This window comes from Staurois parvus, unplaced genomic scaffold (genome assembly GCF_062004578.1).
Source record: "Staurois parvus isolate SC_StPar_1 unplaced genomic scaffold, SC_StPar_1.0 ptg000022l, whole genome shotgun sequence".
Classification (NCBI taxonomy): domain Eukaryota; kingdom Metazoa; phylum Chordata; class Amphibia; order Anura; family Ranidae; genus Staurois; species Staurois parvus.
The window spans coordinates 8042060-8186238 of NW_028317818.1; positions in this window are offsets into that span (position 1 = coordinate 8042060).

Sequence of the window (144179 nt, forward strand, 5' to 3'; positions counted from 1 at the left end):
CCTACTGACCCCGGGCCCTCAGGCAGTGCCGAGTTTCCAAATGGTCAGTCCGCCCCTGGTCTTGACTGAAAAAAGGTTGAGAAATACTGGTGGTGCTGTGGTTCCCTGGAAGGAGGGTTGTAGTTCCAGTGTCCACCTGAGGGTGTCTCCTAGCAGCCAGCAGATCCCAGTAATCAGTTTCCACTTTGTGCTGGCTGCTGGGAGGATATTTAGTTCCTTCTCTACCAGTTCCTCTCTTGTCATTGTTTTGCTTTGCCTGCCAGATGTATGCTTGCTGTCAAATCCTGAGCCTGATCCCATTCTTGCCTGGCACCTACATGCTGTCTTGTACCCTGCTGACTTATACCTGATCCTCTTGTTCCTGATTCCAGTCCTTTGTTTTTCAGTTTAACTCATGGATGGCATTGTGTCTCAGGGCTCTTTTGACCACTGAAAACAATCTCGGACACCTGTGATACTTAGATTGGCCGGTGAGCCCAATTTAAGGAAAAACTACTAAAGGAGGGTGTTCCACATTACTAAGCAGAGCACCATTTTCAAGCAATATGGGGAAGAAAAAGGATCTCTCTGCTGCCGAAAAGAGTGAAATAGTTCAATGCCTTGGACGAGGTTATTGGACATTAGATATTTCACGAAAACTTAAGCGTGATCATCGTACTATTAAGAGATTTGTGGCTAATTCAGAGCACAGATGGGTTCGTGCAGATAAAGGCACATTGTGGAAGATTTCTGCCAGATCCATGCATCGGATCAAGAGAGCAGCTGCTAATATACCATTACATAGCAGCAAACAGATATTTGAAGCTGCTGGTGCCTCTGAAGTCCCACGGATATCAAGGTGTAGAGTCCTCCAGAGTCTTGCAACTGTGCATAAACCTTCTATTCGGCCACCACTAACCAATGCTCACAAGCAGAAATGGCTGCATTGGGCAGAAAAATACATGAAGGCTAATTTTCAAACAGTCCTGTTCACTGATGAGTGCCGTGCAACCCTGGATGGTCCAGATGGATGGAGTAGTGGAAGGTTGGTGGACGGCCACCCTGTTCCAACAAGGTTGCGACGTCAGTAAGGCGGTGGTGGAGTCATGTTTTGGGCCGGAATCATGGGAACAGAGCTGGTCGGCCCCTTTAGGGTCCCCGAAGGTGTAAAGATGACCTCTGCAAAGTATGCAGAGTTTATGACTGACCACTTGCTTCCCTGGTACAGAAGGAAGAACTATGCTTTCCGTAATAAAATCATCTTCATGCATGACAATGCACCATCTCATGCTGCAAAGAATATCTCTGCACCAATGGCTGCTATGGGGATAAAAGGAGAGAAAGTCATGGTGTGGCCTCCATCCTCCCCTGACCTCAATCCTATTGAGAACCTTTGGAGCATCCTCAAGCAAAAGATCTATGAGGGTGGGAGGCAGTTTACATCTAAACAGCAGCTCTGGGAGGCTATTCTGACATCTTGCAAACAAATTCAAGCAGAAACTGTCCAAAAACTCACAAGTTCAATGGATGCAAGACTTGTGAAGCTGCTATCAAATGAGGGGTCCTATGTTAAAATGTAATGTGACCTGTTAAAATGTTTAAAAAATTAAAATGTTGTTAAAAGTTTGATTGAAATAGCTTTTGATTTCAGTAAATATGCTGCAAACACAACAAATGACAATTTTCAGTTCTTTACAACCTATAAAATGTTTTGAAACTTACTGTGCGTAATAATTTGGAACAGTGCATTGTAAGTTTTTTATGTTTAAAAAAAATACTGTTATCATTAGGAGGTTTGTTCAATAAATTTGAATTGCACTCTTAATAGTTGATAACATGAGAATTATGCTGACTGTTATTTACATCAATTATTTAGGTAAATGAGAAAAATATCATTTGCATAATAATTTGGGACAGGGTGTATTGTATCATAGTTAGGTTGTTAGGTATTTTGTCACTTGGCTTATTGTTCACTTGTATCTTTGCGTTTGCTGTGTTTTCCTATCTGCTGGTGTTTGGATGGATTTTGGTTTCACTTTAAATAAATCTAAATTTAAACAATACACAGTCTCATCTCTGTTTCTTAAAGTGACACCTTTCGTTTTTTTTTTTTACCAAAATAACAAACACGATATACTTACCTGCTCTGCCAAGCCGCCCTGTCTTCATCCATTAGCTCGGACCCACCCCCGATGGCTCAGAACATCATTTGATTGACAGCAGCTGAAGCCCATGGCTTTTTAGTCTAAACAATACTGATGTACTTACTGTGCTGTGCTTCCCAAAAATCAAAACCTATACCGAACCTACAAAAAATTATTGTACAATGTGAAAAACACATAACAATAATAATAATAATACAAAGTCATTGCTTGTGCAATAGTGAGTGAGATCACACTATATCAACCAAGTACAATCAATGAAATTGCAATATATTGACCAAATTTACGCGGTGTTGTGTAGATCCCCAGCAAAATGGTTTTTCCACCACCAAACAGAAACAGCTTCTCGTGTTATAGAGAACTCATGCAGTATATCATTCAGTATAATTGTGGTAATGATTCCATTTGTGACAGACCCAACCGGGACAGGGTCTTCTGGAAGGGACTGCAAGCTAACCTCTTGCCTACTGTCTATGGGCCCTGGAGCCCTGGCATTTGAGGGAGCTCTATCCTAATGAGAGGTATGTACCTGGGGGACCCTTTGGAGTAGCTTCACTTCAGATTCAAGTCCATGTCCCCTCAAAACACACAGACTCAGAGAACTGAAGGACCCGGATACAGATTTGGGGTCTCTATGTCCAAACCAGCATTGACTGCTTCAAATCCCCTCCTACACTCAGAGACTCGGAGCAGATGTTAATGTAATCATTTCAAAACAACCTGATGCTGAGGTCTCTTGATGTAATCTGTTCATTAAGGTGTTATGTGTTTACTGTTGTGTCCTTGTCCTTTTGATAATTGAGTTAAGTGAGTCATCTATTGTTTCTGTCTGTTGGCTAGTCCTCCTGGAGGTTCCTACATGATGAGGTTAGTCTTTAAATGATACCATTTAAATGCTCTATTGTTATTAAAGGTCATCTTGTCCCAAAAAAGTTTATTCTCTTTTTCCTCAATTAAATTGGTATTGCATTTTTCCAAATAGGCCATCAATTCCATATATATAGGTTGAGATGGTTGCCATTTTTTTTATAGTTGGCTAAATTGGAAGCAGGGATGCACTGGATGCCTTTGCTGTCATTTTTTGTATAGCTGGGCATCTCTTGCGTCCCTGTACCTTTAAGGAGGGATGGGCTCCTCCAGGCATACCTGCTCCCACTATGGAGGATTTGTAAATTTCAGTTAGGTCCACAGTATATAGAGGACCCTTGACGTGGGACTGTGGCTTACTATTGTATTGTTCCACAATTTACCCTGATATTTATCCATTATATACAATTTATGTAATAGTATCAGTAAATAACATCAAAGAACAAAGAATACCTTCCAATGAGTATTTGCCACCCTTACAAAAACCCACACAGCATACTAGAGAAATTGGGAAGAAGACTGCATGAACCAGTATCTATTTGATCCTAAGGTTTTACTGGTACCATATCCTGAATTCTAAGATACTGAAAAATAATAAATCCTTATAACAGCTTGAAATGTACACTTCTAGAAGAGGAAACTCTTATAGGTAGTTGTGCCATAATGTGAAAGTATGATGTACATATTTGCATATTATGGTTATAGCCCATCCCCAACAATGAACTTTGGTTTAGCTTAAAGTGTAAAGAAATAACATACTTTATAAGACCCAAAAAGTGAAAGGATGAGAAATGTCACATTACAATTGGTATCACTAGTTTTCTAATTCTGTTGCTGATAGGCACCTGATCTATGGAGATATTCTGATGGGAGCAACTGATATATAGGGGAAGAAATGGTAAAGGCAAATGATATATAAGAATACTCTGATTAGGGTTCATGATTTATGGCGGCATGTTCATGGAGGGACCTAATGTAATGAGTTAATCTGATGGCATTAAAAAGAGGTTCAGACCTCAGCATGTAAAATGCATGTAAAAGAGCTGGAAGCAGGAGTAGAAATGTGTGTCAGAAATTGTATAGGTTAGGTGTGAGAACTAATAAAGTGTGGCGAGAGTATGCAGGCAGTTCCTGGAGGATGAAGGAATTGATACCATTGAATCCCCCCCCTCTCCTGACCTAAATCCAATAGAACACCTCTGGGATATCATGTTTTGGTCCATCTGATGCCACCATGTTGCACCTCATACTGTCCAGGAGCTCAGTGATCTCCTGGTCCAGATCTGGGAGGAAATACCCCAGGACACCGTCCATCGTCTCATTAGGAGCATGCCCCGATGTTGTCAGGCATGCATACAACCACATGGGGGTCATATAAACTATTGAGTACCATTTTAAGTTGCTGCAATGAAATTTCAGCAAGATGGACTAGCCTGCTGCATCATTTTTTAACTTTGACTTTCAGGGTGTCTTTGAATTCAATCAATGTAGGTTGATAATTTGTTCCTAACACATTACCCAGTCCATATCAGTATAGATATCCAGCATGATATTTTTCCCCATTGAGATCTGATGTGTTTTCAAAGTGTTCCTTTAATTTTTTGAGAAGGTAAGGACAGATGACCCCCATCCCCCCTCCAGATAATTACACATACCCCCTCCCCCACCAGGTAATGACAGATACCCTCTGCCCCACCAAGTAATGACAGATGACCCTCTTGCCCACCAACCTTCTGGTGCCCTCCTTCTAGTAATGACACATGGCCCCCCAGGGAATTACTGATCCCTCCCCCATCATCCTGCTAATATCACATTATTCCCCCCATGCAGACAATGACAGATCCATCCTGCTTCCCCTCTGCTCATCCTGCTCAAGCTGTCACAGTAAAATCTGCAGCCTCTGGAGTCCGCTGTACCTCTGGGGCCCCTCAGGAGGTGTTACAGGATTTTGTCTGAATTTTTGTGTGAGTTCAAGCAGCAGTTGTGGGAAGGGGTGGGGCGGTGTGTGTCTGTTCTCTGCACGGATCCGACCAGTATCTTTTTACCTCTCCAATGACAGCAGTACCAGCTCCTGGACAGTGCTCTCCTCCTCCCTTGCTCAGCCTGATGACAGCTTGGTGTCCATTCCCATCTGGTTGTCAGCACTGACAGTTTCCCATCCAGCAGGACTGACTTTACCCCATCCTTCCTCTGCTACTCTCTGGCTCAGGACTATGAAGTTCCCTGGATGGTCACATGATGCAAAAGGAAGTCAGAGCTCGGGATGCATGTTTTGAAATTTTAAAAAGGTTCAGTGCTGCCATGGATTAGGCAACTGAGAGGTAAATATGTGGAACCAATGTAGCGCTACTCGCTTAAATTAAGATAAACATGTGAACCAAAATACCTAGTGGATAAATATTAAATAAGAAATAAGTGTCCACTAAAGTGAAATCATGCACATAAAACATATATGTGGTTAAACCTAAATTACTAAAGTGAACATAATCATATCAACTAAAAAATAATACGTGCTTGTTGCAAATGAATATATATATATATATATATATATATATATACACATACATCAACAATGTGCACTAACATATATATATATAAGCCCCATAAAGTGAAACGATCCAAACGTGCATATATGTGAACTCAATACGTGCACCTGCACACAAACAACATATATTTCCACGTATATAAAGTCCAAAATAAAAATGATCACACTCAGGTGAACACAAAACACTCGTGCTGATATTTGTATATAGAAGTGAGTTGATAGTTGAGCAGAAGATCATCCAAACACCTTAAGGATTCGACCCTTGCGAGTCAAAGCGTTTGTTAGGATCCCTCTCACAGATCCTCCAGGCAAGTATCACTCCAAAGGACTGCTCACATTGTATATGAATCTCCCCCCAGGGATCAGCACTTCAATAATGGCTCCTTCTCCAAGTAAGGTTAAATGCTGCGCCAACCACTCATATGGAACATAAAACACAAGCTTCCATTGTGTAATATGTTTATTACCAAGTGTCACAAACAATAGAAAGCGCACTTACATTAAAATTAGTAACAACTCAGGGCTCCATCCCACGCTTTTGGATATAATCTGCATGGGTGTACAAGGGTATACACAGGTGTACCAAAATGGCCGCCACGCCGGAAATGCGTCACTACGTCGGGCCAATACATTGGGATGGCTTAGGCAGAAAATACATTAAAAAAGGCTTCTAGTTATCATGAAAAATTAATTTCTGCCTGAAAAAGGAGAACTTAACATTTAAGATATCAATAAAATGGATGTAATGCATCAGACGATTCCCATAAGGATTTCCATTGTGAAGTAATTATTTCCAAGTACCCATAAGTCTGTGTGAATTTCAAAAGCCATTATTTGTTAAAGGGCTCAGCCATTCCATATAATTGCAGAACTGCATATTAATATTTGTTATTTATTTATTCATATTATGCATTAATCAATTTTTGATATCTAATATTTATTTATTAATATTATACATGCTGTAGTCATCTGCAGCAGCCAAGCCAAAGACCTGTACACTTTAATAAAGCCCAATTCCAGACAAATAGAAGGGATTTACTCGCTGGGCAAATTTGACCTAATTTCCTGTTCCACTGACAGCAGGACAGGACAACAAGGCTAGGAAGATGCAGAGAGTAGAATAATGTCACAGAGGTTCTAATCTTTGCAAAAATAAAATAAAAAGGTTTGGTTTGAGCTTTAGGAAAATAAGCAAATCACTGCCAGAATGCATTTATGAAAGAGATTTAAATCCAAGAAGTAGCTTCTGACCATTGATGTTACCTGACAACAGATAGTGTTTGCCATCTATGGAGAACTTAATATGAAGGCTTTGGCAGAAGAGGGCTGGAGCTCTTTGAGATGTGGTACATATTCACAAGCACTAAGCATTATTTACCATGAATCCACAGAGAAAAGCATAGTCGGAAGCCAGGTCCACTTTAAGAAGCTCATATATTTATATGCCTATATAATATGTCATATTCTATCATTTATAATTATTGATGTACTGTAGCCTACAAAATTGTAGTACAAATTATTATTTTATTTTTTTTACCTTCTCCAAAAGTGAAAACGTTCTGCTTGAGGAACAGCATTAAAATCATCTTTGTGGCTTCTTAAATAGCACAATTTCTATGCGTTCCAATTTGCAATGGACAAGGTGAGAAATCATTATCATGCTAATTGTAAAATGAGAAACATTGAAAAGACCTTTATGATTCTATTGAACATGGTAAATTGAGAAGAGCAGCAGTAAAACTGTTGTATTTATGCAGGAAGATCCTCCTTCAGCCTTCTTTATGTACTTTGCTGTAAATTATTGGTGTTGGGTCAGAACATATTCTGTGATAGAATACGGAGGGGCTGACTCTGGGGCAAGCTGAAATTTAGCATAGGAGCATGGAACTCTAAATGGGAAAACTGTAAAGTGTCTGTGCTAATTCCACACTTCTAAGAGTGTGTACCTGTGGTCAGTGGCACATCTAGAATGTTTGACACATGAGGTGGATCATTTTAACCTCCCCCATAACTCAACATTTATTTCAAATAATAATCAAATGAAAGGATGTATAGTTATAATAATGGCCAGAAAAGAAATAGTGAACATTTTCTAACATAGTCTTTCGGCCTAGCATCACTAGAGTAGTTCATATCCCAACCACGTTTCTGGAGTTTGCATGTTCTCCCTGTGGGATTTTTGTTGTGTTTTATTATTTTTTTTTTTAATATATATTAATAAATACCTTCAGATTGGTCTGCTGCAGTAATAAATACCAACATTACAGTACCTGTCTTACTGTCTTAGAGGCTTAACTTCTCAAATTATCAAAACACATTTTTTTATGTATTCATTATCAATAGGCAGAATAGCCAGAAATGGCAACCCATCTTTACTCATAGCTGATTTAGGAACAGTTTTGATTAATTTTCATTTCAAAAGATTTCTTTCTCATGGAGAACCCAATATATAGCAGTTAGGAAAAGTGCTAAACATAAAGATTAATTAAATTTTACAATACATTTCAGAAATTGCATTACCCTGCATGCCTTTTTTTTTCTTGGTTATCATTTATAGAAATTTATTTATAGGAGTTTTGTATAAATGCAAAAAACAAGGAAATCTGAGATGGAGTTTGAGGTCAGTCAGTCTTGAGTTCTATTTTTCAGATGGCACTTGTGGTTGAGCCAGGCTGTCACAGAAACTGAGGTTAGCTCTTACTGGAGGTGATTGCTGGGAGTAGCTACATGCTGGAGAGATCTCTGCTTGGAGGAGTTTCATTGTGGTAATAGACCTAAGCAATCACAGATGATGGAGGTAGGGTGACTGGTCCAGAGATAGCCAGGGGGTGTTTAACTCCTTAAAGGGGAAGGCGCAGTGTGACCTATTGTTCCATAAATTGTAGGTCAATATGTTCAGGTGACAGGTGGTGGAGCACTTGGAATTCACAATATTAGATTTATTTGCTGGCACTTTTGATGAACTTTCACTTGGGACTTTTATATATATTTCTTGATTTATTTCAGAAATTATTATTCTGTTTTTAATGCAAGGTGTATTCGTTACAAATACATTTCAGTGTTTTATTTCACTATTATATATGGGACTCTAATGACATAATTTCCATCACAAAGATTATTTTTCAATTTTGAATTTTTGGTTTTCATGAGCACAATAATTTCATTTAGCTGCACTATAAGTATAAATAAAAAACAAATCTTTCCTCTCACAGCCGTCCTGAGTTTTGCTGTGTAGAACATAGTGTATGGCACATTGAGGCTGTACAAATGGCACATAATCTCTGAATATGTAGCACGATGGCATGGAATGTCAGCTGAGAGTTGTGAAAATGTAAAATCTTACAGCCTTGTAGTTTAATGTGTTGCTTATTTCTATCAAGTTGTAAAACTACTTTATACTTGTTGCTGAGTAATTTGAGCAGAAAGTTTTCCCTGTCCCTGCTCTAGCAGACCTATGATGCTAAGATTATTTCAAATGTATTTCTTAATGTATGCCTTTTTAATTGATTTGGGCTGCACAGAGGTTAATTGGTTAACACTTCTGCCTAGCAGCACTAGGATTGTCTGTTTAAATCCAAACCATGACACTACCTGCCTGTAGTTTGCATGTTCTCCCTGTGCCTGTGTGGGATTTCTCTGACACTCCAAAGACATGTTAGCAGGTTAATTGGATCTTTTCTAAAATTGACCTTAGAATGTGAGTTAGGGACCCTTGATTGCAAGCTTCTAGAGGTCAGGGACTGAATGTATAATATATATGTAAATTGATGGCACTATACTATAAGTACCTGAAATAAATAATAATAGATTTGTAAGTGAGGTCAGGACAGTGCCGTAAGTATGGACTGCAGATAATATCCCTCTCAGAGAAGGTTGATCAGAACTGCACTATGAAAGCTATAACACAAGAAATTCTGACACATATTCAAACTATCAGACTTGGGCAAGCTGGTTGGCATTTACATCTATGGAAAAATGTCTATCTATGGTATCTTTATAACCACTTGCCATCTGGAAGATTTTACCCTTTTCATAACCGCTATTTTTTGCTATACAGCGCTGTGCTACTTTAACGGACATCTGCAAAATCATGCAACAGTGTACACAAATTAAATTTTTATAATTTGTTTCACACAAATAGAGCTTTCTGTTTGTGGTATTTGTTCATCATTGGGTTTTTTTTATTTTTTGCACTATAAATGAACAAAACATTTTTAAAACAATATTTTGTAGGCCAAAATGTATTCTGCTACATTTCTTCGGTAAAAAAAAAAAAAACCCAATGAGTGTATATTAATTGGTTTGCGAGAAAGTTATAGCATCTACAAATGGCAATATATATATATATATATATATATATATATATATATTTATATACTGGAATTCTTTTTTTATACTAGTAATGGAGGTGATCGGAGACTTAAAGCGGGACTGTGATAGTGCGGCGGGCATTTGTGACACTAGCTGATACTGGGTGGGAACTGACTAACTGCCACTGACATCTCCAGTGACACTAATACAGTGATCAGTGCTAATAAAAAGCACTGGCACTGTATTAATGACACTGGGCAGGAAGCAGGAAGGGGTTAACATTGGGGCAATCAAAGGGTTAACTGTGTGTTAGGGAGTAATTTAACTGTGTACTGTGTTGTGTTTTACTAGGGGACGTGCTTTGCAGAGAGATACAAAACAGCATGTCTCGACTGACAGGAGAGCAATCTGTGTTGTTTAACACTCACAGATCTCTCTCCTGTCAGTAGCTCCACCGATCTTCAAGTCCCGGCCAGGGGTCGCTGGAGGACACCACAAGATTTTGGGACAGGTGAGTGGCTATTTTTGTAGTTGCTAACTTTTATTTTTTCACAGTGCGACTGGAACTCTGCTTTAAGCCCAGGTTCACACTGATGCAATATGGCACATCGAATGTTAATCGCCTAGGAACTGCACCACATTTCTGTGCAAATCACATGCGATTTCTGTGCGGTGCAATTTGAGTCACCACATCCTCACCAAAAAAGTGCAGGACCCATGTTTTTTTTCCGCACCAGAATTTGATCACATGGGTGTTCACACCCATGCGATCTGATTCTGCACATCGCACTGCGTTATACAAACTGATTTTGGGGTGTTGTTAACTTAAAATACACACCGCAGTGGTTCATATGAACAAGGTGCAATTATGATGCGGTGCAGAAACCAATGCAGATTCTGCACCACATTGTTGTGAACCCGGGCTCAAGAAGCGGTAATTTATACATCCAGATATACAGTATAAAGAGATATAACAGCACTAACTACAAAAAATCCCCTCTCCCTCTTCACCAAATATTTACTGTATGTACATAAAATGTCATAAAAAAAATGACAAGCCACTGTTCAAAGGTTATCAGTATGTATTTTGTGAGGTGCGCTGCTCAGAAGGCTCCTGTCAGCTGATCCTCAGTCCATAAACAGATAGAGCTGCAACCACAGCAAAGCAGATGTAATTTCTTTATTTTACTCCATGATAAAAAAAAAAAATAGTACAGCAATTCCTCCACACACAATTTCATAAAATAGATACAGTGAAGGAAAAAAGTATTTGACACCTGCTAATTTTGAATGTTTTCCCACTGACAAAGATATGATCAGTCTAAAAATCGAATGGTACGTGTATTGTAACACTGAGAGACAGAATAGCAACAAAAAATTCAAAATAAATGCATGTCTAACAAATTATGCACTGATTTGCATGTTCACGAGGGAAATAACCATTTGATCCCCTATCATTCAGCAGGATTTCTGGCTACCAGGTGTCTTTCATACAGGTAAGAAGCTGAGATTAGAAGCAGTCTCCTAAAGGGAGTGCTGCTAATCTCATTTTGTTACCTGTATAAAAGACACCTGTCCACTGGAGCAATCAAACAATCAGATTTCAAACTCTCCACCATGGCAAAGACCAAAGAGCTGTCCAAGGATGTCAGGGACAAGATTGTAGACCTACACAAGGCTGGACTGGGCTACAAAACTATTGCCAAGCAGCTTGGTGAGAAGGTGACAACAGTTGGTGCAATCATTCGCAAATGGAAGAAACACAAAACAACTGTCAGTCTCCCTAGGTCTGGTGCACCATGCAAGATCTCACCTAGTGGAGTGTCAATGATCATGAGAACAGTGAGGAATCATCCCAGAACTACACGTGAGGATCTTGTCAATGATCTGCAGGCAGCTGGGACCACAGTCACCAAGAAAACAATTGGTAACACACTACACCGACAAGGATTGAAATCCTGCAGTGCCTGCAAGGTCCCTCTGCTCAAGAAAGCACATGTCCAGGACCGTCTGAAGTTTGCCACTGAACATCTGAATGATGCAGAGGAGGACTAGTTGAAAGTGTTGTGGTCAAATGAGACCAAAATCGAGCTCTTTGGCATTAACTCGCCATGTTTGGAGGAGAGGAATGCTGCCTATGACCCCAAGAACACCATGCTAACTGTCAAACATGGCAGTGGAAATATTCTGCTTTGGGGGTGTTTTTCTGCTAAGGGGACAGGACAACTGCACCACATGGATGGGGCAATGTACCGTCAAATCTTGGGTGAGAACCTTCTTCCCTCAGCCAGGGCATTGAAAATGGGTCGTGGATGGGTGTTCCAGCATGACAATGAACCGAAACACACGGCCAAGGCAACAAAGGAGTGGCTGAAGAAGAAGCACATTAAGGTCCTGGAGTGACCTAGCCCATCTCCAGACCCTAATCCGATTGGCAACTCAAACTGTCAGCTCCCTCCACAGATTTTCAAATGTCAGCCACCAAACCCTAATGACTTGGAGAGGATCTGCCAAGAAGAGTGGGCCAAAATCCATCCTGAGATGTGTACAAACCTGGTGGCCAACTACAGGACCTCTGTGATTGCCAACAAGGGATTTGCCACCAAGTACTAAGTCATGTTTTGTGAAGGATATCAAATACTTATTTCCCTCATGAACATGCAAATCAGTGCATAATTTGTTAGCCATGCATTTCTTTTGAATTTTGTGTTGCTATTCTGTCTCTCAGTGTTACAATACACCTACCATTCAATTTTTACGCTGATCATTTCTTTGCGAGTGGGCAAACATTCAAAATCAGCAGGGATCAAATACTGTATTTTTCGCTCCATAAGACGCACCTGACCATGAGACGCACCTAGGTTTTAGAGGCAGAAAACAGGGGAAAAAAATTCTTAACTAATGGACTGCAGACATGGTACAGGAGATGACCAGAGACTGCGGACAGCACAGGAATGACCAGAGACTGAGGACAGCACAGGGATGACCAGAGACTGCGGACAGCACAGGGGATGACCAGAGACTGCGGACACAGCACAGGGGATGACCAGAGACTGCGGACAGCACAGGGATGACCAGAGACTGCGGACAGTACAGGAGATGACCAGAGACTGCGGACAGCACAGGAGATGACTGCTGACCTTTGGGGAGGGGGGGGAGCAGGTACCTGAATTTGACAGGTACCCGCTCTTACTTCCGCGGAGTTGTTCTTTGATCTTACCTGTTCCTTTATCAAGCCACACGCTGTCTTCCCGGCTTCTGTAGTGTCGGCGCTCGGCATGACAGCCGGGTGCCCAGTGCGCATGGGCGAGAAGCACTTGCGCTTTGTGATTGGTCCGGCGGCTTCTGGGATCTGTCATGTGTCCCAGGTACCGCCTTACCATTCACAAAAAGCACTGCTTCTTGCACATACGCACTTGGCACCCGGCTGTCAAGCCCAGCGCCCACACTACAGAAGCCGGGAAGACAGCGTGCCGCTGGATAGAGGAACAGGTAAGATCAAAGAACAACTCCGCGGATGTAAGAGCGGGTACCTGTAAAATTCAGGCTTCCGCTCCCCCCCTCCCAAAGGTCAGCAGTCATCTCCATAAGGTCCCACTGCAGAGCTGAGCGGCCGGCCCAGTATTCTGACACGGCGGCGGTGGAAATACCGGACCGGCCGCTCCATATTCGCTCCATAAGACGCACTGACATTTTCCCCCCTTTTTTTGAGTGAAAAAAGTGTGTCTTATTGAGCGAAAAATACGGTACTTATTTCCTTCACTGTATGTGCCAAAATACATGAAATACATCAAACAGAATAAATAAATGATGCATGCAATGAATATGAAGCAGGAATAAATAAATAACCTTCAATACATTGTGTCAAATAGAAACCGTACTCATATGATCAATTCATCCAAATCTTGTGCAATGAAAGTCCCAACAAAGTGTCCAGTGTCTCAAAGGGGTTTATTTACTAAAGCTGGAGAGTCCAAAATCAGACTTTCTTCTGCATAGAAACCAATCAGCTTCTAACCTCAGCTTGTTCAATGAAGCTTTGGCAATGAAACCTGGAAGCTGATTCGTTTCTATGCAGAAGGGAGTCTGATTTTGGACTCTCCAGCTTTAGTAAATAAACCCCAAAGTGTCATGTGCAATAATGTGCCACAATAAATGTATATAAAACCTAATTCAAACAGTGTCCCATATTATGAATCTTTATATATCACAAAAATCTTCTCAGTTAGTGTTCATTCCAAGGCAGACACCAAAAGTGAACCCTTCACCAGTCACACAGAATGACTCACTAGAACAAATGACCCTCTAACCAATGAGTTAACTCTCTCTTAAAGGAGAAGTACAGGCAAAGCTCTATTGGTTGTAAATCTCCTGTGGAATACAATAGTGCAGTTTATTCTGCACTCCTGTGACCCATTTTCAGCTGGCAGCAGGCTAAAGCCCGCTGTCGGCTGACGTCACTCAGCTGGTCCAGGCTGGGGAAAGATCCTGACTTCAATGTCAGGGTCCACCCCAGAGTCTGGAGTGGCACCTGGCTCAGCCTTTCAGCAATTTGCTGAGAGCCTAAGCCAGGCGCTCCCTCCCCCTCCCCTCCACCTCCAAAGCCCAACGCTCCAGTGAGCGCAGGGGAGGGGCAAAGCAGACAGCAATGACTGACAGTCACCACTCTCTGCTCAGAGTGGCTGTGAGAACTCAGCGATCCACGGTCATGTGATCGCTGAGTTCTCACACTTGGAGCCGGAGGCGGGACAAATGCAGCATCTGACCAATGCTGCATCCACCTAGGTAAGTATGATTTAAAAAAAAAAATAAATACCATACATCTCTTTTAATCAATGCAACACAATATCACAAGATATACAATGGTATATCTTCCAAGAGATGTTCTCAGTATAACTCAATTGAAAACAAATATGAGTGGAAACAAAACAGGACAATCCTCATTGCATAAAAGCATTTATTACTAAAATGACCTAAAAACCCAAAAAAGCACACTCAAATGAATCAAGTATCAAACTCTCTGGGAATCCACTCGCAGCTAGTGTGTGTGGCTGGTGTCAATACATTGCAAGGTTTTTTCGTGTCATTTGTCACTTGATTCATGTGAGTGTGCATTTCTGATACAACTTAATGCAAGTTATTTATTTATTCCTGATTCATATTTATTGCACTTATCATTTATTTATTTATTTGGTGAAGAGGGATTTGTTGTTGTTAGCGAAGCTATATTTCTTTATATAAATGAGGTTTAATGTTATGTAAAGTTATGCACTTGGGGGATAAAAGCTTGCATGCATGCATTATTCATTTTATTGGCAAGTACAGCTTGGGGGAGTTTATGACTGAGAAGAATGTAGGTGTTCGGGTAGATCATAGATTTAATAATAACATGCAATACCAAGCTGAAGTTTAATAAAAAAAAAAACCCAAAACTTTCTTGCCATAAAACAGGTATAGACTCCAGAGAGAGTGGCATAATTGTGGTCCTATATAAAACATTAGTAAAACCTCATCTGGAATATGCAGTTCAATTATGGACACCAGTTCACAAGAAAAGATATTGTGGAACTAAAGAAAGTGCAGAGAAGGGCAACCAAACTGATAAGGGGCATAGAGGAAGAAGGGGTTAAAAGGGCATGAGATCACCAAGTATAAATACAAGTGGTCAATGCCGCAAACGTAGCGTAGTTCAGGTCATTACTTAGGACACTCTTTACATTTGCAGGAAAGGAGCTCTAGCTTTCATATATAGAAGGGCTTCTTCACAGCAAGAGCTGTGAAAATGTGGAATGAACTCCCTCAAGAACTAGTTCTGGGCAGCTCAGTAGATTGTTTAAAATAAGAGCTGGATGCATTAATAAATATTCCCCAGAGATCTGGAGAATATCCTATTGCCTTGGGGGTCAGGAAACATTTTTTCTCTTGCTGGGACAAATTGGACCATGCTTTAACCACTTGCCTACCAGGCACTTATACCCCCTTCCTTACCAGGCCAATTTTCAGCTTTCAGCACTGCCGCACTTTGATTGACAATTGCGCGGTCATGCAACATTGTACCCATATGAAATTTTGATCATTTTTTTCTGACAAATAGAGCTTTCTTTTGGTGGTATTTAATCGCCACTGGGCGCTTTACTTTTTGCGCTATAAATACAAAAAGTGCAAAAAATTTGAAAAAAAAAAAAGTTTCTTTGTTTCTATTATAAAATTTTTCAAACAGGTAATTTTTCTCCTTCCATGATGTGCGTTGATGAGGCAGCACTGATGGGCACTGATAGGCGGCACTGATGGACACTGATAGGCAGCACTAAAGGGCACTGATAGGCAGTACTAATGAGGTGGCACGGATAGGCAGCACTGATAGACAGCACTAATGAGGTGTCACGGATAGGCGGCACTAATATGCAGCACTGATAGGCGGCACTGATAGGTGACACTGATGATGGGTACTGATAGACGGCACTGACTGGCATCACTGCTGGGCACTGACTGGCGGCACTGAGTGGCACAACCCCTGGGCACTGACTGGTGGCACTGACTGGCAGCACTGGTGGGTGGCACTGGTGGGTGGCACTGGTGGGTGGGCACAGGTGGGTGGGCACAGGTGGGCACAGGTGGGTGGGCACAGGTGGGTGGCACTGCTGGGCACAGGTGGGTGGCACTTCTGGGCACAGGTGTGTGAAACTGCAGAGTGGCACAGGTGGGTGCACTGCTGGGCACAGGTGGGTGCACTGCTGGGCACAGGTGGGTGATCTGCTGGGCACAGGTGGGCGGAGCTAGTGGGCGCACTGCTGGGCACAGGTGGGCGGAGCTTGTGGGTGGTACTGCTGGGCACCGATCATCAGGGCACTGATCATCAGTGCCCTGATGATCGGTGCCGATCCCCGCTCTGACAACTGCCAGTTCTCGGCAGTACTTTCCTCACGATCTGACAGCGTGAGGAAAGTGCAGCCGAGAACCGGCACTTGCATTTTCCTCTGATCAGCGTGTCATTGGACACCGCTGATCACGTGGTAAAAGGCCGCTGTGATTGGCCTTTTACCACATCACGTGATCAGCTGTGTCCGTAGGACACAGCGATCACGGAGATCGCCGGGTGCACGCCCCCTGGGGCGCGCAGGAGAGCGCGTTCTGGGAGGACGTCATATGACGACCACCCAGAACTGGCCAGCCGCAGTGCACCCGTCATTCGGCTATCTGCGGTCGGCAGGTAGTTAAAGGGTTTTTTGCTTTTCTCTGAATTAACTGCTGGCAGTGGGGTTTATTTACTAAAGCTGGATAGTTCAAAATCAGGCTCATGTCTGTATAGAAACCAATCAGAGTACAGGTTTCATTGCCGAAGCTTAATTGAACAAGCTAAGTTTAGAAGCCGATTGGTTTCTGTACAGAAGTGAATCTGATTTCGCACTCTCCAACTTTAGTAAATAAACCCCATAGTGTTTTTTCTTTTTTTATGGATTAAACTAGATAGATGTGAACCCTTTTTCAATGTGGCTAACTATGTACCTTTGTAACTAACTTTAGATGCTCATTAGGTAGCCTGTAGTCAGTAACAGATGTGATAAATGGTTTTCTGGTACAAATAGCGAACATGTGTTGGACAGAAAATTGTGTTGTGTTGCACTGTCATTTTCTGATATTATTGAAATCAGACACTGATGCAGATTTATGTTAGAAACTAAGGGCATTGCAGTTCACCATCTTTATTATTACTTCCTACAAAGCAAAAAGCAAAAGCGTAACAAGTTGGTAAACGCTTTTTTACTTTTTTTCACTAGATTTAACAGCCATCAGCAATTTGAACTCTGGGGTCTGCTCTGAAAGGTTTTCGAAGTTGAAAGGATGAATGATTAATGGCTTCCATTTGGAGGCTTAGGACCAAAATGGATTGTACTCACATAGACCGTGTCTGCACCAAAATAAAATGTTTCTGTTTGGGTTGTGGATATATACACCAAGTTCAGCATCTTACAATATCGTATTCTACAGAACCTCTAAATGTCAATATGTAATTCCTAAAGCTCCCTCTGGTGTTTTTTAGTGGCTGTTTCCTTAAAGAATTAGAAAAAAAAATCCCATTACTCTTGCTGTTTCATAAATATCCAATTTAGATTGAATAATCCATTCAAAACAATGCATATTAATTAACTAGCAATTGATACTTAAAAGAATAGTTATCAGGCTTCTGAAAAAGATAAATCTGGCAGCTATGCATAATTAATTCCAAATGACACAGAGAACAAATGTGTTCATAACTTACTTAACATAATGATGATGTAAGAATTGTTTACAGGATTCAATTTGCATTTAACAAGACATCTTAATGTAAGTTAATTATTAATGATTTCTTTCAATAAAAATCATGCTATTGTTCTATAGCAAATCATGTTAATAAGCTGTGAGGAAACATGTAAACCCTTAAAAAGTATAATATTATTATATAATACATAAAGAAAACCGTATTTAAAGATAGCCTGTACTAAAAGATAATGTGTAGATAATTTTTTTAAAAAAGCATTTTGTTCGTTTGTCATGCAGACTCAATGACTTATATACTTCAGAGGACTTCTCACCTGGAACAAGTATTTAGATTTGGGATAAGCTCAGGGCTCAGACAGAACCAACATTCATATTAATTTTCTTGGTTTGGATGGTTTTGATCAAATCGAACTTTTAGGGTGTTTGACAGGAATTTCTCAGTCAAACATTCTATAATTCTTTACAAAAATCTATCATTGGCCAAAAACGTACACCTCACATCTGCTCATGTCCCCTGTCTAGAGGTTGGGTGCATGACTTTAGCCATTAATAGTGTTTGGCCATATCTCTGTCCACACACCATAAAAGGTTACATTCCCAGTGCAGGGACGGACAGTCAACAGTATTGCAGGGATATAGAAATGTATAGTGCAGTGTGCTAGCACAGAGCTATATAGTGTTGTACATTCAGTAATATATTCATTGATGTTATATATTTTTTACACTGGTTCTTTGCAGTGAATAGCAGTTTGTGAGGCTAGGGAGAGTTGAGTGTAAGCCTATCTGCATCCACTGGGATTTCATAATGTCCTACATACTGTTTTTAGGACTTCTGGTTTGTTTTTGCTCTTTGTCAGTGACACTTATTGTTGCTGTGTAGCTGCTGTTCCCCTCTCCCTTTTTTTTTTCTTTGAGGATGTTTAATTGAGTTTTTTTTAACGGTACTATTTTTTCCCATTTTGTTAATTTAAAAGAAGGGTTTATTTTTCTAGAGTTTTGGGGTTGGTGTTTAGGGGTTTTTTTTGTTTTTATTTAAATTTGTTTGCTTGTTTTCACTATATATTGTTCACTATATATATATTGCTAGGGTTTTGAATTTTTTATGGGGTCAGTAGCAACAACCTGAACTTGGTGGCACCGAAAAACCACAATCAACAGATTGTGGGTGCAATGCCAGTCTCCTAAAAACTTTCAGTGCCCTGTCTGCCCACACCTCCCAAACAGGCAAGCAGTTATTAAATTGCAGGAAGATTCAATGAAATACGAGGGCATTCATCAGTGTCCTTGCAGTTCATTGAGAACTACAAGCCATAGGCCGGGGTGGTCGATAGTACTTATAGTTAATTCATTCATACACAGACTCTTTTAATGAATGAATGAAGGGGCCGTCTGGGTGGAGCCACACATGGCCAAGCTGTGTTTAAATCACGACATCTGGTGCGGGAAGAAGATCTCCTGCCCTATGTCACCAGGTGGGGTAAAGGGGGAGGTGGCAGGAGCCAGAACATATTACATATTCCACCTTAAATGTTCCAAAGGTGAACTTAGCCCTTAATAATTAGACATGTGTATTTTGTTTCATTACAAATCGATTTTCAGACGAAAATTTGATTTTCGGAGATTCAGATGTATACGAATCTCAGAATGTACATAGTAACAAATGTCAACGAATCTGAAAAAAAGTTACAAAAAAATTAGCAATTACATTCATTTCATTCGGATGATGTGACATGATGCGATAGTAGTTTGGACCCATGGGGAAATTCATTAAATTTTCAAATTAATTCAATACTTTAGATTTGGGTAAATTTGTGATTTAAATTGAATTTGTAATTGTCACAGTAAGTTCAGTTCCACAAACTAATGCAATTCTTAGGTTTGAAAAAATTGGGGCCACGTTATACTTATTCCGCTGTGTCTGAAAATATTGAATACTTTTGATATATAAGTAATGAATCTACCCAAGGTATCAAAACCAAAAACCAATATTTATCAATCTTCTGAAAAAACTCCAAAATTGTTAGAATCCACCCGGACCAACAAATATACAAAACCAACAGAAAAAATACAACGCAAATTCCAAAAATGAATTGGTTCAATATAACAAATATAACAAAATGAAATTGTTAAGCGTATGAATGCATCCTAAACAAAACAAAAAATTAACAGTAGGAGTTAATAATAGCATGTAATGCCAAATTATGGTTTCTAAAGCTAACAAAATACTTTCTTGTATTAATAGAGGTATAGACTCCAAACTGAGAGAAATAAATTTACCCCGGTTACCATGACGACGCGTTTCGCACGATATATAGGACTATGATAAAGTACTATATCGTGCAAAACGCATCATCATGGTAACCGAGACTTGTTGAGATTGGTCTCCTTCCTACTGAGGATTTTCAATGGTTGTTCCTGGCTTCCTTGTGTTCCACTGAAGTCAGTTCCAGTGCGATGTGATGTCACTTCTGGTGTGCAATCTCTGGCTCCTCTCATGCTTCCTGTGGGGTTTCCTTTAGACCGGTGGCCTTGGACACCTGTAAACCATCTATTGTGGCTCTCTCACCTTCCATCTACAGAGCTCACCATCCAGTAAGCCACTCCCATCATTCCTTCAGTCTATGGTTTGCACCGATCCCTGAATGACATCCATTCATGGATACATCCTCATGGTGATTCTTCCTTTTATTGCTCCATTAAACTGTTTTATATTGTCTGCTGGTCATGAACATTATTGTTTTTTATTCTGGACATTCGCCACGAGCGCTCTGATTTTTTTATGCTTTCCCAGTTAAGTCTGTCTGCATGTCTGAGCTAAGAGCAGATTGGTTTCCTGGAAGTAAATGCTACATGAATCATCTGCCCTTACTCAAGATGGATTTGGCTAGAAATGCTAGTGGGTGTTTTTCAAAGTAATTTTTTTCAACAAAAACAAAAAAAAAATCATGACTTAAACCTTTATTTATCTTTGCTCAACTTCACTGACCCACACAATGACATCACATTACCTACACTATTATGATACTGCTCATCATAGACTGGAAGATCACTGCTACACTCTGTGTACATCTATTTGGTATCAAGACAAGTGTGTCTTCATGTATATGTCTTTAAAGAGGTAGTAAATGTAAAAAAAAAAACAAAAAAAAAACCCTGTAAGGTAAAGGCATAAGGCGATAGTATGCATTGCATTCTAGCACATTATAAAAGACATACCTGAGAATGAAGCCCTCCACCGGCATGCTGTCACCGCTGCAGAGGCTTCCATCTTCACCCGGACTTCCTTCCGGGTTCCTGGCCTTGAATTGCCAAGCTGTGATGAAGTAGAAAGAGTAGCACTAATTGGGAAGCTAGGAGTGGTATAATGGAGAAACACACTCCATTGTTTAAATACTGTATATTCCCAAATATCAGAAAACACATTGAATATATTCCCAAATATAAAAAAAATCTATTGAATATATTACACAAGCAAAATTGTATATGGTAACAACAATATCATTGCCCAAACATGGCCAGTGACCACATTTGGGCAGTGATGTCACTGCAATCCCTTCCACCTTGCTTACATGGCTAGGGATTTCTGACCATGTAAGCAATGCTTCTGTGGCAGCGGTTTTTGAAGGGGAAGCAACCCTTTGAAAAAGTCAGTAGATGAAACTAGTCAGGGTCGGATCACGTAAAAGTCGGAAGTGACAAGATTCACCTGCCGGAAGTGACGAGCGAGGGGACCAGGCGAGATGCCGTGCTAGCGGCTTTACTGGCACCTCGTCGAGAGAGTTTTCAGCTTTCAGCGCTGTTGCGCTTTGAACGACAATTGTGCAGTCATGCAACACTGTACCCAAACTAAATTTTTATCTTTTTTTGAGACAAATAGAGCTTTCTTTTGGAGGTATTTAATTACTACTGAGGTTTTTGTTTTTTGCTAAACAAACAAAAAAAGATGAAAAATTAAAAAAAAAAGTTCTTTCTATTATAAAGCTTTGTAAATAAGTGATTTTCTCCTTCACTGATATGCACTGCTGAGGCTGTACTGATGAGCACTGATAGACTGCACTTATGGGCATTGATGAGGAGGCACTGATGAGGCTGCACCAATATGTGGCACTGATGGGCACTGATATGGAGTGCTGATAGGCAGCACTGATGGGCACTGATAGGCAGCACTGATAGGAGGGACTGATGGACACTGACTGGCATCATGTATGGGCATTAACAGCTAGAACTGATGTGCACTGATAGCCAGCACTAATGAGCATTGACAGCCAGCACTGAGGAGTCACTGATAGCCAGCACTGATAGGTACTGATAGCCAGCATTGATACAAAGCACTGATGGGAACTAACAGCAAGCACTGATGTGCACTATTAGCCGCACTGATGGGGCTGTACTTATGATCAGGGCACTCTGAGGAACGCCTCTTATCGGCTCTCTTCTCCTCACACACTGTCAGCTTGAGAACTGCTGATAACAGGCATTTCCTCTTTACACTGTGATCAGCTGTGATTGGACACAGCTGATCACATGGTAAAAGGCCGCTCTGATGGGCCCTTTACCTGGATCTGTGATCAGCTGTGTCCTAAGGAGGGGGCATGGTTCTGGGAGGATGTCCATGGATGTCCTCAGAGAATTAGCCGACCGCGCTGTAGCTGTCTTTTGGCTATAGCACGGTCAAGAACTGGTTAAGGAGTATGTGGAGATATAATTTTATATTTTAATAACTATTAGAAGCACTTTTTGATTAATATTAACACTTGATTAATTTAATAATTAGATTCAGTTTGTACTAGCTTGCATCTGGAGTATATATTAATTTGGATATGTCAAACAGTTTGACATTGGTTATAGTGGCAGCAGCGACCTTTGCAATTTAGATTAGAATTTAGGAAAGTTTATATTCATTAGATTTTTATATTTTTAAATGTTATTCACCTGATTGCATGGAGGTTGTTTGGAATTTTGAATTAAACCATTGTTGCCCAATTTATTGTTGCATTGAGGCTGGCTTGTAAATTGGAGATATCGCATAAGGATGTTATTACACTGTGTAGCTTGGTGTCATCTGCAAACACTGAAATATAAAATAGTACTTTTATTCCCAAACTATATATCATATATAAATATATTACAAAGTAAGGGTCCCAGCCCTGAACTTTGGGGTACACCACTAATGAGCATGAGTCATTAACCATTACTCTCTGAATACGGTCTTTTAGCCAGTTTTATATCTGAGTTTGTAGACATTAACTTATACTGTACATTAGCTGTGTGGGGGGGAACTGTGCCAAATGCTTTTGCAAAATTCAAGTATACTATATCCACATCCACTCCTTTGTCTAATACTTAAATAGTGGGGTCTTGTGAGCTACTATGGTGTGAAAGGAGTTAACTTAATGTGTTAAATCAATTTTGTGAATATTTAACCAATAAAATAAATTTAAAGATGAATTGAAATTAATGGGTCGCCTACACTCTCCACATACTCATACCAATGTGTCATAGCAAAATCAAAATTATATAAAACAGTGTCACGCTCCACTGACAATCAAAATAGGTGATATCAAAATGATATACAATCCAAAACAAATTATATGTGAAATTACAGTCACACTTTTGCTACAAAAAATGTCCATATTCAATCTGTGATTTCACAATCCTTCTGGTGATGTGACAGAAATGATTTGTGTGCAATCCACCAATAATAAAATGTGCACCTTCACCGGCTGTGCTCTCATCTGGTATATATGACCAAACCGTTAAGTGAGGTCATATAAGGCTTGTGTCCCTTTAATTGGACTTCGAGCTGAATGGGAATATCACTCTTCACAGTTAGGGCTCCCCTCACTTCCTTAGGACTCTTCCTCCATAAGTATATGTACCATAAAGAGTAATAAAGAACATATTGCCTTATCTTCTTTTTAAAACATTTATTAAACAAAGTAGTGCACTCACATGTAATTCGAGTTAATATTGCTTTAAAATGTTGTAAAATAAATCCACAGTGTGCTTTTGTAATCTGTAGTATACTTGCTGTGTGTTGCCGTTAAGCGTCATGATATCAGAGCCCCTCCCCTACGTGTTACGCCACCGGATCAGGTGGCTTCATCAGGGGTTTTTCCTGGGTTTTTTTAATGCAGGAATGTCAGTGAATGAATCAGAAAAGCAGGGAATGACATTTCTGGGGGGCGTTCTGTGTACAGAATGCCTCCAGGTTGAGATATGGCATTGCATATTACATAAAATAACAGTGCTGCAGATTAAATAGGTTAGGTAATTTTTAATAACATTCAGTTACAATATGCCATGTGCAGCAATTGTATATGCTATATTACTTTTTTTTATATGCTATTATTTTACTCCTTAAGAGATACAGCAGGGGTTAATGCAGCAAAAGGCTGGTAGAGAAGTATAAGAGGGAGCTAAGCCCTGTACACACTATAAGAAAATCAGATAAACGTTTGCCTGATTTTCTTCAATTGTTCACAGCTGGCTGAAAGCGAGGTGATTTTGCTGCATTAAAAATATCATACAAAAAAGGCATTACATAGGAACATCGTATCATAGCTGTGGATGTGATGTAATGCATGTGTGACCCTGTAGCCACACCTTTCAGTACCATATTTGTTTTCTCCCCATCAACAGATATTTTGTGACAATTTTCGGAATGGATACCATTTCCGAATGCTCTCAAAATGCAGCAATTGCCGTTATGGGTTTTGGAACAATACCTGTATCTGGCAATACAGAGTCAACAGAGGAAAAAGGCAAAAAGTAGCTGTCGTGCAAAAAATGGCTACTGAGGTGTGACCAGTACTCCCATATGTCTCTGTTGAGAGAATTGCATGAGGATAATCCAGATGATTTCGGAAATTATTTGTAAATGAATGACAACTGCTTTGATCAAATCCTGACTGCACTGAAGCCACTTTACTTTTACAGAATACTTTTACTGAGAAGCAATCAGTGAGGAGCAACGGTTGTCGGTTGATTGCCACTATACAATATCTTGCCATGGGGCAAAGCCTGCAGGATTTGAAATTCACCACTGGCATTTCACTGCAAGCCCTTGGAGTAATAATTCACAATACCTGTAGTGCCATTTTCAAAGTGCTACAGGATGAATACATTAAGGTGCAATATATTTTTCCATATTATTCATTTTAAAAAGATCCAAAATCAGTAATGCTCCTTTGTGTTTTTGTAAATTATGTCTTCCTGAAGTTCCTTCCTAAAGTATTGAAAATACCTACAAAAGTGTTTTGTATATATTGTCTTACCAATATTTTCTTCTTTTGTTGATTACAGTTTCCAAGCAATCCTGAAGAGTGGAAGCAAGTTGCTAGGCAATTCCATGAACAATGACACTTTTCCAACTGTGGTGGAGCTGCAGATGGGAAGCACATTAGAATCAATCCATCACTAAACTCAACCTCCTACTTCTACACGCTTTTTCAGCATAATAATGCTTGCAGTAGTAAATGCCAACTATGAGTGCATGTACATTGGCAAGAATGGTTGCAATTCTGATGGTGGAGTTATTGACCAGACAGAATTTCAAAAATGCATGCTGAACATTAACCTACCCAACTGTAAGGAAAACATTGAAGGGATGATCTTCGTATTTGTCACTGATGAAGCCTTCACACTTGGTGAAAATTTACTGAAGCTATTCCTCATGCGGAACCTTTCTAGGGAACAAAGGATCTACAATTATAGACTATCCTGGGCAAGGAGGGTGGTTGAGAATGCTTTTGATATTCATGCTTATTGTTTCAGAATTTTTCCTCACCTCCATTAATCTAGCAGTGTACAAAGTTAACAACCTAGTGCTGCTGTATACTGCACAAGTTCCTTCGGAAGAATACAGACAGGTAGGTACACAACTGCCCTCTCATGTGAAAATGAAGCAGAGCTGGCTGCAAACAGTTCATTTGCATGAACTACTTCAGTGGAATTGGCGCAGTGGAATGGCAAAATTATGTTTAATCACCAAAAACTGTACCACAAGCAATTTTGAAAAATGTGATCAAAAACAGCATATAAATAGTTATGTGCAACTTGTAGTGCAACTAGTTTCTTGCAATGATTCATTTGTTGTTCTTTATTAAAAAAAAAAGTTCAACATGAAGTTCAAAGTTTAATTAAAATAACCAATCATTTGACCAAGGTAATAAAACCTATCCAACCATATACTAGAGTCTTCCAGTGTATCTTTTGAAATCATGGTGATTATTTATGTTATAGTAATAGGTGAATGTGACGGAGGAAAGGCAGGACAGAACACACAGAGTGGATGGCAGACGCACAAAGCTTTATTGAGACAAACAGACGGCAGCCCTTTAATACGGGGTGGCAGAGGGGGTGAATTTGCCACTAAATGGTAACGAGGGGGCCCCACCCACTTATAGTCCACTAGGAGAGCCAAGGGGGTGTCCCTGTGACAGGGGTAGTCCGACACAGGAGAGGGGTGCGAGGAGTCACCACCGCAACAGTTCAGGTAACACAGTGGGGAAGCAGGTACTCACGGATCCAACAGGGTGCCTGGTCTCCCAGGGGTAGAAGCAGAACGCAGGTACCTGTGGAGTCCGGATCAGGCGGGTGGCCTCTGGCTCTGGCAGACAGGCTGCGGTAGTCTCTCCCCCTTCTGTGGGGTCTCTGGCAAAAAACAGGCAGGCTGGGATAGTCTCTCCCCCTTCTGTGGGGTCTCTCGCAATCGCAGGTAGGCTTTCTCTGGTTGTCTCTTCCCTCCTGTGGGGTCTCCGTGAGGCTGGGGAGTAGACTTGCAGAGTCTATTCACAAAGGTCTCACCGAAGCTTGAAATCCTTTGCTCACTCCACACCGGAATGAATACGGAGCTCCCAGCATCCACCTCTTAAACTGCTGCAGGACGCTCCCTGGTCGCCTTGGCAACCGGGAGGGGGAAGGGAACACTAGACCCCAGGGAGAATCAGGCTGGTGACAGGGACATCCTGGGAACAGGGATGATGTCTGCACAGATGAAAAGCAAGTTGGGAGGTGTGCAGAGAGCTCCCAGCCAGCTGGCCGGGAGGGAGGGGGCCCAGAGTAATTCGATTAGGCCATTTGGCCTAGTGACACATGGGACAATTGGAACAATACAGAGCAGGACACTGAGGGCATGTGATACAAGGCAATAATAAGGGGATTAATAATTGGCGGGCTCCCATACCGTGACAGTGAAATTATCCTATTAACCACTGCAGTGTAAAACAATATATATATATATATATATATATATATACAGACACACACTGTATTGCCAAAAGTATTGGGACACCCCTCCAAATCAGTGGATTCAGGTGTTCCAATAACCTTCATGGCTACATGACTCTGTGAATTCAAGTATGGTACTGTTGTACGTTGCAACCTCTGCAATAAGTCCATCTGTGAAATTTCCTTGCAACTAAATATTCCACGGTCAACTGTTAGTGGTATTATAACAAAATAGAAGCAACTGGGAATAACAGCAATTCAGCCCCGAAGTGGTAGGCCACATAAAATGACAGAGCAGGATCAAAGCATGCTGAAGCGCACAGTGTTCAAAAGTCACCAACATGGCCGAGCAGTAGTGCTGGGCTCGATGTTAGAGTCAAACGTAAGTGCGACTTGAACATCAGCCAATTCGTGTATTTATGAATACACGAACAGTAAGGGCGTTCAGTGGGCTCTCACAATGCACTGTGAGAGTCATGATTGGCCAAATTCACGGTGACTTTGACCAATTATGGCTCATGACTAAGTCCACACCCCACAATATATAAGACTGCTTACACAGCAGCCTTGTGCAGTGTGTTGCTGGACACAGCTGAAGGCAGAGGGGAGAATACTCTCCCAAAAAAATAAATAAATTATTTTAAAAATTATTTTAAAAAACAAATAAAAAATAAACCAAAAAATACATAAAATACATTTAAAAAAAAGAAACAGTGTGGGTCCCCCCCCCCCCAATCCATACCAGGCCCTTTAGGTCTGGTAGGAAGGTTAGGACGGTCCTCACGGTAATTTTTTTTTTTAAGTGCATGTGGTTCCCCCTAAAAGCCATACCAAGCCCTTTAGGCCTGGTAGAACTTTTAAGGGGAATCCCCACCTCTCAAAAATGGGGGGACTAGTGCGTGGGGCTCCCTCCCAAAAGTCCTACCAGGCCTAACTTTTAAGGGGAACCCTACCCCCCAAAAATGGGGGGAAGCATGGGGTCCTCGCTAAATTCCTATCAGACCCTTGATCCGAGCACAGGCCTGGCAGGGCAGGAAATGGGGGTAGTCGATCGATCACCCCCCTCCCTGTGGCTTACCATGCTGATGGGGACAAAGGCCTCTTCCCCAGAACCCTGGCCCAGTGGTTGTGGGGGTCTGCGGGCAGGGTGGCTCATTAGCATCAGGGTACCTCTTTAAATAAGGGGGCACCCTGATGCTGCCCCCTTTTGTGAATGAATAAGGGGTACTTCTACCCTTACCCAGTCACAAAAGGGTTAAATTTAGAAAAAATAAAGACATCAGACTTTTGAAAAATTCCTTTAATTGAACGAAAAACAAAACAACAGTTTTTGACAAATTCTTTCATTAAAAAAAAATCCAAAAAAGCAAAAAAAAAAAAATGGTTCCACCAATGTAATCGTCAATCATGGCGTTCTATGTTTTCCCAACTACGGTGACTCATACAAAAGGTAGTGGTGACTGAGCACAACAACAAAAGCCAATAAAATGCTGTACACATATTTTAACATGTCATGAACAGTAATCCCAAAAATAACACAAAACAAAAACATGTTGACAAATCTCTTTCCAGCTATAATTTGCCAATGAGGTCTATGAAGTCTTCCAGTCTGTGCAGTAGTGAACTGAAAGATTCTTAAAGTTTCTGCAGTTCACCACAGCACTGGAATAAATCCATAGTCATGTGGGCAATTATGGCACTGTTCACCACATGACCTGTTAAAAAGTAATATTAATAATCAATACAACATTGCTCAAAGAATTTCAATCAAACATACTGACACTTACGTGTGAGGGACACATGATGACTTTCTTGTGTGGGTGAAGGAGGCTTTTCATCCCCTCCAACTGAGCTAACATTGATCAGTTCCAGGTCTAGGATGCTTTCATGGGGGGAATGCTCCCATACATCTAATCCAGAATCTTGATTGTGAGACTGCAGGCCCTTGTCTTGTCTTTCACCTTGTTTGATGGAGTTTTTTCTGAAATGTAAAAAAGGTTCATTTTTATTTAAACTATATAAACATTATGTTTGGAAACATACAATCTCCATAAATGTTTACTCATTCTTGGATTGCCAACCTTCACATCCTGTACCCTTTGAGGTGGATTCTTCCGTGCTTTCCTCGCCTTGCACCGTCTCCATAGATTATTTGCCTTGCCTGTCCCAGTGCCTCTCTCTGTCCTCATTGACTGAGACACAGCAGTTGCCATTGGTTCCCACTGCTGTCAATCTCTACCAATTAGAGGAAGGGGGTGGGACCTAGCCACGCTATGTGTCTCTCATAGAAACACAGAGCTGGCTGTGCTGCAAGTACATATGAGTGACCTCATAGCAAGCAGCTTGCCAGGGGGCACTGAGTAGGGGGGAGTGTCCAGGAGAGCCGGTGGTGTAGCTGGAGGGTCAGGCTTGCTGTGTGCAAAACCTCTGCAAGGAAAAGATTTTTATTTTTTTTTAATTACCAGTACATCCATGAAAAAAAATTACCTTTTGTGCCTGGATTCTTCAAGGAATGCTGTTGCTGTCCCCTGACGTGTTGATTGCCAACGAATGTACAGTTGCAAATATACAATATATACCCTAAACATGCACAAATGTTATTTGTACATATAGCTCTTCCAAAAATGATTCTAGCTGTTGGTCATGTTCCTGGTCTTCAGTTCGAGCTGCCATGGTCTCACACACTTGCATTGTTTTCTCTTTGCAAGCTGCTTCTATCCACACAAAAAAAATTATACATACTTTTATGGATGAATGGTGAATGTGGCCTAGTTGCCCCTGTTCTCTGTGTGTAAGATCATCTTTTCCTGAGTTGATCTTTTGAGCGCAGGATGCCGTGTTTTTTCTGGAGAGCTTCTACCACTTCATCCTAAACCTTTCCTTATATTTGGCTTGCTGTAGTTTTTTTAGCTTGCCACCGTAGTAATTTTTTCAAGCAGGTACACAAGCTCCACTTTTTCTCCTCTGCTCATGACTGAAGATTTCATTTTTCTTGCAACCTTCTTGCTACATTCTTTCCTGGCAGCATGGAGAAGTCTCCTCTGTCTTCTCCATGCGACTTTCTGGTGAGATTTCGTAGGCCCGATGTCGCAGGCGGCGGAGTGCAGTCACATACACAGTGTGGGCAGGGTCTGACAGAGCGGAGCTCACGATGCATGCTCTCTAGCTTCCATACCGAGTGATCATTCAGTCACACCGGATATTTTGATGTCAAGATTTAGAGACTCCAGAAATTTAGAAATCATAGAAATTTCTTATCACAAAAGAAGGTAAGCTCTGATATTACTCTTTTAGGCCAAAACTCATTATATTGTTATTAATGATTGATGCCATATCATAATGATAATGCATTATACAGTTGCACTGTGAATGTTTACATGTTATGTGCAATAAAACCATGGTAACATCTAATGTTTGTGTAGTATTATGTTCAGCAGACTGTGTTCTTCTATTGTTGTGACTTAGATGACGTTCAGAGCACATTTTATGCCCAATTCATGCAAAACTCCACGTAATCCCAAGGGGTTCACATACTTTTTCTTGCAACTGTATGTATGATGGCTATGGCATGGCAGACAAATTTACATCTTCTTGCCCCAGTTTATTTACCAATACATGCAGATACCTTGTTTGTGGAAAATCAAGTTCAAGGGGTACGTGGACAAAATAAGACACATGAGGCCTATACCAAGCTTGCTGACATCCTCCCCTTCTTTCGCAGTGCAGTCCATCTGCTGATAGAACAGAGCCCTGTGGGCAAGCTGCACATGCTCAGCTTGGTGTGTATTGCTAGAGGGATTTTTGTTCTTGGGAGGGTACATGTGATCAGCACAGGGCCAAACAGCACTGTCTAGACAGATGGTCAGGGGTTATGCAGCCTCTTAGGACAATCGTGGGAGAATGAAAACTCATCCTACAAGCTTTACCCAGTGCTCTGCTGCACACTGAAAGAAGTCACAGGACTGCTCTAACTTCTGATGATAAAAGGTATTTAGCCATTTATATTTATTAAAATAATTGCATTTCCATGTTCTGTGTACTGTGGGAGACCAGATATAGTGAATGCATGGTCCTGGGTTTAGCAACTACCGCCAGAAAAGTGCAATTAGGGCTGTTTTGAATTTGCCTTTATGTTACTTACACGCTTACTTACATACTTACATACTTACATACCTATATATATTTTTTAACACACACACACCCTTACTGGTCTAGTTTATACAGGTGAAACTCGTAAAATTTGAATATTGTGCAAAAGTTCATTTATTTCAGTAATGCAACTTAAAAGGTGAAACTAATATATGAGATAGACTCATTACATGCAAAGCAAGATAGTTCAAGCCGTGATTTGTCATAATTGTGATGATTATGGCTTACAGCTCATGAAAACCCCAAATCCACAATCTCACAAAATTAGAATATTACATGCAATCAATAAAACAAGGACTGTACATAGAACAATATCAGACCTCTGCAAAGTATAAGCATGCATATGTACTCAGTACTTGTTTTGGGCCCCTTTTGCAGCAATTACTGCCTCAATGCAGCGTGGCATGGAAGTTATCAGCCTGTGGCACTGCTGAGGTGTTATGGAAGACCAGGATGCTTCAATAGCGACCTTCAGCTCTTCTGCATTGTTTGGTCTCATGTCTCTCATCTTTCTCTTGGCAATGCCCCATAGATTCTCTATGGGGTTCAGGTCAGACGAGTTTACTGGCCAATCAAGCACAGTAATCCCACGGTCATTGAACCAGGTTTTGGTGCTTTTGGCAGTGTGGGAAGGTGCTGGAAAATGAAATCAGCATCCCCATAAAGCTCGTCTGTGGAAGGAAACATGAAGTGCTCAAAAATCTCCTGGTAGACGGCTGCGTTGACCCTGGACTTAATGAAGCACAGTGGACCAACACCAGCAGATGACATGGCTCCCCAAATCAACACAGACTGTGGAAACTTCACACTGGACTTCAAGCATCTTGCAGTTTGTGCCTCTCCATTCTTCCTCCATACTCTGAGTCCTTGGTTTCCAAATTAGATGCAAAAGTTGCTCTCATTGGGAAAAGAGGACTTTGGACCACTGAGCAACAGACCAGGTCTGGTTTTTTTTAGCCTAGATAAGGCGCTTCTGACGTTTGTTGTTCAGGAGCGGCTTGACAAGAGGAATACGACATTTGAAGCCCATGTCCAGGATCCGTCTGTGTGTGGTGGTTCTTGATGCACTGACTCCTGCCTCAGTCCCCTGCTTGTGAAAGTCCCCAACACTTTTGAATGGCCTTTTCCTGACAATCCTCTCCAGGCTGCGGTCATCCCTGATGCTTTTGCACCTTTTTCTTCCACACTTTTCCCTTCCACATAACTTTCTATTAATGTGCTTTGATACAGCACCTTGGGAACATCCAACTTATTTTGCAATTACCTTTTGAGGCTTTCCCTCCTTATGGAGGGTGTCAATGATGGTTTTTTGCACAACTGTTAGGTCAGCAGTCTTTCCCATGATTGTGATTGCTACTGAACCAGACTGAGAGACCATTTAAAGGCTCAGGAACCCTTTGCAGGTGTTATGGCCTAATTAGCTGATTAGAGTGGGACACTTTGAGCCGAGAATATTGCACCTTTTCACAATATTCTAATTTTCTGAGATTGTGGATTTGGGGTTTTCATGAGCTATAAGCCATAATCATAACAATTATGACAAATCACGGCTTGAACTATCTTGCTTTGCATGTAATGAGTCTATCTCATATATTAGTTTCACCTTTTAAGTTGCATTACTGAAATAAATGAACTTTTGCACGATATTCTAATTTTTCAAGTTTCACCTGTATATACTTACTATTTAAGCCATAACATCACTTTGCATAGGGCCATCAAGTCCACAGGAATTAGAGTTTTATGACATATGGGCTCAATCTTCTCAAACTGCTTGCTTGCATTTTTTTGCAGAGCATGTGTGATATGAGGCAGAAAATCAGACTGAGATTTGTGTTCTCATACCTGCTTTCAGCCAACAGCAGATACAAATGTAGTGCCTTACACGCGAAATGACCAAATTCCCTTTAATGCAAAATTGCTTTTTAAATGTGTGTTGAAATTCACAAAGGTGCAGTAGTCTTCGTTTATAACTTGCAAGCTGACATTAAACTGCTATAAAGTTATGGTACATTTATTTAATTATTTTTTTAAAGGCTAATTAGTTTAGAAAAAAATAAACATAGTACAAGCCATAATATCTTAAAGGAAAACAGTACCAAATATTAGCCATGCTTTACTGCCCTTTAACTATGCATGGAGTCTCATGTCAGCCTTTATCCAATAATGCACTGTATGTGCTAGTTAAGCAACTGAGCAAATTAATGTGATTTGTTTACTATCTTTAAAGTGCTGTAAATGTTTTTTTTTAGCTTGTGTCTCTTATTTTACAGTAATTAACATGTAAGAAAAACATACCTTAATTAGTCTTTAGAACATTAATTATATGTATAATGTGCCAATGATACAGTACAAACAAATGTCAAATGTTCTGCAAACAGATCCTTAGTTAGGCAGCAATAGATACTGCAGTGATGTGTGTGTTTGTGCACATACATGTGAAGGAAAAGTGGGGTCAGCTATACCAAACATATAAAATCAGATAACAGCGCTAGTAAGCAAATGTACAAATAAAAACCACATAATTATAACATAGTAGATATTTCATCAATCATAATATATAACATTCAGTGACTAAAAATAAAATAAAATAAAATAAGTGTCCATGTGAAAACTGAATTCAAGTGACAAATAAAATCCCTTCTTCTCGAAACTTATCAAAATCATACTGACCCAATATAATCAGACAGTGTGAATATGACCAACAAGGTACTTTAAAATCAAACGATGTAAAGATGCTGGAAACTGATGTTGTCTGGGCACTCTATCATCCGCCAATGCTACTGGGGTCACCCCATATAGCCGAAGAAAAAGTCCACATTTGAGGTTAAACACCTGTAAATTTCTATGGTAGTTTCAATAGTATACAGTGAGGAACAGAAGTATTTGAACACCCTGCGATTTTGCAAGTTCTTCCACTTAGAAATCATGGAGGGGTCTGAAATTCACATTGTAGGTGCATTCCCACTCTGAGAGACAGAATTTAAAAACAAAATTCAGGAAATCACATTGTATGATTTTTAATGAATTTATTTGTCTTGCACTGCTGAACATAAGTATTTGAACACCTAAGCAAGAGCAAGAATTCTGGCTCTCAAAGACCTGTTACTGTGCCTTTAAAAAGTCCACCTCTACTCCACTCATTAATCTAACTTAGTAGCACCTGTGTGAGCTCTTTAAAGACACATGTCCACCCCACAGTCAGTCAGACGCCAACTATTACCATGGGCAAGACCAAAGAGCTGTCAAAAGACACCAGAGACAAAATTGTGGACCTCCACAAGGCTGGAAAGGGCTACGGGCAATTGACAAGCTGCTTGGTGAAAATAGATCAACTGTTGGAGCAATTGTTAGAAAATGGAAGAAGCTAAAGATGACTGTCAGTCTCCCTCGGACTGGGGCTCCATGCAAGATCTCACCTCGTGGGGTATCACTGATGATAAGAAAGGTGAGGAATCAGCCCAGAACTACAAGGGAGGAGCTGGTCAATGACATGACGAGAGCTGGGACCACAGTTTCAAAGGTCACTGTCGGTAGAACACTACGCCGTCATGGTTTCAAATCATGCATTGCATGGAAGGCTCCCCTGCTCAAGTCATCACATGTCCAGGCCCGTCTGAAGTTTGCCAATGACCATCTGGATAATCCAGAGGAGGCATGGGAGAAAGTCATGTGGTCAGATGAGACCAAAGTAGAACTTTTTGGTCTAAACTTCACTCGTCGTGTTTGGAGGAAAAAGAAGGATGAGTTGCATCCCAAGAACACCATCCCTACTGTGAAGCATGGGGGTGGTAACATCATGCTTTGGGGGTGCTTTTCTGCGAAGGGGACAGGACGACTGCACTGTATTAAGGAGAGAATGAATGGGGCCATTTATTGTGAGATTTTGAGCAACAACCTCCTTCCCTCAGTCAGAGCATTGAAGATGGGTTGTGGCTGGGTCTTCCAACATGACAACGACCCGAATCACACAACCAGGATAACCAAGGAGTGGCTCCGTAAGAAGCATATTAAGGTTCTGGAGTGACCTAGCCAGTCTCCACACCTAAATCCAATAGAACATCTTTGGAGGGAGATGAAACTCTGTGTTGCTCAGTAACAGCCCCAAAACCTGACAGATCTAGATGAGATCTGTGTGGAGGAGTGGGGCAAAATCCCTGTTGCAGTGTGTGCAAACCTGGTCAAGAACTACAGGAAACATTTGACCTCTGTAATTGCAAACAAAGGCTTCTGTACCAAATATTAACACTGATTTTCTCAGGTGTTCAAATACTTATGTTCAGCAGTGCAAGACAAATAAATTCTTTAAAAATAATACAATGTGATTTCCTGAATTTTTTTTTAAATTCTGTCTCTCAGAGTGGGAATGCACCTACAATGTGAATTTCAGACACCTCCATGATTTCTATGTGGGAGAACTTGCAAAATCGCAGCCCATACAGGGTAGATGCGTTTAGCGCTCCCTTCCCCAACTCACCTGAAAATAATATCTAGTCTAAAATATTATTTTCAGTAAAATATATTTGAATATAAGCACTACTATAAGGAGATTTTTGTTTTTCAAATTAAATCCTACTTTGAATTTAAAAAAATGACAGGTGCACTTAATGTAAAATTAAAAGAACCCCAAAAAGTCCTATAGCCTGCAAAAGCAGTCAGGTTGCTGCCTTGATGTACATTGGTTACATGGTTGTGGAGCTCATCCTTTGCAGATGTTTTTTCGGTCTACTTACTGATTTTTATAAATCCATCAATGTCTGCAGAACCTTTGTGCACCAATCATATCCATCCCTAAATGCAAACCATGAATGGGAGTGCACCAAGGCAAAGCATTGGAGGCACCTGCAAGTGGCTCAGCAGGGGGGGGGGGGTTAGTATCTCTGCATTGCCTAAGCTGTGTCATCCAGTTCTGCAGGTAAGACTAGGAGCCCGTAGCTCTCCTAGCTGCCTGTTCTCTACCAGGAGTGCTGTCACTGCTCTTACTACAGAACAGCACAGAGTAGCGAACATCAGTCAAACCAAAATAAACCACAGTAAGGGAGACCCTTTCTAAGTGTAATCTCCAATGTTGGGTTTTAATGTAGTAGTTAGTGTTATGTGTGGATTTTGTTGAAAAAAAATGGAGGGGCATGGCTAGCAGCCGAGAAGATGGCCACGTGAGAAAAGAGCTCCATGAGCAGTCGGACAGCTCCACTACTCCAACGTGACGTGGGACAGCAACTTCCATCCCTAGGACCTTGCCCTAACAGAGGGAACACTGGGACCCAAATGGGGAAACAAAAGATCAAAGAGGGTCCCTGCAAGCTCACAGAGTTCTTTGCTGCAGCAGGTGTCTCATCCCCACAAGATGACACCGGGTCTGGAAGCCCCTCTCCCTCACATGCCAATGGTCCACGTGGCGGGTGGCATTTCACTCCACAGCCTCAAAGTGGACCTCATCCCAAGACTAGTGGCTCATCCCCTAAGGAATCTCCCTTCTGCAGTCCACAGAAGACTTGACAGTGGTCATCATTCTGGTGAGCATGATGACAACTCAAATGGAACTACTAGAGAGCTTATAGAGCAATTGGAGGACTTCCAAAGTGATGATCTTCCTCTCACTATGGCCATCATGAAGGACATGTTAGTATCTTTAAAAACCTCTATCCATAAAGATATGATTTCTTTTATGTCTCAAGTGAAAGCAGATGTAGAAGCCATTGGAGATAGAATTGAGCATGTTGAAACTAAAATGGGAGAATTTTCAAGCACACATAATGAGCTTGTTGATGCACATAATGACACAGATGAAGAATTGCAAACATTGAAACTGAAATTAGCCAATCTTGAAAATCATTCATGTAGAAACAATATTAAATTCTGCAGTGTAGCAGAAACAATCCTGGCCTCTGATCTTTGCAGATATGTGCATCAAATGATTGCCACTCTTTTACACAATACACCTGAGAGAGAAATAGTGATGAACAGGGCCCATAGGTTGCCGAAACTCCCATACCTCCCTGACAATGTCCCGAGGGATGTAAAGCCAAAATTCATTTCTATCACGTCATGGATGAATTAATGCAATTCTCAAGAAAAACTTCACCTCTACCTGGGTCCAACAGTGGCATATTCCTTTTCACTGATCTCTCACAGCACACTCTTCAAGCTCGGAAAAAGTTAGTCTCATTGACAAAACTTCTGTGCAACCATATGTCACAGTCATATCTGAAGAAGGGGGGCTTCAATTGGCTTAAAAATAGGAACCTTTCCCTTCGAAGGACGATGCAACTTCCTCCAAATTCCCTCCAAGTAAAATTTCTTCAGGATGGGAACAAGTGCTGAGCTGAGCAAATATTTTTCCAGAAATGCAGCACCTTTATATATGTGGATAGAAAGTGTTTCCTAAATGTAGTAGCAAAATTGATCTTGAACAAAATGCCAATGCTCTCAGGAACCCCCAGTTTAAATGAAGTGGCATTTGTTACCTTTTGCAGCTTACACTTTTATTTACAGTTTTTGTTCTTGACTTCATTGTTTATTTTTTAGATATAGTATTGTATGTACCACTGCTCCTGAGTGAAGATGACCTTCAACTTCAAATGCTTCCTGTGTGGCAATACCTGAGTCCACCCATCAAGATCTGCAAGCTCTACAAAATTGTGAGTTTCTACCTACACTTTTATTTATGCGCTAGGCCTCCCACATTAACACCACTAGATGGTGCCATTGTACATCATTTTTCTAATTTTTTATATAATGGTACTAAAAATCATTTCCATGAATTTGCATGGCCTCAACAGCCCATTTAAAAAACGAATAATGTGGAAAGAGGCAAGAAAATTGAAAGTAGATATAACATGTGCCCAGGAGATCCATTTTTATCAGCAGAAAGCTCCAAAGTGCTCCCATAAACTTTTTTCACATATTTTACAGCGAATGCTGCAATTAAAAAACAAGGAGTATCGAGCATATCCTTTCTAAATTCTTTGATGAAAAAGGTTGCTAAAGTACCAAAGGGCTTCCTAGTGATGTGCAGAGACTTTAACACTATCATGGATCCTCACTTAGACTTGTCCAGTCAATACACTTCTCACAGATGCACTTTGTCAATCTTTGCGAAAGCGTCTAATTTCTATGATCCACAGCTCCGTGTTAGTTCATTGAAAACAAAAAGCTCACAGCCGTTAAGGCTGCTGGGATTTGTAGGTACTCATTCACAGAACGAGTGATGACAGATAGTATGGGGAAACTTCTCCCCATACTATTTGTCAAAGGTGAACTTATCCTTTAATGATTTAATTAGCAGCAAAGGAGAAGAAGTGAAGGTTGCAAGCCTTATCGGTACTCATTAACAAAATGACAGCGTTAGAAACCCAACAAAAACAAACTCTTTCTTCTCAAATATTGAACAAATTACAAAAATGTAGACCTAAAAACAACATTTACTATTACAACATGAAAAATTCTTGAAAAGGTTCAAAGCTGCGTACTATGCCAAAGGCAATAAAGCTTGCCGTCTCTTAGCTAATTATCCTAATGCTAGACAAGTTAAAACAAAACTATCCTCTATATGGAATCCGATTTCTAGATCTAAGGTTTATAATCCTATAGCCATTTCTAACGCATTTAAAGATTATTTTTTTCATTTATATAACTTAACCATTTGCCCTCCAGAGGATTTACCACTCTTCCTGACCAGGCCATTTATTGCGATACGGCGCTGTATTAATTTAACTGACAAATGCACGGTCATGCAATGCTGCACCCAAATTAAATGTGCTGTATGTCCTTTTTTTCCTACAAATAGAGCTTTCTTTCAGTGGTATTTGATCACCTGTGCTGAAAATTTTGAAAAAAAAAACATATCCATAAATTTAGGCCAACATGTATTTTTTGGTTAAAAAATCCCAATAATTGCACAATAATTGGTTTGTGTGAAAGTTGTAGCGTCTACAAACTATGCTATGGATACTGGAATTTACACAGCTTTTACTGTCTGACTGCCTAATACATTTCTTGAGGTGGTAAAATGCCAGGGCAGTACAAATGATCCCTTTTCAGAAAGTAGACACCCAAAGCCATCTGCTGAGAGGCAGGTTGAGTCTATGGAAGATTTATTTTTTGGAAAATGACATTTTTTTTTCACAAAGTTGTCGTTTAAATGGTATAGTGCTCACACATGCCATGAGTATATTTGGAAATACACTGCAAAATATATTCTTGCTCTTCTCCTGAGTATGGGGATACCACATATGTGAGACTTTTTGGGAGCCTAGCCACATACAGGAGCCCAAAATCCAATGACCCCTTTAAAAGCCTGACATGCGTAAATTCCTCATTTCACTTCCTCACTACCTATCACAGTTTCAGAGGCTCTGACATTCCAGGATAACACAATCCCCCCACAAATGACCCCTTTTTGGAAAGTAAACACCCCAGACTATTTGCTGAGAGGCATGTTGAGTCAATGGAATACTTTATTTTTTACCACATGTTTAAATTCCTCATTTCACTTCCTCACTATCTATCACAGTTTCAGAGGCTCTGACATTCCAGGATAACACGATCCCCCCACAAATGACCCCTTTTTGGAAAGTAAACACCCCAGACTATTTGCTGAGAGGCATGTTGAGTCAATGGAATACTTTATTTTTTACCACATGTTTTTGATAAATTACAATTTAAAAAAAAAACATTTTTACACAAAGTTATCACTTAAATGATATAATGCTCACACATGCCATGGGTATATGTGGAATTACACCCCAAAATACATTCTGCTACTTCTACTGAGTATAGGGATAGTACATGTGTGAGATTTTTTGGAAGCCTAGCCACACTGGTCGTTGAAGTCCACCCCTCCCAGGTTAAGGTTATAGTCATGGACACAGAGGGTTTTGCTCAACAACACCAGCTGCCGAGGAAATTTTAATGGTCATGTCTGAGTAAATGGAAAACAGGACGAAAACATCCCATTTGTCCTTCCACTTCACTGTGAGCAATTCATCATTTTGCAAACAGGCTTTTTCCCCCTTTCTAAGACGGGTATTTACAAGCCATTTGGGGGAAGTCCCGGTGATTAGGCTGCACGGTGCCACATGTGCCAATTCCAAGATTGCATAAATGTCTAAATTGTGGCACGCTTGAATAAAAATTGTCCACATATAAGTGGTACCCCATATGGAAAAAGGGTGACGCCAAGTATCAAACTATCTTGCCACTGATCCCCATCTAGTCTGAGCATTCGGGGGGCTCCACGTGACTCTCTTTTCCCTGGTAAATCCGAAACTTTATGTATAACCTGTTGCCTTCTCACACATCTTATACATCTTGACCCCATATCTGGTAAGCTTGCTGGGGAGAAATTTGTTGAATTCAAGGCGGCCAGAAAAACTAATGAGGGACTCATCAACACAGATGTTTTCCTGGGGAATATAGACAACTGCAAATTTCTGGTTATGGTGATTTACGAGGGGCCGAATTTTGTAGAGCCGGTCAAATGCAGGGCCACCCTGAAGACAACAGTGTATTGTCATTGAAATGCATAAAATGCATTATATTCTCATGTCTATGCCTGGCAATGGCAGCAGAGAACACAGGCATATGATGAATCGGGTCTGTGCACCAACGCAACCGAATTTAATTTTTCTAGTAATGCCCATGTTGAAGGTTAGGCCCAAAAACTTTAAATTCAGAAACCGTAATAGGTTTCCATGCAAATGGTCTGGCAAGGTTTGAATTTGGGTTGGAGGCGATAAACTGTTGTGCATATAAATTGCTTTGATCTAAAATCAATCCATACAGATCTTCCATGAAAAACCGGGTTGGGCAGTGAATGGGGAAGTACAGGTGCTGCAGAATTTGTGGGCTACCAATCAGGATTTGCAAGCACATCCAGAAGGACACTAAGGGTTCTATGGGCCTGTGTTCAAATTCTTGGCGGCTGAGGGACACTGCTTGTGCTAGCCATCGCACCAGCTTGTACTGCACTTATGGGACTTTACCATGTCACCAAGTGTTACTGCAGCGCTGGTATGTATAACACCAGGATGTACTAGGCCGCTGGTGCTCGCCAGTTCACCAAAATGTAGAGCAGCTCTAGTACTGGCACTCTGCATATGAGAATCATTATGCAATTGTACCACCTCAGCAACCTGGGAAAAGGGTTGAGTACCCCTGACCTTAGCAGGGACCTCTACTCCAACGTCTGAGCTATCTGTCAGGGTGCCGCTGCTGTCTACAGTTTCGCATTCTGAGGCAAATTCTGTCAATGAGGCTTCCCCTTTGCTCTCATCTGACATGATTGTAATCCTGTAGGCCTTTTCACTACAGTACCTTTCGTTGGACATTTTGGCCACTAAATTTATAGGTACCTAGTGCAACTCATGGGAAAAAGAGCACCTGGATGTCAGGGACTGTTTGAACCGCTACAAAAAAAATTTACCTGTAAGTGCTAACAGAGATCAGGCCTGATTCTGCATACACTATACTAATGACACTGGTGACAGGGCAGTGAAGGGGTTAACTGGGGGCAATCAGGGGATTAAATGTGACCTAGGTGTGCTTTTACTGTAAAAGTGTGTTGATTTTACTCACACAGATCTGCTTTGAGCTCTCTCTGGAATGGAATGCCCAGGGAGAGAAGATTGCATCATTTCCTGTACCTGTATAAATGTAAACAGAGGTACAAGAAAATCTGTGCTAGGGCAGGGATCAATCAGCAGATCCAGGCCGAACATCACTGGCCTGAATCTGATGATTGATCAGTCAGGCACCGATTCACGGCACAGCCGGGTTAGCAGGCGCACGCAAGCACGCCCCCCCGACCTGCGATCATGGTGGGAGTCTCCATGTAACAGTAATCCTGCTACAGGGCGTGGTTAATGTGGTAAATTGGAAGGTAAGCAGCCAATACACCATTAACCCATTACCCTTAGCTAACTACACCCAGTTTTGGGAACATAACCAACCCCAATGGAAACCTCAAGTCTACACCCTACCTACAGGCTGTCTATAGGGGTGACCTGCACTGTGCAAAACTTGCATTTATAAAATAATTATGCAGCCAAGGCAAGTTTCGAGTTATTGCTGGTCACCCACTGAATGACAATTTGGTGTGTGACAGCTGTCATATACAAGGGAGCAGGGTCTCCTGGGTGATGTCATTGACCATATATGGTCAATATTATCAATGGGGCAGTGACCCACACCTCCCTAAACATTGACAACAGGAAGCTAATAGTGGAAGTAATACAAAACAAGTAATTGTTCAGGCATTCTTATGAATGCGCAAACTGCCGAAGTTTGATCCGAACTTGTATTTTGACTGAACCCGGAGCTTATTCCTGGTCCCTGATATAACAATTTAGATCTGATGTTCAACATATTGAGTACAGGGTAGACCATATAGAAGTCAAAATGGGTGAATTCTCTATTACTCATGTAGCACTTACCCCTGTAGAAGCTGCTGGAAATTTGCCTAGGTTCTTCCCCAGTGGATAGGTTTTTTTTTGGAGTAACTGGGATAGGGTTGTGGGATACTGCAAAAACAAAACTATGATTTTGAGGTCCAGAACTCCTTTCTGAAATGCTGGAGCTGAAGTCATTGCTTATAGCAAACTGTGGACTTGAATTTATGCACAGCAACAAATCACCTTATAATATTCCAGAAAAGTTATCACCTCCACCCTTGAAGGTTAATTAAACAAAGATATAAAACTTTTCCCTTTCACAAATAAGTGACAAAATAATAAAACATACAGATAAAAATGAAAAAAATGAAAAAATGGTCCAAAATATCAAAATATCCAAAATACAAAATACAAAAATAATCCAAAATAATATCCAAAAATTCAAAAATAATCCCCACAGGTGTAAATAATTTTCTTTCTTCTTTCAAAAACTCCTTCTCAATACCCGCAAATCCTGATGACAGTACACCTCAAAAAGAAAAAACTCAACATAGTGTCATACCTTTTAAATAATAAATCACTCGTGCCACTCACTGTGCAGCATGCAAATTCTATATGTGTGTATACTCTTTACATGAGCATACAATACACATATATATTATAGTGAATATATGTAAAACACTCTCACATAGAATAGTGTCCTAATCCCAAAGTGTAAAACAGCTCCAACACATCACTGCAAGTGTGTATCACCACACCCTATATACATCAGTGATCAGTGAAATGACACTCTCCAACACATATACTGATGGGTAATTACCCTATATAAGAAATATCAAGGCACAGCACCACTCAGGGTTAGATATCTCCTCATCACGATTTCCTCCAATATTAGGGTTTTTCTTCCATTATCCTCAAGTAAATCCACAATCCCAGATACTGTATAAAATATCCTCCTTTATTTGGTAACTCACATACACATTTCAGTGAAAACAGCTCCTCCTCACAGGGAATCCAAGTGTAGGCAGAATCAGGGAAACATTGGCCACATGTTCCCACTTCCAAGATGGCCGCGATCGCACTTCCGGTCAGCGTCGATACGTCTGACGTCACGTGTTACTGACGCGTTTTGTCACTTCCTATGACTTTTTCAGAAGGGTAAGGACGTCTGCGCATCGACTCCTTATATACCGCCCTTCATACACTAACGGCACCTCTAACCGCCATCTTGGAAGCTGGAAAAAGCCGCCCACACTTATCTACATAATGACTTACTACACATATAATCTAAAGGCTATTCCCTGTGCCTCCAAACATGATTTACAACACAGAGAATGCAATTACATCTACAACATTAATCAAATAAAAATAAGTAATAAAACGCCAGCATACACATATAGACATAATAAATTATGTACATATATAAACTCCATGATATTATACAAATATATGCTCTAAATAAATCTACCTCACCCCTTAATACAACCATATACAATATAATCCTATATCATTCTAGAAGTTCCATAGAAACATATCTATTCCCATAAATATATGAATATTCATATATAGTACATACTAAATACTCCCTCTACTGGTCAAAATTAAAATAACCCTTTTACTGCATTATTACTTTAGTTTAGTCCTCTTTTCTTAAATAACCCCTTCTACAGTTATTCGAACCAATAGATATCCTCGTATACCATATATATTAATATCACCTCTATCGTTTTCTTATATCCAGACACATATCCTAACATCTAATACAATATATTATATCATTATCTTTTTTTAAACATAGTATATTAATACACTATAATTCATAATTAAAGTTAAAACCATACTTCTATTATATCCTTTAAAATTATCAGTTTTATATTATATTACCTCCATGAGTCCACCCGTTACTTTCATGAATCCATATACACTTCCCTCATTAAATATGGGGTACTTTTTAAAAAATAATATCCTATAAGGTAAATACAAATGACATATTAATTATAAAATATTAAAATATTATAAAATATTAATTAAAAATCCGAAATGAAACAGTTCAAATTCAATTCAATGTTTAAACCATTCGGTTTCAAAGTATTCAATTTAAAAATCCAATATGTCTCATTTTGCTAGATACTCTTTACTCTATTACTTCCTCTCCAATGGGAATCAACCACGTCTATACCACAAAACTTCATTCCCCTGTTATGATGTTCCTTAAAATGTCGTGAAACGCTATGATCCTTTTTGCCTTTCAAGATATTTGCTACATGTTCTTTTAATCTGGTACACAAGTTCCTTTTGGTTCTTCCTACATATTGCAATGGACAAGGACATTCCAAAAGATAGGTCACGTACTTGGTATCACATATAATACATTTTTTTATATTAAATTCTTCTCCTGTATAGACCGATTTGTAACTCAAGATTTTTCTCTCCACTTTACAGATTTTACATTTTTTACAAGGATAGAACCCCTGTAGATCAAACATCCTTGTTTTTTCCGGAGGTGAAATGACTCCCTTGACTAATAGGGTCCGTAAATTAGCACTTTTTCTGTAAACAAACTGGGGTTGCGTAGGTAGCATATTGCTCAATATTTGATCTTTTTTCAGAATAGGCCAATATCTTTTAAAAATACCCTCTACTTCTTTGTACTGACAGTTAAATTTTGAAATAAAAGCAAAATCAACTGGTTTTAACTTTAATTATGAATTATAGTGTATTAATATACTATGTTTAAAAAAAGATAATGATATAATATATTGTATTAGATGTTAGGATATGTGTCTGGATATAAGAAAACGATAGAGGTGATATTAATATATATGGTATACGAGGATATCTATTGGTTCGAATAACTGTAGAAGGGGTTATTTAAGAAAAGAGGACTAAACTAAAGTAATAATGCAGTAAAAGGGTTATTTTAATTTTGACCAGTAGAGGGAGTATTTAGTATGTACTATATATGTATATTCATATATTTATGGGAATAGATATGTTTCTATGGAACTTCTAGAATGATATAGGATTATATTGTATATGGTTGTATTAAGGGGTGAGGTAGATTTATTTAGAGCATATATTTGTATAATATCATGGAGTTTATATATGTACATAATTTATTATGTCTATATGTGTATGCTGGCGTTTTATTACTTATTTTTATTTGATTAATGTTGTAGATGTAATTGCATTCTCTGTGTTGTAAATCATGTTTGGAGGCACAGGGAATAGCCTTTAGATTATATGTGTAGTAAGTCATTATGTAGAAAAGTGTGGGCGGCTTTTTCCAGCTTCCAAGATGGCAGTTAAAGGTGCCGTTAGTGTATGAAGGGCGGTATATAAGGAGTCGATGCGCAGATGTCCTTACCCTTCTGAAAAAGTCATAGGAAGTGACGAAATGCGTCAGTAACACGTGACGTCAGGCGTATCGACGCTGACCGGAAGTGCGATCGCGGCCATCTTGGAAGTGGGAACATGTGGCCAATGTTTCCCTGATTCTGCCTACACTTGGATTCCCTGTGAGGAGGAGCTGTTTTCACTGAAATGTGTATGTGAGTTACCAAATAAAGGAGGATATTTTACACAGTATCTGGGATTGTGGATTTACTTGAGGATAATGGAAGAAAAACCCTAATATTGGAGGAAATCGTGATGAGGAGATATCTAACCCTGAGTGGTGCTGTGCCTTGATATTTCTTATATAGGGTAATTACCCATCAGTATATGTGTTGGAGAGTGTCATTTCACTGATCACTGATGTATATAGGGTGTGGTGATACACACTTGCAGTGATGTGTTGGAGCTGTTTTACACTTTGGGCTTAGGACACTATTCTATGTGAGAGTGTTTTACATATATTCACTATAATATATATATGTGTATTGTATGCTCATGTATAGAGTATACACACATATAGAATTTGCATGCTGCACAGTGAGTGGCACGTGTGATTTATTATTTAAAAGGTATGACACTATGTTGAGTTTTTTCTTTTTGAGGTGTACTGTCATCAGGATTTGCGGGTATTGAGAAGGAGTTTTTGAAAGAAGAAAGAAAATTATTTACACTTGTGGGGATTATTTTTGAATTTTTGGATATTATTTTGGATTATTTTTCTATTTTGTATTTTGGATATTTTGATATTTTGGACCATTTTTTTCATTTTTTTCATTTTTATCTGTATGTTTTATTATTTTGTCACTTATTTGTGAAAGGGAAAAGTTTTATAAACTGTGGACTTGGCTTGGTAATGGAAACAGTTAAATATAGATCTGAAGCAAAAGTCCTTGCATATTCACTTTTTCCATGTTAAAGGGTTATTAAACCCCAAAACAAAAGTGATTTATATAGCGCAAACAGTTTGCTCAGCGCTTTACAATATAAAGGGAGACAATACAGCAATGATGCAGTTCAAAACAAGAGGGTGAGGAGGGCCCTGCACCTTGGAGCTGTTTAAATGTTTTAGAAGTTGTTACTCCTGACTGTTTTGCTTTTGTTGTTTGGTATCTTTATTAGACCTGCCCGTATGCTGAGAAACAATGCCAAATTGGTCATCGCTTCTGTATAAGATGGACTAAAATTCTATGTATAACCTATACTAAAACATTACCATCTTGGAAATATGTATGTGAGCTACAATATTTCTATATTAATAATTAATTCCTGTCCCTCAACATGGGATTGATATTTCTATCAATTGGTGCTAAAGGCCTAACCATCCAGCCAATTGTTCCTAGCTTTGGGAAGTGGCCCAATCCCCCAAGTGAGATATTGTTTGTATGCAAGAAACACACTTCTATCAGCTTACTCTACCCAAATGCATCAATACTTTTATGGTCAGCTTTCCATCTTGGAAACAGGATGGAATGGTGTATGGTGGCAATTAAAAAAACTGTATCCTTTGCAATGCAATCTAGTATTTCAGATTCAGCAGGCTACTATTTATTTGTATTTGCCTGCCAACTTGTGTACCCAGGTGAATGTGTATTCCCAAAACTCTCACCAATCCCACTTTCTCTGCAAGCTTGTTAAGAAAATTAGGGAGATGACTACTGTAAAACGCTTGTCAATGACACTTTCACCTTTATTGCACACGTAGATTTGGAATAATAGGAAAGAAGCAGCACCCTATGTCCAAAAGAATGCACTTTTGATGGTATATTAAGAGGCATTTATTGAGAATATTGATAAGTACATCAAACCAACACATTTCAGGAGAAAAGTCTCTCCCCTCTTTAGGGCTGTTACTGCACACTATTAAATGGGAAAGATTCCCACGCTGGTTATATATTTTCCAGGTTTCAGAGGAAAAACTAACAGAGTGACAGCTGTCACTCCAGGGGCAGCAATCTCCATCCCTCCATCAGTTTTTTATCTGAAACCTGGAAAATATATAACTGGCATCAGAATCTTTCCTATTTAATAGCGTGCAGCAACAGGCCTGAAGAAAGGAGAGTCTTTTTTACTGAAAAACATTGGTTTGATGTACTTGTCAATATTCTCAATAAATACCTCTTAATATACCATCAAAAGGGCATTCTTTTGGACATCGAGCACTTCTTCTTTCCTATTATTCCAAATCTAAGTGTGGAAACAACCTTAAGGCCATGCCAGAAAGACAGCAGCCCAAACCCTAAGAGGGTTTACCACCAGTGTCTACCAATGGGCACAACCAACTGGAGGGACATCTCCCTACCCACCCACACAACCACCCACCTATGACCAGTGACTGATCCAGTCAGTTCAGCATGGTCTTCAGCACAAAGAAGATACCTTTATTGCACAGGGAAGACATATTCAATGTTTGGCACTTCCACCATGCTAATAAACAGGTCTTTACTTTTTTTTGTGACCTACAACTCAAACTCCCAAACTGATTTATTCTTAGTAGACAAGTGAATGCTTCAAAAGGTTATAAAATAAAAAATAAATTACATCACATGGTCTGACTATTGCACTCATAACTATCACCCTTATGGATACAGTGGGGTTAGCTCAGGTGGGGGATCACCTTCCCTGGGAAAAAAGGCTTTCTTAAAATCTGACTGGTTGTCAGCTTTATTTACAGGTTTCCAGCTTGTTTGCAGATTTAGGGTCTCCATGGCCGAACCACTTCCTCAAAGTGGCAGGGAGCGCACATAAATATTGGTCCATGACCACATGCTCCACAATCTGAGGGCCTGACAATACCTCTGGCTGGAGCCACTTCTTGGTGAGATGTATCAAATCAAACATCAGGGATCTGGGTGGTTTGTCAGCCCTGTAATGCCACTGATGCACCCAATGAGCTCGGACTGCAAGGGTGACGCCCAGGCGTGCAAGGACCTCAGCCTTCAGTTTCTCATAGTCCTGGGCATCCTCTGGTTCCAGGTAATAATAGGCTTTTTGGGATTCACCTGTCAGAAATGGTGCAAGCAGTCCTGCCCATTGCTCTTTTTGCCATCCTTCCCGAGCAGCAACCCTTTCAAAAGTTGTGAGATAGGCCTCCACATCATCCGCAGGTGTCAACTTTTGCAAAAAATAGCTGGCCCGCGCCATTTTCTGCTCCACTGGCAGCAGATCTGCAGATTCCTTCTTTAGTTCCAATAGGTGTTGGGCCATCTGCTTAAGGAGCTCTCGGTCTGCTTGTTGGGCTTCATGCTGTGCTTGTTGGGCTTCATGTTGTGCTTGTTGGGCTTCCAACAACCGGCAATTTACTTCCTGTTGTGCTTGTTGAGCCTCCGAAAACTGTCAATTCACCTCCCGTTGTGCTGCATTGGCCTGCAGCAAGGCTCTTATAACTTCCTCCATCTTCCCACTTGCTCAGGAAGCTGCCCGCAAAATCCACCATATGTGGGGTTAGCTCAGGTGGGGGATCACCTTCCCTGGGAAAAAAGGTAGACTGCACTGCAGGCTTTCTTAAAATCTGACTGGTTGTCAGCTTTATTTACAGGTTTGCAAAAATGTCAAAACAAACAAAACAGCAAAATAAACCCTTGCCATCCAGGCACTAACTAAACATGAAACTTTTCCTCTCTCAGAGGTGAAGGGCTTCTCCCTGTCACCCAAAAACAAAAGCAAACCTTTTCTTGTAGGTATAGTACACACACAGCTCTCTCAGAATATCTCTGAGTCCAAGGCCACGAGAAACTCCTTGCTCCAGCCCTGTCTTATTTATACCACCTGTGGTGGTTATCAGTGGAGCACAAAATCCGATCCGGAACCACCTCTGCTATTGTGGCCCCGAAAACCCGGAGTGGACTCCACCTTAAATCTCAAAGTATGACCGCATGCGAGGTGACACATGGGGGTTTATTTACTAAACCTGGAGAGTCCAAAATCAGACTCCCTTCTGCATAGAAACCAATCAGCTTCTAACCTCAGCTTGTTCAATGAAGCTTTGGTAATGAAACCTGGAAGCTGATTGGTTTCTATGCAGAAGGAAGTCTGATTTTGGACTCTCCAGCTTTAGTAAATAAACCCCATAGCGTCCATCTATCACCTTGCCGTTCATATTGTTACAATACCTTAACATCAAGCCCTATATTCCTCTGGTTTTATCAACCCAATTCTTTCTCAGTTTCAGATCACTTCATTTTGTGCAATGTATTATAAGAATGTGTGCAAGGGTTAAAAGGAAAAGGTCACAGTGATTCGACCAAAATGTTGACTATAATTAATTCTCTTGAATCTCAGAATAAAAATCAGGCCCATCCAGCCTTAGCTTCCACTTTAATACAACTTAGATACAAACCTAGATTGCTCTTTCTAGATCATTTTGATCTAGAAGTCCTCAAGAAAAAATGGCTTTTATAGATCAAAGTAATGGGTTCAATTGAATAATCTGCACCACATCCGTAAACAGCTCAAACAGAAAAACAAAAAACACATTAATTACATTTAACATAATTTTGTAATAAATAAACTGTTTTTACGTGTACAATATGTATTTTGAGTGTTTCCTGTAGGGGAAGGTTTCTGTACTGTTTAAAATCTCACATATTCTTTTGGGAGAAATGGCTTTTTATTCTACCGTCAAAAAAGCTGAAACATTTCTTGCACAATATCTGAAAGGACACTATAATAAGACAAAGATTTCTTATCTTTATCATCCTGAGGATAGATGTAATATTTATAACCCTCAAGATATCACAGACGCATTTAGTTTGTCCTGTAACTCATCATACAATTTGAAATGTAATAAGCTTACTTTTCAACCCACTGATGATGGTACCGCAACATTCCTAGCCTCTATCAATTTGCCGTGTTTGACAACTCCCAATTACAAGTTCAAATGCCCGCATGTACATGATACCTTACTAGATTTTAACATCAATAGGAAAACATGATAGTTTTATAGTAACGTGACCAAGAGAATAGAAAGGATATCTCTATTCTATGAATTCTATCATGTTATGCAGGATGAACTAACTTTTATTTAATCTTCTCCCTATGTAAAATGGGAAGGGGATCTAGGTGTCCGAAACTCAGCCTTGCAGTGGAGAAGAGTTCTTACAGCCATGTACACTTCCATTTGCTGTGTAAACTTATGGAAACTTACACAAAAAATAACTCAGCACTGGTATTAACCCCTTACAGACTGCCAAATGTAGTTCTCAACAATCATCCTATTGTTGGAGAATGTGTGGACAGGCGGGCACCCTCTATCATGTTTTGTGAACATGTAAAAATCTGAGCAGTTTCCATAAAATCTTCAGGATTATATCTGAGACAAAAGCAATAATAACAACCTTTACTCCTGGTTTAGCCATATTGAATCTGGGTATTGAGACTATCCTTTATCCTTTAAAGCAGGGCTTAAAATTTCAAGTCTAGACCTACTAGCCAGGCAAAACCTTACTCTCCACCAGTTGCCCCACCAAACCTTGCCGAGGTCCACCTTCAACCCCACCCCAGACATGTCCCCAACCTCGCCCCCAGCCCTGCCCTCAACCACGCCCCCTCAAAGCTTATGAAACTAAATTTTTCTTTAGAATAAAGAGTCCAAAATATAAAAAACAGTTATAACATAGCTTTATTATGTCAATTTAAACAAAACAGCAATAGCTTAATAGAGTCTAGAGGGCAAGTGGTTAACATAAAACAATGTAAACATAAAATAAAAATAAGTGTCCCCATCAAAGTCCTCCTTTACATCAGGTGTCCCCATCAGAGTCCCCCTTTACATCAGGTGTCCCCATCAGAGTCCCCCTTTACATCACATGTCCCCATCAGAGTCCCCCTTTATATAAGGTGTTCCCATCAGAGTCCCCCTTTACACCAGGCATCCCCATCAGAGTCCCCCTTTATATAAGGTGTTCCCATCAGAGTCTCCCTTTATATAAGGTGTTCCCATCAGAGTCCCCCTTTACATCAGGTGTCCCCATCAGAGTCCCCCTTTACATCAGGTGTCCCCATCAGAGTCCCCCTTTATATAAGGTGTTCCCATCAGAGTCCCCCTTTATATAAGGTGTTCCCATCAGAGTCCCCCTTTACATCAGGTGTCCCCATAAGTGTAACCTCGCCCTTCCCCCTTGTACTCACAGATCTTCTTGTGAATGCAGCTTCTCCTTTCCCTCCTTTGGTCATGTGATAAGTCACATGACAAGGGGGGAGAGGAAGGACACTCTACCTTCACTCCTTAGTGCTGGCTGTCTATTGCCCCCTGCAGGCAGGAGGGAGGAGAAAGCCTAGTCCTCCCTCCAGCAAGTGTCAACAGCTGCTCTGTGACAGGAGTGAAACTGCGATCACTCCGGTCACTGAGGAGTGGCACCAGCAGTGCACCCCCCCTCAACACAGTGCTCGGGGCAGGTTGGTGCTGCTGGTAGTACCTGCCCCCCACCTGTTGTGTCCTCCTATTCCATAGTTCAGGTAAATTGAAATTAAATTGTACTGAGATTGTACAATCAGATTGCATAGTGTATGGCCATCTTTATACAAGTACATAGGAGGGAGTAGACAGAGACAACTCAGTTATCAGGCCCTGCTAAGATCTCAACGTAGTGAAAACTCACATTGAAGTTGAATGAGATGCCCTACATGAAACAATCGCCCCAGAGAAGCTCCAGAACTTTTTTTGGAGAGGAACATGTTGAATTACTGTAGTTTTTGGTGTGTTTGTTGCACTTGGGGTGTCGTTATCCTGTAATGACAACACAAGCACAATGCACATTTGCAGAGTGTGTCTGAAACACATGGGAAAGCATGCATCTTCTGTGCAGTTTGCCATGGAGTTGTGAACGGAGCCTCATTGTTCTCGTCTAAATACACCAATTTCATTTTCAGGCCCCATTCACACCTAGCCTAGTGGAAGAGCATGCTTTTTGGCTCATTTTTCCTGCGACAAGTACAGAGCAGTCCGTTTATTACAATGTGTTTCCCTATACGTGGTAAAGTAGCTCATGGTACATTCTGGCGTGGTGCAGTTTGCATGTTTTTTTACTGTGCATTCCCATGTGTTTGTCACTCGTTTTTTCACTTGGCAAAATGTGTGTTTGCTTGTGCACTTGGGATTCTGTTAACAATTAATGGCCGAAAGTGCGACTAGTTCATTTTAGGTAAATAAAGATGGCCATACACTATACAATCTGACTGTGCAAACTTCTTTAGATTGACCAAAACTATATGGTAGGAGGGCACACCATCTATCCAATCACTCTGTATTCAATCAGGCAAGCCCTTACACTATATAGTTGATGTTAGATCTAAAGGAGATTGCACAGATTGTACACTGTATGGTGAGCTGTGCAGACTTCCAGGACACACTTCTCCTGTTTTCAACACTACAGCTCTGCTCCACATAGGCTGCTATGTGATCACTACGTTCCTGCACATTATGCCAAATGAATGAACTATGCAAGATGATAGTAAGAAAAAAAAACAATGCTTGAGTTTTTAGTGAGAATGGTGGTCACTGTATTAGATTTGTGTGCACCTGTGCAGGTGGATGTGGGCATATCCTGGAGTAGGGAAGGCAGTGGCATGGTGTGTGTTAATGAGGTCAGCTGCTGTACTACTTCCTGTGTTATACTGGTTTACCCGTCCTAAGATCCTCCAGGAAGTACTGGAAAACCTTTCCATAGATCAGACTGATGCCTAGGTAATTGCTGTGTGAGATATTACACAACCGTTTATCCTTTTTGCAAATGAGGCACATTAATGCTATACTGGTACATAGGGAAGCTGGAATTTGGAAAACAAAAGTGAATTTAGCCTTTAACAGGGAATACCTGGAAACCATGGGTCTGATGGACTAACCGTCAATTACTTTAAAGAACGTGCTAGGCCTCATGCACACTGGATGTTTTTACAGCTGCTCCTGGGGGGAGGGTCTGGCATTTTCTTTCCTGCCTCTAAACTCCCCTGCATGTGTTCATGCGCACATAAACTTTTAGAGGTGTTTAGTTGCAGGGAAAAAAAATTGCCAGTGCATTCAGGAGCAGCAGAATTTTGTAAGAAAAAAACACTTGATGCTTCTAAATTTAAACACGCATTACCACTATGTGTCTTTAGCACTTGAGTGTTAATTAATCAATTCTGGCCAATGAAATGAATTAAAGTGTTACTAAACTCAGGATCCTGCATTCACTATATCTCATCTCCCACAGTACACAGAACATGGAAATGCAATTAGTTTAGTAAATATGAACTGCTAAATACCTTTTCTCATCAGCAGTCTTGTGACTTCTATCAGTGTTAACTTTTATCTTTTATTATAGATACTAAGATTGTCATGAAGACCAATTTTTTATCAAGCATTTGGATTTTTATAATTTATGGATTTTTTCTATTTATAAAGCTGTTTATTGTTAAGATGGAACCTAATGAAAAAAAAACCATAACTAATGATGACTATGTTGCCTAATTCCACAATTGACTTGAGTTTTATGCTGAGTTTTCAGTTATGCATAAATGTTCACTTATTGCTTTTAGGTGCTCGATTTTTGCCTGTAGGAAATTGGATAAAGGAATAATACACTTCACCTTTTGCCATTTTGTCTTTTACTCAACTGGTTAAAGTAATAAAAGCTTACTTTTATGAAACATATTGTGAAAACTCCTTGGGACACACTGCTTGCATGATACTAGATAAGTGAAAACAAACTTGGAAACTTGGCAAAATTGAAAAAATTTAAATTAATTCCCCGTGCACAAGTTATATTTCAGATATTTTAAACTTTAGCACCATCGGGTTAAAAGAAAATTACAGTTACATTTTACAGATATTTTATTCTTTATACATGTCAAAATATATATTTTAGATGCGTTGAGCAAGCATACTAGTGAAATCTCTTGGTGTTAAAATATCCAAAGTAATAAAAACTATTTTTCCAATTATAAAAGAAGTAAACAATGTTCAGTTGGATAGATACCACATTAATTATCTGAACCTGTTATTGCATGGATTTTTCTGGGTGTCCTTCATATGTCTTTGGAATATCTGATATGAAAAGATTTAGAGATTTTTCCATGATTAAATTCATATTTGAGGCAAGAATTCAACTCTTAGGGATCTATTTATTATTCTTTGTGACCAAGATTTGCCCAACATTTATCCATAATTTGACAATTTTTTAACCAACATTCGATTTTCCACATTCACTCTATTCATCACTGTGTTTTGCCCATGTTGCAACAAGGGTTTCTGGTAAAATAATTTGCACCAAACAAGATTTGCCAACATGAAAATTGTAACAAACAAGATTTGCCAACATCTGCCCTTCAATAGGAAAACTGTTTAACCTAATTATTGCTCATAAAATGTATAAGCATTTAAAATTCTTTGATGCAACTCCAGCATTGCTGCTTTTGGCAGGAGAGATTAGCAAGCAGCCAGTTTTGATTAAATGTGAGCTGCAGATTTATCTGAGAGAAAGAGCTTTGCCATTTTTGAACTTTTGATTTTCTATTTGATTTTCTCTCCAATGCCAAGTTGATGAAACCTTATATTGTATCTCCGCCTACCATTCTGAAGCTTATAGTGAAGGATTTGGAGCCAAAAACAAAGCACACTGATGCCTTGTCTGCTTTAGGGAAGGTCCTGGCATTTCTCCATCTTGCAGGGAATGGCTTTCTTCAGGTAGCAACAGTACAAGATTTTTGGATGTGCCAACCCAGTTTTTTCCACATACTTGGGTAAGTGTTGGAGGCAGTGTTAGAGCACAAATACTTAATTCCCCACCTTTTGATGGTGACTGGCTACAAAGCGGACCTTTTCTGCTTAGCTCAAATGCCCCATGTACTGGCTGAAATTTATTGCACCCATGTATAAATAGCAAATTGAAATGTAAGTAATTTCACTTTAAAGTGAAAAAGGTATGGATCAGCATCAGATCTCACTTCTCTGGGAGTTTGGTCTGCATATTCTGGTAATGAAATTCCACCAAGTAGCAATGCTAGTGGGCTGGCTTGTAGGTAATCACATTTTGCATATTGGTACCTTGCCTTTCATGTAGTACTACTTTCATACTAAATTCATAAATGTAAGCTGTAGTTTGTAAATCCTATATTTCTTTTTCCAGTTACTTCCTGAACATCATGACCCATGAAATATGCTATCAATGATATAGCAATACACGGTTCCACGCTTCTTTTATAAAAAATTATTTACTGTTACACACTCCATCCAAGATCTTATTGTGTTCTATGCCATGCTGCATAATCTGGCCAACAAACTTCACTTGCAGCCAGAGCAAAAGCAGAGCAAAGCTGGAAAATCTGCATCAGATGTGCGTGCACCTTTTATCACCAGTCCAAAGCAACAATGAAGCAGGAAATAGGAAGTTGACTCTGACAGCAAGTGAAAAGATTCAATAGCAGGTGATATATTAAGATATGCCAGAAGATTTGATGAAATAATTGAAAATTTGGTTATTTTACTTCCAACATTTGACTTTGGTTTGATGATGTAAGATTCACTAATCAGTTGCCTGCATAATAAACAGTGGTTGCTGGCAAAAATAGATTGGCAAATCTTGTCAAATCTTTAGAGAAATCTTTGAGGTGAATATTCACTTGAATTTGCTCTTTATATCTTTGTTAAATATACTCCCTAATATTGTAGAATATTTTGTAACCAATGTAGGCATATAACAGGAATGAGTACAAAGGAAATGACAATGATGTCCTCTGCAACACATAAAATGTACTTTTAATCATAAACCTAAGTAACCCAAGCATACCATGGGTAGAGACTATTTAAAGTATTTACGTTTAAAGTATTTAAAGAGCATTTATAGAGTAACTTTATCAATAACAACTTGATAAAAAAATATTTAGCAAGGAACATACATTTCATATTAATAATTCTGCTACCAAAATTAGTGTGTGCTGTAAATTGCCCCCCCCCCACATTGTTCCGTGTATTCTTGCTGGAGATTGCCATTTTGCTGAAGCCTAGAGCCAGAGCCCTCTAGCATTTTATGCTGGCTGATCACTAAAAAGAGTGGGAAATTTGAAAAAGTTTTACTTTTGACTGCTGGTGATTGCTGGTGCTTGTAGTTGTTTTATTTTATTCTTTGGGTCTTGCTAAAAGCTTTTACTTTTTAAAATCCCTTTTTCTGTCACTTTTTAAATAACATTTTTTTTTCTTCCTTTCCTTGTCTTCCTTCACTCTGCTAATAAAGGGGAGGGGTTAATTGATCACAGGTGATACAGGTCCTATATACAGTGGGGATCGAAAGTTTGGGCACCCCAGTTAAAAATTTGTATTAATGTGCATAAAGAAGCCAAGGAAAGATGGAAAAATCTCCAAAAGGCATCAAATTACAGATTAGACATTCTTATAATATGTCAACAAAAGTTAGATTTTATTTCCATCATTTACACTTTCAAAATAACAGAAAACAAAAAAATGGCGTCTGCAAAAGTTTGGGCACCCTGCAGAATTTATAGCATGCACTGCCTCCTTTGCCAAGCTGAGACCTGCCAGTGTCACGGATTGTTCTCAATCATTGTCTGGGAAGACCAGGTTATGTCAATCTCGAAGGTTTTAAATGCCCAGACTCATCTGACCTTGCCCCAACAATCAGCACCATGGGTTCTTCTAAGCAGTTGTCTAGAAAACTGAAACTGAAAATAGTTGACGCTCACAAAGCTGGAGAAGGCTATAAGAAGATAGCAAAGCGTTTTCAGATGTCAATATCCTCTGTTCGGAATGTAATTAAGAAATGGCAGTCATCAGGAACAGTGGAAGTTAAAGCAAGATCTGGAAGACCAAGAAAAATATCAGACAGAACAGCTTGCAGGATTGTGAGAAAAACAATTCAAAACCCACGTTTGATTGCACGATCCCTCCAGAAAGATCTGGCAGACACTGGAGTTGTGGTACACTATTCCACTATAAAGAGATACTTCTACAAATACGGTCTTCATGGAAGAGTCATCAGAAGAAAACCTCTTCTACGTCCTCACCACAAAAATCATCGTTTGAACTTTGCAAATAACCATATAGACAAGCCTGATGCATTTTGGAAACAAGTTCTGTGGACCGATGAGGTTAAAATTGAACTTTTTGGCCGGAATGAGCAAAGGTACGTTTGGAGAAGAAGGGGCACAGAATTTAATGAAAAGAACCTCTGTCCAACTGTTAAGCATGGGGTTGGATCAATCATGCTTTGGGGTTGTGTTGCAGCCAGTGGCACAGGGAACATTTCACGAGTAGAAGGAAAAATGGATTCAATAAAATTTCAGCAAATTTTGGATGGTAACTTGATGCCATCTGTGAAAAAGCTGAAGTTAAAGAGAGGATGGCTTCTACAAATGGATAATGATCCTAAACACACCTCGAAATCCACGGGGGATTACATCAAGAGGCGTAAACTGAAGGTTTTGCCATGGCCTTCACAATCTCCTGACCTCAACATAATTGAAAATCTATGGATAGACCTTAAAAGAGCAGTGCGTGACAGACAGCCCAGAAATCTCAAAGAACTGGAAGACTTTTGTAAGGAAGAATGGGCAAAGATACCTCAAACAAGAATTGAAAGACTCTTGGCTGGCTACAAAAAGCGTTTACAAGCTGTGATACTTGCCAAAGGGGGCAGTACAACATATTAACTCTGCAGGGTGCCCAAACTTTTGCAGACGCCATTTTTTGTTTTCTGTTATTTTGAAAGTGTAAATGATGGAAATAAAATCTAACTTTTGTTGACATATTATAAGAATGTCTAATCTGTAATTTGATGCCTTTTGGAGATTTTTCCTTCTTTCCTTTCTTTCCTTCTTTATGCACATTAATACAAATTTTTAGCTGGGGTGCCCAAACTTTCGATCCCCACTGTATATACCATTATTTGTAGTCACTATTGCTTTCATGCAAACCAATTAATAGTAAACGTATTGGGATTTTTTTTTTACCAAAGACATGTAGCAGAACAAATTTTGGCCTAAATTTATGATTTATTTATTTTTTTATTATTATTATTGGATATGTTTTATAGCAAAAGGTAAAAAATATTGTTTTTTCTAAAAATTTCTGGTCTTTTTTAGTTTATAGCACAAAAAAATAAAAAACCCAGTGGTGATCAAATGCCACCAAAATAAAGGTCTAATTGTTTGAAAACAATGATATAAATTTTATTTGTGTACAGTGTTGCATGACCGTGCAATTGTCAGTTAAAGTAGCACAGCACCATATAGCAAAAAATGGCCTGGTCATGAAAGGGGTAAATCTTCTTGAGGGCAAGTGGTTAAATACTCAGATCTGCTCTTGGTCAGTCTCCAGAAGGCACCAATATGACCATGATTGATGTTGAGTCTATATTCTACTCAGGGGCGTATTTACTTCAAGGCAAACAAGGCACTTGCCTAGGGTGGCAGTTTTCAGAGGGGCAGCACCTCCTTCAGAAGAAGGGATGAAAGAAGGGACATGCACGCTATGGGAACCAGGTGGGATCCGAGGATCCGAGAGAGGCTGCAAGCTGCTTGATGGTGTATCTAGAGCCTGACTCTCATTCCTGTGGATGTCTGGAGCTGTGACGATGAGTGTATTTTTATCTCCGGGGGGGGGTAGTGGAAGGCTCTCCCGGGTAGGGGGCAGGGGTGTTGTTGGTCAATGTCAGCAATGTCAGGCTCTCTCCACGGGAGGGGGAAGGGAGGTGGTGTTGGTCGGTGTCCGTGGGGGCAGATGATTTTTGTTTTGCCTACGGCAGCACAAAACCTAAATACGCTACTGATTCTACTCTTCAGAATGAGAACAGTATTGTGGCCTGACTGTATTTTCAACAACAGTGCAACAGGAACAGCTTTACATCTCAGAATATTCATACTGTCACAATTATTTCTGCTTTGGAAATATGCTTACAGATACTGAGAATGTGACAGTGAGTATACTGACCACACACTAAGCCAAGAAAATTTCCTTTCCACATATAATAAAGATAATAAAGACATCACTATTCCCCCAAAAATAAAAGGTCACTCAGCCTACCTCAGATGGGAGGGAGAGAAACAACCAGCAAAATTCCCCCCACAATATTTTCATTTAGCAAGGGACCACAAAAAATTGATGATCAATTCCACAGATCCACACTGCTTGAATACAATATGCAGCCTGTAAACAGCCAAATCTAGACTTGATTTTCTATATTCCCCAATAAAAAACTGGCCAAGGACTTTTTACCCAATCTATATACTGTAAAGACGGTCTTCTAAATAAAATGTACCCAAATCTTCCTCTGCTTACCTACAGAAAACCTCTCAACAGCTATTCAGAATTGTTTTGACTAGACCAGTGGTGGGCAACCTTTTTTTTCAACTGAGCCAAATCTCACCAAAACCACGATTGAAATTTATTTTGAGAGCCACATTTTTAAAACTGAAAATACATCCCCCATATAGTAATTCATCCCCCATAGTAATTCATCCCCCATAGTAATTCATCCCCCATATAGTAATTCATCCCCCATAGTAATTCATCCCCCATATAGTAATTCATCCCCCATAGTAATTCATCCCCCATAGTAATTCATCCCCCATAGTAATTAATTCCCCATATAGTACTTCATCCCCCATAGTAATTCATCCCCCATATAGTAATTCATCCCCCATAGTAATTCATCCCCCATATAGTAATTCCTCCCCCATAGTAATTCATCCCACATATAGTAATTCATCTCCCATATAGTAATTCATCCCCCATAGTAATTCATCCCCCATATAGTAATTCATCCCCCATAGTAATTCATCCCCCATATAGTAATTCATCCCCCATAGTAATTCATCCCCCATATAGTAATTCATCCCCCATAGTAATTCATCCCCCATAGTAATTCATCCCCCATATAGTAATTCATCCCCCATAGTAATTCATCCCCCATATAGTAATTCATCCCCCCTATAGTAATTCATCCCCCATAGTAATTCATCCCCCATATAGTAATTCATCCCCCATATAGTAATTCATCCCCCCTATAGTAATTCATCCCCCATAGTAATTCATCCCCCATAGTAATTCATCCCTCATATAGTAATTCACCCCCCCTATAGTAATTCATCCCCCCTATAGTAATTCATTCCCCATATTGTGTCAATTCACTTACCTTTGCTCCGCGCGTTCCTCTCGCCGTGTTCCGGTCTTCAGGGCGGACTGTGAGAGGAGAGGAGTTTGTCACGCTGCCCCGCCTACATCCTGACAGCCAATGTTTGCCACGCTCCGCGGGCCGGATTAAAAGGTCCGCCGGGCCGTATACGGCCCGCGGGCCGTAGTTTGCCCATTGCTGGGCTAGCTGCAGAGTCCTGACTTTTGGGGCGGCCGCCCGAGAGGAGGGAGGGGAGCGGGCGCCCGGCACACAGAAGAGCCGCATTAAAGTGTGTAAAGAGCCCCATGTGGCTCGCGAGCCGCGGCTTGCCGACCACTGGACTAGACCAACAGTAATGGGCATGTTCTTATGCAGGAGATATGAGATATTCATTGTTCTGTACACTAATCAAATTCAATTAACTCAAAATGGTATTTTCACATCTCTGATAAATAATTTTGTGTATCATTAAATGCTTTGTAAAGGATAGGGTGCAAAAATGATCTTCAGAGGGACTACACTGAAGATTCAAAACAGAAATTGAACAAAAAACTGAGAGACCACCATTTTAAAGTTCATAAAGTCATTGTGACACTCTAGAAGGACAGCACTTTTGCATTTCAACCTACAACAAAGAATATATGAATGTGTTCATACTGAAATGGAATTTCATATTTGTGACAGAGGAAAATCTAAAAGTATAAATTTACTAAAATATAAATTGTTGTACAATAAGGGTTAAATTTGGGATATACAACACCTGTAAACAACTGGCAATTTTAGAATCAACATAATGAGACTTTCTAACTTTTGTGCTTTGCTAATGAGGGACCCTCTGAATCACGCCAATTTGTTGCTTCATTTCATGCCATTTTATCTTATTTACATTTTATTTTTAAAGTGTTAGTAAACTCTTCTTTAATAATTTTACCTACAGGTAAGCTTATAATAAAGCTTACCTGTAGATTAAATTCATCTCTCCTAAACGTGAACCATTTAGGAGATATTAGCCCTTTTTGATAGTCGGCGCATGTGCTCTGAAGGAACGGCATACCCGTGCCATTTCTTCAGAGCACTGTGCTGTGGCCCAGGACTCCCACGTGCATGCACGGCAGTGACATCATCATGGCTCAGCCAATCAGCTCACAAACCCAGAAGGAAGACTGGGTGAAGATGAAAGCTCCAGGGAGCCATGCAGCGTGCCGCTGGAGGGCTTCGTTTCAGTCCTTCATAATGTGCTAGTATACAATGCATACCTTTACTTTGCAGGGGGTTTTTTTTCTTTTTTTGGATGTGGTTTACTACCGCTTTAATACAATGCCTTTGTTCAGTATCTACTGTATATGTTTTTCTACACTGCCCTTATAATGTTTTTAATATAGTAAGCCACTAAAAGGTATCCCTTGGACAGTATGTTTTGCTTTCTCTACCTGTGTAATTTTGAGTTGACATACATTTATAAACCATTAACATACAAACAGAGCAAGCCATGCATAGCTACAAAACTATCAATACTGCATGTAATTATGCCATTTTATATGTACATTATGTAGTGAATTAACTCACTTTGTAAAACAAATTATGTAATTCATTTTCTTTATTTACATTTTAGCATTTGTATTCTTAGAGTTTCCTTATATTTTCTATAACAATAAATGATTGTAATTGCTTGTAATTTGGAAGTATAAAATGTACTCTGTTACATGTTAACAATGTATATTTATGTTACAGTTTTCCTTTAAGTACACTGCTGAATTGTGGAAAAAAGTAGGCTTTTAAGCTGGCAAACATAGAATGGTAAATCCCCAAGGATATAATTATCTAAACAAATGCTACAATAGAACAAAGATAAATTAATCTTCTGAACATTTTCATGTACAACAACAACTTCTTATCCTTAGGCAAAGCCTCTAGTGGATTATATTTTCCTCATAAAATGAAGCATTCTATAGTAGACTGGAATGTATGGATTATTAAGACAATATATTCATTGCAATATAATTTGGTATAACTATGTACAATTGTTTAAAAAAAACTATATTTTAAAATCCTTCTAAAAATATTTACATTACATCTAGTTGTTATTAAGTACCAAAATTCAGTTAAACTTTTTTAATGTATTATGCATTTGTTTTTAATAAAAAATCTCAGACAATTGGGTTTTAAAGGTTAACTCCAGGCAAACAGCTCGATACACAATAGAAATACACATATGTGGAGCCATTAAAAACCCATTAATTGAGTGATGTAGTTTGGAATGGTCACACTGTACTGATAGAGGTATTTCTAACTTCAATATGAGCAAACCACAGAGGCACAAAGACCACATAAGCACTTTAGCTCAGGCTGCCCTTTAATCTGCTATTACACTGTCTAGCAAGGAGTTTTTTTATCTGCCAGTCAACAACATGTTGGAGGAAGCTTAGGCACAGCTACGTGCCACCTTGATTTCACCTGTTCCTTCTCACACAGCAGATGCATTAGGCCCCAAACAAGACAAGAGACTTTACTCCCATGCCTCATTAGGGGAACCACATCCCCCTATTTCCTCCCAGCCTCCTCTCCTCTGACACCACAGGCAGCAGAACCAAGTCCAGCAGAACTAGACTCACACCAGACTTGCTTGATATCACTGAGGCCCAACACCAAACTGCAGATCTCTGGATCCTCTCTTACTCAGACTACTGGACCTCCCCTACCACTGGAACTCTCTCCAAAATACGTTGCACTGCTTCCTCAGACAAACAGAAGCCACAGCAGATCCTTGGATTGCGTAAAATCATTGGCTCCTGAATTGACAACCAGATCCACAGCTGACATGGCCGCACATGACATGGGACCTTTTTTTCCACCATTATTACATCAGAATATGACCCTGCACCAGCACCTTTCAATTTGAGGGGTCCAGAAGTTGAAACTGCATCTTCATATGCTCCACCAGAAATCTCATGGGGCCTCACCTGTATAGCCCCCATACACCACATTTTTCAGGACACAGCTGTAGCCCTGGATTCAGCTCTGGACTCGACCCTGTTGTTATGCAGCCTGTTTCATGAGAGAATTATTTGAAAATATGTACCTGTAACATAACAAGCGACTACTGAATAAAGGACTGTATTAACTACTTACTTTTTATGTTACAGATTTACGCTATTTGCAATGTATGTGTGATTTATAGTATCATTTTAAAGGTGTTTTTTGCATATTTTCAGCAAGCTATATTTAGTCTCTAAAGGAGCGATAGCTCGAAATGATCTATTTATAAGTATGTTATACAGTATATATGCCTACTAAAAGAGACTTTCATAGTTTGATTCCAGGAGGCTAAAGACATGTGCTGAGCTGAGATTGGTGCTTTTCTCTCTGACCTCCATGAAACTGACAGAATTGATCCTATAGAAGAGAAATTGCAGAAAACCAAACAGTACTCTACAACCCCAGGTGGATTTAGACAAAAGATGACATCGCAATAATATTAGGGCCCAGCGTTTGTCTGAAGCATCTCAGGGTGAAGACATTGAGCTGATTTTACAGACATTCTTCAACAATAGTCTAAGCCATCCCTCCGTCAAACCAGTCAAACTTAGAGGGAAAACACAGGGCTCTCTACCCCTCCACTTGGCCCCTTGAGTAGACTTTGAGAAGTTATCTGAGCATACGTAATTACTCACTAAAAGCAGAGCTTTTGTAGGTGGCCAGAAACATGAGACCCATAGAGTTTGTTGGTGCTGAACTAAAATTATTCCAATACCTGTCCTGGATTACCCTCCAGCAAAGATAAATTCTCCACCACTGATTACTCTGCACATGAAAACTCTATACTCTAGAGATGGGGTTTTCCATTTAGTCTAACTGCTCATAGAGATGACAAGTCTACCACTCTTTATTTTCCAGAAGAATTGCAACAATTCTGCGTATTCCTCAACATAACCAGCACAGAGATCTCAAGATGGGACTCCCTCATAGTATTTTAACGACATACCACAACATGGCAAACTGTACGCTGCTCAATTGACCCATGACCCCAAACCTGGCAGGTTACTTACTGGCAAGTAAACAAGCTTCACTCTTGACTCTGTGGGCATCACTCTGGGACTATTTCTCTTATCTTACCATTGTAGATCTACCTGATGGCACTGATACATCTCCCTATCTCTTGGCTTCTACTAAGGAAGTAGCTTTTGCCAGATGATCTGTACTGGAATATGTTCAGCTTGTGTAACTTTAGAACTTTCTTATCTCACCATTCCTTGGAAAAGTCGCTGAGGACTACATCACCTTCTTTCCCAATTATATGCCAATGAAAGGATCTTCTCTTTATCATTTTCAATAACTAGGCACAAATCATGACACTGACAAAAGGAGATCTTAGATTGTTGCTTCTTTAAATGTTTCTGTAGCAGAACTGCAGATGATCTATAGGAACACAATTCTGTTGCACTAGAATATACCTTCACACCTTCAGTGTCTTTCTTTAACCCATTACCTTGCAAATACCTAATTAATTCAAAAGGTTTACATTTAGGTGAGTTAAGGGGTGCCTTCTGGGGCTCTCTGGTGGACTACTGCATTGTCAAACAGTTTTTTCTTAGATCCATGAGGTCCCTGAGACCCCCTATGCAACACAGAAATCCACTCTGGCTATGTTTGGATTTGCTCTGATAATGTGAATTTTATTTGTTGTCGATGCCTATCTTAAACATTTAGCATCATGGGCCATTCTCTGGTCATAAAACCATTGGATAGAATTTCAAAAAATATTGATGGCACTTATCCACCCTAACTCCTTGCTCTGGTGCACAGAATGTATGATACCAGACTTTGTTCTCCTAGTTTCAAAGCAATTTATTACATGTATTTGGAAGCACACCAAAGACAAAGTCTACTTAACATCCACAAAATACTTGCTGACACCTTTTTTGTGTGCCACACACATTTCTAATATCATACAAATAGAGATGATACAGCCTTGGGGAATGAGATTTCATTTGGGAAAAATAACTGATCACCACACTAACAGACTTTTGCTAACCTGCAGGTTAAATTTGGACTTCCCTCCTCAGCCTTCTAAAGCTATCTCCAAATCTGACATTTCACTCTATCCCTCACTAAAGATCTTAAATTTGACCAGCTCAAACATTTTGAGATGATTTATGTGGCAGGGCCCAGGCTTCCAGGGAATCCCTTCCCTAAACATCCCTATATGGGAAAAAGTGTTGGGACAAGAACTCCCTTCAGAGATTTGGCAAGTGATTTAAAGTCCGCAGGAGCACAAATGAATGATATCTAAAGAAAATGCATATAAAATCCAAATATGTTAGTATTATACACCAGAACTAAAGCACCCTATATATCCATAAACCAATAATTTATGCAGGAGATGTTAATCAGCAATAAGCAAGCTATACCATGTCCTGTGGATCTGCACAGGCATCACACCTGTCTGGGGGGAGGCCAATGCCTTACTCTCTCAATTAAAGTAGAACTATAGGCAATTTGTTTTTCTTTCATTTTGGATAGAGCAAGTGAGGGTTATAACTCCTGTCAGATTTTTTTTCACCATCTGTGCCCCATTGCAGAGATTTCCAATTCAATTGTTATTCCCTAGCCAAACAGGAAATCCCTTCAAATTAAATAATTTCATGGGGACCCTTAGGTCACCAGAACTAGTGTCCCCATTGGATGATTTCCCCCCTAATACTATTCTGGGGACCACCCAAAATTTGGGATTTTCTTTTACTTTCACTTTCAATAATAATGGTAAACAGGACAAATAACAATAATTGATCAACAGCGAGGCTCTTTCTTTCCAGACATCATACATCAGTATCAGAGGTTGGTCATCAGCTCTGAGGAAAGGGATTTGTCCCTGAAACGCGTCAGCCATTTGACCGCACTGACAGTGAGAACATCTTGCCCGCCGTTGTGGCCATTGTAATTTTTCTATGCTTTTTAGATACATGCTTCATCTGTGAGTATGTTTTTATTATTTCATTCCTACAATAAACCTTGGATAATGCACTAGGTGTGTGCCACCTGTTTTCTCTCTAATTGTTATTCCCTAGCCAAACAGGAAATCCCTGCAAATTAAGGCAATTTTATGGGGACCCTTAGGTCACCAGAACTAGTGTCCCCATTGGATGATTTCCCCCCTAATACTATTCTGGGGACCACCCAAAATTTGGGATTTTCTTTTACTTTCACTTTCAATAATAATGGTAAACAGGACAAATAGAGAGGGTGAATCTCCCTAATGGGTGAACAGACAGCAATAGAAGGTAACAGGTGTTCTAATCCATCTCCACTCCGTTCAAAACTAAAAAAGTTTTGCCTTTAGTTATACTTTAAGGCAATCCTCACTACCCCTGGACCCACTCACTGACCTCTTAGGCATTCCAGTTTAGAAAGTAGAAAAAAATTAAAAGACATCACTGTTCTCGCATGTTCTAACAGCGGTCTGCTGCCTGATTACCACCAGATAGAAACAGACCACTTTCCTGTCTATTTATACAAGACTTGATAAATCAAATTAAAGACACGAGGTTAATGGAACACCTTATGGCCATACTGCAGGACATGCTGGATAAATGAACTCTGAATGAAGTACATGTAGCTTACACAAAGCTAACTTTTTTCCATACCATGACCCCCAAGTCTTTTTCTCTGTGCAACAATATCTTAAAGAATAACTCCACTTTTGTTTCTAAAAAAAATCCCCTCTCAGTGATCACCATACATTGTGGGGATTTCAACAAACTTTGTTGCAGATTCCTATCTGTTTCTGCTCTGAAGAGAAAGCTGTTTTTTGTGTCAATGTGTACAGTGAATCATTATTCACTATCAATCAACTGATGCACATGTAGTGTTCTAATGAGGAAATTTACAAAGTCTGTACCCTTTTAGAAGTGATTAACCCTTTTGCAGTATCTCACCAAAAATAACAGATTTGTTGCAGAGGACGCCTAAAATTTGACTTGTATCTTAGTGCAGACTTCTGGAAAAATCAGTGAGCCAGTCACACAAGTACAAAATTACATTTCTGGGGGTGTTCAGTACAACAATAATGTATGGAACACCTCCAAGTTGCCACATTGCATTGAGGTTTACAGAAAATTACAGCACTACAGACTGAAAAGGAAAAGTCATTTTTAATAACATTCTATTACAATATGGCTTGTGCAGCAATTGCATATGCTTATTTTTTTATTATTTTATATTTTTTCCCCATGAAACAGGAGGTATCGTTTAAATATCACAACTTTTTTTTCAGCTATTTATTTATTTGGGGTTTTTTTTACCTTTCTTCCGATATTTATAGTAGCCTTTTGTATATTGTTTATTCTGGTTATTTAAAAGCCTAGTGCCAGACTCAGACAACAAAGAGTTCCTAAACAAAAGTTGAATAAATGACTTTACTCTGATAAAAGCCAAACTCCTTTATTGTAACCTAATCAAATGAAACACACAATTCAGCAGCAGAAGTGAGACTGTTAACGCATTTCACATTGTTAAAGCGCTTAGGCATACCTTACCATCATGCTGCCTTTTAAATATGCATGCCTGCTTAAAACATTAATTATCACACCTGAGAATCATCAATGGTTATAATGTCTCAATGAATTCACAAAAGAACATTAAATTATACTAAATACAAAAGCACAAAAGCTGTTCAAACCCTGTAGATTTAGACCCAGATATCACACTGAGAAAAGAGGTGATAAAGACCTTATTAGGGACTAAATGTGCAGCTCTTAGCTCCCTAACAAAGATATGTTTAACACATAGGATCAGCTAGGTTAGGGATGGTAGGAGGTGTGTTTCGATCATTCTACCAGACAGAGGTGCACAGATTCATTCATAAAAATGGGTAAAATCACATTTATAATTTAACCCTTCTGGAATTATAGTTTGTAAATTTAAAATTCAGCATGCCTCTCCCTTACACAACAGTTGTAACATGAAATAAATAAACATGCAGCACTGATTAAGAGGGATAATATAACCATATATAAAATAAAAAAGCTGACGATTGCCAGATGACCCCCATTGTTTTCCAGTTCCCAGATGCTAATGACCAGGAGTTGGTCTTGATTCACTCAAATGCGCATTAATTTGCACTTTCTGGTTAGTGCAATCTACACTCATAATTTTTTAATACCACCATCATGGATTGTTACCATCTACTACTACTGAAGCTGGCTTTGCATCCTGCTGTTATCACTATATGCACTTTATTACGTCAATTTGGATGTTTGCACGTGTCACTATTTGCAACGCTATTGAGCGTTTATGTTATTTTATATATATGGTATTGATGCTGTTTTGATTACATTGTATTGTCACTTATTTTATAAGTTTACCTACATTTTATTTTATACAGTATATGGTTATATTATCCCTCTTAATCAGCGCTGCATGTTTATTTATTTCATGGGTTTATAGAAGGTATTAGAGGTTTTTACTTTTCAGGCCAGCAGCTTTGCACACCTGTTTATCCAGCGCTCGTTCATAATTCTTTTTATTAACAGTTGTAACATGTCTCCATCTCTCTTAGAAATTACAACTCTCTCTATTCTCTGGATCCTTATAGCAGTCACATCGCCCCCATTCTTTTGAATATTATAGTGGTGACCATGTATCTAGCTGTTTTGCCAACATATTGAATGAAGAAAGTAAGCATTATAAGACATAAAACATACCAAGTGCTACAATTTAGAAATACTCCCATTTTAAAATCTCTCTCACTGACAGCGGATTTAACCCTTTTCCCCTCAATATGTGTGCACAACAGGGACACTTTCCACATCCACACTTACATTTACTTTTAATTTTCAACCAGTTATTTTTCTTTTATGAATCATTATAACTGGTAAAAAGATAGTTCCCTAAATTGGGTGCACACTTAGATACAATCGTTATACCCTTCCCCAATATTTCAACATTAACTTGAACATTATACAAAATAGATATATACAGTAGCTCTCAATAATATTCTTAATCTTTTTGAACTCAACACTATATTCAAATGAAAAAACAAGTTTTATTATACAGTATATCTCTGTCATCTTTGTCTTTTTTCTTAAAAATTCAGTGCTATTTATCAATCTGGCCGTATTGTATGCTCTATTTAACACTGTCTCAGGATATCCCCTCTCCAAAAACATCCATTCACATATGTCACTTCTCTCAAAGCTTATCTTGTCACTGCATATCAATCTCAATCTTAAAAACTGGCCCATTGGGGATGTCCTAAGACAGCAGTTGCCTGAAAGGGGTTTACTATACAACTCTGTAGTGATCCTACCTTTCTCACCCTTTAATTTCACATCAAAGAATTGGATCCTTTTTGTCCATTTGGCCAGTAAATCTCAAACTGAAATGAATGTCATTCATATGTATCAAAAAATATCCGACCTCTAGTGTAAATGGAAATCAAATGATTAGTATAGCATAAGTAAAATCGTAATTGTGGTCTGAACAGATAACTACCTCCAAAGATGTGAGTCCTCTCCCAACAGCCTGTATATAATTTGGCCAGTGAGGGAGAAAATTTGGCTTCCATCACCACCCCACATTTCTCAAGGTAGAACACTCCATTCAACAAAAATTGATCAAAATACTCTAACACCTATATAATGAACCCTTTATATACTGGAGTGTAAATACTATAATATTTTAAATAGAAAGTCACTATCTCTAACCCTAAAGCATGTGGGATCGATAAGTACCAACTCAAAACATTACAAGATTTACTAGCCAAATGGATATTATTTATTTCAGGTACTTATATAATGCCATCCATTTACGCAGCGGTTTACACATATATATATTGTACATTCACATCAGTCCCTAACCCTCAAGATGCGTACAATCTAAGGTCCCTAATTCACATTCATACATACACATACTAGGGCCAATTTAGACAGGAACCAATTAACCTACCAGCATGTTTTTGGAGAGTGGGAGGAAACCCACGCAGGCACAGGGAGAACATGTAAACTCCAGGCAGGTGGTGCCATGGCTTGGATTCGAACCAACGACCCTAGTACTGCCAGGTGGAAGTGCTAACCATTTAGCCACTGTGCTGCCCAAAGGCATATGCATTTTCATATACACTGCATATAATGTCCTTGTCAGGGCTCCCGGGTATGACCAGAGGTGTGTGACTGACGCAGGGAAACGCAGACTTCAGATATGTTATAAACAATGTAATTTATTAACACTAACAATACAAACATAAACGCAGTGCAATACTAAAACATAACACAGTGCAAACAAACCAAACCAACCACCCACAGATAACAGTACATACAATGCAAGCGTCGTCAGTCAGGCTGGGTCAATATCAATCGGGCAGGTAGGTACAGGGGGAGCAAGCGGAGAATGGTCGGGGTCACAAGCCAGGTTCAGCAGGTAGCGGGCAGAGTGGTACAGAGGGTCAGGCAGAGGGATGGTCAGGAACGAGCTGGGGTCAGAGCAGGAGAAGTCAGCAGAGGTCAGATCAGGCAGGGTCAGCGACAAGACAGGAACAGGAACAGGATGCAGGAACAGGATGCAGGGCCCAGGAAAAACACACACCAAGGCAGAGTCTGCAGGTCTGGCCATCCCTTAAATACACCAGTATAATCAGTTCCAGGTGTTTGACTGGCTGCAAGGTTGAGTCTCTGATTGCTGGGAGCACCCGCTGGCCAGCCCTGGTACTGCAGCTCATAAGGCAGGTGAGTCCCACTATTGCTGGCCAGTCCATTCCTGACAGTACCCCCCCCCCCCCCAAGGAACGGCCTCAGGACACTCCAAACAGTCCTAGCTGGGCAAAATGTTCCACCGCCCGGGTCTGGTAACTGGCGGGATATCAAAGACTGGCACACCGGGCAGGACTCCGGGCAGCAGCACACCGGGCAGGACTCCGGGCAGCGGCACACCAGGCAGGGGCACACCGGGCAGAGGCACACCGGGCAGAAGCACATCGGGCAGAGGCACATCGGGCAGAGGCACACCGGGCAGAGGCACACCGGGCAGAGGCACATCGGGCAGAGGCACATCGGGCTGGACTCCGGGCAGAGGCACATCGGGCTGGACTCCGGGCAGAGGCACATCGGGCTGGACTCCGGGCAGAGGCACATCGGGCTGGACTCCGGGCAGAGGCACATCGGGCTGGACTCCGGGCAGAGGCACATCGGGCTGGACTCCGGGCAGAGGCACATCGGGCTGGACTCCGGGCAGAGGCACATCGGGCTGGACTCCGGGCAGAGGCACATCGGATTACCAGGCGAAGCAGCAGGCAGCGGGCCACCAGGCGGAGCAGCAGGCACCGGGCCACCAGGCGGAGCAGCAGGCACCGGGCCACCAGGTGGAGCAGCAGGCACCGGGCGGAGCAGCAGGCACCGGGCCACCAGGCAAAGCAGCAGGCACCGAGACACCGGGCGGAGCAGCAGGCACCGGGCCCCCCGGTGGGGCGACAGGCATTAGGCCCCCCGGCGGGGCGACAGGCATCGGGCCCCCAAGCGGAGTGGCGGGCGCCGGGCCCCCAGGAGGGGCGACAGGCATCGGGCCCCCAGGCAGGGCGACAGGCATCGAGCCCCCCAGCGGGGCGACAGGCATCGGGCCCCCAGGCGGAGCGGCGGGCGCCGGGCCCCCAGGAGGGGCGACAGGCTTCGGGCCCCCAGGAGGGGCGACAGGCATCGGGCCCCCAGGCGGGGCGACAGGCATCGGGCCCCCAGGCGGGGCGACAGGCATCGGGCCCCCAGGCGGAGCGGCGGGCGCCGGACCCCCAGGCGGAGCGACAGGTCTTGGGCCCCCAGGCGGAGCGGCGGGCGCCGGACCCCCAGGCGGAGCGACAGGTCTCGGGCCCCCAGGCGGAGCGGCGGGCACCGAGTCACCAGGCATGACAGTGGGCTCCGAGTCAACTGGGATGACCGCTGGCACTGGGTCAGACATTGGATCGTCTGGCTAGACAGCAGGCATCGGGTCACCAGGCATCAGGTCATTTGGCTCGACAGCGGGCACCGCGTCATCTGGCAAGGCAGTGGGCTCCGAGTCAACTGGTATGACCGGGGGCACTGGGTCAGACATTGGATCGTCTGGCTGGACAGCGGGCATCGGGTCACCAGGCATCAGGTCATTTGGCTCGACAGCGGGCACCGCGTCATCTGGCAAGGCAGTGGGCTCCGAGTCAACTGGTATGACCGGGGGCACTGGGTCAGACATTGGATCGTCTGGCTGGACAGCGGGCATCGGGTCACCAGGCATCAGGTCACTTGGCTCAACAGCGGGCACCGCGTCATCTGGCAAGACAGTGGGCCACCAAGTCACCAGGCACGACAGTGGGCTCTGAGTCAATTGGCACGACAGCGGGCACCGGGTCATCAGGTACCGGATTGTCTGGCTCGACAGCGGGCATCGGGTCACCAGGTATGACAGCGGGCACTGGGTCACCAGGCATCAGGTCATTTGGCTCGCCAGCGGGCACCGCGTCATCTGGCAAGGCAGTGGGCACCGAGTCACCAGGTACGACAGCGGGCTCTGAGTCAATTGGCACGACAGCGGGCACCGGATCAGGTACCGGATCATCTGGATCAACAGCGGGCATTGAGTCAACTGGCCTAATAGGATCGTCAGGCTGGATCAGTTCATCATGCTGGGTAGAGGCATCAGGCTGAATGCAGGCATCCGGCTGAGTAGAGGCATCAGGCTGAGTAGAGGCATCAGGCTGAGTAGAGGCATCAGGCTGAGTAGAGGCTTCAGGCTGAGTAGAGGCTTCAGGCTGAGTAGAGGCATCAGGCTGAGTAGAGGCATCAGGCTGAGTAGAGGCTTCAGGCTGAGTAGAGGCTTCAGGCTGAATAGAGGCATCAGGCTGAATAGAGGCATCAGGCTGAGTACAGGCATCAGGCTGCGTACAGGCATCAGGCTGAGTATAGGCATCAGGCTGGGTACAGGCTTCAGGCTGAGTAGAGGCTTCAGGCTGAGTAGAGGCTTCAGGCTGAACCACGGAAGGCAGGTTCTCAGACGGCAGGCTCACCGGTTTGGATACTGGCAGGATGGTATTAGTTGGAAAGAATTTTCGCTTTTTTCTGGTTTTAACTACTGGAGCACTGCAAGTAAACGCAGGTCTGCAAACGAATGGAGCAGCTGGAGACAGAGAAGAGCTGGAGGATGGAACAGGGGAGGGAGCAGTTGCTACAGAGGGCTTTTTTACAGGGTTAAAGGCAGGATAGGTGCAGCGAGTGGGAACAGGGAACTGACATGCGGTTGATAGCAGGGCGGAAGGAGCTGTTGGGAATGCAGGAATAGAGCTTTGAGGAAATAGATTAGAAGCAGGACTGGGTTTTTGTAGGCTGACTGAGGCTGGGTGCAACAAATCTGTCCATGTCTGCAGTATGGGTTGAACAAAGCTCAGCTTACACAAAGCCTGTCTGACCAAGGACTGCACTGCGTTTATACAATCTCTTAGTATCTGTGGTGAACATGCAGCATAATGCTCCAAGAAGCAATCCACATCATCCTCTAATAACCATACCAGGTACTCTACCTGGTCGGCACTAAATGGCGGCAAAAAATTCATCCCTGCATTCGGGGGTACCAGATGAAACCAACTCCGCACAAATCTGAATCAATGGCTGCACCTCAGAGAATTCTGTGCCCTGATCTACTAGAACATGAGCGAGCCGTATACATTCTAGCAGTTCATCCCAGGGATACTACTTCAGAGTTTGATAAGCATACTCTCTGTCATCAAACACTAGCAGATATAAATACACAACCTCATCAAGATCCATCCTTCCCATCAACAAACCAAGATGGCTTCCCTATGCAGCCACTTCTGGTCAGGATTGGCCTTGGTGTAATGTCAGGGCTCCCGGGTATGACCAGAGGTGTGTGACTGACGCAGGGAAACGCAGACTTCAGATATGTTATAAACAATGTAATTTATTAACACTAACAATACAAACATAAACGCAGTGCAATACTAAAACATAACACAGTGCAAACAAACCAAACCAACCACCCACAGATAACAGCACATACAATGCAAGAGTCGTCAGTCAGGCCGGGTCAATATCAATCGGGCAGGTAGGTACAGGGGGAGCAAGCGGAGAATGGTCGGGGTCACAAGCCAGGTTCAGCAGGTAGCGGGCAGAGTGGTACAGAGGGTCAGGCAGAGGGATGGTCAGGAACGAGCCGGGGTCAGAGCAGGAGAAGTCAGCAGAGGTCAGATCAGGCAGGGTCAGTGACAAGACAGGAACAGGAACAGGATGCAGGCACAGGATGCAGGAACAGGATGCAGGGCCCAGGAAAAACACACACCAAGGCAGAGTCTGCAGGTCTGGCCATCCCTTAAATACACCAGTATAATCAGTTCCAGGTGTTTGACTGGCTGCAAGGTTGAGTCTCTGATTGCTGGGAGCACCCGCTGGCCAGCCCTGGTACTGCAGCTCATAAGGCAGGTGAGTCCCACTATTGCTGGCCAGTCCATTCCTGACAGTCCTATTCTCCATATTTCAGAACTACCTTATTTTTATGTATGTAAATTTGTTTCTATCTGTCTTATTAACTGCATCTCAAAAAAGTTCCTAACTAAATCAGCAGCAAGAGCGAGTCTTAACCATTTACGTAATTTTCCTACATCATTGATGGGTAGACACATTTAAGTCAAAAAACAAACATTTTTCAAAACGGGGCATTCCAAAACAGTCATGTATGAGATATAAACAAAGGAAATCAGCGAGCGCTAAAGAAACAGCAGCTAATTGCACCATAACAAAGGAACTACAAATTCTCTCAATAAAACCAAATAAATCAAAAAAAGGTGCAGCGCATATAATAGAACAGATTTGTATCTAAAAATCTTTATAAGCAACCACAAATCCTTAAAATCTGGCAAGTAGCTTAAAATAATCAAAGTAGCTATAAAGCTCTGTAGGTGACAAGGTGAATGCAGCCTGTGCTTCCAATGTTACTAACCTTGAGGCATCACCCCATTTGAAAACGTATGATTATATGAAACGCGTCAAGGAGGAGCCTCGCCACACAGTGACGTCATGCTGCCGTCACACGGAGGTCCGGTGGCCATCTTTGCATGCTGACTGGTTAGTAACATTGGCAGCACAGGCTACATTCACCTTGTCACCTACAGAGCTTTATAGCTACTTTGATTATTTTTAGCTACTTGCCAGATTTCACCTGGATGATTTTACATGTGTGTACATCATTATTTTACCCTTGAATAATTCAATTTAAGGATTTGTGGTTGCTTATAAAGATTTTTAGATATGAATCTGTATAAGTATGGTAATGTCAACATGAAATTGTTAAACTATTAAAAATGTAAATTAATGTAAACCAAAAATACCTCTGCTAAATACTACTTACATTATGTGTACGTACCATAGTTGCCAACATTTAAAAAAAAATTTAGGGACACTTTTTTTTATTATATGTCCAGAAAGCCAGTGTAGGCAGAGCAATATGTAAATTAGGGAGCATCAATTGTGGGTGTGGCTTAGAGATAAAAATAGTGTGGTGTGTAAAAAAGTGGCTTAAATTACTCTACATGTGAGTGAGTGAGTGAGTGAGTGAGTGTGGCTTAAAGGGGGTGTGGTTAAATAGAGTCTGAGATTTTCTTGGGCTCCCCCATACAATTTTTCTCTCCACACCAACAGCCCAAAGAACAAATATGCACACACTGTCTACATATCTAAAAAAAAAACTTTATTAATAGAAAATAACTGGTCCACACTCAGTGATTGGTTGTTAGGGTGTTAGAGGTTACAGCACATTACCTCTCACTGATTGGTTGCTAGAGGTTACTGCCGTTAGTACAGGGGAGGGTCAGAGACTGCAGTCGTGGTACAAGAGAGGGTCACAGACTGCAGGCTTGGTACAGGAGAGGGTCACAGACTGAAGGCGTGGTACAGGAGAGGGTCACAGACTGAAGGCGTGGTACAGGAGAGGGTCACAGACTGCAGGCGTGGTACAGGAGAGGGTCACAGACTGCAGGCGTGGTAGAGGAGAGGGTCACAGACTGCAGGCGTGGTACAGGAGAGGGTCACAGACTAAAGGCAAGGTACAGGAGAGGGTTACAGACTGCAGGCACGGAACAGGAGAGGGTCACAGACTGCAGGCGTGGTACAGGAGAGGGTCACAGACTGCAGGCATGGTACAGGAGAGGGTCAAAGACTGCAGGTGTGGTACAGGAGAGGGTCACAGACTGCAGGCGGGGTACAGGAGAGGGTCACAGACTGCAGTCGTGGTACAGGAGAGGGTCACAGACTGCAGGCTTGGTTCAGGAGAAGGTCACAGACTGCAGGCGTGGTACAAGAGAGGGTCACAGACTGCAGGCGTGGTACAGGAGAGGGTCACAGACTGCAGGCATGGTACAGGAGATGGTCACAGACTAAAGGCAAGGTACAGGAGAGGGTTACAGACTGCAGGCACAAAACAGGAGAGGGTCACAGCCTGCAGGCGTGGTACAGGAGAGGGTCACAGACTGCAGGCATGGTACAGGAGAGGGTCAAAGACTGCAGGTGTGGTACAGGAGAGGGTCACAGACTGCAGGCGGGGTACAGGAGAGGGTCACAGACTGCAGGCGTGCTACAGGCGAGGGTCAAAGACTGCAGGTGTGGTACAGGAGAGGGTCACAGACTGCAGGCGTGCTACAGGAGAGGGTCAAAGACTGCAGGTGTGGTACAGGAGAGGGTCACAGACTGCAGGCGGGGTACAGTAGAGGGTCACAGACTGAAGGCAAAGTACAGGAGAGGGTCACAGACTGAAGGCAAAGTACAGGAGAGGGTCACAGACTGCAGGCGTGGTACAGGAGATGGTCACAGACCGCAGGTCTGGTACAGGAGAGGGTCACAGACTGCAGGCATGGTACAGGAGAGTGTCACAGACCGCAGGCATGGTACAGGAGAGGGTCACAGACTGCAGGCGTGGTACAGGAGAGGGTCACATTTTAAAGGCAAGGTACAGGAGAGGGTTACAGACTGCAGGCGTGGTACAGGAGAGGGTCACAGACTGCAGGCATAGTACAGGAGAGGGTCAAAGACTGCAGGTGTGGTACAGGAGAGGGTCACAGACTGCAGGCGGGGTACAGGAGAGGGTCACAGACTGCAGGCGGGGTACAGGAGAGGGTCACAGACTGCAGTCGTGGTACAGGAGAGGGTCACAGACTGCAGGCGTGGTACAGGAGAAGGTCACAGACTGCAGGCGTGGTACAGGAGAGGGTCACAGACTGCAGGCGTGGTACAGGAGAGGGTCACAGACTGCAGGCGTGGTACAGAAGAGGGTCACAGACTGCAGGCGTGGTACATGAGAGGGTCACAGACTGCAGGCATGGTACAGGAGATGGTCACAGACTAAAGGCAAGGTACAGGAGAGGGTTACAGACTGCAGGCACAAAACAGGAGAGGGTCACAGACTGCAGGCGTGGTACAGGAGAGGGTCACAAACTGCAGGCATGGTACAGGAGAGGGTGAAAGACTGCAGGTGTGGTACAGGAGAGGGTCACAGACTGCAGACGTGGTACAGGAGAGGGTCACAGACTGCAGGCGTGGTACAGGAGAGGGTCACAGACTGCAGGCCTGGTACAGGAGAGGGTCACAGACTGCAGGCCTGGTACAGGAGAGGGTCACAGACTGCAGGCGGGGTACAGGAGAGCGTCACAGATTGCAGGCCTGGTACAGGAGAGGGTCACAGACTAAAAGCAAGGTACAGGAGAGGGTCACAGACTGCAGGCCTGGTACAGGAGAGGGTCACAGACTAAAAGCAAGGTACAGGAGAGGGTCAAAGACTGAAGGCAAGGTACAGGAGAGGGTCACATTCTTCATGCACGGAACAGGAGAGGATCACAGACCGCAGGCACAGTACAGGAGAGGGTCACAGACTGCAGGCGTGGTACAGGAGAGGGTCACAGACTGCAGGCGTGGCACAGGAGAGGGTCACAGACTGCAGGTGGGGTACAGGAGAGGGTCATAGACTGCAGGCGTGGTACAGGAGAGGGTCACAGACTGCAGGCGTGGTACAGGAGAGGGTCACAGACTGCAGGCGTGGTACAGGAGAGGGTCACAGACTGCAGGCGTGGTACAGGAGAGGGTCACAGACTGCAGGCGTGGTACAGGAGAGGGTCACAGACTACAGGCCTGGTACAGGAGAGGGTCACAGACTGCAGGCATGGTACAGGAGAGTGTCACAGACCGCAGGCATGGTACAGGAGAGGGTCACAGACTGCAGGCGTGGTACAGGAGAGGGTCACATTTTGAAGGCAAGGTACAGGAGAGGGTCACAGACTGCAGGCACGGAACAGGAGAGGGTCACAGACTGCAGGCAGAGTACAGGAGAGGGTCACAGACTGCAGGCGGGGTACAGTAGAGGGTCACAGACTGAAGGCAAAGTACAGGAGAGGGTCACAGACTGCAGGCGTGGTACAGGAGATGGTCACAGACCGCAGGCCTGGTACAGGAGAGTGCCACAGACTGCAGGCATGGTACAGGAGAGTGTCACAGACCGCAGGCATGGTACAGGAGAGGGTCACAGACTGCAAGCGTGGTACAGGAGAGGGTCACAGACTGCAGGCATGGTACAGGAGAGGGTCAAAGACTGCAGGTGTGGTAGAGGAGAGGGTCACAGACTGCAGGCGGGGTACAGGAGAGGGTCACAGACTGCAGGCGGGGTACAGGAGAGGGTCACAGACTGCAGTCGTGGTACAGGAGAGGGTCACAGACTGCAGGCGTGGTACAGGAGAAGGTCACAGACTTCAGGCGGGGTACAGGAGAGGGTCACAGACTGCAGGCGGGGTACAGGAGAGGGTCACAGACTGCAGGCATGGTACAGGAGAGGGTCAAAGACTGCAGGTGTGGTACAGGAGAGGGTCACAGACTGCAGGCGGGGTACAGGAGAGGGTCAAAGACTGCAGGCGGGATACAGGAGAGGGTCAAAGACTGCAGGTGTGGTACAGGAGAGGGTCACAGACTGCAGGCGTGGTACAGGAGAGGGTCACAGACTGCAGGCGTGGTACAGGAGAGGGTCACAGACTGCAGGCGGGGTACAGGAGAGGGTCACAGGCTGCAGGCACGGTACAGGAGAGCGTCACAGATTGCAGGCCTGGTACAGGAGAGGGTCACAGACTAAAAGCAAGGTACAGGAGAGGGTCACATTCTTCATGCACGGAACAGGAGAGGATCACAGACCGCAGGCACAGTACAGGAGAGGGTCACAGACTGCAGGCATGGTACAGGGGAGGGTCACAGACTGCAGGTGGGGTACAGGAGAGGGTCATAGACTGCAGGCGTGGTACAGGAGAGGGTCACAGACTGCAGGCGTGGCACAGGAGAGGGTCACAGACTGCAGGTGGGGTACAGGAGAGGGTCATAGACTGCAGGCGTGGTACAGGAGAGGGTCACAGACTGCAGGCGTGATACAGGAGAGGGTCACAGACTGCAGGCGTGGTACAGGAGAGGGTCACAGACTGCAGGCGTGGTACAGGAGAGGGTCACAGACTGCAGGCGTGGTACAGGAGAGGGTCACAGACTGCAGGCGTGGTACAGGAGAGGGTCACAGACTGCAGGCCTGGTACAGGGGAGGGTCACAGACTGCAGGCGTGGTACAGGAGAGGGTCACAGACTGCAGGCATGGTACAGGAGAGTGTCACAGACCGCAGGCATGGTACAGGAGAGGGTCACAGACTGCAGGCCTGGTACAGGAGAGGGTCACAGACTGCAGGCATGGTACAGGAGAGGGTCACAGACTGCAGGCGTGGTACAGGAGAGGGTCACATTTTGAAGGCAAGGTACAGGAGAGGGTCACAGACTGCAGGCACAGAACAGGAGGGGGTCACAGACTGCAGGCACGGAACAGGAGAGGGTCACAGACTGCAGGCAGAGTACAGGAGAGGGTCACAGACTGCAGGCGGGGTACAGTAGAGGGTCACAGACTGAAGGCAAAGTACAGGAGAGGGTCACAGACTGCAGGCGTGGTACAGGAGATGGTCACAGACCGCAGGCCTGGTACAGGAGAGTGCCACAGACTGCAGGCATGGTACAGGAGAGTGTCACAGACCGCAGGCATGGTACAGGAGAGGGTCACAGACTGCAAGCGTGGTACAGGAGAGGGTCACAGACTGCAGGCATGGTACAGGAGAGGGTCAAAGACTGCAGGTGTGGTAGAGGAGAGGGTCACAGACTGCAGGCGGGGTACAGGAGAGGGTCACAGGCTGCAGGCACGGTACAGGAGAGCGTCACAGATTGCAGGCCTGGTACAGGAGAGGGTCACAGACTAAAAGCAAGGTACAGGAGAGGGTCACAGACTGCAGGCCTGGTACAGGAGAGGGTCACAGACTAAAAGCAAGGTACAGGAGAGGGTCAAAGACTGAAGGCAAGGTACAGGAGAGGGTCACATTCTTCATGCACGGAACAGGAGAGGATCACAGACCGCAGGCACAGTACAGGAGAGGGTCACAGACTGCAGGCGTGGTACAGGAGAGGGTCACAGACTGCAGGCGTGGCACAGGAGAGGGTCACAGACTGCAGGTGGGGTACAGGAGAGGGTCATAGACTGCAGGCGTGGTACAGGAGAGGGTCACAGACTGCAGGCGTGGTACAGGAGAGGGTCACAGACTGCAGGCGTGGTACAGGAGAGGGTCACAGACTGCAGGCGTGGTACAGGAGAGGGTCACAGACTGCAGGCGTGGTACAGGAGAGGGTCACAGACTACAGGCCTGGTACAGGAGAGGGTCACAGACTGCAGGCATGGTACAGGAGAGTGTCACAGACCGCAGGCATGGTACAGGAGAGGGTCACAGACTGCAGGCGTGGTACAGGAGAGGGTCACATTTTGAAGGCAAGGTACAGGAGAGGGTCACAGACTGCAGGCACGGAACAGGAGAGGGTCACAGACTGCAGGCAGAGTACAGGAGAGGGTCACAGACTGCAGGCGGGGTACAGTAGAGGGTCACAGACTGAAGGCAAAGTACAGGAGAGGGTCAAAGACTGAAGGCAAAGTACAGGAGAGGGTCACAGACTGCAGGCGTGGTACAGGAGATGGTCACAGACCGCAGGCCTGGTACAGGAGAGTGCCACAGACTGCAGGCATGGTACAGGAGAGTGTCACAGACCGCAGGCATGGTACAGGAGAGGGTCACAGACTGCAAGCGTGGTACAGGAGAGGGTCACAGACTGCAGGCATGGTACAGGAGAGGGTCAAAGACTGCAGGTGTGGTAGAGGAGAGGGTCACAGACTGCAGGCGGGGTACAGGAGAGGGTCACAGACTGCAGGCGGGGTACAGGAGAGGGTCACAGACTGCAGTCGTGGTACAGGAGAGGGTCACAGACTGCAGGCGTGGTACAGGAGAAGGTCACAGACTTCAGGCATGGTACAGGAGAGGGTCACAGACTGCAGGCGGGGTACAGGAGAGGGTCACAGACTGCAGGCATGGTACAGGAGAGGGTTAAAGACTGCAGGTGTGGTACAGGAGAGGGTCACAGACTGCAGGCGGGGTACAGGAGAGGGTCAAAGACTGCAGGCGGGATACAGGAGAGGGTCAAAGACTGCAGGTGTGGTACAGGAGAGGGTCACAGACTGCAGGCGTGGTACAGGAGAGGGTCACAGACTGCAGGCGTGGTACAGGAGAGGGTCACAGACTGCAGGCGGGGTACAGGAGAGGGTCACAGGCTGCAGGCACGGTACAGGAGAGCGTCACAGATTGCAGGCCTGGTACAGGAGAGGGTCACAGACTAAAAGCAAGGTACAGGAGAGGGTCACATTCTTCATGCACGGAACAGGAGAGGATCACAGACCGCAGGCACAGTACAGGAGAGGGTCACAGACTGCAGGCATGGTACAGGGGAGGGTCACAGACTGCAGGTGGGGTACAGGAGAGGGTCATAGACTGCAGGCGTGGTACAGGAGAGGGTCACAGACTGCAGGCGTGGCACAGGAGAGGGTCACAGACTGCAGGTGGGGTACAGGAGAGGGTCATAGACTGCAGGCGTGATACAGGAGAGGGTCACAGACTGCAGGCGTGGTACAGGAGAGGGTCACAGACTGCAGGCGTGGTACAGGAGAGGGTCACAGACTGCAGGCGTGGTACAGGAGAGGGTCACAGACTGCAGGCGTGGTACAGGAGAGGGTCACAGACTGCAGGCCTGGTACAGGGGAGGGTCACAGACTGCAGGCGTGGTACAGGAGAGGGTCACAGACTGCAGGCATGGTACAGGAGAGTGTCACAGACCGCAGGCATGGTACAGGAGAGGGTCACAGACTGCAGGCCTGGTACAGGAGAGGGTCACAGACTGCAGGCATGGTACAGGAGAGGGTCACAGACTGCAGGCGTGGTACAGGAGAGGGTCACATTTTGAAGGCAAGGTACAGGAGAGGGTCACAGACTGCAGGCACAGAACAGGAGGGGGTCACAGACTGCAGGCACGGAACAGGAGAGGGTCACAGACTGCAGGCAGAGTACAGGAGAGGGTCACAGACTGCAGGCGGGGTACAGTAGAGGGTCACAGACTGAAGGCAAAGTACAGGAGAGGGTCACAGACTGAAGGCAAAGTACAGGAGATGGTGACAGACTGCAGGCGTGGTACAGGAGATGGTCACAGACCGCAGGCCTGGTACAGGAGAGGGCCACAGACTGCAGGCCTGGTACAGGAGAGGGCCACAGACTGCAGGCATGGTACAGGAGAGGGTCACAGACTGCAAGCGTTGTACAGGAGAGGGTCACATTTTGAAGGCAAGGTACAGGAGAGGGTCACAGACTGCAGGCACGGAACAGGAGAGGGTCACAGACTGCAGGAAGAGTACAGGAGAGGGTCACAGACTGCAGGCGGGGTACAGGAGAGGGTCACAGACTGAAGGCAAAGTACAGGAGAGGGTCACAGACTGAAGACAAAGTACAGGAGAGCACCACAGACTGCAGGCGTGTTACAGGAGAGGGTCACAGACAGAAGGCAAGGTACAGGAGAGGGTCACAGACTGCAGGCGTGGTACAGGAGAGTGTCAGACTGAAGGCAAGGTACAGGAGAGGGTCACAGACTGCAGGCATAGTACAGAAGGTCACAGACTGAAGGCAAGGTAAAGGAGAGCACCACAGACTGCAGGCACGGTACAGGAGAGCACCACAGACTGCAGGCATGGTACAGGAGAGGGTCACAGACTGCAGGCGTGGTACAGGAGAGGGTCACAGACTGCAGGCGTGGTACAGGAGAGGGTCACAGACTGCAGGCGTGGTACAGGAGAGGGTCACAGACTGCAGGCCTGGTACAGGGGAGGGTCACAGACTGCAGATGTGGTACAGGAGAGGGTCACAGACTGCAGGCGTGGTACAGGAGAGGGTCACAGATTGCAGGCAAGGTACAGGAGAGGGTCACAGACCGCAGGCCTGGTACAGGAGAGGGTCACAGACTGCAGGCATGGTACAGGAGAGGGTCACAGACCGCAGGCGTGGTACAGGAGAGGGTCACATTCTGAAGGCAAGGTACAGGAGAGGGTCACAGACTGCAGGCACAGAACAGGAGGGGGTCACAGACTGCAGGCGGGGTACAGTAGAGGGTCACAGACTAAAGGCAAAGTACAGGAGAGCACCACAGACTGCAGGCGTGTTACAGGAGAGGGTCACAGACAGAAGGCAAGGTACAGGAGAGGGTCACAGACTGCAGGCGTGCTACAGGAAAGTGTCAGACTGAAGGCAAGGTACAGGAGAGGGTCACAGACTGCAGGCATAGTACAGAAGGTCACAGACTGCAGGCATGGTAAAGGAGAGCACCACAGACTGCAGGCATGGTACAGGAGAGGGTCACAGACTGCAGGCGTGGTACAGGAGAGGGTCACAGACTGCAGGCACAGTACAGGAGAGGGTCACAGACTGCAGGCACGGTACAGGAGAGGGCCACAGACTGCAGGCACGGTACAGGAGAGGGTCACAGACTGCAAGTGTGGTACAGGAGAGGGTCACAGACTACAGGCGTGGTACAGAAGCGGGTCACAGACTGAAGGCAAGGTACAGGTCACAGACTGCAAACGTAGTGCAGGCTTCCCAACACAGGCCACCCATTGCCTCTTTCTCCCCCCCCCCTCCAAAAAAAAAAGGTAAGGACGCAATTCGTAGAGGCATTGCCACTGCACAAATTAAAAAATAGTGAAGCGCTATATCAATAATATACTCCTAATACATATTAAATAAATATAAACAACATATTAGTGTTCAGTGTGAAATAAATTGATAATAAATAGTTAACCAATTTCTAAAATAAAGTGAACACTCAAATGTGATGGTGGTTATACTCAATATTATAAATAATAATCCATACAAACAAAAAACGTTAATGAATGGTGATTATGCTCAATAATATTAATTGTAATCCATAAATATAAATAAACAAAATTCATTAGTGAAATATCAAGCTATAAAGTCCATGCAAAAAACGTGATGGTGCCCACGTGATCTTCACTCTAGTGGAGTAACAAACACCAACTTTTGAACTGGATACACATGTGAGTGCAATGTGAATTGTTTTGTTCGGTTATATTCAATAAAATACTGCACAATGGAAGGCTTTTTGCTTTGTATCTCATATATATTATCCTGAGCGGAGGTGGAGTGGACAAAGTGCGACTTATAGAGGAGGAATTGTGTATTATATCCTATGGTCCCTGTGATGAGAAGTGGAATCCAGAGGACCTGATATTGTCAATTTAGCCCTTTGGCCCTGTGTGGGTCAGGGTGTTGAGGTGAGCAGGCATTGCTGCCATTTGAGGATTGGTGTTTGTTACTCCACTAGAGTGAAGATCACGTGGGCACCATCACGTTTTTTGCATGGACTTTATAGCTTGATATTTCACTAATGAATTTTGTTTATTTATATTTATGGATTACAATTAATATTATTGAGCATAATCACCATTCACTAACATTTTTTGTTTGTATGGATTATTATTTATAATATTGAGTATAACCACCATCACATTTGAGTGTTCACTTTATTTTAGAAATTGGTTCACTATTATCAATTTATTTCACACTGAACACTATTATGTTGTTTATATTTATTTAATATGTATTAGGAGTATATTATTGATATAGCGCTTCACTATTTTTTAATTTGAGCACACACTTTATGGTATAAGTTAAGTGGCAGCAGCTATTAGCAGGTTTTATACAACTCATTATAAGCGCAGGAGGATTTTTTCCATTGCCACTGCACAGACATCCATCCCACTTGGCATACCTTATACAAAACCTCCCTCAACACTTTCCTCTTTTGACTTCGCTACTACCGAAGAGATCACTAAGGTTTTCTCAGAAGCGCGTCTCACTACCTGCCCCCTGGATCTTGTCCCCTCACAACTATCACGGTCACCCCTCTTCTTCCATCCTATGCTTCCTCACTCACATCTTCAATCTTTCCCTCTCTACTGGTGCCTTCCCCTCCCCTCTAAAGCATACACACATCACTCCCATACTTAAAAACGTGGTATTCTTAAAAAATTACTTAAAAATCCCTCCCTGGACCCCACCAACCTGTACAACTTAAGACCCATCTCCCTGCTGCCATTTACCTCTAAACTCCTAGAACGCTTAGTCTACAATCGCCTGAGCTCCCAACTCACCGAAAACAACCTTCTTGACCCTTTACAGTCTGGCTTTCGCTCACTACACTCCACTGAAACTGCCCTACTAAAACTCACTAATGATCTACTAACTGCTAAAACCAATGGCCACTACTCTGTACTCTTACTACTTGACCTCTCTGCGGCTTTTGATATGGTTGACCATCCCTTCCTCCTCAAAAAGGATCTGACTCCCTGAAAATTAACCTCTGCTCACCCACCAGAGCTACTTTGTATGCTGTGTCAGTGCCAAACTTCTCTGCTGTCCGGGACTCAACCTATTTTTCTAGATTCTTCCCACAACAATCCTCAAGTGGGACATTTGTCTAATTTCCACGACTGTCCCGGGCAATCCGTGACTGTTGGTAACTATGACATACAAATCTGTAACAAAGGATACTTTTCTTAAACATATCTCAGAAAAAATCTGAGTAAAAATAATTAATGATATACTGTAGTCTTGATGCAATCAGGGCCATTGTATAGGAGGAAAGTTAAATAAAATGTATTAATATTATGTATAAAAGGTTTTCAAACATGATTTTAATAGCTTTCTTACATTTTTCTAATTGGATTCAATTGGAAACTGTGATGATCCTTGGAGGGAGAAAATTGTGTACAAACCTTTTTGAATATGCCCCCAAGTGTTTAAGGATAAATATCTTTGAAAATCAGGCAGTCTGTAAAGTACAGCTAAAAATGGCTTTTTAAAAAGTGTTATAATTTGTCAAAATAGGAGGAGTATCCAATAAAGGGTATGTAAAGGCATTACATAAATGTAACCCCAATTCTCTCTCTATCCCTTTGAGGTATGCCCCAGCATTACCTTCTATCACGGGCAGGTTTAAGACATACCCAATAATGTCATCTAAAGGAATTGTGTATTTTTGATATTGCCATTTAAGTCTTATCAAAATAGATGCCCTCCCCAAACAGTACTTTAAAAATGTATTTTTGATTGGTACATGTCCCACACAGAAGTGCCCAGATCCCTGTGCCCTTTGTTTGATTTGAGGATCGCCCATAAAAAATCTTTTAACAACAAAAACACCAAGCTAGCAGGGAAATGTCAATTACCAGCCAGAAATTTAACTAAGATTTTCAAACTAACTGTCACTGTTGCTTGTGAACATCCTACTGATGCAGCAATTAACAGACAGGTTTAAAGCACCCCCTAAGCATGATATTGAAATGAATTGTGCAAGCTTAATGTTGCCACTCAAGCCTTATTAAAACAGCTACTCTGTCCCCAAAAGTATTTTGCTTTGGTGCATGTGTCCCAGGGCAGTGCCCAGCTCCTTTTTGAGGGCTTCTCCCTATTAACATTATACTGTAATAAAGAAAATGGATTTTCAAGATTTGACTTTACCAGGGCACACATTTTTGTGGTTTGCAGTTTTTGGATTTCTTTGGACATGTTTGCTGAATCCACCCTCAATTTGAACCCAAGCAGATTTATTTATATCTAGTACTGAGATTGTATTAAAACTTTGAAAACTGCATCCCCCACTCCAAACCAGGAAATGGTTTATATATTGTGCCAGGGAAAAAATGGGTGAATGTTGGGAGAATCTCAAAATTAATTTTCATTTAGTCACTGATAAATAATATAGTAAAGTACATTTTTGAAGAACTATGTTGTATGAATTGTGTTTGATGACAGCTAGTGAATCTTGTTTGATGGGTGAATCTGATTTTAAAATAGGTAAAAACCACTAATAAATAGAATGAATGTGATATGTAAAAATGTGTAAAAAAAAGGTAAAAAAAAAAAAGAAAAAAATACTTACATTTTTTTTTTACATACTGTCACCACTCAGTGTTCCTGATCACCACTACACCAGTTATATAATGATGCTGTACTGCACTGATGACAGTACGTTAAAAAAATATTGTGAAAAATATTTTTTTTTCATTTCTTCATTTTCCATAAAAGTTTTACAAAACAATTACAACTTCAAAAAACTCAATTCCTGGCATGGCATTTTCGGACCTCAAGAAATGAGATCAGAAATCAATAGTGCAAAGAGGGAAGAAAGGAACTGTAGAAAAAAGTGCTGAAAAAAGGCAGCGGCTGTGCTTTCTGTTATTTGACCAATACCAGGAAAATATAAGGCACCATAGAAATCAAGGTCTAAAATTGTCTTTAAAAGCTGAAGCACACACTGCTTAGTGTATCCTGACTTTATAAGATGAAATTCCATTTTGAAAAGTAAATGGAAATTAGAACAGGCAGTCATTGATGACAGCTTTCAGAGGACAGAAGGAGATATAAGATATTAATGCAAAATATGAGTCAAAATGTATTAAAGTGCAGAACAATGTTCTAATAATGTGTGTAGTCACATATGACACGTACAGCCATTTACAACATTAAAAATATTATAAAATCTTAACACCCCACTATGAGCCTTGAAAGGTAAAATGTGTATTTGGTACTATGTCATGTTATTTTTACCTGTATTCTTATTTGTAATTTTATCAATCTAGTCTTAAGATTTACACAGACTTTCCAGCTAGCAAAGCCAGGTTGGAGTCCTGACTTTTCTCTGCTACAGTTAAAGCAGATTTAAACCCCCAAATATACTCACCTCCACTTTTCAGTAATGCAGAAAATACATCACTCATCAGCTGCTGACATCTTCTTCCCAGCTACTTGTGGGTTCTAGGTTTTCAGCCTCTAAATTGGCCAGTGGAGGAATGAGGTTATCCCACACATACGCACAGGACATGATGCTTATAGTAAAAGAATTAGATGTAAGTTATATGACATACATTTTTCTGTGGTGGTATTTCTAAAATCTGCCTATTCAGAAAAGGATGATCTAAATAAAAGCATTTGGATACTATAAACAATGTTTGATCCCATGGTAGATTTTTATTTTTTGCTTTCTCTTACATGTAATCGGCACTAAAATATCAAATACCTCCTTGATAGTATACTAAAGAATTTTTTGGAAACAGTGTTAGTCATTAACTGTATTATTTAACAATTATAAGTGAAACCTCTTTTTGCTTTTTTGTTACCACTTTCTAGCAACTTCTAGTTGCAGTATATCTGTAATTCAGTTGTCTTTCTTGAGCTGCACTTTGCTATTTTTTCACTAGATGTCAGGCTAACACTACTATAGACATACAATTGCATAATATGTTTAGCAATGTAGTTTAGTCAAACCTAATACATACCTAATCAAGGTAACTATCATTAATGCAACATAATTAGAACTGACACAAAGGTGGATTAGACTTGACACAAAGGTGGAGCATTTTTAACTCCGCTAACTGACTTGTAGTACAAGATAAGAACATAAAGGGCTAAAGAGTATCTTTAAGGAAAAACAGGAAGAAAGCACAGGACACCACTGAATTCTTAACAAGATCATTGGTATTTGTTGCCCTTATTAAACAGATAAAACAAAATGATTTCAATTGAATATTTAACAAACCAAAAAAGAGCAAATAAGCAAAGTTCATTGCTAGGAATTACAGTACATACATGTTAAGGCTCCCTGCTGACTGCAGTGTATAAAGCTGAGCTGCCGCAAGTCAGCTGTTTTCTGTATCCAAATTCATTTTTTTTCTGGCTATGTCAGTATCTGGCCATGTCAGTACAGCGCTGACTGTGTTTCTGCAGACATGTTTCTGGATGTATCAGCACAGTATTGCTTAAGTGTCTGCGGACATATTTCTGGCTGTCACTACAGTACCAATTCTGTCTCTTTGGATATGTTTCTGGTTGTGGTGGTATGGTACTGACAGGGAGATTGATTTACTAAAGGTAAATATACTGTGCACAGCAAGTGCAGTTGCTCTATATCCGAGGGTAAACTCTGAAATGATGATTTCTTTCATCCAATCATGTGCAAGCAAAAAAATCTGTTTTTTTATTTTCCTTGCATGTTCCCCTCAAATCTACAGCAACTGCAAATCCAAGTGCACTTGCAGTGAACAGCCTATTTATGGTTGTGTCAAGAGGTAGCAATGTTTGGACACCTTTCTGTTTATGTGAGTACAAGTCTGATTGTACCTGTTGTTACCTGACAGTAGTTATGTTGTCGTTGCTGACACACTTCTGACTGTAGTTCTGTTCATTTACTTTTGGTTATTGGAAGGATTTTTATAATATATCTAATAGTAGTTAATCACAGGGAAAAAAGAACTGCTAGAAAAACTAGAGGGTATAAGAGAGGACTTTATAAGTACCACCATGAGACCACACATAGTTACTGTATAATAAAATGTACATACTTTATTTTGGCAAACATAAAACTGGACACATGCAAACAAATGTCCTATTAAAAAATCATGGGGAATACACCCAGGTCATATATGACCTCCTCATGATATATATGTGTTCATATCTTATTCAGCTTCAACGGTGAACGCGTTTCATATATAGCTTCTTAAGGACCTTTTATTTGATGAGGTAGAACACTAATACTGTAAAAAAATAAAACATACATCAATATACAATAAACAATGAATAATCTAAGCATCTTAATAAACAAAAAGAACAAGGCTTACATGGATGGGGCAGATTGCAGAGGGACCCAAATATAGGGTTTCGCGAGTGAACATAGGGGAATCAAGCAGAACGAACCGTCACAAGGCGCATATGCAATGATAGTGGGATGAGTCACTGGTACTATAATGTAAATTAATAATGCTATGATGTATTCAAATCATATATATTCCCAAATGTGGGATGAAAACACATTACTTACATGGAGTTCACATTGAGGGGTTTAAGGTTTCCTCTCATCACATAGACCCACAATACTTATAGGACATAAACCACTTCATTCACATTATATAAAAGCAGTGATCCTATAAATAATTAAAAAAAAAGAGAAAGCCCTTAATAAGTATCCTTATCATTCCTCTCTTCCCTCAATTGATTGTGCGCATGCTTTATATACCCAAACAGTGCAGCCTATCCCACTCAGCATATGATCTCTAAGTCGTTTTCGGGTAAGTATCAGGTATTCTCTATTTAGGCCATATCTCCATCTACAAAACATAGGATATACTAAGCATCACTGGATCTAACACAGATGTATACTAAGTATCCTTTCCATTAACACCCCGTACACAAGATCTCACCTGGTACACCAAGGGTCAATCCATCTAAATGCTACAGATCCCAATCCAAAAAGGATAACTGCCCCTAAGTGTCTATATTCTCCCCATACTGCCTATAATAAAGAGATGCCTCCATTCAGCCAAGCTCATCATAACAGGAATATGTTCCTCCATATCAAGAAACAAATACCCCTTTAAAGCATACAAAGTATATCTATATTTAGGAACATTGACCAGCAAACGCCCAACACCATGACACCATGCTCCAGCCTGGGTGACCTTTTTATTTCCCCAGCGTGCCAATCAGCACCGCCGTCGCATCATAGGATGATGCCACCATGCTGACATCATGATGTGGTGAGTGCCTCCATACCACACATGCACAAGATGGCGCCCATCAAGGTGGTGCACAGTTACTGGCCGAGGACATGGCCACAAGATGTTACATGGGCATATGCGTGAACGACCAGAAGTAGGAAACCTGCCTAACACACACCCTACAAGGCCATAGCCCAGGGGGCATGTCCGGAAGAAGTTCCAAAAACTATTCCCCATTGCCACCACCAATGAAACAAAGGGGCGGCCAACAAGGCACATATGTCTGCCCAAAGACCGATTGGACCCAAAACAATCCACCACCATTTCCTCAGAGACCAAGAGCCAAATATCAAAAACAATTACATATATCTGCCTCTCTAATATACAATCCCACATTAAATAGTCATACAATCATGTTTAAGACAGGTAGAAACAGAAACCCAGTTGAATTATTATATATGGTAAAGATCTGATCTGGCTATCAAGAAACTTGGTAGCCACCCTATATATTGTGTTGTTATCATGAATCATGGAAATGCCACAAATCCAAAATAATTGCTATAGAAAGGGTTTGAAACTGATTTATTCATTTAACCCTGGTGGAACTGTCACTTTAAGATGATAAATCCAGCATGTTTTTCACTGTAAAAATTTTGTCGAAATTCCCCCCTCTAGGATTTTCCAAGATTCATTCCAATGCTGCAAATTTATGTACCCCAGTATCCCCTTTAGGGTGCAACCTCACATGTCTTCAAATCGGGGTAGATTATTTTACCTTAATATACATGATCCTTTATCCTGCGCCAAAACTGGGCTTTCGTTTTGCTATATAGAACATACCACATTCACAAAACATAATATAGACAATGCCAGTCATTTGGCAATCTACAAACTGGTTAATGGCATAGGAGGTGCCTTCTGGTTAAAACGGATTGATTTTCATACAGTAAATCCAAATGCAGAAATTTCAGGACCCACATTTCCATGTACAATTTGAGGATCTATCATCTTGTTTATCACGTTTTGAAATTACTTTGAGTAGCCCTGTCCTTAACTGAGCGTGGCCGTCTATATGTAATTTCTGGGATATCTTTTAAGTACTTTTTTAGGATATCATCATTGTTCAAACAGAAGGCACTACAGGATAGTTTACTGAAGAGGGGCTACTCACGTACTATGCTAAGGAAAGCCTATAAATGGGTCCATATATAGAGGAGAGAGGACCTCTTATTCAAACATAAAAAAGGAACTACAATCAGAATCAATAAGGCTTATTACCAAAGCAACATTCACAGGTAAGACGAATTATTCAGCAGCATTGGTATCTGCTAACCAATGATGATATCCTAAACATTACCCAGAATTTACATATAGACAGCCACGCTCCGCTGACGATAGGATTACTCAGACAGTGTAGTTTTTTAACCACTTGCCCTCCTGAGGATTTACCCCCCTTCCTGACCAGGTAATTTTTTGCATTTTAGCGCTGTGTTACTTTGACTGACAATTGCGTGGTCATTCAATGCTGCACCCAAATTAAATTTTCATCCTTTTTTCCCACGAATTGAGCTTTCTTTTGGTGGCATTTAATTGCCTGTGCGTTTTCAATTTTTTGCACTATAAAAAAAAGACCGACAATTTTGAGGAAAAAACTATATTTTTTACATTTTGCTATTAAACATGTCCAGTAAAAAAATGTAAAAATCAAATGTTATCATAAATTTAGGCCAAAATGTATTCTGCTACATGTTTTTGCTACAAAAATCCCAATACGTGTAAATTAATTGGTTTACGTGAAAGTTATAGCATTTGTGGTATAGATACTGGAATTTTTTATTACATTTTTACTAATAATGGCAGCGATCAGCGACTTTTAGCGGGACTGCACTGTATTCTGACACTGGGGGAAACTGACTTGGTGTCACTGACATCCCCAGTGACACCAATACAGTAATCAGTTCTAAAAAAAAAGCACTGACACTGTACTAATGGCGCTGGGCAGGAAGGGGTTAACATGAGGGGTGATCAAAGGGTTAACTGTGTGCTGTTTCACTATAAGCTGTGTCCGTGTGCTTCACTTTAATCACACCGCTTTGCATAGCTGTGCTGTGCACAACCATCCAAAGCAGTGTGCATGAGCTGACAGGGAGGAGAACTGTTTTGTTAACAAACAGTCCTCTTCCCCGTCGGAGATGCTTGGCAATGACCGGGTGGCGGCGAGTAATCACTGGCCAGGACCCGGTCATTGACAGCCGTGGCCGAGAATGATGGCGCGGGTAGGGCGCACAAAGCAGTGTGCACAAGCTGACAGGGAGGAGAACTGTTTTGAATGGTGGCTTGGGTAGGGCGCACACATACCTCACGTGCACCACCTACCCGGGAATGCAAAATCACACATATATATATATATATATATATATATATATATATACACATACGTTATTTTGCGCACCCGTGCCGGCCTGCTATAGGGCAGTTGGGAAGCAGTTAATAATCTGTAGACTAAACATTTTGTAAAAAAAAAAATTTGTTTCTTTTTGTTTCTGTTTAAAAACGTATCAAATAAAAATGTCAGGAAATTAATAACACCCCCAAAATAACCCTTTTTGTAAGGGATACCAGATGCAGTAATCCCATGATAGCAATGATGACCAGATCAGTGGGCTACACTTCAAGGAAGCAGAACTCAGACCAAGTATGCACATGTAAAGTTTATTAATGTGAACAACAGCAACAGACCATAACAAGGCAAAAGTGAAAAATAAACATGACAGTGAAGCAAACTCAAACCAACGACCTAACATACACTATATACTGTATTTAAAAAGAGGGAAGATCATATGAGCAGAGCAAGATCAGATCTGAGAACAAGGGGAGCAGAGATGGGGTAACAAAATACAGGGTACAGGAACAGAACATTGAGGCACAGATAACAGTTAAGTGAGGGGCTATATATCTTCCCAAAAGCTAACATCCCAGTGAAAAGCTGTACAGGGGTGTGTGTTAGCAGAAGTGTGACCACTGTAGTATAGGCAAGCAGTGTAGAAACAGAATGCAAAGAAGCAAACTAAACATACTGGGATGTATGTGTTTTCATGCCTTGGTGTGGTCAGTTTTAATAGAAAATCAGGGGTCTGAAAGGATCACCAGATATTTCACATAAAGAAAGCAATGCAAAGAGGATACTTTTTAATACAAGTACATGGTAACACAGCACATATGTTATGAAATGTTGGGGTTACACACCATTTAACCTGAGACAATGGGGTTACATTTCAGCCTACAGGAGGAACAGGACACTGGTAAACAAAAAAACTGTCAGCTTGCAGGAATAACCATGCAGGAATAACCACGCCCACTCCCATCTTGCTTCAGTTTTTTGCTAGTGTCCTAGGATGATGGACGTCTTTTCTTTATTGAGAAAAATGTATCTGTTCGTTATCCCTTTTTTCTTTTTTGAGATTATTTATTTCCTCTAAACAATGCTTTATCCATATGCTGATGAGCTAGGTTGTTTACACATCAGCGTATCATGAGCGATAGTTTTGAAAGCCATAACTGCACATAATATAACTGGATACTAACATTTATAGGTAAAGTTGATCCAGGAAATATCCGAATGTCTCTTGGGGGATCATGAAGGAATTTTTTTTCACCTGCAGGAGCAAATTGTATCATGCTTTATTGTTTTTTTTTCTTGTATATGGAGGTTTTCTATTTGTGTGTGTTTCTCTTCTTTTTTTTTTTTCTCTGTTAGCTGAACTGGATGGACTTGTATCTTTCTTCAACCATATTAACTATGTAACTATGTAACTAGTTCTAGCTAGACTGTCAGGGCTCCAGGGATTACCAGAGGTGTGTGGACCGACACAGGGAAACACAGACTTCAGGTATAGCGTGTAAAACAATATAATTTATTAAAGGCAACACAAACATAAACGCAGTGCAAACAAACCAAACCCAAAACGAACACACATTCCTTACAACCAGGTGCAACAAACCCTTAACTGATATACATATATATATATATATATATATATATATATATATATAAAAAAATATGGAGCACAGCGTAGTCAGGCGGGCCTGGTCGGTAGCTAACGGGCAGACAAGGTACAAGGAGTAGGCAGAAGATTGGTCAGGAGTAGCCGAGGTCGGTGCAGGCAGCGTTCAAGCAGAGTCAGGATCAAGCAAAGTCAGGATAAGGCAGGAAGCAGACAGGATGCAGGTACAGGGGCTCATGGGAACAATACACCAAGGCAGTGACTGCAGGCCTGGCCATTCCTTATATACACCTCCTGCAATCAGCCTCAGGTGATAGCTTGATTGCAGGAGTGAGCTTCTGGCTGCTGGGAGCACCCGCTGGCCAGCCCTGGTACTGCAGCCCACACGGCAGGTGAGTCCCACCACCAGTGGTGAATCCATTCCTGACATAGACCAAAGATTGAGAGACATGCTTGGAATGTGATCTTTGGGCACTGGGTTCTGCTTGTGATGCTTTTCCAGCACAGCGCTATCCAGGATCAGAGCCATGGCACAGTCTGCAGTAGTGATGGGCTGAACACCCCCCTGTACGGTCAAACATTCAAACCTACCAAAAGTTCAACTGCGAACTTCAAACAGGGACAATTTGCTGAGCAGTATCTTACCGCATCTGAGTGTGCAGTAAGATACCCCTCAGTTACTAAAATACCGCATGAGTTATATTATTAGGTCATTTGGTATTTTAGTAGTGAAACATTCTTTCATGTTTCGGATGTCAGTAGGGTTCCTTGCTGACAGCTAAATGTCAAAAGAATTGACCAACAATTAAAAAAATATAAACAGCATGGGGTACCTGACCATCCATACCAAGCCCTCCAGGTCTGATATGGATTTTGAGGGGAACCCTCCCATGCCAAAATGATTTAAAAAATGGTATGGGTGTCCCTCCCAAAATCCATACCAGACCCTTATCCAAGCATGTAGCTTGGCAGGTCAGGAAAGGGTGGGACGAGTGAGTCCCCCCTTCTGAGCGATACCAGGCCACATACCCTCATCCATGGGGGGGTGCTTTGGGGCAGGGGGGGCCTCTTCCCTGAAACCATGGCTGGTGGTTGTGGGGGTCTGCGGGCGAGGGGCTTACTGGAATCTGGAAACCCCCTTTAACAAGGGGTCCCCCAAATCCCAGCCCCCTCTATGTGAATGAGTATGCAGTACATAGTATACAAATATTATAGCAAATGCGTAATAAAAACATCCAATATAACTGGGGGTTTCCAGCATGTCTGATTGGCTGAAAAGATGGAAACTCTGTGAAATTGAGATTCCCAGAAGATTTAATCTCTGAAAGATTACACTTACAGATATTGGACATACCAGGATGGTCTGTAGGGGCTAAGGAGTGTATAGAATTAAGAAAAGAGACGTGGCGACTAGTTTAAAAAAAAAATGAATTAAGGAATGGGTATGGGGGATGGAGGGAGGGGCAGGATAGGATGGAGAATAAAGGAAGAGTTTTGTGGAATGCAAGCAGATTTTCTGTAAAAAGATGGTGGGGAACCAGGAGGTGTAATAGGTTCCAGATTCCGGAACCCAAAGAATGGAGATGAGGGTTTGGTTAGGAGTACATGCTCTGAGTCCCACCCTGGAAGAGGAGTCGACAGTGGAAATAGAACCACATCTGACTCCAGAGCTAGAAATAGGCTAAGGTGTTTTAAGTGTGGGGGGGTGGTGGAGGGAGGGGGGAGGGGAGAGATGGGTGGTATAGAAGGGAGGAGGAGGTGAGGGGGGTCAGGGAGATACCGGGGGGGGGGCGAAGAGAGAGGAGGGGGGGTAAAAATAGGTCCTCTAGAAGAGATTTTCTCTCCACAAACTAGTTAAATGGAGAATATCCCAGATATGGTTGGCATGGAGAAAAAAGATGATAAGGGATGAATGCAGTTAACTTTATAACCTACAATGTGAAGGGACTAAATACCCCAGGAAAAAGACATAAGATTCTTAGGGAAATAGAAAGAAAGGCATATAACTCATGATTTAAATGTTAAGCTGTACTCAAAATACTATCTGGCCTGGTATTATGCTGATACACCAATAACGCATGCTAAGAGGGTAGCAATTGGGATAGCAAAGAATGTAAGATTTAATATCAAAAATAGGCTGACTGACCCAGAGGGTAGATATTTGTTTGTGAGAGGGGATCTAAATGGAATGGAATGTACACTGGCAAATATCTACTCTCCCAATAAAAACCCAACTGTATTTTTGGAAGATATGTTAAGAATATTAATGGACTTTAAAAAGGGCAGGTTGATTGTGGCAGGAGATCTTCATTTTTGTATGGACTCTCAGTTAGATACATTGTCTATTGGAAAGAGGGAAGGAGATAAACAGTTAAAGTCCATAAGAGAAATGTTACATCAATGTCAGCTGATGGACGCCTGGAGTATTAAACATCCAGGAGAAAGAGATTATACGGTTTATTCATTGGTACATAAAACAAATTCAAGATTGGATTATATAATGATAGAACATAGACTATTAGTTAAGGCTGACATTGAAGTGATATCAATATCAGATCATGCTCTTGTCATGGTGAAACTGCATCTACAAGGGGAACGGAACAGGATCAAGTGACTGAATTGAGGTTAAAAAAAGAAATCGAACAATACTTTCAGTCAAATGAGACTGATCAGGTCTCGGTTGCAACAATATGGGAAGCACATAAGGCTTATATAAGAGGTATTCTGATCTCCATAGGGGCTGAAAAGAAGAAAAGGTGGGAGGAAAGTATATTATCATTGATAGAAGAACTATATGAATTAGAACAACTGCATAAGAAGAAATTAGACACAGATTTACACCAGAAAATAATATTAAAAAGAGGAGAACTAGGAGTGTGCATGTGCGGGATCTCCGGCGCAGTCATGCACGCCTGAGGCTCCGCTGTGGACCAGGACAAGCGGCTGTACTGACACGGCTCCCGGCCCCCTTGAGCTCTGCAAACACCCCCACAGCCTCAACAACATAAGCGGCATCCCCGCGACCCGGCATAATGGTCCGGGGAGCCGCGAAGCACCAGGGCCAAGTGAGACCCATTAAGGAAGCCCTGGCTCGGGCCTCCACAAAGATGGCCGCCGGCTCCACTGTATCAGGGAAGCAGGCACACTCTCTGTCCATGTCCTTCACAGCGCTGCAGCCAGACCCAGACCACAGCAGCTCAGAGGGTGAGTTTGATCACAGCACAGTTAAAGGGACACTAAACCCATTACCTATGACAGACCCCTCTAGCCCTAGTCCTGACCCAGTGCAACATGACCTACTCAAACAGTTTGAAAAAATGCTGCACAGAGATTTAAAGCAGACCTCCGACCACATTACTGGCAAAATTCGTGACCTGGATGTCCGCACAGCTGAGCTAGAACACAGGGTTGACAGTCTGGACGTAGAAGTTCACACTTATTCAGACGAACTCATGATGCGTGATGAAAACCTAACGCTTTAGTCCAGCCTTGAGGGTTTCGAAAACAGGGCCCGCTGCTCCAACATTTGAATCCGTGGACTCCCTGAAACCATCACTGATCTCTTCTCTACAATAACCGCCTTGCTATAAGAGCTCTCTCCCTCAATTCCGATTGAACGTCTGGAGCTAGACAGGGTTCATTGTGCTCTAGCCCCATGCAGACCAAATGGCCCGCCTCGAGACATTATTGCAAAATTCCATTATTTCCGCACCAAAGAACAGATTCTCCAAGCAGCTCGGAATGCTGACACCCTCACCTTCCAAGGCCATACCTTCCAGTTGTTTCATGACCTCTGTCCGGCCTCCATCGCTAAACACAGAGCCATGAAACCCCACCTGCAACTTCTCCATCAGCACGTCATCACCTACCACTAGAGCTTTCCTTTTGCGGTGTGCTTTTCCTACCAGTCCTGTGACTATATCTGCAGATCCTCTGAGGAAATACTTGACACACTCCGCCGCCTTCAACTCCACCCTTTCCCAGAGGCTCCAGAAGGATTGCACAGAAGGTCTGCCTCCTGCTCACCCCAGAAAGCCCACCACTCCATTTCAGCAATAAGTCAACCCACCACACATAAACATGGGTGCTTCATCTCTCCAGTACCCGCTACTCAAGACACCATGGACTGAACCCTGATCTAGCCATCTTTGTCTCCTCAGTTCAGTTCACGCTCCTGACAGTCTTCCGGACTCGACCCTCTTGATTTTTCACCCGCACCCCATTGTGGACCCCAGTTCCCTCCTTCAACCACCGCCAGCTGATCATACTTTTGACTCTCCCCTCGAAGAGACCTCATCCTCACCTATCCCCTTACTGCTTATTCCTTTCCCCCTTTTACTACCAATTGGCCTGGTGGTCTTTCCCTCCATCCCACCGACCCACACCTGGTCCTCCCCCTGATCCTGTGCTCCTAATGTTATCACTTATGACAGCACGGGTCGTTTTGTTTCCTAAATCCTATGTTACCTTTGTTAAGTTGTAAATTGTTTGTTAACCTTGCTACTTCCCTCCTTAGGTCACCTGAGCTGCTGACTATGTTTGTGGAAGTCTCCCATTACTGTTTAGGGGATCTGGACTCTAACCGTGCCTTCCTTCTATTCCTATCCTTGCACCACCTCCCTTTTTTTTTGGTGCATTTTTCTTTGGTGCCATTGTCTGTCCAGACCCTCCCTTTTCTGTCCTGGGAGCCCCAGATACCATTTTCTAAATGTGGTAGCTGTTCGTTTGTATTTTTTATCATGCGCTGCTTGTCCTCTCTGCCTGTCACTGCGTACTCCCCTCAGCTTATGTGGTGCATCTTTTTTGCACCATCTGGGCTGTTCCTGACCCCTCGGACTGTCCAAATTGCTTTAGTCTCAGGGGCCAGGTTTTTATCCTCAGTTACTCCTCTTTCTCTCTTTCCCTTTACTTTTTCCGATTATTGTTTCTACTTTTCTCTATTCCTTACGAGTGACTCCCTCCCTTCCCCAATCCCCATGTCCCCTCTCCCTGGGCCTGCCTCCCCAGCGCTCTGCTTTGGTTCCAACTTCCTTTAGCAGTTTCCCTATTTTCGCAATGGGACCCCTAAACATTCTTTCCCTGAAGGTCCAGGGTTTGAATATCCCTCAAAAGCAAAACAAATCCTTCCGATTCTTTGCTCCCCAGAAAGCTTCACCCCCACTTCCACACCTAAATTGTTTGGTCCTCTCTACCTGAAAACCTTCACCGCCTCCGCGAAAACTAAGTGTAGAGGAGTCCTCATAACCTTCTATCACACAGCCCCCTTCATACTTCACACTCAACTTGAAGATTCGGAAGGTCGTTACCTTATCCGATCGGGTTTGCTCCTAGATATCTTAGTTACAATTGTCTCCTACTACGCCCCCAATCAAGATCCCCTCCTGTTCCTCTCCCACCTGTTGACTAACATAGATCATCACAAGCGTGGTACTCTACTTATCTGTGGGGACTCCAATCTCACTGTATATCCATTTCTAGACAAATCTCCTCAACCACCCCTCCCTCCTGCCACCTCACGTTCTTTCTCACAACTTCTTAATCGCCATTCCTTGATCGATTCCTGGAGAGAACTCCACCCTGTAAAACGTAGATACACCCACTATTCCTACCCTCCTAAATAGTTTGCGCGCATTCACCTTATATTTGTAACATTTGGCACCTCCTGCAGACTTTTATACTCTGATATTCTCCCTGTCACTTGGTCCGATCATTGTGCAGTCATTACGTCCCTTTCTTCCCTATACCCTCCAAACTCTGATAGTACGTGGGTGATCAATGACAATTTACTTTCCCATCCTCAACATTGTCTTGACCTTGAATGCTATTAAGGAATATCTAGCTCTAAACTCTACACAAGATATCTTCCGTCTTCTTTTATGGGAAGCGCATAAGCCTGTTCTCCGTGGGCTTTGTATTAGCAAATCGTCTTTCATCCGCAGAGAAAAACAACAAACTCGTATACACTTGAGGCATCCTATAATTAGTCTCACCTTTTATTTCAGACCAACCCTTCCCCTTCTCACCGCAAAACTTTGGAACAAGCCCGTGTTGAACTCGACCTCTTCCTGACTGACCAAGCTGAACTTTCTCTACGCAGGGCACACCATAAATATTATACTAAGGCTAATAAACCAGATACTTTTTTAGCTCTTTCTCTTCATAGATTAGACCATACCACCAAACCCATTCATCTTAAGCTCTCCAGCGAAGTTTATACTAGCAACTCTGTCCTCATACTCCGTATTTTCCGTAAACACTTAGCCACACTGTACTCCCAGACTGAGCCGTTCAACCAATCCTGAGCTGACAATCTTCTCACCCACCTTCCCTTTCCGAGCTTGGCCGCCCAACACCTCAAAATACTGGAGAAACTGATCTTGGATTTTGAGGTTCTCTCCGCAATTAAGGAACTGAAGCTCATAAAACGTCCAGGCCCAGATGACTTTTCAGCCTCTTATTACAAGAAATTCACTCATTTAGTTTCTCCTGTCCTTACTAAAGCCTTTAAAGCTAACCTCTAAGGCCATTCATTTACCCCAGAGACAGTATCTGCTATCATCTCGATGATACCAAAACCACACTCCGATGACTCAGCCTGGTCTAATTTCAGACCAATCTCCCTTCTCAATATTGACATCAAACTCCTTGCCAAAATTCTCTCCACTCATTTAAACCCTATTATAGGCTCTCTTATCCATAACAATCAGATTGGTTTCATTCCCTTTCGACAAGCAGGGGACAATATACGACATGCAGCTCTTCTCTCCCACCTTGCACGCACACGGAACATCCCTTCCTGCTTCTTATCCCTAGATATTAAAAAAGCCTTTGATACTGTTTCCTGGCCTTTCCTCCACTATATCTTATGCTGATGGGGCTTTGGCCCTAATTTCCTGACCTGGATCTCCTCACTCTACTGCAACCCTTCCGCCAAAGTTCAATATATGGGTCACAAATCGGCCTCTTTCCCAATAGCTTGTGGTACTCATCAGGGATGTCCGCTCTCACCACTCCTTTTCACTCTAGTAATTGAACCTTTAGCCCTTCTGATTTGAGCAGACCCTGATATTCGTGGCGTAGAGGCTGGCGGGTCCCATCACAAACTCTGTTTATTCGCAGACGATGTACTACTCTTTTTATCCTCCCCTCTCACCTCCGCTCCGCCACTACTTCGGCTCCTCCATGACTTTGGCGCCATTTCTGGTCTCCAAGTTAATCCCCAAAAATCTACAGTCCTGAACATTTCAGTTTCCCCCCAAGATTCTCTCCATCTCCAACAAGTTTTCCCCTTCTCTTGGTCCCACCACGCTATTCCTTATTTAGGTATTAAGTTGACGGCATCTCTGTCTGATCTATATTCAGCTAACTACCTCCCAATGCTTGCCCACCTCATTAGTTTAATGCGCAACTGGTCCTCTCTCCTGCTAGCTTTGCTAGGTAGGACAACGGTGGTTAAAATGTCTATTCTACCCAAGATTCTCTATCTCTTCTGAGTTCTTCCCATACCTGTCCCGGCACACTTTCTCTGCACACTACAACGTCATGCCCATTCTTACATTTGGGGCTCAATTCGTTCCCGTGTCCCCCGCTCCACTATCCATTTACCAAAATTGAAAGGTCTAGGACACCCGAATTTCGCAAAATACTATGAAGCGGCCCACTTAGCCCAATTGCCAAAGTATCATGCATCTTATGAAATCCTTCAATGGGTAATCTTGGAGTCAATTGATATTGATCCCCTCTCATTAGCTAACCTATTTTGGCTTTACCGTTCCGATCGTCGTGGGATCCGGAATCCAATAACCTCCCATTTCGTAGCACTCTGGGACAAACTCAGTTCCCAATATCCCCTCCAATCGCCCCACAACCCTCTTCTCTCTCATCTTCGCAACCCAACTTTCCCCCCAGCTTGGTCCACTCCTTGCTCCTTTCATCTCTGGTCTTCTGCTAATCTCTTAAGAGCCCACCATTTTTTGACTAACTCCAGTTTTCGTTCCTTCCTATCCCTCCGTGAATCTCACTCTCTCCCTGCATCAGAAATTTTCTGCTGCCTCCAACTGAAGCATTTCTATTCCCCTCTCTCCACTACTGCATGCTCCATTAGATCAATGACCCCCTTTGAAAATGCATGTAAAAAAGATCTGCATAGACGTGGCCTTATCTCTATTATTTACGCTCAAATCTTGACCCCCATACCTTCCTCTCGCCCCTCATATTTCACCAGGTGGGAGAGGGATCTAGCCTCACAGCTGAGCCCTGAAGATTGGGATCATATTTGGCAGGCAATCAAATCCCCTTCCCAAAATGTAGTGGCAGTTGAAACAAACTATAAGGTCTTATCCCGATGGTATTTGGTTCCGGCTAGGGTCGCTAAATTTACACCTGGGTACTCCCCCGACTGTTTTTGTGGCTGTGCGGTGAACGGCACATACCTCCACATTTGGTGGTTCTACCCGATAGCCCATTCTTTCTGGGAAGATATTTTCCGCATACTATCCACCTTTTTTCAAAAGCCTTTTGTGCCAACTCCAGAATTCGCCCTACTCAATCATCGCCCCCCCTCTATTTCTAAAACCCAGTTTAAGCTTTTTTTGCAAATTACAACCTCTGCTAAGCAAATCATAGTGAAATCCTGGAAGACCCCCTCGCTTAGTGTGCAGGCGGTCCGGAACGAGGTGACGCAGTCGATGATACACTCTAAAATAGGGGCCACCATCACCGACACGCCCTATCCATCCCCCCTTTCTCTCCTTTCTCCCCTCCCCCTTTTTTACTATTCTCAACTTCTTTCGCTTCCTTCTATATTTCTTCTCTTTTTCTCTCTCTGGTTATTTTATTCAGTGCATACAGTTGTTGTAATCATACAGTTGCTTAAAGGCCCTGAGCCTCATTACCTACTCGCTACATATGGTACCACTTGTAGTACTTCACTGTATGTAATTTATCTTTGTAACCCATAAAAAAGTTTGAACAAGAAAAGAGAAGAACTAAAGGATTTTTTGGAGCAAGAAACAAAGTAGGTGTTTAACATGGTGGCAAAAGAAACATACCAATGGGGGAATAGACCAGGGAAATATTTAATGAGAAGATTAAGGAAACAGAAATCAGCAAATTTTGTGGAGAGAATAAGAGATGAGACAGGTAAAATGGTATACTCAACCACCGCACTAGCTAATGCATTCCAAAAATATTACAGTATATTTTATGACATAAAACCTAAGAATCTAAAAGAAGAAGTAGAAAGACTAAGGAAAAGAAAGCTATTTTTTAAAAGAAGCTAGATTACATAAATTAGAGGGAGAACGTTCACTAGCTTTAGAAAAACCAATATCTCAGGAAATTCAAATAGCCTTAAAGAATACAATGGCAGGGAGGAGCCCTGGTCCAAATGGATATACAATAAGATAGTATAGAAAATTTATAGAACAATTAATCCCGAAAATGCGCACATACATGAATGCAAATGGAGAGGGAGTCGAGATGAGAACTGAATCGTTAATGGCATATATTACAATTATCCCTAAGGAATGAACAGATGTATCACAGTGCACTAGTTATAGACCAGTTTCACTATTGAATACAGATATGAAACTATATGCAAAAATATTAGAGACTAGGATGAAAGACCTAATGACGGAGTGGATACACTCAGACCAGGTGTGATTTGTTCCAGGAAGAGAAGGTAGGGATAATGGATTAAGATCACTGCTCATTTTCCAAAAGAGTAAAAAAGAGAAGCTCCCAGTGCTATTCTTGTCGATAGATGCTGAGAAAGCCTTCGACAGAGTTGACTGGGAAATTATGATTGACACATTAGAAGTATTGGAGATAGGACCTAGAATGATGCAGTCGATAAAATATCTGTATAGCTACGCATCAGCATCTGTAAAGATCACAGGTTCGTTGTTACCAGGGTTTAACATGTATAACGGGACTAGGCAGAGATGTCCACTTTCCCCCCTGCTATTTGTGTTATCCCTAGAGCCGTTACTGGCAACGCTCCGAAATAGCATAGATATTAAGGGAATTCAGATTGGGGATGTAGAAAATAAAGTCGCAGCATATGCAGATGATATATTATTTTATGTGGCAAATCCTAGGCTAACTTTACCAAATTTAATGAGAATATTAAAACATTACAGAGAACTATCAAACTTAAAAGTAAATCTTTCAAAGACAGAGATATTAAATATTAATGCATAGACAAATAGGTTGGAAATATAATTCACCATTAATACCACTTGTGGGAAGAAGTATTTTTGCACCAGGGAAAGAGGATGTTTAAGGAAAATGGATAAAGGATGGAAGTGCACAGTTAAAGGATATAATGAGGGAGGGGGAAATGTGTTCTTTCCAGGAATTGAAGCACAAAAGGGATCTATTCTATGGATTAGATGAGTGGCGATATTTTCATTTAAGACACTTTGTACTGGCACTCCCACAACCAGTAAGGACTGTGAAGGACCTGCACCCACTTGAACAGATGATGAGTTTGGGTACTTTACAGAAACATAGTGTTTCTCGTATATATATAAAATATTTACTAAAATATCCGGATCTATCTCTCTGTTGTTTCTGGAAAAATGGGAAATGGAATTTGGAACTCATTTAAATGAATAGCAAAAAAGGAAGGTATTTAGTTTAGCACACGGGGTGGTTGATATAAAAATTGTAGAAAATAATTACAAGTGTTTGGTAAGATGGTATATTACACCTAATGTGGCACATAAACAACAACCAGAGAACTCACCACTTTGTTGGAGAGAATGTGGGGAAAAGGGAACCATGGCACATATATGGTGGGAATGCCCTAAGATAAAGGAGTTCTGGCAGGATATAGTGAAACAAACACAGGAGATCTCGGGATTTAGAATCTTGAAAGACCCATGAGCCTGTTTGTTCCATAATACTGAGTTACCAATGAAGCAGTATAGGAATACGATGACTTTTCACTTTGTAAATGCAGCAAAGGTGGTGTGAAATTAAAACTTCAAACAGATATGTAGAATGGATGGGAGTGTAAACAGAGACAAAGACGATCAGGGAGACGAAGTAGTGAAGGGATTAGGAAAAGACAAATAAGAAGAGAAGAGAGAGTGAGAATACATGTAACATAAAAGAACTGAAGGAGAAGAGGAGATAGTGAAGGTGAGGTGGGAAGAGGAGGGGAGGGGGTAGGGATGAGAAGGGAACGTGGAGATAATGTATTAGGGAAAAGAAAATGGAGAAAAATAGGATTTGTTGAATGTTATGATAATGTTTATGGTTTTATAAAACATTTTTGTTTGTAAATTAAGTAATAAAAATATAATAAAAAATGAAAAAAAATGAACCGTTGTCACGCTTTGTAACATTATAGCTAGAGATGAGCGAATCGAACTTGGCGAAGTGTAATTCGTTTCGAATATTAGGAAAATTTTTCCAAAAATGGCGGCGACATGTGCAGCGACGGAGCGGGGATCTCTGGGAAGGCGCGCAGACAAGGCGCGCTGACCCATAATGCATTCATTCATGACATGTGATCGCATCAGCAGCCAGCCAGCCAGCCAGCCAGCCAGCCAGCCAGCACTGTGTAATGGTCGAGCTATAAATTGCGGCCATTTTAGAATTCTCCATTAGCCTCCAGTCATTCAAGAGAGACAGACCACCTGTCTGTATTGAGGGACAGAGTTAGGGCCACAGAATCGTTACTTAGGGACACAGAACCGTTACTTAGGGACACAGAACCGTTACTTAGGGACACACAATCGTTACTTAGGGACACAGAACCGTTACTTAGGGACACAGAACCGTTACTTAGGGACACAGAATTGTTACTCAGGGACAGACACAGAATTGTTACTCAGGGACAGACACAGAATTGTTACTGAGGGACACAGAATTGTTACTGAGGGACACAGAATTGTTACTCAGGGACAGACACAGAATTGTTACTCAGGGAAAGACACAGAATTGTTACTCAGGGACAGACACAGAATTGTTACTCAGGGACAGACACAGAATTGTTACTGAGGGACAGACACAGAATTGTTACTGAGGGACACAGAATTGTTACTGAGGGACACAGAATTGTTACTCAGGGACAGACACAGAATTGTTACTCAGGGACAGACACAGAATTGTTACTGAGGGACACAGAATTGTTACTCAGGGACACAGAATTGTTACTCAGGGACACAGAATTGTTACTCAGGGACACAGAATTGTTACTCAGGGACAGACACAGAATTGTTACTGAGGGACACAGAATTGTTACTGAGGGACACAGAATTGTTACTCAGGGACACAGAATTGTTACTCAGGGACAGACACAGAATTGTTACTGAGGGACACAGAATTGTTACTGAGGGACACAGAATTGTTACTGAGGGACAAAGAATTGTTACTCAGGGACACAGAATTGTTACTCAGGGACACAGAATTGTTACTCAGGGACACAGAATTGTTACTCAGGGACACAGAATTGTTACTCAGGGACAGACACAGAATTGTTACTGAGGGACACAGAATTGTTACTCAGGGACAGACACAGAATTGTTACTGAGGGACACAGAATTGTTACTGAGGGACACAGAATTGTTACTCAGGGACAGACACAGAATTGTTACTGAGGGACACAGAATTGTTACTGAGGGACACAGAATTGTTACTCAGGGACACAGAATTGTTACTCAGGGACAGACACAGAATTGTTACTGAGGAACACAGAATTGTTACTGAGGGACACAGAATTGTTACTCAGGGACACAGAACTGTTACTCAGGGACAGACACAGAATTGTTACTGAGGGACACAGAATTGTTACTGAGGGACACAGAATTGTTACTGAGGGACACAGAATTGTTACTCAGGGACAGACACAGAATTGTTACTCAGGGAAAGACACAGAATTGTTACTCAGGGACAGACACAGAATTGTTACTCAGGGACAGACACAGAATTGTTACTGAGGGACAGACACAGAATTGTTACTGAGGGACACAGAATTGTTACTGAGGGACACAGAATTGTTACTCAGGGACAGACACAGAATTGTTACTCAGGGACAGACACAGAATTGTTACTCAGGGACAGACACAGAATTGTTACTGAGGGACACAGAATTGTTACTCAGGGACACAGAATTGTTACTCAGGGACACAGAATTGTTACTCAGGGACACAGAATTGTTACTCAGGGACAGACACAGAATTGTTACTGAGGGACACAGAATTGTTACTGAGGGACACAGAATTGTTACTCAGGGACACAGAATTGTTACTCAGGGACAGACACAGAATTGTTACTGAGGGACACAGAATTGTTACTGAGGGACACAGAATTGTTACTGAGGGACAAAGAATTGTTACTGAGGGACACAGAATTGTTACTCAGGGACACAGAATTGTTACTCAGGGACACAGAATTGTTACTCAGGGACAGACACAGAATTGTTACTGAGGGACACAGAATTGTTACTGAGGGACAGACACAGAATTGTTACTGAGGGACACAGAATTGTTACTGAGGGACACAGAATTGTTACTCAGGGACAGACACAGAATTGTTACTGAGGGACACAGAATTGTTACTGAGGGACACAGAATTGTTACTGAGGGACACAGAATTGTTACTCAGGGACACAGAATTGTTACTCAGGGACACAGAATTGTTACTCAGGGACAGACACAGAATTGTTACTGAGGGACACAGAATTGTTACTGAGGGACACAGAATTGTTACTCAGGGACACAGAATTGTTACTCAGGGACAGACACAGAATTGTTACTGAGGGACACAGAATTGTTACTGAGGGACACAGAATTGTTACTCAGGGACACAGAATTGTTACTCAGGGACACAGAATTGTTACTGAGGGACACAGAATTGTTACTCAGGGACACAGAATTGTTACTCAGGGACAGACACAGAATTGTTACTGAGGGACACAGAATTGTTACTGAGGGACACAGAATTGTTACTCAGGGACAGACACAGAATTGTTACTGAGGGACACAGAATTGTTACTGAGGGACACAGAATTGTTACTCAGGGACAGACACAGAATTGTTACTGAGGGACACAGAATTGTTACTGAGGGACACAGAATTGTTACTCAGGGACACAGAATTGTTACTCAGGGACAGACACAGAATTGTTACTGAGGGACACAGAATTGTTACTGAGGGACACAGAATTGTTACTAAGGGACACAGAATTGTTACTCAGGGACACAGAATTGTTACTCAGGGACAGACACAGAATTGTTACTCAGGGACACAGAATTGTTACTCAGGGACACAGAATTGTTACTCAGGGACAGACACAGAATTGTTACTGAGGGACACAGAATTGTTACTGAGGGACACAGAATTGTTACTGAGGGACACAGAATTGTTACTCAGGGACACAGAATTGTTACTCAGGGACAGACACAGAATTGTTACTGAGGGACACAGAATTGTTACTGAGGGACACAGAATTGTTACTGAGGGACACAGAATTGTTACTCAGGGACAGACACAGAATTGTTACTGAGGGACACAGAATTGTTACTGAGGGACACAGAATTGTTACTGAGGGACACAGAATTGTTACTCAGGGACAGACACAGAATTGTTACTCAGGGACAGACACAGAATTGTTACTGAGGGACACAGAATTGTTACTGAGGGACACAGAATTGTTACTCAGGGACAGACACAGAATTGTTACTGAGGGACACAGAATTGTTACTGAGGGACAAAGAATTGTTACTGAGGGACACAGAATTGTTACTCAGGGACACAGAATTGTTACTCAGGGACACAGAATTGTTACTCAGGGACACAGAATTGATACTCAGGGACAGACACAGAATTGTTACTGAGGGACACAGAATTGTTACTCAGGGACACAGAATTGTTACTCAGGGACACAGAATTGTTACTCAGGGACAGACACAGAATTGTTACTGAGGGACACAGAATTGTTACTGAGGGACACAGAATTGTTACTCAGGGACAGACACAGAATTGTTACTGAGGGACACAGAATTGTTACTGAGGGACAAAGAATTGTTACTGAGGGACACAGAATTGTTACTGAGGGACACAGAATTGTTACTCAGGGACAGACACAGAATTGTTACTGAGGGACACAGAATTGTTACTGAGGGACACAGAATTGTTACTCAGGGACACAGAATTGTTACTCAGGGACACAGAATTGTTACTCAGGGACAGACACAGAATTGTTACTGAGGGACACAGAATTGTTACTGAGGGACACAGAATTGTTACTCAGGGACACAGAATTGTTACTGAGGGACACAGAATTGTTACTCAGGGACACAGAATTGTTACTCAGGGACACAGAATTGTTACTCAGGGACAGACACATAATTGTTACTGAGGGACACAGAATTGTTACTGAGGGACACAGAATTGTTACTCAGGGACAGACACAGAATTGTTACTGAGGGACACAGAATTGTTACTGAGGGACACAGAATTGTTACTGAGGGACACAGAATTGTTACTCAGGGACAGACACAGAATTGTTACTGAGGGACACAGAATTGTTACTGAGGGACACAGAATTGTTACTCAGGGACACAGAATTGTTACTCAGGGACAGACACAGAATTGTTACTGAGGGACACAGAATTGTTACTGAGGGACACAGAATTGTTACTAAGGGACACAGAATTGTTACTCAGGGACACAGAATTGTTACTCAGGGACAGACACAGAATTGTTACTGAGGGACACAGAATTGTTACTGAGGGACACAGAATTGTTACTCAGGGACAGACACAGAATTGTTACTGAGGGACACAGAATTGTTACTGAGGGACACAGAATTGTTACTCAGGGACAGACACAGAATTGTTACTGAGGGACACAGAATTGTTACTGAGGGACACAGAATTGTTACTCAGGGACACAGAATTGTTACTCAGGGACAGACACAGAATTGTTACTGAGGGACACAGAATTGTTACTGAGGGACACAGAATTGTTACTGAGGGACACAGAATTGTTACTCAGGGACAGACACAGAATTTTTACTCAGGGACAGACACAGAATTGTTACTGAGGGACACAGAATTGTTACTGAGGGACACAGAATTGTTACTCAGGGACAGACACAGAATTGTTACTGAGGGACACAGAATTGTTACTGAGGGACACAGAATTGTTACTCAGGGACAGACACAGAATTGTTACTGAGGGACACAGAATTGTTTCTGAGGGACACAGAATTGTTACTCAGGGACACAGAATTGTTACTCAGGGACAGACACAGAATTGTTACTGAGGGACACAGAATTGTTACTGAGGGACACAGAATTGTTACTCAGGGACAGACACAGAATTGTTACTGAGGGACACAGAATTGTTACTGAGGGACAAAGAATTGTTACTGAGGGACACAGAATTGTTACTGAGGGACACAGAATTGTTACTGAGGGACACAGAATTGTTACTGAGGGACACAGAATTGTTACTCAGGGACAGACACAGAATTGTTACTGAGGGACACAGAATTGTTACTGAGGGACACAGAATTGTTACTCAGGGACACAGAATTGTTACTCAGGGACACAGAATTGTTACTCAGGGACAGACACAGAATTGTTACTGAGGGACACAGAATTGTTACTGAGGGACACAGAATTGTTACTAAGGGACACAGAATTGTTACTCAGGGACACAGAATTGTTACTCAGGGACAGACACAGAATTGTTACTGAGGGACACAGAATTGTTACTGAGGGACACAGAATTGTTACTCAGGGACAGACACAGAATTGTTACTGAGGGACACAGAATTGTTACTGAGGGACACAGAATTGTTACTGAGGGACACAGAATTGTTACTCAGGGACACAGAATTGTTACTCAGGGACACAGAATTGTTACTGAGGGACACAGAATTGTTACTGAGGGACACAGAATTGTTACTCAGGGACACAGAATTGTTACTGAGGGACACAGAATTGTTACTCAGGGACAGACACAGAATTGTTACTCAGGGACAGACACAGAATTGTTACTCAGGGACACAGAATTGTTACTGAGGGACACAGAATTGTTACTCAGGGACAGACACAGAATTGTTACTGAGGGACACAGAATTGTTACTGAGGGACACAGAATTGTTACTCAGGGACAGACACAGAATTGTTACTGAGGGACACAGAATTGTTACTGAGGGACACAGAATTGTTACTGAGGGACACAGAATTGTTACTCAGGGACACAGAATTGTTACTCAGGGACAGACACAGAATTGTTACTGAGGGACACAGAATTGTTACTGAGGGACACAGAATTGTTACTAAGGGACACAGAATTGTTACTCAGGGACACAGAATTGTTACTCAGGGACAGACACAGAATTGTTACTGAGGGACACAGAATTGTTACTGAGGGACACAGAATTGTTACTCAGGGACACAGAATTGTTACTCAGGGACAGACACAGAATTGTTACTGAGGGACACAGAATTGTTACTGAGGGACACAGAATTGTTACTCAGGGACAGACACAGAATTGTTACTGAGGGACACAGAATTGTTACTCAGGGACAGACACAGAATTGTTACTGAGGGACACAGAATTGTTACTGAGGGACACAGAATTGTTACTCAGGGACACAGAATTGTTACTCAGGGACACAGAATTGTTACTCGGGGACAGACACAGAATTGTTACTGAGGGACACAGAATTGTTACTGAGGGACACAGAATTGTTACTGAGGGACACAGAATTGTTACTCAGGGACACAGAATTGTTACTCAGGGACAGACACAGAATTGTTACTCAGGGACACAGAATTGTTACTGAGGGACACAGAATTGTTACTGAGGGACACAGAATTGTTACTCAGGGACAGACACAGAATTGTTACTCAGGGACAGACACAGAATTGTTACTCAGGGACACAGAATTGTTACTGAGGGACACAGAATTGTTACTCAGGGACAGACACAGAATTGTTACTGAGGGACACAGAATTGTTACTGAGGGACACAGAATTGTTACTCAGGGACAGACACAGAATTGTTACTGAGGGACACAGAATTGTTACTGAGGGACACAGAATTGTTACTGAGGGACACAGAATTGTTACTCAGGGACACAGAATTGTTACTCAGGGACAGACACAGAATTGTTACTGAGGGACACAGAATTGTTACTGAGGGACACAGAATTGTTACTAAGGGACACAGAATTGTTACTCAGGGACACAGAATTGTTACTCAGGGACAGACACAGAATTGTTACTGAGGGACACAGAATTGTTACTGAGGGACACAGAATTGTTACTCAGGGACACAGAATTGTTACTCAGGGACAGACACAGAATTGTTACTGAGGGACACAGAATTGTTACTGAGGGACACAGAATTGTTACTCAGGGACAGACACAGAATTGTTACTGAGGGACACAGAATTGTTACTGAGGGACAAAGAATTGTTACTGAGGGACACAGAATTGTTACTGAGGGACACAGAATTGTTACTCAGGGACAGACACAGAATTGTTACTGAGGGACACAGAATTGTTACTCAGGGACACAGAATTGTTACTCAGGGACACAGAATTGTTACTCAGGGACAGACACAGAATTGTTACTGAGGGACACAGAATTGTTACTGAGGGACACAGAATTGTTACTGAGGGACACAGAATTGTTACTCAGGGACACAGAATTGTTACTCAGGGACAGACACATAATTGTTACTGAGGGACACAGAATTGTTACTGAGGGACACAGAATTGTTACTCAGGGACAGACACAGAATTGTTACTGAGGGACACAGAATTGTTACTGAGGGACACAGAATTGTTACTGAGGGACACAGAATTGTTACTCAGGGACAGACACAGAATTGTTACTGAGGGACACAGAATTGTTACTGAGGGACACAGAATTGTTACTCAGGGACACAGAATTGTTACTCAGGGACACAGAATTGTTACTCAGGGACAGACACAGAATTGTTACTGAGGGACACAGAATTGTTACTGAGGGACACAGAATTGTTACTAAGGGACACAGAATTGTTACTCAGGGACACAGAATTGTTACTCAGGGACAGACACAGAATTGTTACTGAGGGACACAGAATTGTTACTGAGGGACACAGAATTGTTACTGAGGGACAGACACAGAATTGTTACTGAGGGACACAGAATTGTTACTGAGGGACACAGAATTGTTACTCAGGGACACAGAATTGTTACTCAGGGACAGACACAGAATTGTTACTGAGGGACACAGAATTGTTACTGAGGGACACAGAATTGTTACTGAGGGACACAGAATTGTTACTCAGGGACACAGAATTGTTACTCAGGGACAGACACAGAATTGTTACTGAGGGACACAGAATTGTTACTGAGGGACACAGAATTGTTACTGAGGGACACAGAATTGTTACTCAGGGACAGACACAGAATTGTTACTCAGGGACAGACACAGAATTGTTACTGAGGGACACAGAATTGTTACTGAGGGACACAGAATTGTTACTCAGGGACAGACACAGAATTGTTACTGAGGGACACAGAATTGTTACTGAGGGACACAGAATTGTTACTCAGGGACAGACACAGAATTGTTACTGAGGGACACAGAATTGTTACTGAGGGACACAGAATTGTTACTGAGGGACACAGAATTGTTACTCAGGGACACAGAATTGTTACTCAGGGACAGACACAGAATTGTTACTGAGGGACACAGAATTGTTACTGAGGGACACAGAATTGTTACTAAGGGACACAGAATTGTTACTCAGGGACACAGAATTGTTACTCAGGGACAGACACAGAATTGTTACTGAGGGACACAGAATTGTTACTGAGGGACACAGAATTGTTACTCAGGGACAGACACAGAATTGTTACTGAGGGACACAGAATTGTTACTGAGGGACACAGAATTGTTACTGAGGGACACAGAATTGTTACTCAGGGACAGACACAGAATTGTTACTGAGGGACACAGAATTGTTACTGAGGGACACAGAATTGTTACTCAGGGACACAGAATTGTTACTCAGGGACAGACACAGAATTGTTACTGAGGGACACAGAATTGTTACTGAGGGACACAGAATTGTTACTCAGGGACACAGAATTGTTATTCAGGGACAGACACAGAATTGTTACTGAGGGACACAGAATTGTTACTCAGGGACACAGAATCGTTGAATTAAAGAGTATGTCAGACAACACGCAGAGGAGTGGCAGAGGAGGCAATGTTTTAGGAGTGAGCAGACGTGGCAGCAGAGGAAGGGGTCGAGGCAGCACTAGTCGCAGCCAGAGGCCAGTGCTCCCGGTGTCATCCAGCGGTCGTGTCTCCACCGACAACCCTGCCGTCATCGATTGGTTGGCTCGGTCGTCTTCCTCTTCCCAGGTCACCTCTGACACCTACAGCCAACGGTCGGTGGGTACGTCAGACACAACCGTTAGTTGGCATGGCCCGGGACCAAGCCCACTGAAATCACGTGTCCTCTACCTGCCCCTGTCCTTTGGTGTTCCCTCACCAAGCGAAGTATCGCATGCTGTGGGCTCAGCCCCACTGTACAGTGAGGAAGAGCTAACAGAGGGCGGTCAGGAACGGGGGGAGACATCCGCCTCTTCAGCAGCCAGGCGAAGAAGTACTGGCGAGGAGAGTGGCTCAGTAGCCGGTCTAGAGACAGGTCTGTCTCCTGACCCACACGCAGCCGAGGGGGCTAGTAGTGAGGCGGAGGCCCTAATTGATGATGATGAGGCTGATCGCACTTGGCAGCCTCGTCGTCATCAGGCTATTGCTTCCGCATCATCAGGAGAAGAGGGTGGCAGCTTGGCAGCGAGCAAAACAGTCGGTGGGTTGCCCAGGAGGCAGCAGGGTCGCAGCAGTGTCAGTGGAGGCAAACGGCCACGGAGTAGAGCACCAGCTCCACTGCAGCCTACCACCACGGCCAGTAGTGGTGCCGGTGTGCACGAAGGAAGTAGCAGTCAGCCAGTGAGGAGTAGCGGAGGCAAAGTTTCCTACTCGGCGGTGTGGCAATTTTTCGTCAAGCCGCCCGAGGAAGTAAACGTAGCCGTATGTCGACTATGTGGCCAGAAAGTCAAGCGTGGCCAGGGGGCCCATGTTGGGACTACAGCGTTGCGGCAGCATATGCAGCGTCGCCATTTGGTGGCCTGGGAAAACCGTGATAAAGATACGGCGGTTCTGCCTGCCCCAGCCCCCGCTCCATCACCCGCTCCGTTACTTGCTCCGTCACCCGACGTCAATCGCCCTCTATCAGCCAGTCAAGGCTACAACACCTCTGCTGAGGGGAGTTGTCGCTCGTTGGCATCTTCCGCTCGTTCAGATGCTCCTTCTCCTGCTACTCCTCTTCACGGATTCCGTCAGCAGTCTTTCTTGGAATCCGTTTCCAAGAGACAACAGTTTGCGAGCACGCACCTGACGGTGCAGAAGCTGAACGTCTTCCTGTCCAAGTTGCTGGTGCTGCAGTCCCTCCCTTTCCAAGTGGTGGACTCAGCACCTTTCCGAGAAATGATGGCTTGTGCCGCGCCGCGGTGGAGAGTGCCAAGCCGGCATTTCTTTGCCAAAAAGGCAGTGCCAGCCCTGCATTCACATGTAGAAGAGATGGTGGGCCAGTCTTTGAGCATGTCGGTCTCTGCCAAAGTGCACGGCAGCGCCGACGTGTGGAGCTGTAACTACGGTCAGGGACAGTACATGTCATTTACGGCCCACTGGGTGAACGTGGTGCCGGCAAAGCCGCACCAGCAACTTGGACAGGTCACGCCACTTTTGCCTCCACGTTTGCACGTCCTTGGTCCAGCAAAGATGTCCGCCTCTACCACCTCTTCTTCCGCCGTGTCCTCAGCCGCCACCCCCGTGCCAAGTCCCATTACCCGACCAGCATATCACATGTGCAGGGCGCAACGGTGTCACGCTGTGCTGCACCTGGTATGCCTTGGCGAACGTAGTCACACAGGGGAGGAACTTCTGAGTGTAATGAACAGAGAAATCGACAGATGGCTGTCTCTGCGCAAACTGAAAATCGGAACCATGTTGACCGACAACGGAAAGAACATGGTGTCTGCTCTGCATCAAGGAAGGTTGTGCCATGCGCCATGCATGGCTCACGTGTTCAATCTGGTTGTCAAGCGGTTCCTAAAATCCACCATCCCACTGCAAGACATCCTTAAAATGTCACGTAAACTTTGCATGCATTTCAGTCATTCCTGCACCGCAAAGCACACCCTCCTTGAGCTGCAGCGGCAGAACGGAATTCCACAGCATCGCCTGATCTGCGACGTTGCAACAAGGTGGAATTCAACTCTACACATGTTAGACCGCCTTTACGAACAGCGAAAGGCCATCACCGATTTCCTGATGTTACAAGCGGATAAAGGAACTCCCCTGTGTAACTTCGATGTCAGCCATTGGCAGCTCATGCGTGACACCTGCCGCTTGCTCAGGCCCTTTGAGGAGGCCACGCTATTCGTGAGTCGGCAGGACTATGGGATGAACGACGTCATTCCTCTGTTGCACGTCCTGGAACAAATGCTGTTAACAATGGCTGGTCAGGGTGCGGTAGACGTGGCGCACAGATCTCAACGCCACATGACCCCTGTGGGGGCAGGACAGGAAGAAGAGGAGGAGGTAGAGGAGGACATTGGTGCTCAGGAATTATTGAGTGAAATGGGTGGTTTTTCCACTCAGCGGACAGGAGTGGAGGAGCAGGAGCATCTGGTAGAGGAGGAGGAGGAGACAGAGGACCCAGACGCACCGTGGCAGTATGCTGTGGAGATGGAGGCAGGGAGTCCCTCGCATTCCTTGGCACAAATGGTCCATAGCATGCTCGGTTGCTTGCGTAGCGACAGCCGAATAATAACCATCAGACAGAGGGATGACTTTTGGCTGTCAACCTTGTTGGACCCTCGCTACCGTTCAAAAATGGTGGCCTTTTTCACACCTGCTGAGAGGGAGGCCAAAATAACGTACTATAAAAACCACCTATGTAGTCAGTTGGACTCTGCCTTTCTGCACAAACGTCCATCCTCAGACACTGTGGGCCCTGTGCGCTCGCGTTCCGCTGCCATGGCAGCAGGGGAGGGGTGGAGTGGTAGGAGCAGTGTCAGCTCCACCAGCAGCGGCTGCCTCAGTCTGCAGTCGATGATGAGTAGCTTTCTTCACCAGCGCAGTGAGGAAACTACTACCCAGCCGCAGCAGCAGCAGCATCAGGTGGACCTGGAGCAGGACCTCAAACAACAGGCTTGGGCCTACTTGGACAGCACCCTGCCAACTGAGGTAGACTATCCCCTTGACTACTGGGCAACGAAACTTGACCTTTGGCCCCAACTAGTGGAATTTGCCCTTGAAAGGCTGTCATGCCCGGCCAGTAGCGTGGCATCGGAGCGCGTGTTTAGTGCGGCAGGAGGTATTGTAACTCAGCGGAGGACACGACTGTCCACCCAAAGTGTGGAGAGACTCACGTTTGTGAAAATGAATCAGGCGTGGATTAGTCTGGATTTCAAACCACCAGTTCCTGACACAACTGACTAAATCCGCCATGAATCATGCCCCAAACATGTTAACTCTGCCATGTGCCACTTTCAGGTTTCCTCACACTGCTGGTGGGTTCCATTTTGTCATAGGGTGCTGGCAGATTACGGGCCTCCCATTGCTGCTGCCAGGCCCGTAATCTGTCATGGGCCCCTGTACCGCCTCCTCATGCTGCTGCCAGGCCCGTAATCTGTCATGGGTCCCTGTACGGCCTCCCATTGCTGCTGTCTCCATAGCCACACTCTGCCATGTGCCACTTTCAGGTCTCCTCACACTGCTGGTGGGTTCCATTTTGTCATAGGGTGCTGGCAGATTACGGGCCTCCCATTGCTGCTGCCAGGCCCGTAATCTGCCATGGGTCCCTGTACCGCCTCCTCATGCTGCTGCCAGGTCCAGAGTCTCTCATGGGTCCCTGTACGGCCTCCCATTGCTGCTGTCTCCATCGCCACACTCTGCCATGTGCCACTTTCAGGTCTCCTCACACTGCTGGTGGGTTCCATTTTGTCATAGGGTGCTGGCAGATTACGGGCCTCCCATTGCTGCTGCCAGGCCCGTAATCTGCCATGGGCCCCTGTACCGCCTCCTCATGCTGCTGCCAGGTCCAGAGTCTCTCATGGGTCCCTGTACGGCCTCCCATTGCTGCTGTCTCCATCGCCACACTCTGCCATGTGCCACTTTCAGGTCTCCTCACACTGCTGGTGTGTTCCATTTTGTCATAGGGTGCTGGCAGATTACGGGCCTCCCATTGCTGCTGCCAGGCCCGTAATCTGTCATGGGCCCCTGTACCGCCTCCTCATGCTGCTGCCAGGCCCGTAATCTGTCATGGGTCCCTGTACGGCCTCCCATTGCTGCTGTCTCCATCGCCACACTCTGCCATGTGCCACTTTCAGGTCTCCTCACACTGCTGGTGTGTTCCATTTTGTCATAGGGTGCTGGCAGATTACGGGCCTCCCATTGCTGCTGCCAGGCCCGTAATCTGCCATGGGCCCCTGTACCGCCTCCTCATGCTGCTGCCAGGTCCAGAGTCTCTCATGGGTCCCTGTACGGCCTCCCATTGCTGCTGTCTCCATCGCCACACTCTGCCATGTGCCACTTTCAGGTCTCCTCACACTGCTGGTGTGTTCCATTTTGTCATAGGGTGCTGGCAGATTACGGGCCTCCCATTGCTGCTGCCAGGCCCGTAATCTGCCATGGGCCCCTGTACCGCCTCCTCATGCTGCTGCCAGGTCCAGAGTCTCTCATGGGTCCCTGTACGGCCTCCCATTGCTGCTGTCTCCATCGCCACACTCTGCCATGTGCCACTTTCAGGTCTCCTCACACTGCTGGTGGGTTCCATTTTGTCATAGGGTGCTGGCAGATTACGGGCCTCCCATTGCTGCTGCCAGGCCCGTAATCTGTCATGGGCCCCTGTACCGCCTCCTCATGCTGCTGCCAGGCCCGTAATCTGTCATGGGTCCCTGTACGGCCTCCCATTGCTGCTGTCTCCATCGCCACACTCTGCCATGTGCCACTTTCAGGTCTCCTCACACTGCTGGTGGGTTCCATTTTGTCATAGGGTGCTGGCAGATTACGGGCCTCCCATTGCTGCTGCCAGGCCCGTAATCTGCCATGGGTCCCTGTACCGCCTCCTCATGCTGCTGCCAGGTCCAGAGTCTCACATGGGTCCCTGTACGGCCTCCCATTGCTGCTGTCTCCATCGCCACACTCTGCCATGTGCCACTTTCAGGTCTCCTCACACTGCTGGTGGGTTCCATTTTGTCATAGGGTGCTGGCAGATTACGGGCCTCCCATTGCTGCTGCCAGGCCCGTAATCTGCCATGGGCCCCTGTATCGCCTCCTCATGCTGCTGCCAGGTCCAGAGTCTCTCATGGGTCCCTGTACGGCCTCCCATTGCTGCTGTCTCCATCGCCACACTCTGCCATGTGCCACTTTCAGGTCTCCTCACACTGCTGGTGTGTTCCATTTTGTCATAGGGTGCTGGCAGATTACGGGCCTCCCATTGCTGCTGCCAGGCCCGTAATCTGTCATGGGCCCCTGTACCGCCTCCTCATGCTGCTGCCAGACCCGTAATCTGTCATGGGTCCCTGTACGGCCTCCCATTGCTGCTGTCTCCATCGCCACACTCTGCCATGTGCCACTTTCAGGTCTCCTCACACTGCTGGTGTGTTCCATTTTGTCATAGGGTGCTGGCAGATTACGGGCCTCCCATTGCTGCTGCCAGGCCCGTAATCTGCCATGGGCCCCTGTACCGCCTCCTCATGCTGCTGCCAGGTCCAGAGTCTCTCATGGGTCCCTGTACGGCCTCCCATTGCTGCTGTCTCCATCGCCACACTCTGCCATGTGCCACTTTCAGGTCTCCTCACACTGCTGGTGTGTTCCATTTTGTCATAGGGTGCTGGCAGATTACGGGCCTCCCATTGCTGCTGCCAGGCCCGTAATCTGCCATGGGCCCCTGTACCGCCTCCTCATGCTGCTGCCAGGTCCAGAGTCTCTCATGGGTCCCTGTACGGCCTCCCATTGCTGCTGTCTCCATCGCCACACTCTGCCATGTGCCACTTTCAGGTCTCCTCACACTGCTGGTGTGTTCCATTTTGTCATAGGGTGCTGGCAGATTACGGGCCTCCCATTGCTGCTGCCAGGCCCGTAATCTGCCATGGGCCCCTGTACCGCCTCCTCATGCTGCTGCCAGGTCCAGAGTCTCTCATGGGTCCCTGTACGGCCTCCCATTGCTGCTGTCTCCATCGCCACACTCTGCCATGTGCCACTTTCAGGTCTCCTCACACTGCTGGTGTGTTCCATTTTGTCATAGGGTGCTGGCAGATTACGGGCCTCCCATTGCTGCTGCCAGGCCCGTAATCTGCCATGGGCCCCTGTACCGCCTCCTCATGCTGCTGCCAGGTCCAGAGTCTCTCATGGGTCCCTGTACGGCCTCCCATTGCTGCTGTCTCCATCGCCACACTCTGCCATGTGCCACTTTCAGGTCTCCTCACACTGCTGGTGGGTTCCATTTTGTCATAGGGTGCTGGCAGATTACGGGCCTCCCATTGCTGCTGCCAGGCCCGTAATCTGCCATGGGCCCCTGTACCGCCTCCTCATGCTGCTGCCAGGTCCAGAGTCTCTCATGGGTCCCTGTACGGCCTCCCATTGCTGCTGTCTCCATCGCCACACTCTGCCATGTGCCACTTTCAGGTCTCCTCACACTGCTGGTGTGTTCCATTTTGTAATAGGGTGCTGGCAGATTACGGGCCTCCCATTGCTGCTGCCAGGCCCGTAATCTGCCATGGGCCCCTGTACCGCCTCCTCATGCTGCTGCCAGGTCCAGAGTCTCTCATGGGTCCCTGTACGGCCTCCCATTGCTGCTGTCTCCATCGCCACACTCTGCCATGTGCCACTTTCAGGTCTCCTCACACTGCTGGTGGGTTACATTTTGTCATAGGGTGCTGGCAGATTACGGGCCTCCCATTGCTGCTGCCAGGCCCGTAATCTGCCATGGGCCCCTGTACCGCCTCCTCATGCTGCTGCCAGGTCCAGAGTCTCTCATGGGTCCCTGTACGGCCTCCCATTGCTGCTGTCTCCATCGCCACACTCTGCCATGTGCCACTTTCAGGTCTCCTCACACTGCTGGTGTGTTCCATTTTGTCATAGGGTGCTGGCAGATTACGGGCCTCCCATTGCTGCTGCCAGGCCCGTAATCTGCCATGGGCCCCTGTACCGCCTCCTCATGCTGCTGCCAGGTCCAGAGTCTCTCATGGGTCCCTGTACGGCCTCCCATTGCTGCTGTCTCCATCGCCACACTCTGCCATGTGCCACTTTCAGGTCTCCTCACACTGCTGGTGTGTTCCATTTTGTCATAGGGTGCTGGCAGATTACGGGCCTCCCATTGCTGCTGCCAGGCCCGTAATCTGTCATGGGCCCCTGTACAGCCTCCTCATGCTGCTGCCAGGCCCGTAATCTGTCCTGGGTCCCTGTACGGCCTCCCATTGCTGCTGTCTCCATCGCCACACTCTGCCATGTGCCACTTTCAGGTCTCCTCACACTGCTGGTGGGTTCCATTTTGTCATAGGGTGATGGCAGATTACGGGCCTCCCATTGCTGCTGCCAGGCCCGTAATCTGCCATGGGCCCCTGTACCGCCTCCTCATGCTGCTGCCAGGTCCAGAGTCTCTCATGGGTCCCTGTACGGTCTCCCATTGCTGTTGTCTCCATCGCCACACTCTGCCATGTGCCACTTTCAGGTCTCCTCACACTGCTGGTGGGTTCCATTTTGTCATAGGGTGCTGGCAGATTACGGGCCTCCCATTGCTGCTACCAGGCCCGTAATCTGCCATGGGCCCCTGTACTGCCTCCTCATGCTGCTGCCAGGTCCAGAGTCTCTCATGGGTCCCTGTACGGCCTCCCATTGCTGCTGTCTCCATCGCCACACTCTGCCATGTGCCACTTTCAGGTCTCCTCACACTGCTGGTGTGTTCCATTTTGTCATAGGGTGCTGGCAGATTACGGGCCTCCCATTGCTGCTGCCAGGCCCGTAATCTGCCATGGGTCCCTGTACCGCCTCCTCATGCTGCTGCCAGGTCCAGAGTCTCTCATGGGTCCCTGTGCGGCCTCCCATTGCTGCTGTCTCCATCGCCACACTCTGCCATGTGCCACTTTCAGGTCTCCTCACACTGCTGGTGGGTTCCATTTTGTCATAGGGTGCTGGCAGATTACGGGCCTCCCATTGCTGCTGCCAGGCCCGTAATCTGCCATGGGCCCCTGTACCGCCTCCTCATGCTGCTGCCAGGTCCAGAGTCTCTCATGGGTCCCTGTACGGCCTCCCATTGCTGCTGTCTCCATCGCCACACTCTGCCATGTGCCACTTTCAGGTCTCCTCACACTGCTGGTGTGTTCCATTTTGTCATAGGGTGCTGGCAGATTACGGGCCTCCCATTGCTGCTGCCAGGCCCGTAATCTGTCATGGGCCCCTGTACCGCCTCCTCATGCTGCTGCCAGGCCCGTAATCTGTCATGGGTCCCTGTACGGCCTCCCATTGCTGCTGTCTCCATCGCCACACTCTGCCATGTGCCACTTTCAGGTCTCCTCACACTGCTGGTGTGTTCCTTTTTGTCATAGGGTGCTGGCAGATTACGGGCCTCCCATTGCTGCTGCCAGGCCCGTAATCTGCCATGGGCCCCTGTACCGCCTCCTCATGCTGCTGCCAGGTCCAGAGTCTCTCATGGGTCCCTGTACGGCCTCCCATTGCTGCTGTCTCCATCGCCACACTCTGCCATGTGCCACTTTCAGGTCTCCTCACACTGCTGGTGTGTTCCATTTTGTCATAGGGTGCTGGCAGATTACGGGCCTCCCATTGCTGCTGCCAGGCCCGTAATCTGCCATGGGCCCCTGTACCGCCTCCTCATGCTGCTGCCAGGTCCAGAGTCTCTCATGGGTCCCTGTACGGCCTCCCATTGCTGCTGTCTCCATCGCCACACTCTGCCATGTGCCACTTTCAGGTCTCCTCACACTGCTGGTGGGTTCCATTTTGTCATAGGGTGCTGGCAGATTACGGGCCTCCCATTGCTGCTGCCAGGCCCGTAATCTGTCATGGGCCCCTGTACCGCCTCCTCATGCTGCTGCCAGGCCCGTAATCTGTCATGGGTCCCTGTACGGCCTCCCATTGCTGCTGTCTCCATCGCCACACTCTGCCATGTGCCACTTTCAGGTCTCCTCACACTGCTGGTGGGTTCCATTTTGTCATAGGGTGCTGGCAGATTACGGGCCTCCCATTGCTGCTGCCAGGCCCGTAATCTGCCATGGGTCCCTGTACCGCCTCCTCATGCTGCTGCCAGGTCCAGAGTCTCTCATGGGTCCCTGTACGGCCTCCCATTGCTGCTGTCTCCATCGCCACACTCTGCCATGTGCCACTTTCAGGTCTCCTCACACTGCTGGTGGGTTCCATTTTGTCATAGGGTGCTGGCAGATTACGGGCCTCCCATTGCTGCTGCCAGGCCCGTAATCTGCCATGGGCCCCTGTATCGCCTCCTCATGCTGCTGCCAGGTCCAGAGTCTCTCATGGGTCCCTGTACGGCCTCCCATTGCTGCTGTCTCCATCGCCACACTCTGCCATGTGCCACTTTCAGGTCTCCTCACACTGCTGGTGTGTTCCATTTTGTCATAGGGTGCTGGCAGATTACGGGCCTCCCATTGCTGCTGCCAGGCCCGTAATCTGTCATGGGCCCCTGTACCGCCTCCTCATGCTGCTGCCAGACCCGTAATCTGTCATGGGTCCCTGTACGGCCTCCCATTGCTGCTGTCTCCATCGCCACACTCTGCCATGTGCCACTTTCAGGTCTCCTCACACTGCTGGTGTGTTCCATTTTGTCATAGGGTGCTGGCAGATTACGGGCCTCCCATTGCTGCTGCCAGGCCCGTAATCTGCCATGGGCCCCTGTACCGCCTCCTCATGCTGCTGCCAGGTCCAGAGTCTCTCATGGGTCCCTGTACGGCCTCCCATTGCTGCTGTCTCCATCGCCACACTCTGCCATGTGCCACTTTCAGGTCTCCTCACACTGCTGGTGTGTTCCATTTTGTCATAGGGTGCTGGCAGATTACGGTCCTCCCATTGCTGCTGCCAGGCCCGTAATCTGCCATGGGCCCCTGTACCGCCTCCTCATGCTGCTGCCAGGTCCAGAGTCTCTCATGGGTCCCTGTACGGCCTCCCATTGCTGCTGTCTCCATCGCCACACTCTGCCATGTGCCACTTTCAGGTCTCCTCACACTGCTGGTGTGTTCCATTTTGTCATAGGGTGCTGGCAGATTACGGGCCTCCCATTGCTGCTGCCAGGCCCGTAATCTGCCATGGGCCCCTGTACCGCCTCCTCATGCTGCTGCCAGGTCCAGAGTCTCTCATGGGTCCCTGTACGGCCTCCCATTGCTGCTGTCTCCATCGCCACACTCTGCCATGTGCCACTTTCAGGTCTCCTCACACTGCTGGTGTGTTCCATTTTGTCATAGGGTGCTGGCAGATTACGGGCCTCCCATTGCTGCTGCCAGGCCCGTAATCTGCCATGGGCCCCTGTACCGCCTCCTCATGCTGCTGCCAGGTCCAGAGTCTCTCATGGGTCCCTGTACGGCCTCCCATTGCTGCTGTCTCCATCGCCACACTCTGCCATGTGCCACTTTCAGGTCTCCTCACACTGCTGGTGGGTTCCATTTTGTCATAGGGTGCTGGCAGATTACGGGCCTCCCATTGCTGCTGCCAGGCCCGTAATCTGCCATGGGCCCCTGTACCGCCTCCTCATGCTGCTGCCAGGTCCAGAGTCTCTCATGGGTCCCTGTACGGCCTCCCATTGCTGCTGTCTCCATCGCCACACTCTGCCATGTGCCACTTTCAGGTCTCCTCACACTGCTGGTGTGTTCCATTTTGTCATAGGGTGCTGGCAGATTACGGGCCTCCCATTGCTGCTGCCAGGCCCGTAATCTGCCATGGGCCCCTGTCCTGCCTCCTCATGCTGCTGCCAGGTCCAGAGTCTCTCATGGGTCCCTGTACGGCCTCCCATTGCTGCTGTCTCCATCGCCACACTCTGCCATGTGCCACTTTCAGGTCTCCTCACACTGCTGGTGGGTTACATTTTGTCATAGGGTGCTGGCAGATTACGGGCCTCCCATTGCTGCTGCCAGGCCCGTAATCTGCCATGGGCCCCTGTACCGCCTCCTCATGCTGCTGCCAGGTCCAGAGTCTCTCATGGGTCCCTGTACGGCCTCCCATTGCTGCTGTCTCCATCGCCACACTCTGCCATGTGCCACTTTCAGGTCTCCTCACACTGCTGGTGTGTTCCATTTTGTCATAGGGTGCTGGCAGATTACGGGCCTCCCATTGCTGCTGCCAGGCCCGTAATCTGCCATGGGCCCCTGTACCGCCTCCTCATGCTGCTGCCAGGTCCAGAGTCTCTCATGGGTCCCTGTACGGCCTCCCATTGCTGCTGTCTCCATCGCCACACTCTGCCATGTGCCACTTTCAGGTCTCCTCACACTGCTGGTGTGTTCCATTTTGTCATAGGGTGCTGGCAGATTACGGGCCTCCCATTGCTGCTGCCAGGCCCGTAATCTGTCATGGGCCCCTGTACAGCCTCCTCATGCTGCTGCCAGGCCCGTAATCTGTCCTGGGTCCCTGTACGGCCTCCCATTGCTGCTGTCTCCATCGCCACACTCTGCCATGTGCCACTTTCAGGTCTCCTCACACTGCTGGTGGGTTCCATTTTGTCATAGGGTGCTGGCAGATTACGGGCCTCCCATTGCTGCTGCCAGGCCCGTAATCTGCCATGGGCCCCTGTACCGCCTCCTCATGCTGCTGCCAGGTCCAGAGTCTCTCATGGGTCCCTGTACGGCCTCCCATTGCTGCTGTCTCCATCGCCACACTCTGCCATGTGCCACTTTCAGGTCTCCTCACACTGCTGGTGGGTTCCATTTTGTCATAGGGTGCTGGCAGATTACGGGCCTCCCATTGCTGCTGCCAGGCCCGTAATCTGTCATGGGCCCCTGTACCGCCTCCTCATGCTGCTGCCAGGCCCGTAATCTGTCATGGGTCCCTGTACGGCCTCCCATGTGCCACTTTCAGGTCTCCTCACACTGCTGGTGTGTTCCATTTTGTCATAGGGTGCTGGCAGATTACGGGCCTCCCATTGCTGCTGCCAGGCCCGTAATCTGCCATGGGCCCCTGTACCGCCTCCTCATGCTGCTGCCAGGTCCAGAGTCTCTCATGGGTCCCTGTATGGCCTCCCATTGCTGCTGTCTCCATCGCCACACTCTGCCATGTGCCACTTTCAGGTCTCCTCACACTGCTGGTGGGTTACATTTTGTCATAGGGTGCTGGCAGATTACGGGCCTCCCATTGCTGCTGCCAGGCCCGTAATCTGCCATGGGCCCCTGTACCGCCTCCTCATGCTGCTGCCAGGTCCAGAGTCTCTCATGGGTCCCTGTACGGCCTCCCATTGCTGCTGTCTCCATCGCCACACTCTGCCATGTGCCACTTTCAGGTCTCCTCACACTGCTGGTGTGTTCCATTTTGTCATAGGGTGCTGGCAGATTACGGGCCTCCCATTGCTGCTGCCAGGCCCGTAATCTGCCATGGGCCCCTGTACCGCCTCCTCATGCTGCTGCCAGGTCCAGAGTCTCTCATGGGTCCCTGTACGGCCTCCCATTGCTGCTGTCTCCATCGCCACACTCTGCCATGTGCCACTTTCAGGTCTCCTCACACTGCTGGTGGGTTCCATTTTGTCATAGGGTGCTGGCAGATTACGGGCCTCCCATTGCTGCTGCCAGGCCCGTAATCTGCCATGGGCCCCCGTACCGCCTCCTCATGCTGCTGCCAGGTCCAGAGTCTCTCATGGGTCCCTGTACGGCCTCCCATTGCTGCTGTCTCCATCGCCACACTCTGCCATGTGCCACTTTCAGGTCTCCTCACACTGCTGGTGTGTTCCATTTTGTCATAGGGTGCTGGCAGATTACGGGCCTCCCATTGCTGCTGCCAGGCCCGTAATCTGTCATGGGCCCCTGTACAGCCTCCTCATGCTGCTGCCAGGCCCGTAATCTGTCCTGGGTCCCTGTACGGCCTCCCATTGCTGCTGTCTCCATCGCCACACTCTGCCATGTGCCACTTTCAGGTCTCCTCACACTGCTGGTGGGTTCCATTTTGTCATAGGGTGCTGGCAGATTACGGGCCTCCCATTGCTGCTGCCAGGCCCGTAATCTGCCATGGGCCCCTGTACCGCCTCCTCATGCTGCTGCCAGGTCCAGAGTCTCTCATGGGTCCCTGTACGGTCTCCCATTGCTGTTGTCTCCATCGCCACACTCTGCCATGTGCCACTTTCAGGTCTCCTCACACTGCTGGTGGGTTCCATTTTGTCATAGGGTGCTGGCAGATTACGGGCCTCCCATTGCTGCTACCAGGCCCGTAATCTGCCATGGGCCCCTGTACCGCCTCCTCATGCTGCTGCCAGGTCCAGAGTCTCTCATGGGTCCCTGTACGGCCTCCCATTGCTGCTGTCTCCATCGCCACACTCTGCCATGTGCCACTTTCAGGTCTCCTCACACTGCTGGTGGGTTCCATTTTGTCATAGGGTGCTGGCAGATTACGGGCCTCCCATTGCTGCTGCCAGGCCCGTAATCTGCCATGGGCCCCTGTACCGCCTCCTCATGCTGCTGCCAGGTCCAGAGTCTCTCATGGGTCCCTGTACGGCCTCCCATTGCTGCTGTCTCCATCGCCACACTCTGCCATGTGCCACTTTCAGGTCTCCTCACACTGCTGGTGTGTTCCATTTTGTCATAGGGTGCTGGCAGATTACGGGCCTCCCATTGCTGCTGCCAGGCCCGTAATCTGTCATGGGCCCCTGTACCGCCTCCTCATGCTGCTGCCAGGCCCGTAATCTGTCATGGGTCCCTGTACGGCCTCCCATTGCTGCTGTCTCCATCGCCACACTCTGCCATGTGCCACTTTCAGGTCTCCTCACACTGCTGGTGTGTTCCATTTTGTCATAGGGTGCTGGCAGATTACGGGCCTCCCATTGCTGCTGCCAGGCCCGTAATCTGCCATGGGCCCCTGTACCGCCTCCTCATGCTGCTGCCAGGTCCAGAGTCTCTCATGGGTCCCTGTACGGCCTCCCATTGCTGCTGTCTCCATCGCCACACTCTGCCATGTGCCACTTTCAGGTCTCCTCACACTGCTGGTGTGTTCCATTTTGTCATAGGGTGCTGGCAGATTACGGGCCTCCCATTGCTGCTGCCAGGCCCGTAATCTGCCATGGGCCCCTGTACCGCCTCCTCATGCTGCTGCCAGGTCCAGAGTCTCTCATGGGTCCCTGTACGGCCTCCCATTGCTGCTGTCTCCATCGCCACACTCTGCCATGTGCCACTTTCAGGTCTCCTCACACTGCTGGTGGGTTCCATTTTGTCATAGGGTGCTGGCAGATTACGGGCCTCCCATTGCTGCTGCCAGGCCCGTAATCTGCCATGGGTCCCTGTACCGCCTCCTCATGCTGCTGCCAGGTCCAGAGTCTCTCATGGGTCCCTGTACGGCCTCCCATTGCTGCTGTCTCCATCGCCACACTCTGCCATGTGCCACTTTCAGGTCTCCTCACACTGCTGGTGGGTTCCATTTTGTCATAGGGTGCTGGCAGATTACGGGCCTCCCATTGCTGCTGCCAGGCCCGTAATCTGCCATGGGCCCCTGTACCGCCTCCTCATGCTGCTGCCAGGTCCAGAGTCTCTCATGGGTCCCTGTACGGCCTCCCATTGCTGCTGTCTCCATCGCCACACTCTGCCATGTGCCACTTTCAGGTCTCCTCACACTGCTGGTGTGTTCCATTTTGTCATAGGGTGCTGGCAGATTACGGGCCTCCCATTGCTGCTGCCAGGCCCGTAATCTGTCATGGGCCCCTGTACAGCCTCCTCATGCTGCTGCCAGGCCCGTAATCTGTCCTGGGTCCCTGTACGGCCTCCCATTGCTGCTGTCTCCATCGCCACACTCTGCCATGTGCCACTTTCAGGTCTCCTCACACTGCTGGTGGGTTCCATTTTGTCATAGGGTGCTGGCAGATTACGGGCCTCCCATTGCTGCTGCCAGGCCCGTAATCTGCCATGGGCCCCTGTACCGCCTCCTCATGCTGCTGCCAGGTCCAGAGTCTCTCATGGGTCCCTGTACGGCCTCCCATTGCTGTTGTCTCCATCGCCACACTCTGCCATGTGCCACTTTCAGGTCTCCTCACACTGCTGGTGGGTTCCATTTTGTCATAGGGTGCTGGCAGATTACGGGCCTCCCATTGCTGCTACCAGGCCCATAATCTGCCATGGGCCCCTGTACCGCCTCCTCATGCTGCTGCCAGGTCCAGAGTCTCTCATGGGTCCCTGTGCGGCCTCCCATTGCTGCTGTCTCCATCGCCACACTCTGCCATGTGCCACTTTCAGGTCTCCTCACACTGCTGGTGTGTTCCATTTTGTCATAGGGTGCTGGCAGATTACGGGCCTCCCATTGCTGCTGCCAGGCCCGTAATCTGCCATGGGCCCCTGTACCGCCTCCTCATGCTGCTGCCAGGTCCAGAGTCTCTCATGGGTCCCTGTACGGCCTCCCATTGCTGTTGTCTCCATCGCCACACTCTGCCATGTGCCACTTTCAGGTCTCCTCACACTGCTGGTGGGTTCCATTTTGTCATAGGGTGCTGGCAGATTACGGGCCTCCCATTGCTGCTACCAGGCCCGTAATCTGCCATGGGCCCCTGTACCGCCTCCTCATGCTGCTGCCAGGTCCAGAGTCTCTCATGGGTCCCTGTACGGCCTCCCATTGCTGCTGTCTCCATCGCCACACTCTGCCATGTGCCACTTTCAGGTCTCCTCACACTGCTGGTGTGTTCCATTTTGTCATAGGGTGCTGGCAGATTATGGGCCTCCCATTGCTGCTGCCAGGCCCGTAATCTGCCATGGGCCCCTGTACCGCCTCCTCATGCTGCTGCCAGGTCCAGAGTCTCTCATGGGTCCCTGTACGGCCTCCCATTGCTGCTGTCTCCATCGCCACACTCTGCCATGTGCCACTTTCAGGTCTCCTCACACTGCTGGTGGGTTCCATTTTGTCATAGGGTGCTGGCAGATTACGGGCCTCCCATTGCTGCTGCCATGCCCGTAATCTGCCATGGGCCCCTGTACCGCCTCCTCATGCTGCTGCCAGGTCCAGAGTCTCTCATGGGTCCCTGTACGGCCTCCCATTGCTGCTGTCTCCATCGCCACACTCTGCCATGTGCCACTTTCAGGTCTCCTCACACTGCTGGTGGGTTCCATTTTGTCATAGGGTGCTGGCAGATTACGGGCCTCCCATTGCTGCTGCCAGGCCCGTAATCTGCCATGGGCCCCTGTACCGCCTCCTCATGCTGCTGCCAGGTCCAGAGTCTCTCATGGGTCCCTGTACGGCCTCCCATTGCTGCTGTCTCCATCGCCACACTCTGCCATGTACCACTTTCAGGTCTCCTCACACTGCTGGTGTGTTCCATTTTGTCATAGGGTGCTGGCAGATTATGTGCCTCCCATTGCTGCTGCCAGGACCGTAATCTGCCATGGGCCCCTGTACCGCCTCCTCATGCTGCTGCCAGGTCCAGAGTCTCTCATGGGTCCCTGTACGGCCTCCCATTGCTGCTGTCTCCATCGCCACACTCTGCCATGTGCCACTTTCAGGTCTCCTCACACTGCTGGTGTGTTCCATTTTGTCATAGGGTGCTGGCAGATTACGGGCCTCCCATTGCTGCTGCCAGGCCCGTAATCTGCCATGGGCCCCTGTACCGCCTCCTCATGCTGTGACGTTGCAACAAGGTGGAATTCAACCCTACATATGTTAGACCGCCTTTACGAACAGCGAAAGGCCATCACCGATTTCCTGATGTTACAAGCGGATAAAGGTACTCCCCTGTGTAACTTAGATGTCAGCCATTGGCAGCTCATGCGTGACACCTGCCGCTTGCTCAGACCCTTTGAGGAGGCCACGCTATTCGTGAGTCGGCAGGACTATGGGATGAACGACGTCATTCCTCTGTTGCACGTCCTGGAACAAATGCTGTTAACAATGGCTGGTCAGGGTGCGGTAGACGTGGCGCACAGATCTCAACGCCACATGACCCCTGTGGGGGCAGGACAGGAAGAAGAGGAGGAGGTAGAGGAGGACATTGGTGCTCAGGAATTATTGAGTGAAATGGGTGGTTTTTCCACTCAGCGGACAGGAGTGGAGGAGCAGGAGCATCTGGTAGAGGAGGAGGAGGAGACAGAGGACCCAGACGCACCGTGGCAGTATGCTGTGGAGATGGAGGCAGGGAGTCCCTCGCATTCCTTGGCACAAATGGCCCATAGCATGCTCGGTTGCTTGCGTAGCGACAGCCGAATAATAACCATCAGACAGAGGGATGACTTTTGGCTGTCCACCTTGTTGGACCCTCGCTACCGTTCAAAAATGGTGGCCTTTTTCACACCTGCTGAGAGGGAGGCCAAAATAACGTACTATAAAAACCACCTATGTAGTCAGTTGGTCTCTGCCTTTCTGCGCCAACGTCCATCCTCAGACACTGTGGGCCCTGTGCGCTCGCGTTCCGCTGCCATGGCAGCAGGGGAGGGGTGGGGTGGTAGGAGCAGTGGCAGCTCCACCAGCAGCAGCTGCCTCAGTCTGCAGTCGATGATGAGTAGCTTTCTTCACCAGCGCAGTGAGGAAACTACTAACCAGCCTCAGCAGCAGCAGCATCAGGTGGACCTGGAGCAGGACCTCAAACAACAGGCTCGGGCCTACTTGGACAGCACCCTGCCAACCGAGGTAGACAATCCCCTTGACTACTGGGCAACGAAACTTGACCTTTGGCCCCAACTAGCTGAATTTGCCCTTGAAAGGCTGTCATGCCCGGCCAGTAGCGTGGCATCGGAGCGCGTGTTTAGTGCGACAGGAGGTATTGTAACTCCGCGGAGGACACGACTGTCCACCCAAAGTGTGGAGAGACTCACGTTTGTGAAAATGAATCAGGCGTGGATTAGTCTGGATTTCAAACCACCAGTTCCTGACACAACTGACTAAATCCGCCATGAATCATGCCCCAAACATGTTATTATTTTTAACATAGGCCTCTGTATGGCCTTCAATTTAAGCTGCTTACGCTTCGCCACTCTGCCATGGGCCCCTGTACCGCCTCCTCTTGCTGCTGCCAGGTCCAGAGTGTGTCATGGGTCCCTGTACGGCCTCCCATTGCTGCTGACTTCATCGCCAGACTCTGCCATGTGCCACTTTCAGGTCTCCTTACACTGTTGGTGGGTTCCATTTTGTCATAGGGTGCTGGCAGATTACGGGTCTCCCATTGCTGCTGCCAGGCCCGTAATCTGCCATTGGCCCCCGTACCGCCTCCTCATGCTGCTGCCAGGTCCAGAGTGTGTCATGGGTCCCTGTACGGCCTCCCATTGCTGCTGTCTCCATCGCCACACTCTGCCATGTGCCACTTTCAGGTCTCCTCACACTGCTGGTGGGTTCCATTTTGTCATAGGGTGCTGGCAGATTACGGGCCTCCCATTGCTGCTGCCAGGCCCGTAATCTGCCATGGGCCCCCGTACCGCCTCCTCATGCTGCTGCCAGGTCCAGAGTGTCTCATGGGTCCCTGTACAGCCTCCCATTGCTGCTGTCTCCATCGCCACACTCTGCCATGTGCCACTTTCAGGTCTCCTCACACTGCTGGTGGGTTCCATTTTGTCATAGGGTGCTGGCAGATTACGGGCCTCCCATTGCTGCTGCCAGGCCCGTAATCTGCCATGGGCCCCCGTACCGCCTCCTCATGCTGCTGCCAGGTCCAGAGTGTCTCATGGGTCCCTGTACGGCCTCCCATTGCTGCTGTCTCCATCGCCACACTCTGCCATGTGCCACTTTCAGATCTCCTCACACTGCTGGTGGGTTCCATTTTGTCATAGGGTGCTGTATGGCCTCCCATTGCTGCTGCCTCCACCGCCACACTGTGGCTCCACACTCTGGTTTTGGCCCCGTGACTGCCCAAATGAGTGAAGTGTGCGGTGATTCTAAGATCGACGGCACTCATCTGCATGTCATACTGACTGACAGTATTATTTCTCTTCCCCAGCAGACTCCAAGGGCATTTAAATTAAAGGTACAGTGTTCTGCACTAATATAAAGGCTCTCTGAAGCCTAGAAACACCCTTTTTATAAGTTAAATTCGCAGCGAATATATTCGCATCGAATCTAATTTATTCCTCGAATTCGCTGAATCAGCCGAATCGAATTTTTGAATACTTCGCTCATCTCCAATTATAGCCACTTGTTTACAAATTTTAAGCACCAAAACTGAAGGAAAATACTTGACATAGAGAAAGCTTTAAGGGCTCTTGAGGATGTGCACAACATATTCTATGAAATAATAAAGATATCTGCTAATGCGAAAAAAAAAAAGAGTGGTAAATCATTCTTTTGTTATGTAACAACCAGAAAGGCAGGCAGACGGAATCGTCCTCTGGATCCCCAAAAAAGAGAGATATTGGTGGTCCTCCTATGCCGATCTCTATATAAGGTGGCTTTAACAAAACAAGTTGTATGAGACCAAAGCTCATGGCATTAGACATGTAAAACAATATTTCTCCACATAGTGTAAAATCTTCAATAACAAAATTTATTATAAGGTAAAATTGCACTCACATGGTAATGGACATGAATCACCATGTACAAACAAAAAATCCTGTCTTTCCAGCACCCAAGATGGCCGCCTGCCAGTCGAGCATGCATGGTAGCGTGTGTACGTGGATCCGCCCTACATGATTTGTTACAAATTACGTCATCAGGGGCAGGTACACCCGCCCCACCACGCTCTTTATATAGGACCCAAAGCCCCAGAGGATCGCCCCATTGGTTCAAAATTGCAGGGGGAAGGTGATGACACACCTGAAGACTGATAGGCCAACTTCTCTAGGTTAACCAAGGGGGTGGAAATATAGTGTGAAGCCATCTAATGTTGAAAAAACAAATAGCATGCACAATAATAATAAAACAGTGATATATCACCATGAATATACAAGTGGACCACAGCACTACCCAATGGCTATAATATATAAAAAAGGTAATATCACACTTGCCGACTAATGAGTCAACCCAACTGAGTTAACCAATACAAGGATGGTAATGTAATGTGGTGCCTTCTAGTAATGAAAACCATAAAGAGCCTAAAAAAGTGGCAAAAAAATGGAATAAAAAAATGGAATTAAAAAAAAAAAAAAAATATATATATATATATATATATATATATATATATATATATATATATATTTATGAATATATAGGTGGAGCACAAGGGCACCAAATGGTTATAGTGTTATTATGTGCCTACTACTAATTAAATGTACCGTAATACCACCCAATATTTAATATTAATTAAATCCAAAACTATTAATAAAATTAACAAATAACAATATGAATATTAGAAATTAACTCAATGGCGATCCTCTGTGACTGAAAATCACATAAACACAATATATTACATATACGGTAACAGATCCCATAAAATTGGTCATAATAACAGTAAGATACAATTCAACTATTGTTGATGAAACAATTAGTATCCCACTCAATATTTAGGGGCATAAGTCCTGAGTCGGTAAATCCAACTCATCGTTCTTTTAGCATTTCGCTCTCACCAGTCCGGTACGTACTTCTTCAGTGCAATGAAAGTGGTACCCTTAGTATATTATTGTGCTTTAAAGCATAATGCTTACATACACTATGTTCCTTATAGCTCTATTTTATGTTGGCAATATGTTCACCTAGGCGAACATGGAGGGCACGCATCGTACATCCTTTATATTATAAACCACATGGGCACCTCAACATATAAACCACATGTCTAGTTGCAAATGAAATGAACAACCGTATCTCATATGTTATACCAGTTTGTGCAGCCACAAAGTTAGTCATTTTCTTCCTCTAATAGAATTTATTTGACATGATTTACACTTCCTGCACAGATGGTAACCTTCCATGCTAGCAAAGAATACTTGCCAAGTAAATGGGTCTAGCACATTTGATGCTAATTTATTCCTAAGATTACCCGCACCTCTAAAGATAACAGTAGCATGGGAGTGTAAAATAGGGCCCAAAATTTGATTCTTCAGAACAGACCAATGTTTTCGGATGATGTTTTTAACCACATAGTGTTGGCTTGAAAAAGAAGTTAGTAATGCCAAACCAAAGCGATCAGACCTGCTCTGAACTGGTTCTTTATCTTTAATGAGATTATCACGATCATAACATCCCAACTCCCACATCAGTTTATCAAAATCATCTGCTTTATATCCTTTCTCGAAAAATCTCAACTTCAATATCAGAGCTTCTTTCTCATAATCCTCTCTACAATTGTATTTAGGTACTGCTGACAACCGTGAAGGATGATGGCAGGAATCTAAAGGGATATAACCATTCCTATCTGTTTGTTTTTTTTTTAAAGTACAAGTAGTGAGTATCCCATCCACTATAGATATCTTTAAATCCAAAAAATGCACTGAACTAGAACTGACTTCATGGCTCAGAACTGTACCTCTTTGGTTATCATTAAAAAAACTCAAAAATAAATCTAGTGAATTGATATCCCCATCCCAAATTAGAAGGATATCGTCAATAAATCGCTTCCAGAAAATTAACTCCAGCCTTTGGTTGCCCAAAACCATGTCCTCTTCCCACTTTGCCATAAAAAGGTTGGCCATGGTGGGCGCAAACTTAGCCCATATGGCCACACCCTTCTTTTGCAAATAATACGAACGTTTATGCCAGAAATATTTATGAGTCACACAAAATTGGAGTAAATCCATAACAAAATTATTTGAAGCTCAAGGATAGATCTATCCCTATTCAAAAAGAGTTCCACTGCTTCAAAGCCCAACTGATGAGATATTGCTGTACAAAGGAAAGATACATCCGCAGTAGCTAACAAATAGCCCAGTAACTTAGCCCAGTAACAAATAGCCCAGTAACTTAGCCCAGTAACTTAGACCAGTAACTTAGCCCATATGGCCACACCCTTCTTTTGCAAATAATACGAACGTTTATGCCAGAAATATTTATGAGTCACACAAAATTGGAGTAAATCCATAACAAAATTATTTGAAGCTCAAGGATAGATCTATCCCTATTCAAAAAGAGTTCCACTGCTTCAAAGCCCAACTGATGAGATATTGCTGTACAAAGGAAAGATACATCCGCAGTAGCTAACAAATAGCCCAACTTCCAGTTAATTTCCCCTAATACATTAATAACATGCTTTGTATCTTTCAAGTATGAGGGTATATTCACCACCAACTGCTGCAAAAAATGGTCAATATATTTGCCTGCTCGAGCCGTGATTGAATCTATGCCACTAATGATGGACCTACCCAGGGGGTTTTCCATACTTTTATGTATCTTTGGCAGACAATACATAACCGGTAACCTAGGAGCAGATGGTATAAGATATTCCTTCTCTTTTTTACACAAAATACCACTTCTGTATCCTTTATCAATTAACACTTTAAGCTCTTTTTTTGTACTGTAGTATAGGATCCCCCCTTAATAAGTCATAGGTGTCCTCATCCAATAGTATCCTAACCATTTCATTGTCATATGCTTCATCATCAAGAATGACAATTGCACAGCCTTTATCTGCGGGGCAAATAACTATAAGTTTCCTAGTACAAAGTTTTTCCATTCCTATATATGATGTCTTTATGAGGCTTAACATTTTTAATCCTAACTGACTCCAGGTCTTTTAAGACCAGATCTCGGAATACTGAAATGTTAGAAGGCCAATGTGCCAATGTGCTTTCTAACATTTCCCCCTGGCAATGTCCAGGGGGGATTGAATAAAGAAGCGTTATATTAGAGTGAACAAACTGAGAAGAGATACTTGACTGATTTCTAACTGGATTGGTGGTAAGGTACTTCTTAATATTAAGCTTATGTGTGTATTTTGAATATCGATGAATATTTGAAACTTATTTAAATTATGAGGGGGAAAAATTTTGAACCCCTGTTAAGAGTGGACTCTTCCTTCTTAGTCAAAACTTTACCACCAAGATTAATAATACCACCACTTCCATCTACATTCTCTTTCTTTTTGGCCCAGTAGCAGTGGCAGGAGATAGAGATGGTGGTAGACCAGTAGCAGTCGAAAGAGCTGGTAATAGTGGAAGATGCTTATGTTGACAGACCAGCAGTGGTGAGAAGAAATGGTTATGATGTAAAGGGAAAGACATATTAGTGTGCTCTCAGTTTAGTGCTATATACACAGTACTCACTGCTATACATATACTGTATATAACTTGTGTATATACAGTTGTGTTCAAAATAATAGCAGTGTGTTGAAAAAAGTGAATAAAGCTCAAAATCCTTATAATAGCCTTTATTTCCATACACACAAATGCATTGGGAACACTACACATTCTATTCCAAATCAAAACATGAAGAAAAATATATCAAATTTGTGTTGTTCCTCTAAAAAAATTAAAGAAAAGTGAATATTAGACTGTTCAAAAAAATAGCAGTGTTTTGTATTCTTCTTTACGAACTCAAACATTCACTATATAAACTGAAAAATGTTTGAAGATTTTGCTTTCCTTTGAATCACATAATTAATATTTAGTTGTATAAGCACTGTTTCTGAGAACTGCTGTACATCTGTGTTGCATGGAGTCAACCAACTTCTGGCACCTGTGAACAGGTATTCCAGCCCAGGATGATTGGACTACATTCCACAGTCCTTCTCTATTTCTTGGTTTTGCCTCAGAAACTGCATTGTTGATGTCACTCCACAAGTTTTCTATTGGATTAAGATCCGGGGATTGGGCTGGCCACTCCATAACATCAATCTTGTTGGTCTGGAACCAAGATGTTGCACGTTTACTGGTGTGTTTGGGGTCGTTGTCTTGTTGGAACACCCATTTCAAGGGCATTTCCTCTTCAGCATAAAGCAGCATGACCTCTTCAAGTATTCTGATGTATTCAAACTGATCCATGATCCCTGGTATGCGATAAATAGGCCCAACACCGTAGTATGAGAAACATCCCCATATCATGATGCTTGCGCAACTATGCTTCAGTGTCTTCACAGTGTACTGTGGCTTGAATTCAGTGTTTGGGGGTCGTCTGACAAACTGTGTCCGGCCAGTAGACCCAAAAAGAACAATCTTACTTTCATCAGTCCACAAAATGTTGCGCCATTTCTCTTTAGGCCAGTCAATGTGCTCTTTGGCAAATTGTAACTTCTTCAGCACATCTTTTTTTCAACGGTGGGACTTTGCGGGGGCTTCTTGCAGATAGCTTGGCTTCAGATAGGCGTCTTCTAATTGTAACAGTACTCACAGGTAACTTTTGACCTTCTTTGATCTTCCTGGAGCTGATTGTTGGCTGAGTCCTTGCCATTTTGGCTATTCTTCTATCCATTTGAATGGTAGTTTTTCGCTTTTGCGATCATTTTAGCTGAGCAGCCTATCATTTTCTGCACTTCTTTATATGTTTTCCCCTCTCCAATCAACTTTTTAATCAAGGTACGCTGTTCTTCTGAACAATGTCTGGAACGACCCATTTTCCTCAGAATTTCAGATAGAAATGCACTGTATCCAGCATGTACAACATTTGCTGCCTTCCTTGATTAAATAAGGGCAATAATTGCCACCTGTTTTTCAAAGAATGAATGACCTCACTAATAGAACTCCACACTGCTATTATTTTGAACATGCCCCTTTCAATTAATGATTCAATTACACAGAATCAGCAGCATGCATGTCATGACTGTTGGGTCTGTTGGATTTCTATTACTCTACAACACCTGCTAGTAAATTATTTGCCATGTAGAAATATAATTTCTACCAAAAACAGTGATTGATCAGGTTACTGATGTCTGACTGCTATTATTTTGAACACAACTGTACATATAGTCATAGAGTTAAATTGCAAATGTAATTTGCATTTGTTTTTTTTTTTGTGTAATCCTGACACATGCTGATGGCTGCAACTGAATTTTCTTGATCTGGAGTGTAGTGTGGTTCCCAATCATCCAAAAGCATTTACATGATGTGTAAATTGACTTCTAAATCTTTGAGATCTTTTCATCTGGTAAGATGCTATCATTTTATATATTGGGGGTGGAGTCACAAGGGATTTTGAAGACTTTTCATTTCACTGGATCACAATTATATTAGCTATGTTGGACTTATGTACACATTGTTTGCACTTAAGGGTGTTATGTATATTTTATTAATTTAAAGGTATAGCACAATTTTTGCTTTTGAATTTATTACAATGTTGTATCTATGTGTTATTGAGTGCTGCTGTACATTTATTGTTTTACAGTTATTATTTAATGTTTTTTTGTACCAAGCGCAGTTTTTTTCTTTATATCAGTTTGGCTTATCACTAGTCATGGACATAGTCCATTAAATGCAGGCAGCTTTGCCCTTTTTTTGGGGTGCTGGGATTGCTATACAGCCACAGCATGTGGAGGGAGTGGTGGAGTGGCTAACCAGGCCATTCTCCTCCTCCTCTTCTGTTGCCAGACTTAGACTAACCCACAGCCCATCACAGCTGCCAAATCAGAAAATTCTGATTCCTCATTCAGAGCTCAGTCTCAGTCTTCATGGGACTCAGTCTTCACGGGACTGAGAGTGAGCTCTGAAGTCACTTTTGCAGTAGTTGTTTTCTTATTCCGGGTCACAATCATGCACAATGTCCTTTTGTCTCTTTCAGTCAGTTGACCATGTTGACCTGCTTATGCTTATCAGATAATGTTTTCCTGGAAGCTGTAATTGCCATCATAACCTTTGATTTTGTACCTCATGACAAATAAATTGGCACCTTCAGTAACAGGCACCAGCTAAGCGAGTGCCAATAATTTGCCCTCATTGAAGCTCAATAGGATCTGGCATGACTGTGTATCACTAGCAGTGCATGCAATGAATAACAAAAGTGAGGCTTCCCTCCTGTTAGCTAGGTGTTTCATCCCACTTCTGAAGATTTCCTGTGGGAAGGGTGAAATGCATTACGCAAAGTCAGCCGGTTAAGTCACTTCTGGGTTTGGCAGATTTATCTATCCATTGTGCCTTTTAAGTCAGTGCAACCAATTTTTGTATGAATTTTAATAAAGTGGATTTATGCTATGTGGATTCCCCATGTCTGTCCTTCTGTATGAGGGAGAAAGGCCAACAACAAAAGAAAGAGTACATAGCTGTTATCCTCAGTGACCCAAAGGAATCAGGTTTCTCCACCTCCACTAATTTGTGGCACATGGGCTTCCTTATGCTCCAGAGACTGTAAAAAGACCCTATGATTTGTGGCATCAGGGATAGGGACCATTACTGGTTGGGAACCCTCCTTGATCCACTTTGAAGATGAAACAGTCCTGGATCACCAAGCCCCTGATGCAGATGCTGTTGTTTAAATTTGTGGTGGATACTGCCACCTTCTTAGATTTTTCATTTTTATTTCTTTTCATTTTATCACTGCAGACCTTATAAAAATCTCAGATATTGCCACCATTATCATGTCTAGTCCCCTAGTCCACATATGCACTCCCAACCACTGTTAGCACTTCCTTGCACCTGCCACTGTTAACATCTCATGCCAGTTCTGTAGGCCTGCTACCATTACCTTACAAACTGGGTCCACAGATGCTGTCATTTGCAACAGCAATTTTAATGTAGCAACACAATTTTCTCTATAGTTGTTTAACAGTTGCAAAGGCTGGCATTTTTTACAAAGGTCCATCTTGCGCTCTTTAGAAAGAATTCTGTTGGGTTATGAAGTTTGGGCACCACCAACACCCAAGGCCCAATTTTTCCACAGTTATGTGACAGCTTCAGAAATGTTCAATGTTCGTTACAGTAGGGTCATTCTGTGCTCTGCATTAAGAAATCTGTCAGGTTATGGTGTGTTCGGACACTACTGTCGCAAAAACTGCGCAAAACACAGTGAAGTACGCAGTTCAACCATTTTGTAGGCACCTCCATCTTGGTACGGAGTATATATTGTGTCTCTCATTTCTCATTCTCCTTCCCCCCTCCCTTCCTGAGAGGCACAGTGAGAGATGTGTGTGTGTTAAAAGTGTCACTGGCAGGTAGAGCAGCAGGAGGCCCAGAGCTACAAAGCCCCCCAAGAGAGACAGAGCCTAGCTGCCCAAGAACATGTGTAATCTCTCACCTCGTAACAGAGATAAGGCAGCTTTTCCCAGGAATTGAAAGAGATTGTAACCTCATAAAACCGAGCAGCGTAGGTGACAGTATTAAATAAACATTCCTCAAGTCAGTTTGTCCCCTATGTTTCATATCATGGATTATGACAGATGTTGGTTCTAATTCAGAGTTCGCCCGATGATCCCTCCCTAAACAGAGTATTGGTCAGTTACTCAGAGCCACCCCCCTGCTGGGGGACTTTAATCTCTGTTATCTCTTTGCTGTGCTATATATATATATCTTAGTTACATCTTTTTCTGTAAATATTTTATTGCACCTGTTTGACTCTTTAGTAATAAATCTTCTTTCTGAAAGTGTTAAACTGTTTCTAAAGCGCTTAATTGCAATTTACGAATTCCTGCCTCTAAAGAGACGCTACTGTGTTTGTTTAATCCTCTGCCCAATCGGCCTTCGGTGACCGTATTGGACAGACAACTTTTCAACCATTACATTGTATATTTGATAAAGAGAGATTCCCCTTTCTCTGTACAAAAAGTACACATCGCGGTTTCAGAT